General features: G+C 33.7%; 2 protein-coding genes and 4 long non-coding RNA genes across 8 annotated transcripts; 2 read left to right on the top strand and 4 right to left on the bottom strand.

The window, feature by feature from the left end:
* Positions 1-6,753: 6,753 nt before the first annotated feature.
* LOC125052679 lies at positions 6,754-8,848 on the top strand. Its single transcript, XR_007117472.1, has 3 exons — positions 6,754-6,895; positions 7,574-7,648; positions 8,650-8,848. It is a non-coding gene; the product is annotated as an uncharacterized LOC125052679 (long non-coding RNA).
* Positions 8,849-10,703: 1,855 nt separating this feature from the next.
* LOC125052605 lies at positions 10,704-11,751 on the top strand. Its single transcript, XR_007117461.1, has 2 exons — positions 10,704-10,886; positions 11,529-11,751. It is a non-coding gene; the product is annotated as an uncharacterized LOC125052605 (long non-coding RNA).
* Positions 11,752-12,289: 538 nt separating this feature from the next.
* Positions 12,290-13,723, bottom strand: LOC125052691. Its single transcript, XR_007117473.1, has 3 exons — positions 13,658-13,723; positions 13,332-13,507; positions 12,290-12,428 (listed from the first exon to the last, which is right to left on the bottom strand). It is a non-coding gene; the product is annotated as an uncharacterized LOC125052691 (long non-coding RNA).
* A 7,045-nt stretch (positions 13,724-20,768) lies between these two features.
* On the bottom strand, positions 20,769-82,436 carry LOC125052478 (E3 ubiquitin-protein ligase CBL-B-B). Of its 2 annotated transcripts, XM_047653354.1 has the most exons (14): positions 81,684-82,436; positions 36,553-36,699; positions 35,489-35,632; positions 34,122-34,247; positions 33,446-33,561; positions 32,434-32,540; positions 31,374-31,486; positions 30,075-30,166; positions 29,586-29,677; positions 25,163-25,400; positions 24,045-24,166; positions 23,131-23,368; positions 21,938-22,129; positions 20,769-21,156 (listed from the first exon to the last, which is right to left on the bottom strand). In XM_047653354.1, exons 1-14 carry the CDS (start codon positions 82,223-82,225, stop codon positions 20,939-20,941), a joined length of 2,487 nt encoding a protein of 828 aa, XP_047509310.1. In that variant the 5' UTR covers positions 82,226-82,436; the 3' UTR covers positions 20,769-20,938. The 2 variants fall into 2 exon arrangements, with proteins under 2 accessions (XP_047509310.1, XP_047509311.1); XM_047653355.1 differs by lacking the exons at positions 20,769-21,156; positions 21,938-22,129; positions 23,131-23,368; positions 24,045-24,166; positions 25,163-25,400 and adding an exon at positions 27,529-28,493 and having other exon boundaries at positions 81,684-82,431.
* On the bottom strand, positions 64,595-74,180 carry LOC125052479. Its single transcript, XR_007117451.1, has 3 exons — positions 74,065-74,180; positions 71,974-71,975; positions 64,595-64,613 (listed from the first exon to the last, which is right to left on the bottom strand). It is a non-coding gene; the product is annotated as an uncharacterized LOC125052479 (long non-coding RNA).
* A 1,084-nt stretch (positions 82,437-83,520) lies between the features above and the next one.
* On the bottom strand, positions 83,521-85,502 carry LOC125052404. Of its 2 annotated transcripts, none has more exons than XM_047653226.1 (3): positions 85,370-85,502; positions 84,121-85,038; positions 83,521-83,672 (listed from the first exon to the last, which is right to left on the bottom strand). In XM_047653226.1, the coding sequence occupies exon 2, from the start codon at positions 85,036-85,038 to the stop codon at positions 84,145-84,147; it is 894 nt and encodes a 297-aa protein (XP_047509182.1). In that variant the 5' UTR covers positions 85,370-85,502; the 3' UTR covers positions 83,521-83,672; positions 84,121-84,144. The 2 variants fall into 2 exon arrangements, with proteins under 2 accessions (XP_047509182.1, XP_047509183.1); XM_047653227.1 differs by having other exon boundaries at positions 84,149-85,038.
* Positions 85,503-102,766: the final 17,264 nt, after the last annotated feature.

Here is a 102,766-nt window from a genome sequence, read left to right as displayed (position 1 = left end):
TGAGCATTTGGTGTTGTGCTTAGGTCTTGGATGTTTAAATATGTATTTTTTTTTTTTTTTTTTTTTTTTTTTTTTTTTTTTTTTAACATTTCCAGATTATTCCCCGACTATATAGTCGTCGGAGGTGTTAAAAAGCTTACATAAATGTATTGGTAACCCGAATGTTTACTTTCTATTACCATATTACTACTCTACTACTACCTATTTCTTTTGACAACCCCCTGCATGACCCTCACAGCAAATCCCAAAAAGATGCCCCTCAACCTAACATTGAGCATTATTCCCTTCAAACTCGTCTCCGTTACCCTCATGCCCATAGCTTGCTCAGCGTTATACCTGTCGTATCCATACATGGGACAGTCGGTCAGAACATGCAACACTGTCTCTTCAGCTGCATCGTCACAAGGACAGGCAGCACTTTGTCTAACCCTGAACCTGTGAAGATACGACAAGAAGCCACCGTGACCTGTCAACATCTGAGTAATCAATCCCGTTGGTTTTATTTGTTTAATTATCGAAAAGGCCGAAGCAACATTTGGAAGGAATAACTTGGTTATTGCAGCTGTTTCACCGTCTCGATATCTGTGATTCCATTTTTCTATCGTGTTTCCACGTAGACAGTTCTTCAAATGCGATATGGGAAATCTATTGTACACGGGCGCCTCTTCTAGATGCGCAGCTTCCTTTGCTAGTTGGTCTGCTCTTTCATTCCCCTCCATGCCCGAATGCGCTTTAACCCAAAAAATATCAATTTTTTTGTTGAGTAAATGCGCTTTATTTATGTTCTTACGAATTTCAACTACAAGGGGATTGAAAGAGCGACCACCCGCAACACTTTCGAGTGCACTTCGGGAGTCACTATATACGCCGTAGGTTGTTTCTGGGTGACAAAGGATCCTTTGAGTCGCTTTAAGAAGAGCCACCAGTTCAGCTTGATACACGGAACAGCATGAAGATAGTTTCAATTTAAAAGTCTCGAATTCGGCACCATTTTTCCATAAGGAAACGCTGGCACCGACCAATTCGTCTACTTTACTTCCGTCCGTATATATCTTTACTGCCGGTGCATCTGTTCTAGGACGCTCTTGTTCTCTATAGGCTATAAATTTGATATCAGGTTCTTTGGAGGGGTGAGGAATATTCATCCACGATACTCTTTGCTCCAGGTCACCTTCCAATTCAGACTGAAATAATCCTCTCTTTGCTTCGTATAGCGCAGCGGCCTCCTGGATTCTAAGGTCTAAGGGCAATAGTCCAGCGAGGATCAAGCTGGCATTCAGTGATACGGTTCGGTAAGCTCTGCAGAGCTTCAGCGCGAAGCTTCGTTGTACTGAATTTAATTGCTTCCTAATTCCTAGCTTTTTAGTGGCTGGAGCCCAGACTGCTGCCGCATATAAGATTATCGGCTCGATGACTGCTGTATAAATAATATGAATTACATCTCGGTGTAAACCCCAGCCAATTCTCGCCGCCCTTGCTAATTGTTTGTAAATATTTGTTGCTTTCCTGCATATATTGGAGATATGTTTATTAAAGGTCAATTTAGCATCGAGAGTCAAACCAAGTATTTTTATTTCATCTGATAGTTTCACGGACACTCCGCCCATTTTCAAATGTGGTTTGTCATATTTTGTTTTTTTAGTTATAATCATAGCTTGGGTTTTTTGTGGAGCAAATCTGAGTCTATTTTTGGTACCCCAATCTATTACATAGGCAAGAGCAGCATTAGCATTTCGTTCTATTTCAAATGCTGATTCTCCGACAAACACCATGATGACGTCGTCTGCAAAGGCTTGACAATAGTACCCCTTTTTTTCCATTTCTTGCAGCAATGGATCCAAAAGTAGGTTCCAGAGTATAGGGCCACCTATGGATCCCTGAACGCATCCTTTCGACGTATTTCTATTTACCTCCTCTCCCGCATATTTTAGCTGAACCTTTCTTTCTTTTAGGTAGCTATCTATTATCTTTCTCAGGTTAATCGGGACCCCTAGTTTAGCCAGCCGAACCCGTATCATTGGCCACCAGGCACTGTCAAAGGCGCCCTCTATGTCCAAGGAAACTATCGTTATCAGTTTTTTCCCATTTAGTTGGTCTCGTATATAGCCGACAAGGTCGTAGAGGGAGTCTTCTGTGCTCTTTTGTGGCATAAAACCGTATTGACGGTGGCTTAGTTTGGGTATCACATGCCATTTTAATCTAGACACAAGCAACTTTTCTAGAATTTTTCCCATCACGGGCAGAAGACCTATTGGTCTATAGGACTTTGGACTCGTGTAGTCATCCTTACCAGGTTTCCTGAGAACCACTACTGTTGCGACTTTCCATAGTTTCGGGAAGTATCCAAGTTCTAGACATTTGTTTGCCATTGATAGGAACACTTCCGGATCCCGCAGGATAGCTCGTGAACAAATATCGAGAGTGAGGCCATCTGATCCAGGTGCTTTTTTGCAGTCAAAGCTACCAATCACCATGTTGAGTTCAGTAATAGTAAATAGAGGATCATGGTTGTCATCATGGTCCTGTTCATTTACTGTTTCAGCGAGCTGTCTTGTTTTCTTATGTTCCTGATCATCGTCTTCCTCTTGATCGCGCGGATAAAAAACCTCTGCAAGTAGCTCAGCCGACTCCCTTGAACATAGAGTTTTACCTTGATTATTTAGCGGTAGGTCTTCATGCCTCTCAGTGGTTTTATTTATAATTTTATATATCCCCTTCCAGACTCCTTCTTTATCCTGTTTTTCACAGTACTCTTTCCAACTATTAATCTGTGCTTTTTTTGCTTCTTTCTCATATATATCCTTAGCCTCTAGATATTCTTTTATCACTTTCTGTCTTCGAACCGCGGCAGCGCATCGAATCCTACGCTTTTTAGTCACCATTATCCGTTTAAGGTTTGCCAGTTCTTTGGTCCACCACGGTATGGTAGGGAGTGATTTATTTTTTATTTTAGGTATGCAGGCATTACTGGTTTCTGTTATAATATTTATATATGTTGCTATAATGTCTTCTAACTCTGTTTTATCGGTTATATTATCTACGTTTTGTTGATTTATTCTATTTTCCAAAAGTAACTGACCGATTTTCTCTAGAAAATTAGTCCAGTTAGCTTTTTTAGTATAATATATCCTTGTTGTTTTTAATTCTGTGTTATTCTTTGTTATTTTCTGTTTTATTGTAAAGGTAATAGCATTGTGGTCAGAGCTAATTAAGTTTTGATTTACTTGCCAATTTTCAATTTTTTGTAACATATCTAATGTGCAAGCCGTTACGTCTATAAAACTGGTATATTGTTTATTGGCTCGTATGGTATAATATGTGGGGGTGTCTCCCTGATTTAAAATTTGCATTTCTAATTGCTCCAGTGTTGCAGCCATATCTTCTCCCCTTTCATCAATTACTGAGCTGCCCCACCAGACACTTTTTGCGTTTGCATCTCCTCCAAAAATTAAGTTGCGTTTAAATTTGCCTTTGATTTTAACTAGTTGGTCTAGGTATGGCACCAAGGGTTTGGGGTTAGGTTCAAAGTAGTAAGATACGGCTACCATTTCCCACGCACCTGTGTGAATTTTTACCACCACTATATTGTTTGTGGTAAGTTCGGGGTACTGTTCAACTTTTAAGTCGTGGTCAAACACTGCTATCGCAGCTTTTACAACCCCCTCGTTTTTTGCGGTGCTTTGGTAGACTCTAGCCCCCCTATACTGCCTCACCCTACCTCTGGCGCCGATGTATGGCTCCTGTAGTAACGCAATTGCTATACCTTTCTTCTGTGATTCAATTATAATTTCGTTAGTGGCCAGGTTCTTCTTCTGTAGGTTTGCTTGAACTATTAAGTATGATTTTGAGTTTTTGTCTGTTGGGCCAACTGAGGCAACCTTAGCAATATGCTACTGAGGCCCTTGCCAATAAGTCCCATCTTTTCCTCGTAGGGCACTCAGAGTCAAAGCTGTTATGATCTGTAATTTCCAGGTTCGCACGTTTACAGTTAATACAGGATGGGATCCCCCCAGCCATATATTCCGGGCAATCGATCTTTTTATGAGGCCCACCACAGTGTGAACAGTTTTCTTCTTCTGCTGTACATAATCGCCTACCATGCCCGTATCCTAGGCACTTCGAGCATTGTATCAGGGGTGATTGATCCATAACTTTAACCCTTTGCAAGTCGATGTGCATTTTACCTTCAGTTGTTAGTATTCCCCACAATGGAGGAGAAACTTGTACAATTATGTGATTCGTATGCTAGTTCCTAGCTCAGTAAAGTAAAAAAAAGTAAATATGTATTTATATGTCTATCTATCTATAATATGTATGTATATCCGTTGCCTAGTACCCATAACACATGCTTCACCAGCTTAGCATGGGACTAGGTAAATTGGTGTGAATTACAAAAAAAAAATTTTTTCGAACGATTAAAATAATTATGTAAAAAATAATGTTTTTACAAATTTTCTTAATACTTATCAACAAATGGTAAGGCTATCTGCGTCATATATTTACTATACCTTAAAAACCACACCAGGTTCTATTCTAGCTGGCCTGTTATTTCTTAACGATTTTAAGCAAGGCTGCAAGAAAAGACATGGCTTTTAGTACCATGTCCTGCGTTTCCTAGTCACAAATATTTCTTATAACTAGAACATGCTTGTTCTTTAAAGCGTTCGTGCATTTTATTATTGTATCTCTAATAAAAGTTATCCACAAGGATCTTAATGTGGATATAGTCCTAAATACGGCGAAACGGTTTGCCTTACCTCACTTAAACAGGCTACATAGCCATGTGAATGATGAGGCAATCAAACTTCTTGATACCACAGGAATAAGACACCTTAAGTAAACTAAACCTTTTGAGTTAATAAACCTAGTGTCAAAACATTATAGAACACTAATAGACTATTAATGAACATTACCTTAGTTTAAGCTATTCAACAGTAATGTAAAAAATTAAGTCAACATAATATAACTACTAGCCATAATTATTATATAGGCTAGATTGTAATTCATGTAAATTCGCACTCTTTTTTGTGAACTTTATAGTAGGAAAATAAAAACGAAACTATACATATTTCTTTGATTTTATAGACTGTTACTGATCAGGCTTCTATGCCTAATATAAGACATCCAATTTTGGGTCAAAGGTATGAGATGCATACCTTCACCGTATTATAATATTATGATTTTATGTGACAGGAGGCAAACGGGCTGCACTTAAAGTTAAGTGCTTACCGCCGCCCATGGACACCTGCAACACCAGGTTTGCCAGTGCGTTGCCAGCCTTTAAAGTGGTACGCTCTTCTTTTGAAGGTCCCTAAGTCGTAACATTTCGGAAATACCTGGAATGGCAGCTGGTTCCATAATGGTGCACGGAACGCGCGACTTAGACCCAAACATTCCACGGCGTGATTCAACCACACAAGGGCAGATAAAGAAATCAAAGTAATCAAGACCATGGGTAACTCCACTAGTCTTTTTTCGCTTAAGAACTAAAACTTATTTTGACAATTGTGTTTGGAAATATCAAAGTAATTACTGAAGGCATCTGAATCTATTTTGTGAGTTCTATTGAGTTTAGAACTTTCCACATTACGATTACTCACCTTTTCTGAAAGGGCCTGGTCATTTTTAACATCAGCATGAATGGGTTGGACATTATTTGTGACAATATCCAGGGCACCTACAACATCACGTCGGTGTCGTCTCCCGTTTGAGAACTATAATATTTATTTATTTACAAAAAAAAATCACAAAAATATTTACAAATGGAAAAATACAATATATTTCATGCCTAATCGTAAAAAAATTCAAGTAGGTTCACAGGGAGGAACTGGCTGTGTCTAAGTCAGAAGTGGTGAAGGTGACTCCTAATGGGTGTCATGCTATCAAACCTTGGCTGTACACTAATGGAATTATGTGGAATCTATAACTTCGCACGGTGAAAGAAAATGGACGACGTGTTTCAGATACATCGTTGTGTCTTAAAAAATATAACAAATGAAACAACCCTTGATTAAAAAAGTAAAAACAATATTTGATTCTGTTCCCTTTGGAGTAGAGACTGTTGAGCCGTGGGGTTCAAGCGCCCAGGCGCTAATTTAAGATTTAAAATGGCGCCTGAGTATAACAGTACCGTTGACCCTAGAGCTGGTGCTTTCCTCGCTCAACAAATAAGTATCGCAATACAGCGAGGAAATACTGCAACCATTAAAGGTACACTGCCACAGTGACCAAACTTTTTAAATTTGTTTTGATTTTCCATTTTAAATGTTAATGATTATTATTATTAGTATGTAAGAATATAATACAAATTTACCCTCGATTCAGATGCGGAAATAAAAGTTATGGTTATAAATATAACAAGAAGTATGGAATTCATTTTTAACACTATATTGCGTTAAACTATAAAATGTTATTACAATAAAAGCATGACTAACTCTGAATCGTGACATTTTCTTGGTAAATTGTAGTATAATAAATAGGATTACGTAGACAAGTGGATGCAACGCAGATAGATCGATTGATTAAGTTAAGTAACAAACGCCGTGGTATGATACTGGATGGGTAGCATCCCGACTTGACTAAGTCGATTTTGGTGTGTATAGAAGATTTACGACCGAATATTATTGAAACCAAAATATGTTGGACTGGTACCAAATTGGATAATTTTTTTAAAGACACTTTTAAAGAAATGTACTTAATACAATACATATATTAAATCCTTTAAATTTGTTTTAAATCACAAACAAACTTCCAAGCATTTTTATTTTTTTCATGTTTTAATAATATCAAATTATATAACTATAACATATCGGATCGTAAGTTAACACAATTGTGTACAAATATGATTAAAGTGATATTTTTCTGCGTTTTCGTTTATGTGCAAGCGCATCATGGTGTTAGTAGTTATTTCACTATGTTAATTATTAGAAGTAATTGTTAACACAAATAAACAAATATTTGAAGCCTAGTATCTAACTCAGTACTTAGATTTCGCTGAGGTCATTTGGGAGCGTTCAAGTATTACGTCACGCAGTTATTGACCCCCCCCCCCCCCCATGTAACGCGCCGTAAAGTTTTTCTGTACCCAAGTATAGTAAAACGTTTCGTGTTTACAAAAGGAAAATTTGTTACGTAATACTTAAACGCTGCCTTTGTGAAAAGAAATCAATGGATGTTTATACGTTTTTTTACACTTGTTATTTAAAAACATTTTTGCTTCTGTATATATTGTAAAATTAACGATTAAATAATGTGATGTATCTTATGAAATTTGGAAGGGATGCCATTTATTATGGTGAAGCACATTTAGTATAATCCTTCTTACTATAAGGAATTCGAACCCCACATCATAAGGTATGCTCCTACTATTTAGGAAAAGTGTTACTTAAACCCACTTTGGTCTTAAATCATAACATATCAGGGACAGTCGATCGCCTATTTGCTTATATTATCTCTATATGATGTATGATGATTATTTTATCTATAAAGCTCTCTAATTAAATAATTATTAATAAAGCAATATATAAGTTAATTAAGAAATTTAATTAAGTGTATCGTGTGTTTAATGGAGCAGAAAATTCAAGATGAAGGCGAAATGCAATCAGCGCTTATGCCTCAGGAATTAAATCCGGAATTTATTTCTGATAAGGTCAGTGAGTTCGTAATATCGTATGTTCTTATCTTCTTGTTAACGTTCGTATGTCTTTGGTAATACATAATTAAATTTAGCTATAATTTCGAATATTTACAAGTTCAAGTATTAGTTTTTTTTATATAAAACAAGTTATATGTCATATATAAAAAAAACACAATCACACAGATGCTAGCGCTATCCCTGTGTGACCTGGTACTCTTCCGTGGTTCATTTATAATTGGACCAATACAAAACAGTTAATGACAAAATGTACTATTTAATGATTTTTATGTAAACAATTTTGTTTAAAATGATGGTATTAAATAAGTTTTAGTCAGTGAGTTAATTTGCATTTATAATACAATTTCTCAAGATCATATAAATTATTACTTTAATTAATGTTTTATTAATTGTCACAATAAAAACTATGCGGTTATATTATCAAACTGACTATTTCCATAATTATTGGTTGGTCACGGACTACTGTTAGGATTTTGCCTACCAATGCAAAGACCTTTGACTTTACGGTTTTGAAGATATACTTCTTTTGGCGCGTTAGGGAAAATTATGAGAGTAAATTACGATGCGCGCGCACATCGTCACAGAAAACCGACACCCTAAAGTTAGCTATAGTCAACTTTTTTTAAAATGTTTACTTCTTTTTGAGCGTTAGGGAAAATGATGAGGTAAATTACGATGCGCGCGCACACCGTCTCAAAAAACCGACACCCTGAAGTTAGCTATAGTCAACATTTTAGTATTTTCTATTGTTATTCTATACTAAGTTTAAGTTATTCCGGGTTTATTACTTGATGTTTTGCTTATTCTTAGTTTTTCCTTGGTATAACATTTTATACCACGTTTAATTGTACCACTGTTAGTGTCGTTTTTTCTATATACGTAGAATAACATTTCTGAAAAGATTTTATCTTGTTATACCAAAGAAGTAAAACTTCTAACGCGTGTACATAAGTACACACACCTTTTTTTAATAATACTATAATGTTATTTTATAGGACAGTCCACTTCGAGCAATATTTCCCCTACGACAGCGTCGGGACGTTTACGACTCATCAGCAGCATACGAAACTACAACCTCCTTTAAAACATATAGCCGTGTTGTGACTTGCGTCGTTCTGGCTGTGTCGGCTCTTATAGAAATCATTGTTTATATTATTGAGACCTGGCTGGTATAAATAAACAATTTATTAAATGCTTTTTACTGTAATATATATGCGTCCTTTCAACCCTTTTCGGGATTTTAACGAACCTGACTTCTGCAGATAAGAATTGTTATGTATGTTTATTTGCAACTTTAATTTGAAATCACAGAAAGCGGCGGTTTTAATACTTTTTTTTTTTTTTAGACAATTCACACCAATTGACCTAGTCCCATGCTAAGCTGGTGAAGCTTGTGTTATGGGTACTAGGCAATGGATATACATACATATTATAGATAGATATACATATAAATACATATTTAAACACCCAAGACCTAAGAACAACACCAAATGCTCATCACATCGATGTTCGCCTCAGCCGGGGATCGAACCCGGGACCCATGGATTCGCAGTCAGAGGTACTAACCACTAGACCAACGAGTCGTCATATACTGTTTAAATAAAATTACGTTGCTAGAAATATTTTTGTTCATTAGAGATTGAGCAATGTTGGCTGAGTGGTTTCAACGTGCGACTCACATCCCTGGGGTTGTATTCGATCCCCGGCTATGCTCCACCAACTTTCTGAAGTGAATGAAAACATCGTGAGGAAAAACGGCATGCCGAAGCAAAAAGTCGACGCGTGTCAGGCACAAAAGGTTGATTGACGTGTCTATTAGAAATGATCAGAACAGATACAGAAATCTGAGGCCCAGACCTAAAATGTTGTAGTGTCATTGGTATAAATGGATATCGGGACATATCAAGCACAAAAAACTAAAATGACTTATCTTATATATTGTTACGAAACTGATTTCGTATGGGTGTGGTCACAAAACTAATATGTATATGTGTCTTTATAGAAATCTGTGGTCATAGATCAGACAATGATAAGTACATTCATTCATATATCGAGTGTTTCATATTTGAATAGCGCCTTCAAGATTTCTTAATAATCCTGTAAAGTAATGATGCATTTATCATACTACCTATAGCCACAGAGATATTTTCCACACTTAACTGGTAGCAACATCTATAGCTACAATCACAACGATGATTTCTCTTTAATCGGTAGCTCATGTTTGAGAGTCATCAGCAAGGAAGCATCTATCTGTTTTCACCGGTACCAGACCCAGCGCCTCTCTTATAACAGTGTACAGTTGTGAGGACGATGAGTCTTTCACTTGATCGGTCCATCTGGTTGGTGAACGGCCACGTGATATTTTACCTCCTGTGTTACGACGATCAGTTTCTCCAAGTTCTCAATGCGCATTGCATTGTATAAACGATGATATTGCATGCTACATCATCCTATCAAAGTATTACTTAATAAAACATCTTTACATCAACCACTGATCACACGTCGTCTAGTGGAGTCGAGAATTCTACCTTGACGAGGAACACACTTCCATCCACCAACTCGTTCTTCACTTAAGAAGTCGGTAAGCTTGTCGTAACATCAAAATCTCTTTTTATTCACTGTTTTGTATCACACAAAACAACGACCACTATTTAAGTCTTGACTTGTTTAAGGTATCGCGAAATATGCTTAAATAGAGTATTAAGAATGTCCATAGCGCTAAATTACCTGCATCATGAGCACACCCCACATACACACCCTCACGTACATACCCTCCATTACACACCATCACACAACACACCCGAATTAGGTAGTACCTAGTTAAATGTATTTAATAATCTTTATCTTTTGTAAATATATGAACCTTTTTGTATATATTATACGTTACATCTTTGAATATATATAAGTATATGTTAGCTGAATACGAAATAAATAAATATTATTATAGAATTAGTTATAATGTGTGGAACAACGATAATGTAAATCATACACTATTACTTATAAATACGGTAATAAAAACTGTCATAAAAAATTACAGTGAGCAAATGACTCAGAATAATGTCACCCTTATCCAAATATCCGTAAATTTTAATTTCCTTCTGTTATGTGGAACAGTCATGGGTATCAAGGATGTTATATAAATCTGCGCAAGCGCAGGGTCGGTCACATTGACGGCAAAATGAAGTGGCTTGTGTTGTTGTGCGCTGTGATGGCACTTTTGATCTCTGCTATGGTAAGATATAATATAAATTATTAAAGAATGAAAATTAACTATGAGCAATTTGCACCAAATAATACTTAATTTTTTTTAATATTAGAAATTAACACCTTCGTATTATAGCTGCAAGCAGTGTAAGCAGTCCATCGTTTGATTTCCGAGACACAACAATTGCATTTAGAATGCACAGAACACAAAGCGTGAAAAAAATATACACAAAAAAATATAAAAAGACTCTTTCTTATTGTAAAACATGGGCTAGTTTACCACAACTTTAGTAGCTTCGATATAGTCATCTAAATATACGATCTCGAAACTTGATATCCTTCATTATCAGTTATTGAGAATAAGAGTACCTATTGACCCAGTTTTAAAAAGCTTTTAGATCTCTTTTGTGTATGTGTTGTGACCACCTAGGAGCGTGCGCGATTTAAGGGATACCTTAAATCACGCATTTATATGCCAATATTTTTCTCTATCTGCACATTTAATATTTGCTCATAATCTGGAAAAAAACAAATTAAAAAAGAACGCCGAGAATCAGGCACAGTACAGGTGTCCTGTCCCAGCTGGTAGAGATTTTTGTGGCCAATACCAAGCCTATTTAATAAATATACCCTTAGCGTAATAAATCAAATTTATTTCATACCTCCACAGGCCCAAGACTACTACGACTATACGAACAAGTATGCGGAATTGGCATCGCCCGTCCCCGCACACGTCGACGTCGATGACCTGGTAGCGACTCTCAGGGCAGCCAGCGACCATAACTAAACGAATTTCGCCGTTCTCCCACTATACATTATTGGATCAAAACTGAATGATGGCTTTGTAGGTTAAAATTTTTATTTATTAAAGTGTGCAACGAGCTTTTGTCCGATGTTGTTTTGTTTTTTTTCTCAATTTCGAATCAAGAGACGATGATGTATAGGGAGGCCGTTACTTGTTACTGAGATAACTTTTAAGGTGATTATAGTGTGAGAAGTGTTGAAATTGATATTGAAGTCACCTTTCCTATAAAGATTTACTAAAAAGGATGGTCATGGATTATGCTATGATTTTCTGTACATAAATGGTGCTATTTATAAGTATATGGATCTGAAATTAGGTCCAACAATGTCTAATTAAATGAGTTAAACATTGCTATCAGGTTTACAGAAGGTTCTGTGGAAAAAAAAGCTAGATACTATTTTGTTTGTTTTGAAGTATTGCTTTAAATTTCGATAACAAAAATATAGCCGAGAGAAACAATAATTATACAAAGATTTATTTGCCACTAAATTTACTAGACATATGTATTCCACACGAGTGTCTTACACGTTTAAGTTTGGACTTAAAGCGAAAAATCTAAAAACGATAATACTTTTTCAAAAAAATTCACGCGGTAGTGAAATTTTTATAGCAACAAAATACGAAAATAAAAGCAAAATAACTTTAATCTGCATATTTGCGTCGTGAAGGGAACAACCTCTCATAAATAAGGTTTACATCAGATGGATGAGGTTTCAACGCATCTCTCCTTGCCTCTCGTCCTATGGGTGGATAGTCATATGGAACCTGAAATAATATTAAGCCATTCTTTTATTTTATTTAACCCACATACCTTATAAAAGTCTTAATATACAATAATTTGTAATGAGATCAAAATCTAGATAAATTTTATATGGATATTGATTATAACATTAGCAATAAATCAACAGCAGGATGATATAGGTACTACAGAAGTCTTGCATTTCCAAATTTAGTTATTTACTTTAATTTTTGACAAATCACTATTATAAAATGAATAAATCAGTGGCGCTACAACCTTTTTAGGTCTTGGCCTCAGATTTCTGTATCTGTTTCATGATCATTTGTGTCACACTAATCACACTAATCGGCAACGTGCCTGACACACGCCGTCGACTTTTCTGTCTATGACAAGCCGGTCTCCTCACGATGTTTTCCTTCACCGTTCGAGCGAATGTTAAATGCACACTTAGAAAGAAAGTCCATTGGTGCACAGCCGGGGATCGAACCTACGACCTCAGGCATGAGAGTCACACGCTGAAGCCACTTGGCCAACACTGCTCATCGTTTTCTGTCTTTAGAAGCAAATCACTTTTATATTTGAATTTAAAATTATAAAACTGTCTAACAACTTGGACTCAAGGTCTTCCACTAAGCACATGTCAACTCATTGATTATAAAAATGCAATTAATAAACGCGTTTAAATGTTTAATAGTATTATTACATAATAAATCGTACTATCAAGCATTATGTTAAATACCACCGTGGCCTCTTAGTTAAAACGTACAATGCGTAAGTATTCCTAGCGAAACAATAATTGTTTTGAGTTATCAGGCACATAACATACAATCCTTAAAACAAATATCCTTGAAACAGACACATCTATCTCTGCTCCATATACCATAAAGTTAAAAAACTAATAAGTAAAATCTATAAAAATATTATACAACCTGTGATTGTACACAGAAAACAGCCATAAATAAAATAAAAACTCCAACGAATCTCATTCTCGATATTGAATAACAACGTTCGGATCTCTTATAATTGAATTTCTCAATTTGTTTTTAATTAAGTTTTGCCAATTAACTCGTTCCAAGACGCTCGCCTTTCATCATTTTGAATAACGCTGGAACAAGCATTAGATATTATGCCGAAAATAGGTTGCATTTTTGAATCTCCAATGACGTAATACTAATTGATAACTTATGATTAATCATGCGAGTAGGTACCAGCCAGCCGTGTGTTCGAACCCAGGCACTAATGTATTTTATCTTACCAAGGGCAAGAACCAGTCTGTTGCACAGATCCCAGTTAAGAAAGACGTTGCGCTTACTGAATGTTGTCTCCGACACTATCGACAACTTTATATTATGTTCGCAGAGTGAGTTCACAGTAGCGAAATTGTGTATCTATATTACTGCTACTTATTTTTTTTTCGACTTTATCGTATTGACTTAGTAAGAATGTATTTTGTGAATAAATCTTTATATGCCCAATTAGATGGTAAAGAATAGATAACGCAACGAAACTGGTACGTTTTAAACACATAATTCGGCGTGAATAGAAATCCTATTTATAAAGACGGACCAATAAAATAGCTGCTGATCTGGACAATATACCGTCACTGAATTATTAAGGATGTAATATATCTATTACTAACACAAGGCACGTCAAAGTTATTAAAACGGGCTTATTTATTAATAATATATAGCATATAATTATAATAATCACCAGCTCCATATGTTACATATAAAAAATGTAAACATTATCGGTAAACAATGAAACAAACAGTCAAGGTTTTTGCTTGATTCTCAAGCCATGTATTTGAACATCGTGAATCTAATGTGTATGAAACAGAAAGCACGTAATATCTGTGTAATAACAATACCGTCATTTCTGTAAGTCATTTAATAAATTGAATAAAAAATGTTTTATGTACCTTCCTAAACAGTTTTCTCTTATAGATCTTAAAGTATATTTTTGTAACAGCCTGTACACAATATTAATACACATACTTACATTTCAGTTTAATATTTTCCAGTTTCAAACTAGACTGTAAAATAGTAGTAATTTAAATTCTGTAACATGCAATAAAATAAACAAAACATAAAAAGTTCGTAAAGCAATTTTACGATAATACATTATTTCTCGATCAAAGAGACTCGAGATGTGACTGAAAATTCAGTTGAAATGGCTCTCCTGCTATTTACTATTTTATCTCTTTGCCCTTTTCTTTTTATGGCGGCGGTGAGTAATTCTTTGATGGCATAAAGGGAATTTGGGATGCCAAATGGATTTTCATTTGCATACTCGTTTGTTTTTATAAACAATATTCAATACTTTGTATTAAGGTCCAGGACATCAACTTATCACAGCATTTGTAACTTAGTTCAATAACATAAAAACAAAAATAAATGTTAAAATATTAATCAAATATAATAAAAAAATTAAATCAACGAATTAAAATAGGCATTGTTTTGATTCGTGCTTCAGAGTACACATCTGTATTGCAATAAATAAAATATTTCTACGCCTCTGCCGTGCATATTAAATCCATCAAATTTGTTGGTGAATAATCAAAGTATTGTAATTTATAAAATTTACAGCCCCAAGCCCCCGAAATAAACGACCAATACGACACTAAAAAACCGGAAACAGTTACACATATTAACAAATCGAAACTCTCTTACATATCCGAGGAGATTGACATCACAGAAAAAGACAAGAAGGTCACATTTGAAAAGAGAGACGAACCAAAATACAAAATTACATTTTACAGAATTCTAACGGCGCCGTTAGCCAGGCTCATAACGGAACCGAAAGTCGTTATGGTACTGAAAAATATTGGGACGTGTATTGTGAATGGCGTGATGGAAATTATTTCCTATTACTTTCCTGCGCCTTTCATGCCGTTGATAGCGACTGCCGCGGGTATGTTGATACCCTATGAACCAGTTGTGACTTTACGGCGACGAATGCCAGTTACGAGTTATCGACGGGCGTTTAAAACTGCAGTCAGTAGTTTCCTTAACACGTTTGATGAGTATAAGGTTGATGAAGATGATCCGTATATGACAAGGCGGTTTAACAGGCGATTTTTGAACCATCTTTCAGAAGAAAAAAAACCATAATGCAAAGAAATCCATTTAGGACGATTTCGTTGAGACAGCTTTTAATTTTCTGCAAGCTTTTCTTTTCAGGTACCTACTGAAGATAAAAAAAATCACTAAATGTACTAGGATTTTACTGTTTTATTTGTAATATTATCTATTAAATATTATAACTGCATAAAATATGTATTATAATTTTTTTTTAGGCTTTTTAAAGAAATTTCAAAAAGGTTAGTCGACATCACAGGAGACCGAAGATCTGGCAGCTACCTCGGACAAAGAATTAGTCTAGCAATTCAAAGGGGGAACGCTGCCAGTATCTTCGGAACCTTGCCTAAAGGGACTCCTTTTCATGATATATTTTAGTTTATGTTAAGTTTAATTATTTATTTCAATGTATATTATTTTCTTATTATAAGTATTTAATTTTTTCTTTGTACAGCAATAAAGTATTATTAAATATGTTTTTGGATGAATTCATTTTGACGAGATTCCAATGTAATGGAATAACTTGTGCCGAATTTACTTACAAAATAACGATGGTATTATTACTGTCATATTCTAAATATTTTTTCAGTTTTAGTTAAGTTACAGAGTCGTTCAAAAATTAAACAAAAGCACCAGTTTAGGCATACAAGTCTAAAATTTTATCAAATAATCACTGTTCTTAGCTCCGTTTGTCGAATATATTATTATTCTTGTTTAAGTTCTTCTACTTCCATGTTAACATCAGTCAACATGGTCATAATACCAAAAAATGGGCAGAAAAATGTAGTTTTCACCAAATTACTGCCTTCCCTCATCTGTTTAGGCTTGATATTCGGCAAAAAAACCTTTTCCAACACCTTTTTCTTGCGATTTGGTTGTTTGCGTGCACTTCTACTTGTGTTTTTCACTTGTGTATTTTTCCGTAAATTAGGTTTGATTTCTAGACCTTTCCAAAAATGTCGAAACCCGTTTTTATCCATAAATAATTTGCCCGTCGGGAAGGTATTTCTTCGTTGCAGCATTACGTCTTTGAAGTGATCACGTACCATGTGAACGGTTGGCTTGAGTACATTGTATTTCTCGTTTCTATATTGAATTTCTTCAATTTTCTGTAAATCTATGTGATTTGGAAACTGGCATGTTACTGCTTGGACCTGGAACTTAATTTTGAAAACAATATAAAAATCTAATCACATGTATTATTTTATTATATTATTGTATTATTATTTTGTACTTTAATTTATTTTGATAATAAAAGATAAAATTATCTATCATATTATTTAATTCAATTGAACGTGACTACTTGAAGCATTCGGTTTTAGCGTACCCTGAATATCTATAAGTCTTTAGTTCCCGTAACTTACTAACTGACATAGGTTGATGATTATCATTGCCATGTTTTTATTTTTTATTTATTTATTCCACCTCATTATTCTTAGTATCGCTAGTAGAACAAACATCGCCTAATTTTACTATATTTTAAATTTCTCTTTATTAAAAGTAATACAACCGATCCAATGAAATAAGATCTTATTGAATTATATTATTTAAGTGCCAATGGTATGCGTGAGCCACTGGTATGCGTGAGCCACCAAAGTTTTCACACAAATATACAAATCGCAAGAGATGCATGGATACTACTGAATCGATTTTAATTAAACTTGGACTATTCCCCAACTTGATACCTGAGAATCATGATCTTTTCGATATGAGTGACTTTACAAAGAAACGTGTGTTTCAACAATATCACATCCTGGTTACTCCAAGAACTTCCTTTGAAGTGGATTAAAAAATATCAGGAAAACCTATTCAAAAGGCCATTTTATTGGTATAAATGTTCTGAGGATTGCGGCATTAAAATACAAAATATGACTCACATACAAAATTCCGATGGCTATGAAAGTGTGCATAGCAAATTGAAATTAAATTCAAACGATACGGTACCGAGATATTCGATAATTAATGCGCGATTCGAAGAGTCGTTAAAATATTAAATTAATTACTGACTGGGCGACTTCGTCATTACATAGTTTCTATTTAGAATTGCATTGTATAAGTATTATTAGTAACAAATCTATTATTTGATTGTCTTATATTAGAAATTTAAAATAAAAATTTAATTTAATAAAAGTCGTTAAAAAAAAGGGTGCGTGTACTTATGTACGCGCGTAAGAAGTTATACTTCTTTGGCATTATTAAAAATAGTTTTTGATTTGCATGCAGCAAATAATTAATTACAATTAAATAATCAGAGACTGGAAAAGGAGTCATTATAGTCAATAAAGTTCAGTTTACATTTGAAAAATTTAATAAATAAATATTTATTATTATTCTCTTACATTAAGTGTAACATAAATTCTATTATTAGCATCTTCCGTGGGCAACTTAATTCTGTTAATTTTGTGTCACGGTGCGCGCGCATCGTAAAATTTCACTCTCATATATTTTTCATAACGCGCCTAAAGAAGTATAACTTCAACAATGGTTCTAAATTTACTGCCAGTTCTCAAATCAAATGCGTAGAACGAGAACTTGCAAAATAACGTTATAACAAAATGTTTGCTCCTCATCACATATTAAATCAGTTAGTAATTGTTATAAAACATTTAATGTGATCATTTAATAATGTTTGTAATCATTGGTTTCACAATGGCTCAAATCTTGATGGCTAGAAGTCGTCCACAGTTCGCTTCGTTAGGCATTTTCTTTTACAAACTACCGAACTGTGGAATAAACTCCCTGGGCGTCACGAAGGCTTCTTTAAAGGGGGCAAGGGTATAGTAAAGTATCAAACACAATTCAATTGAATAATAATTTATTAATTACCAATTCATAATAGTTTGGTTGCTAGAAAAAATAAAAAAATCTAAAAAGGCATTTTTAAATATTTAGTTATGTAATACATAGGTGCAAAATCTTAACATGCGTCTAGTAAAATTAAAGGGCTCTATACACTTATTGAACGTCTAAACAACAAGATTAATTTTAATATAAGTGTACACACAGCCTAAGAGCTCGATATTTGTATACCACGGAAATGAGTTGGGAATAAAAACATAATAATTTCAAATGTACAGAATAATTACTTTAATTAGCAGAAAATTATACATTTTGTATAACAGACATGAAATTAGGCCATTAACAATATAAAAGTTTAATGCAACGCCATCTAGCGACAGCGTAAATTATGTGGAACACCGCCATCTAGTGAGTAATTGAGTGAAACTCATACCCGTGGTACAACTAATTTTGTTATGGAAAATATGCAGCTTGACTAGTTACTTGGTGGATATGTCACTTCAATACCTAAATCAGTGGGTTAGAACTACGCTATAATATAATTATTAGACCATTATGAGCTGCCGAATCTCAACATTATTACACATTTAAAAACTAGATTTCAAAAATATTTAGAGCACATTTAAATAAGAAATATTAACATTAGAAACGAACGACAAATTTGTAGTTATTTTCCGAGAATTTACGCACTAAACAAGTCAGTCCTTAAATTAACTATCGGTTAAAAATAGTTTCGAACGGTTACCAAACCGTAAGGCATTAAACGAAATTGCACGTTTTTAGTTTTAGAATTTCTTACAAAATAAGCATAAGCTCCGTCTTAACTAAACGTCCAACATGAATATTGTCGAAAGAATATCAAAATATTTACATATTCTCAATTGTACTTTTCGCATATACATGAAAGGTAGATTAATTTTAAAAAAATTATAAAAATAGTTATGTAATATAATCAGAACATTGCCATAATGTAATAATAATAAGGTCTGCCGGCGTTAATTGGCTCAGATATCATTTAAATTGCGTGGAATATTGTAACGTATTAAAGATTCTATAAGTTCTAAAGTTTGATTATAAATTTAAATAATTCAAGATATCACTAGCACCATTCACGACGAATTTAAGGCAAATGCTCAAAAATCACATCGTTTAATATTGGTACATATATATAATCATTTTTAAACCATCTAAAAGGAAACAAAGAAAAAAATATATTTTTTTTTTTAATTTCAAGATTCTCTTAGTCCTTAGAAATAATATTTTTACCTTAAAAACAAATGTTGTTGAGGAAACGCGAGAAGTACAATAAGAGATAGTTTAATTCTATTCATATTGCAGATATCATAAGTCAAAGTGTCAAAATTTATTACAAATATACGTAATTATGAAAAATATAGACTATTTAAACAGCTATTAAGTATATAAGATAGCGTTTTACGAAAATATATTATGTACAGAGTTAAGTATACTTAGTAATACAAATACTGAGAATTGGAAATCGTATTAAAATTAATATAAAAATCGATAAATCTTCAATTTATGATTATAATTGGTTTTAACAGACGAAAAGGTTCGCTTGTGATTTGTCAAATCATCGTTTGATGCGAAGTGAGTATTTTCGTCTTTTGTTCATTTTTAAGTATTTAATAGACTGAGGTCAAACAGACAGGAGACTCATTTAATAGCGGTAATAGTTTCTTCCATCGTATATAGATAGCTGTTGGCTACTAAAACGACTTATTATTGTGATACGCAGGTAATTTAATAGGTTTGGGCCTTTACTCAAATTTATTTAGCATGATATATTTTTTTTTTGGAGAGAAATAAAGTAATAGATAACGAAACAGTGCAGTCTGTGATTGTAAATTAAATTTTAGATCAAATGTTCTGTATGTTGATTAATAAAGATTTTTATAGGTGATGTAAACCTAATTCATTTAATAAAATCTAAATCAATTTATAACACTGTTTTACCTAAAAGCCCTATGTAGAGCACTTTAGTTAACAGTGTAAAGAGCAATTAGAAATAAATTGTAGTAACTTTGTACATCAGTTAATCAAATATAATTTCAAATTTTCCTACATATAAACATTTGTGTTTTAATAATTTTAATTCCGCTAATAACGTATTTATACAATTTAGAAGGTACACATATTTTTCGATTCAACGCCCGAACAAACCACTATTAGTACGGTTTTGACAAGAATTTGACATTTATAAAATTACGACTCGTTCATACTGATAACAGACATTTTAACAGGCGTTACGTTTGATTTGTAACTGCATATTTCTTTAGGGTGCGTTCAAGTATTACGTCACGCAATTTTTGGATTTTATTAACACCCCCCAACGTGGTGGTGTAACGCGCCGTAACGTTTTTCTGTGCCCAATAGTAAGTACTGGAAAGTCGAAAATAATATTAACAATAACGCGCAATTCAATCCCCGCCCCGCATCGTAACGTTTTACAAAGGGACGCCCAAAAATTCGTTACGTAATACTTAAACGCTCCCTTAACATTAAACAATTTTAATAATGTAAAATTAAAATTGAGTTTCGATAGTTTCACATCACATCGCTCAAGACTAGATGGGATTATGGACCTTAGACTATTGAAAATAAGAACTATTAAAGCGAACAGTTGAATTAAAAATACATTTCTAGCATTTACTAGGGACCTTCGTGCCGAATTCGTGTAGAATATCGCAGGCCATTTCTAGATCATTCCGCGTGATGCCCAACGCTCGAACTACGATCTCCTTGGGATATCCTTCGTCGACCAGCCTCGCGATGTAATCGAGATTTATGTTCTCATATGACACGTTCTCGTTGTATTTACGGCCGTGTTTGTCGTGTGTCAGCGGGTTTATTTTTTTAGCTGTAAAAAAAAAATTATATACATTATGTCCACCACCACTGTCGAAGTAGACATGGAGAGAAATTGGCTGAGCCAAAAATTCATCTGGAATTGTATAGGGAATACACCTTTTGTATGGCAATCAAGATTTATAATAATTTACCAAAAGCATTCAAAGATCTTCCTACTAGTTTTTAAAAATCGACTTAATGTACTACTTTTGGAAAGATATTATATTAATGATTATTTGCGTGAAACATTATAATTACTATTAACTTGATAAAGTAATAATATCTTTTAATAATGTCATGATGTAGTGATAAAATAATATAAGAATTGCCTACAAAAAATATATAATTTTCACGCCATTATGTTTGGCAAAATATGCGAACTTTAGATTGTACCATAGGCTTGCAAATAAATTATTATGTTAACTTAGAGCATTGTTGGCCTAGTGGCTTCAGCTTCAGCGTGCAACTTTCAACCTGAGCTTGTAGGTTCGATCCCCGGCTGGGCACCAATAGAGTTTCATTCTATGCGCATTTAACATTCACTCGAACGGTGAAGGAAAACATCGTGAGGAAACCGGCTTGCCTTAGGCAGAAGTCGACGGCGTGTGTCAGGCACAGAAGGCTGATCACCTACTTACCTATTAGATTGACAAATGATCATGAAACAGATACAGAAATCTGAGGCCCAGACCTAAAAAGGTTGTAGCACCATTTATTTATTTTTATTTATTTTATGTTAACTTAAAAATGTGTCTATATGAGGTACCCTCACTTTGAAAAAAAAAACTTACGTGCAACAGATAATTCATTTTTCTCATTGCCGACATTCTCATATGGCGGGTCCTTCACATCCTCTGATGGAAATTTAGGCATCGTAGTGGACTTCGTTGGTTGATGATCCGTAGTCGTTGAAGACGGGAGCGATCTTTGGCGAGGAGGCGCTCGATGTTCCCTATCGAAGTTAGCTTTTTCTTGTATTCGGTCTGTAAAAATCAAATTGTATGTATCAAAATATTTTTGTGATAATTAAGTGGGACTGTATGGCGTTACGTAAGACTTTCGTATGACTAATCCAATACTTTTTGAATCTAATCGTAACAGTTGGCTACAAGTCATTACATTACAATTATTGAATTCATTCCATTCATTGCATCGCCCATCATGGCCGTGTCGTAACAATCACTTCTGTCATGGTTGTCTAGGTGGCTGTCAAGTGTCAACTGCCATTGTCATTATGACACAGAACTTATAAAATAGTCAAGTTAGTTCGAAACCGTTCATACTAGTAATTTATTTGATTTGTCAATATTATTAAATCTATTAATTAACGACTTACAATAGTTGATAAATAATAGTGCTTCCATAGACATTATTATTATTCAAAGTTATTTATGTCGTTGCCTACTGCTGAAACACGACAAATCTTTGTTTTTTTTATTCTTTTTACTATTAATTACTTAAAGAAGTCATGTGGAACATGGAGTAATGGTTGCAGATACTTACAAACATTTAGCAAAACAAAAAACTTGGCGAATAAAAAGAGCCAGAATTTATTGCCAGTTCTTCTCGTCCGTTCTACGCCATTTAATAGAGAACTGGCAGTAAATGTAAAATTTAATATGTATTTCTTTATGGACGTTTATAAGTTTACATTGTTTGACTCAAATGCATAAATGATTTTGAGTTTGAATTTGTTACTGTCAGCTGCCATTGTCAGATTGTCACGGAGCTTATAAAATAACAACGTCAAAATCAAATTCAATAAATAAATTAAAATTTAATTTCTAACCCTTAATTTATTGATAACAAGGTTTGCAGTTTATAAAATGTTTATTTTTTATAAGCTCAACCAATTCTTATAAATTATAATTATAGTATTGAATGGTGGCAATAAAAATGCCAATAATTTGTAAAATAATTAAAAAAGTTTTCCTTTATATAATATGATAGTCATATCATCTAGTAACTTAAAACATTATAATACCTGATTTGTCTGGCCGTTCTGGGGGTCTGAAATCCATATGCCGATCAAGAACTCGATTCTCCGAATTCGATCTTTCTGACCTCTCTATTCGATTATCGAGTCGGTCTTGCACGTGTCTATCTTGTCTTTCTGTTCGTTCCTCTTGCCTTTCTGGAGGGGGTGCGGGCAGTGGCCGACTGTTTGCTTGAGGTGTGCATGCTCTTCGAGGTTTTTCGAAGGCTCTCGGGTCGGGAGGTATCTGGGTAGCAAACATACATTTTAGAACGGTTTTGAGGTTTGATTTTTGTTATATCATAGCTATGACGAAAATTGAATAGGGGAGCGTTCAAGTATTACGTCACGCAATTTTTGACCCCCCCCATGTAACGCGCCGTAACGTTTTTCTGTAGCCAATAGTAAAACGTTTCGTGACCACCAAAGTGACTCTTTATACCTAAAAGTTACCATTATGTGGTGTAAAGTACTGGAAAGTCGAAAATAATAATAACAATAACGCGTAATTCAATCCCCGCCCCGCATCGCAAAAGGAAAAAAAATCGTTACGTAATACTTGACCGCTCCCTTATCGAAGTTTATATTAAAGCAAAATTTAAAAAAAATAATTGATACGTTAAATAGGGTATGGGCCAAAAAGTCAAACCAAAAAATTGCATATATTCGTAAAACTTCACGTTGAAGTAAAACTCAAAATTACTTTATTCATATAGGTAACTCCATACGCCACTCTTTTGAATCGCCAAGTCCGTTTTCGTCCATTTTGGCTTTTTTATAGAAAGGCAAGGCTAGGCTAACCTTTTGTTAATTAAATAAGCGATACCGATATCGTAAACACTCAAACGGCAACTCCATTGTTTTTTTTTAAATCAAGTTGTCTCCGATAGATTACCAAAGGAATGAAAAATAAAAATACTTACAACTTCATGTCTGGTATCAATAATTCCAGTGATGGTCTCCGTCGAACCAGTGATCACAGAAGTCAGCTTATGCCTTGAGTCTGGTTCTGGCTCCAATGATGATCGCCTTCTAGGATCTGGAACTGAAAAAGTGCCTTAATATCATAAACGCAGTACTCCGCGACCCAAACTGTCGACTTTTTTAGGATTGTTTATAGTCTTTTTTTTTAAAGAACGGGGGGCAAACGGGCATGAGGCTCACCTGATGTTAAGTGATACCGCCGCCCATGGACACTCTCAATACCAGAGGGCTCGCGAGTGCGTCGCCGGCCTTTAATCTAATATAGATGTCATTATGTAATAAAAATAGAAAATATTGTGTAAACTATAGCGAAATTGACTGGACTACGCAATTCTAAAGGTAATGAAGTTGTCGTTATATGGAAAGAAATTTCATAGTATGGAAACCTCGGGAAACCAATCGTAATTACGAAGTTTTAAGGAATCTCACGTTTAATCGATTGACGTTACTTGGAGTTACTGTAATTGTATGTAATGTTTGATTTAATTCGATTAACTACAGACAGATAAAGACGTATCAAATCTACGTGTAACTTTTTCATATTATAAACGAACCTATATTAACGAGATCACCACGGGTGTACTAAAGTCCGAGTACTATACAAACAATTCAGTTATTTTCAGTGCAGTGTTGGCCTAGTGGCTTCAGCACTGAAGGCTGTGCACCAATGGACTTTCTTTCTATGTGCGCATTTAACATTCGCTCGAACGGTGAAGGAAAACATCGTGAGGAAACCGGCTTGCCTTAGACCCAAAAAGTCGACGGCGTGCGTCAGGCACAGGAGGCTGATTACCGACTTGCCTATTAGATTAACAAATGATCATGAAACAGATACAGAAATCTGAGGCCCAGACCTAAAAAAGGTTGTAGTGCTACTGATTTAAGTCAAGTTAGTACATACACAACTTGACTTACGCATCGGATAAAACAAATATCTATAAAAAAGACTGGACTATTGACGAAAATAATTTCCACTTGCGATTAAAAGCCCAGTAATACTCATAATGAGCGTAGAGGGCGCTTCACCTTACCTTGCTTAATATACAAAAATACTTACTAATAGAACTAGCAGCAGCAATATCCTGTACACTGGACGCTGCAACAATAGTTTCTGCTGGGGAAAGACTCTTCCGAGGCGGCAGAGGCGGCGCTCGTAGTTCCCCGTACGCGTTTTCAGCGGGCGCGGGCGCTTTGCGAACAGCTCTAGGCGAGTGTCGTGGCGATGCTCCGGCAGACCTAACACCTGGCCGTAATGCATCTATTGTCGATGTTGCCGCGTTAAATTCTGCCCAATCCTGTTAAATAATACTTACACGTTAAAAAAAACATGTGTGTGTACTTATGTACACGCGTTTTAAGTTATATTTCTTTGGCGTAAAATCTCTTCAAAAAATTTATCTTTCGCCTTATTCTACGTTTGTAGAAAAAACGACACTAACAGAAAAAAGTATTTAATACATTGAAAATTTTATTATAACGCACTATAGTTAAAATGTTTATATAAATATAGAAAATAAATAAATGTGAGCCGTCACGGGACGCCTGGCAGATGTGAAACATGGACATTATTTTGTAAAAGTAATATGCAGAAAAGAACAGATTGTGATAGGAACTAAATAATACATATGTCATAATGATAAAATAAAATATTACGATTTTTATCCAGATAACGCACGATGTTTATTCAATAAATAGTTTTATTCTAAAATCTTGACTATGCTAAACTTCAGGGTGTCGGTTTTTTGTGACGGTGTGCGCGCGCATCGTAAAAATGTACTCTCATAATTTTCCAATAAAATGAATGCGACAACTCCAAAACAATCAACGTTTTGTACGGTTTTCACCAATAGATTGTGCGATTAGGAAAGTATATATTTTATTAGGGTTTTATGCAAATATAAATTTGCCCAAACTCCATGCAGTAGCTGCGACACGTTTTTTCGTTTTATATAAAAATGAGTTACTACGTTTAATTCAAATGAGATACATCCTTAATGCAACTGCTTACCATAGGGACTTGTCTAGAGGAGTAAGTACAATCTACACTACAACTAACAATCTTTATAAGGCAAGTGCATACATATCCTTACATTATTTCCTATACACTGATTAGGTATCTATCTCACTATTCCCTAGAGCGCAAATTCACTTACACATAGGTCATTTTTTTTTAATTTTATTTTTTTTTGTATAAATACAAGGAAAAAGGATTCCCTATGTTTAGGAATGGATATATTGTTGGAGGAATTTGAAGTAACAAAAAGTTATACCCATAAAATTGTTAAATTATTATTACTACGCAATATGATATGCCTTTAAAGAAACTTACCAAACCTCCGTAAAATGTATAAATTATAAATAAAAATCAAAAATATCATCAAGAAATATAATTTCAACAATTATACTTAAAATAAATATTCGACAAATAAAAAATTAAATCTACTTTAAAGTAAATATGACTAACTTAATATAACTAATAATACCCTTCTTGGGATAAATAATTACGTCATTAATAAAAAACACAAGAAATACTGGTTTCGATTTCAAATTGTGATTTCTTAGTATGTAATGAACATGAATTCTAAGGACCAGCCAAAAATCGTCATATTAAAAAAAAAATATTTCCAAAAATTTCATAAAATACACTTGTAAATAAAAAGTTCATGTCATGAAAAATTATAACAAATACAAGAACAAAGCACATTCATTTGTATCATTTAAGTTTTTCTAGTTGCAAAAAGCGTAGAGGCAAACAATGATCATGCAAAGTATGAACGTTCCCATGCAATAAAAAAAAATAAGATCTGAACCCTTCCGCATCAAAGTGACTCGACAATAAAAAAAACGTACAACACGAGTACCTACTACATTCTTAATGAGAAAAATAATGACATTGACATGTGACAATGACATTAAAACACGTGGACTATCTCCCGACTGGAATGTCAGACTTGAAAGTCAAATAAAAAAAAAAACAGACCACGACGTCAATATATTCATTACAAGGATTCGATGTATGAATGTGTTGAGTCCGAGTATTTGCTAGTTACCATAATTTACATGAAAGAATCTATTACCGAAAATCCATGTGTTCTAAGACCAAAAATAATTAACATAAATGCATTTTACAATTACATACAAAAAATTCGTACTATTGTATGACTCATATGACTTTAAAACTCCAAAGCTATGTTGGAATTTTCAACAAGCTAAGTTATATAAAAAAAAGTTTATTCTAGTAGACTTATTTTTTTTAAATAACTGCATTCATTTTTTGTTTCATTTCATTAATTTATCAATATATGGGGGTGAATGGGCGAGGAAGTAACCTAAAATATAGATACAAAAATTTACTCTTTTTTCTTCTTTTACAAAAAAGGGTCTTTACTCTCTTTTTTTTGCAAAAGAAGTGGCATTTTTTTATATCAGGTAGCGTAAGATCCTTATGATTGTAAATAATTTAAACCATATGATAAAATATCGAATGTAAGCCGGTTCGATTCAGAACATATTAAAAAAAATATACCTTTTTAAAAAGTTTCGTTTGAATAAAATTGTTAAAAAAACTTTAATCCCACACGTCAGGCCGTGCACGTTGTGCCGGCACAGCTAATAATATACATCCTGAATTCAGAATCGAATACAAAATATAACCTATTTCGGGGCGAGTATTTACAACAGCTTGCCTCCAGAGATACGGCAAATAGTAGCAGTGGAACGGTTTCTAATACACCTGCGGTTTTTTGGTAGATGTACTTCAATGCAACAACTGCATACTATGGTGGTGTGATATATTTAACTTTTTATGTTTTTAACATAATTTTTTTCTCATAAAGTGACAAGTATGTTTTTGTTTTTAATGAGAATAATGTCTTTTAAACCTAAAAAAACTAATGCTCGCTTATTTTCTCTATGTACTTTAAAAATTCCAACATAAAATTCCAAATCTAGTACTGAAAATCTTTGACGATATGAAAATATCAATAAAAGCCAAACGAATCAAACAAAAGTACAACACAATGCATCCAAAATGAAAATTTGCGGTTAGAAGTCATAATAATATTGATGTTGAGTCTATAGTCTATTTCATCTTTACTTTAAAAAGGAAACATTAAAATGATATCAAATATTCACTGGTCTATTTACTTCTAACTGGGTGAATTTATTTTCACGAATTTTCAAATACATTTTAATTAAGAATTATTAAACTCTCCCGACGTTTTACTATTTATTATACATTTATTACGCATTAAAATCAAATATAATCAATGCGATAATTTAACTTTAAATATTATAGCTTCTAACCGCATTATACAATGTATAATGTAAACAAAATGCTAAAATCACGAATCACGTGCAAACTAAGCATGCGGCTTTCTGTCGCGCCTCTGCAAAGACAAACATTACAATTGTTAATACAAACAACCAAAAACATGCAAAAAGCGAAAATAAAATTTATATCATTTATAAACTCGTTATATAGTCTAAGGGAGCGTTCAAGTATTACGTAACGTATTTTGGGAAGGGGGGTCCTTTTGTGAAACGTTACGATGCGGGGCGGGGATTAAATTACGCATTATTGTTAATATTTTTTTCGACTTACACCACATAATAGTAACTAAAGAGTCACTAGGTGGTCACGAAACGTTTTACTATACTTGGGTACAATACTGTACTTGGGTACTGAAAAACGTTACGGCAAGTTACATGGGGGGGGGGTTCAATAATCTCCAAAAATTGCGTTACGTTATATTTGAACGCTCCCTAATAATGTCAAAATGTTCATTGTGTACCAAATAGAGCAAGTCTAGTTATATCACTAGTAAAATGTAATGTATGGTTCAGGTTAAGATAAGTTAAGATAAAAATTACGACGTTTCTGAGTTATACGCCATGAACGGCACTAAGCCAAGGGAGGAGTCTGTACTATCCCTTCAGCACAAGCATAAATTCAAATAGTAACACTAACATAATATAGTAAAAAAAAACAATTTTACCAATGTTTTTTTTAAACACTGTTATCATGAATCTGTTTGCCGTTTTAACGGTGAGCAATTTATTATGGTTAATTGTTATTTTTTATATAAAAAATTTCAAGTCCGTAATGTATTACGGAGCGTTCAAGTATTACGTAACGAATTTTGGGAGGGGGGGTTTCCTTTTTGTAAAACCTTTTTGTACGATACGGGGCGGGGATTGAATTACACCACATAATGGTAACTTTTAGGTATAAAGAGTCACTAGGTGGCCCAAAACATTTTACTCTACTTGGGTACAGAAAAACGTTACGGCGCGTTACATGGGGGGGGTCAATAATCTGGTTGTATAATAAAGTGTCCTCTTCACAAAATTGCACTTTACAGGTTTACATGCTGCCGGCATTGGCCATCTTTATGAGAGCCTGGTGCCTATAATAGGACTATAGAAGTACTGTGGTAAAATGGTTTACTCGAAATTTCTATGACTGCATAAAAAATTACCTCTGAATCATCGATGTCATCTGTGAGACCGTTAAACGTCGTATTCCTTGTGGACCAGCCGTTCGCATTGTTTGACGTAGGCGTTTCCGAACCTGAAATAATTAAATAACTAATTATTATATTATTGTATGGGAAATAAAAGTAATTATACACTTCTAATACTTGTTAATTGAAAAGAAAAATAATAATGATACGCTTTATTATTAAAAGGGTACGTAAAAATCTACCAAATTATTAATCTACTTAAAAAGTCTCTATAGAGTATAGACTTTCAATATACTGTGAAGTTCTTTATAACGTCAAAGGTTATAACGAAAAATCTCAGTAACATAAAAATGAGTACAGTTTATTTGGTTTAACCCAATACCCACACATTAATTCTTCCCTCCCTATAACGAATAAACATGCTCGGTCCCTTGAAATTCCCTATATATATTCCCTTCCCTATATGAAAGTCCCTATAGATTTAATATGTATATTGCTACTCACTTGACCCATTACACGCAGACGAACCTGACGATCCACTGGACCCTGACGAGTTTGAAGACACCGGCCTTACAGCTGTCTTTGTGTTCGCTAACCTGGAAAAATAATAAGACAAACAAATATATATAATATATATACCTAAATTGAAATCTAGAATCGTAAAAGGGTATAATTGTGGTCATATTTTAATTAGCAAAACTATTGAACTTTCAAAACTATTACAAAAACCTTTAAGTATAGTACATATATATATATATATATGTACTGTACTTAAAGGTGGTTCTGTCTCAGATTATATGTAATAATCATATTAAACAAGTCTTTAGAGCAAAATGCTGAGCCACAGCGCACTTACTTTTCTATGAAATACGAAAATTTTAGCCCATCTAAAGGCTAAATTTTTTTTTTAAGTCACTCAGGTATATATAAGTTATCTTAAAATAGTAATAAATAGGCATCTGATTATAATTTAAAGAAGATTCATAGAGAACTAGGGAAGGGGATGACAGGTCTGGGCGTTACTGCATACGATTTTTTGCGTTTTCTGAGAAGATTTACTATGGTAATATATATATATTTTTTTACCATAGGAAAGTAGAGATTTCAACGAACTGAAAGCACACCAACATTTAAAAAAAAACTGAAATTTTGACGTCAGAATTTTCGATTGAAAATTAGGGTGTTTTTTCGATATTAATTCAAAATAAGGTGAACAAATAAATATTTTTAATCAAATAAATTACAGTGTATTTGGGACATAGAAAGGTAAGTTTTCACCAAATTTCGTTAAAAAAAAAAAATTTTTGTTAAAGATAAAAATAAAAAACCAAAAACTTGGTTTTTTGAATTTTTCACATAAATTTTGAGGTTATGTGAAAAATGTGTGAATACAAAAGTTTTAGATCTTTTTATTACCTCCAACTTTGCCATTTAACTTTCTTCGATAGGACTTGTAGTTTTGCCGGAAATCGAGATAAACCGTTTTTTACCCTTAAAACTCCCCCCCTACCCCTTCCCGACCTCAGATCGACCGTAATTTATTTTTCCTTTCATTTTGATCATATTCCCCTGCTTTTCTAATGGGTTTCATCCTACTGTAATTTTTTTCACTTTTTATTTATTTTAAAGGCTATCTGCACTGGTCTAAAAATAGTTTTCATAAATACAAAAAGACAGCTTCAAGCTTTGTAATTTTCATTTCTTTGTGGTAAGGTGTATTTTACGTAAAAACAAAGTTTTTGGCGAATATAAATATATATTATAATAAAATAATATATATAATATGTAATATTATATACTAACTTGACATCAGCCGTGGTATTGGGCGGTCTCGGGGGTATAAAGGCATCAACAACCACTTGTTCTGTTCCCTTGATTTCTGCACGACAGAACGGACAGCCTTGACCTTCCGAGTCCTGAAAAAAAAAAGCATACATTAATAAGATGAAATAAAGGAACGTGTAGTAGTTGTACTAAAGTTATTTTTTTTTTAATATTTTTATTTGAAGTCAACGCAGCAGATCCTCGTACACCCTCGATCCAGCAATAACTAGGCCAACAGGAGGTAGGGAGGTGGCACAGACAGACAGAAAGCACTAGAAGGTTCTCATTTCAGAGGCCAAGAAACTTTTTGGGTCGCAAAGACAGCGGAGTGTTTTTATGAAACAATGCTATCCTAACTTTGAATTCTAGAGGTATTTGCGGTTTTTGAATGATGTAAATAGGTATATACTTAGTAAAAAAATTCTATCGTAAACGTATTTTAATTGGCTTTACACGTATACGTAGTGGTCATTTATAAGACTATATCATTTATTATACGTATTATTTTGAGCTCACCTAAGCTAATAAAAAAAAGCTAAAAAATAAAACATTAGTCTATATTGTTCCAAATCTATTAAACTCGCTACCAGCTACACTATTTACTGTATACCTAACAAGAAACAATATTAAATTTAAATTAAAAAATTACTTCATAAATCAAACAATTACAAATTATTCTCGTCAAGAACAGGTTTCTTGCATCGCCTAATTGAGGAGCGTCAATGTTTCAATTGGTTTATTACGTTGTTCGTGCAATTTTAATGATTTAATGGTACAAATGTTATATTGTATAGTATGTGACTGGCCTAAGTATGTAATAAATTAATTATTTAAATATGTTCGACGTCCTGGTGGACAGAAAAACTGTGTCCAGTTTGTGTTTCCACCACACCAACTTCTTTCTATTTAAGATCATGTATATAATAAATAAATAAATAAAATAAATAAATATTATTATTTATATAAAATATGATACTTTTCGGTTCCTCCTAGGGTTTTTAAAATTCTTTAAAAAATGCAATATATTAGATTTACTTACGATCTGCCAAGCTGTCAAACACGGCGTACAAAGAAGATGTCCACACGGCTCTATCCTTATATCCTTGTCATTTTCAGCGCATATTTTACATAATTGAAACGTACTACCTGAAAACATTGATAAAATAACTTATAAAATTAAAAAGAACTTCTTGCCCCTTGGACTGTTACCTAAGTTTTCTGTATCTGTACTGTAATTTTTTTTTTTCTTAATATATAAGTAAATTTTAGTCTTCTATGCCTGACACAACTAGATTATTGGATCTAAGGTCGTACATTCTGTACTCTGATTTTTAATTCCGTAGAATTCTGACATTTCTTAAGTGTACCTACAAAAAAAGTTCTCCACCGAAAAAGGGACAAATTTGACTTATTTGAGGGCAATAAAAAAAATGCAACGTATTTTTTTATGTTTTACCTACAAAAAGGTAGATCTTAATATTTACTTACTCAAGTCACCTAATACAAAAATAACAAATATTTCAATATCACGAATATATCGAATTAACTTTAATTACTTTATTTTATTCTTTACCTGGCATCACTGCCTACTAATTCCAGGTTTAGAAAACCTTTAAAAAAAATATATGTTATCTTTATTTGTGCGTTACCTGTTTGTGATGAAAATGTTGAGCATCGCACTTAATAAAATGCGTATCCATTTTATTAAGTGCGATGCTCAAACTAACAATAAAATGTATAGACTCAGATATTCAGACTCGTATTGAAGTTGAAAAATGTGCCCGGCCAAAATGGTTTGCCATCACTGACATGTCAAAAAATGAAAGCTGTCAGAATTCTACGGAATTAAAAATCAGAGTATAACGATTGTTAAATGCTCACAAAAAAAAGGAAAAGTCCATTGGTGAACAGCCGTGATTCGAACGCAGGACCTCAGGTTACCAGAGAAACACTATTCTGAATTACTTAAATGTACTATTAAAAAAACTAATATAATTTACTGAGAATTTCCAAGCAATAAATTTGTTTCTAGAACGAAAAAAAATTCTTACCCATTTCACAATAAAGCTCATACTGTTCCTGTGTGACGGTTATATGGTCTTCTGCTGGCGAAATGATGGCGCTGCTTAGGTCTGGATTCACGTCACGACCGTCTGGATATAGATAGCTGAAAATATATTACCAAAGTATATAATGTATTGTTTGACGATGTTTTATTCGATTCAGAGATTCTAGGTTCCCGAGGTTTTTTAAGCTAGGCCTTGAAAGATTTTTTAAAACTATTGATTAAAAAACGATTCTATAGTAAAACTTACTCAAATAATCTAATAATTACTTTAACTCGACTAAAATACCAGGTTATTAATTAAATAGGATTCAGTCTAAAAATTTGAACAAACAAACATGCATATGATCATGACTTATTTATAGTAATACAAATTTTGCTTCTATATGTATCTTGGCATCAGATTGGATCCATTTCTTTGATATTTTTTATAGACAAGTAGGTCAGACAAGTCTGGCAGATGTCGTCAAACATTAAGTTTAATATAAGCCATTTGCCAACGTTTGCCTTTATCGTAGGAGCAAGTGTCAAAGAAAGAAAATTCTATTGACGCGATCGCACGCTTAAGCCAACACGCTCTGACTTTTCTATCAAAAAGGTTATTCTGACAGTTGACAGGAAACAGATAAATCTGACGGATGCCGTTGGCATTAACTACTCACAATCCCTCTCTATATCCGTCCAGTAGCGCCTGCACCAAACTCTTGTTTTGTGGTATCGTCTGTAGTATCTCGCCGTCTACAGTCACATAACCAATCGCCCACTGACCAAGCCGCGTACACGATAACCTGGAATATAAATACATAGGTAATATAGATTTGACGTTCCGTTTTAGGGTTGCAACGGCCTAATCGATATTTTAAAGGCCACCCAAGTAATGGGATAAAAAGTGCAGGGTAAAGTGCAAGAAATGGAATTAACGAAAATAAAATAACAAGGAATAATGATAAATTATTCAGTTAATAACTATATTATTTTAAGAAATTTTGTCCATCTAACAAGGTATTGGGAGACTGCGTGAGCGAGTGTCTGTGTGAGTGAGTGTGTGTGTGTGAGAGTGTGTCTGTGTGAGCGAGTGTGTCTGTGTGAGCGAGTGTGTGTGTGAGAGAGTGAGTGTTTGAGTGTGTGTATGTGTGTGAGTGTGTGTGAGTGAGTGTTTGAGTGTGTGTATGTGAGTGAGTATTTGGGTATTTGTGTGCGTTGGTATCAGGCTCACGCTAAAGACGATGATATGTAGAAATTATTTTAATACATCTAGCAGATTTTCCGTTTGGTCATAGTTCAAAGTAAATAGCATAGTTTCATGAATCACAAGTTATAAGGAATCAAAATACATGTATTACAAAGGTCACACGGAGCACATGGATAGGATATGTTTAAGACGTGTTTATGTTTCTACATAAAGTCATAAAGTCTTCTGACTTAAAAGGAATAAATTGCCAAGTTACCTACCGATACGAATATTTTTTTAACTTAGATATTTAGGTATAACTTTAACCAGCAGTTCTTCAAATAAAAAATACACGTCAAATTACTACCTTGAGAGTGAGAGTCACTCAGCGGGAACTATTTGTATGTAAAAAGTATGCCAGTACGTCAAACCCCTTTACCCATGACAGGAGTCGTACTTAGCGCTGTCTTGAGTCAAGACTCTTGACCCCGAACCCTTGGCGCAAAGGATAAGGATAAGTTTGATCTATCTCCGTCTCTTTGACCCAATTGAACATTTAGTTTTAAATTGAATAATTTTCCTGCCACATTTAATTTTTACACTTTCTGCTTAGATTCACGCCTTAAGCTGCTTGCTGCTGCCATGGACACGCTTTGTCATCTTTGTCTTTTTTTTTTCTTCAGAAAATGTGTAATAAATTTTCTTTTTTTAATGATATAAGAAATTGAAGTACTCATATATTATTAATGTACAAAAAAACTTCGACGAGTTGATTTGACATAGGGATAGTGCGCGTGTAAGTTGCCATAAAATCACAAAGTTCTAAACTTAGAATATAATGTAGTATATCTCACTTACCTAAACACATAACTGCCAGCCTTGTGTATGTACTTCTGTAACCGCGCCTTCACTTCGTCATATGTTAGGAAGGCAACATACCCTGGATGTGTTACCGCTAAAAGCTGCCAATTCCGTAACAACGTGCTCCACGGTTGAAAAAGCCTGAAATCCATATTCATATAATTATCGATTGTATTATTATTTTTCGTTAATTTTATTAAATACAGCTAAACAGAGATGTTACTTTAAAATGGACTTTTAATATTCAAATTACCACTCGTCTCTCTCTATTACCATCTCGTCTATTACCAATCGGCAGCTCATGTCTGAGCGTCGTGGTCAGCCTTGCGATTCTGTAACACACATTTCGAACTCTCACAGCGGTTTTCGCAGCGGCGGTCGCGCTCAAATCAGTCGTGAAGCAGTCATTTTACGATTTGGCATTCTGATAAGGAGGAAGCTTGTAGTTTATTGTTTATCAGAATGCCAAATCGTAAAATCTCAATCGCTGTGAGAGTTCGAAAAGTGTGTTACAGAATCGCAAGGCAGCAAGGAAACATCTGAAGTGGACAACCTGTTCCCACCGGGTTCAGACCCAGCGCTTCTCTTATAACAGTGTAAAGTTTTGAGGACGAAGAGCATTTTACTTGATCGGACCATCTGGTTGGTGAACGGCCACGTGATCTTTTGCCTTCTGTGTTACCAACCACGATCAATTTCTCCAAGTTCTCATCGCCTCTGTGGTACCACTCGTAATAACTACGAATACTTCAAACGATGCGACAAATCGTCTATAGATACAATGTCGAATAATTACGGTGCATAGCGTGTTTCATAAAATCGAATAATTAAAAAAAAAATTTGTAATACGTAAGTTTAGTTCGTAGTACTGAACCTATAGCAGCTCAGGTACAGCTAACGCTTGGGTGAAGTATATACCAATAGTAATATGCTACGACTCGTATATTTCTGGACATAAGTACACCTGGTGTATGACGTATTTAACCATAGGAAAAGAAGTAATAACAATAATAATCTTTTGTTCACAAATTGAACATTGTAAGGAGATATGTTATAATTACCTCGTGAAGACATCAAACTCGAAATTCGATATAAAATCGTTACAGGTGAGATCTATCGTGGTCTTCAGTGCCATGGTTTCCAACCCTGATGATATTGGATGCACGTTGTTCAGCTCCTCGCGGAATATCTTCCATGGCACCAATGTGCTGTAAAGACAAGAAGGATTGATTATCACATTGATAGTATATATTGTGTACGGGTCGGAAAACATATTACACATTAATTCCTAGTAGGTACTCTATAATGAGAAGTCGGAAAGTTTTACCCCTAGTATAGAATAAGCCAACGACGTGGAGATCCGGTAACATTAAAAGTACCAATGCTTTAGTTTTTGTCCCATATATCAACTTAGATTCAGTACGAAGCATCGTCAAACGCATTGCGATTTAAACAAAGATGTACATTTTTTAATATCTAGATGAGATAAACTTTTAAGATAAACTAAAAATAAGGCTGTTTAGGAAATCTTAATGTAATGCCAGGTCAATGTAAAAGTGACGTAGACGAATTCAAAATTTGTGTTATCCAATCCAAAACTTGGTACTAACATGGATAGGATCTCCCATCGCAGCACACATTTTAAAAGTGGTTTCAATAGTTAATTAAATGATAATTTTTATATTTACAAAGCAATAAATTGTACTCAAGATATTCATAACATCTGCAGAGCTAACACATTTCAAAGACCAACTAAAATATAACGATTTTAATCATAGCATTCTACTGAAGTTAAGTATAAAAATATTCCCTTAACCACCTATATATATATATATATAGTTATAGAGTGTATATTAATTGGTCTAATTAATGCAAGATACCAATAGAAAAAGCCGTACGAGCTAAATTTGCAGCTAATACAAATTTATCGTCCAAGTTTTTCCATAATTTCTATAACCCGAGTTACTTAAAACCGTATAGACGCTATATTGCTGTAACTATAAGCTGTGTACTGTAGTAATGCCTCACTACGGTAACAAATTATATATTTGATTTTTTTAAATAATTTATATACGGTCAAAATCTATTATAACGACATCGAAAGGAATAGTCATATTTGGTCGTAAAAACCGATAGTCGTAACAGCCGATGACATTGTTAATAAGTACCTAATATGTACTTATTATTGAATGTGTGATAAATATACTCATGTATAAAATAAAACTACATTTTATTTATTTCACATGAAAATTATAATAAGACATTACGTACATATAATTATAATTTTTCTACATTAACAAAATCTGTTATTTTATCGCAAAGTTCGACGATCCAAATTTTTCATAGTTGGTTAGATATAAAATGGATTACAACATCCGGTGTTTTATCGGTGTTATTATGAGCCACTGCATCCTTTACGCATAGTGTTATCAAAGTGAAATTATTGATAATAATCATTAAAAAAAATTTGTTACATTGACCATAATATTTTTTTATTTTATTTATTAGTTCAAGCCTCTTTGCCAAAGATTTAGACAGACACCACGGATCTCCACTTGCTACGGTCTGCGTACTGTCATAGCTCTCTCAGCAGCAGGACATCAAAGTATGAGGTTGACTCCTCTCCATATTCACAAGAAAGTGCTGTTACGTGATAATTGGCATAAAATTGAGGGAATATTGGAGTTATCCAAAGAGTCAACCACGTTAGTAGGTACTGCCAAGAGCGCGTAATTCAATCCCCGCCCCACATCGTAACGTTTTACAAAAGGACCCCCCCACCCCCCTCCCAAAATTCGTTACGTAATACTTGAACGCTCCCTAAAACATTTCTGAATGGTGTGGTCGTCTACACTACACCGGTAACAACTAACCGCAATTTTGAACCGCACTGAATAGTTAATTATAATTACTATTTACTAGAGTTGTAACCTTGAAGCGAGCGGAAATATATTTCCGGCAATTGGCAGATAACAAAGTACTTGAAGAAAACTATTGATAATAAATAAAAAATAATCTAAATTAATTCGAGTAATCTGATAACAAATTACGTTGCCTGGTTCATTACACTTTATCATAATGATTGCGACAAAAAGGTTTAATAATAATCTCATTTTGTAATATAATTCAGTAGCTACTAAAAACAGAATTATTTTATATTATAAAATATTACTTATTTTTAGTTGACTTTGGGCGGCTTTCAATACAAGGCACGCAAATCAAATTTGTAACCAATTAACTTCAGTCTGCTAACAATATTTAACTATACAAAGCCAGCAATGTATGCCTCTGACAGCAAAACCACTTTTATCGTTTTATTAACCTTATGCCTTAGTTTATAATGAAGCCCCAGTACATGTTTTTTTGTAAATTGACTGAAACAACTATTTTAGTAGAGCAATATTGGCCTAGTGGCTTCAGCGTGCCACTCTCAGCCCTGAGTTCGTAGGTTCGATCTCCGGCTGTGCACCAATGGACTTTCTTTCTATGTGCGTATTTAATATTCGCTCAAATGGTGAAGGAAAACATCGTGAGGAAACCGGCTTGCCTTAAACCCAAAAAGTCAACGGCGTGCATCAGGCACTGAAGGCTCATGAAACAGATACAGAAATCTGAGGCCCAGACCTAAAAAGGTTGTAGCACCATTGATTTATTTTTTTAACTATTATAGTTGAGGTCGCAAATATTGTCAAGATACACGAACTCCTCTGGCAGAATGACCATCGCTGTGGAACAGTCTGCTCCTCAGCATAATGCTGAGCCAGGACCAATTACAACCTCAGCACACACGCATTACACACTTAAATCGTACCTTGTTCTTTAAAAGAAATAATTGTTATCTCTCATTCTTTTATTGTATGTCTAAAACTAGTAAACTGTCAAAACTTGCGAAAATCAAGATGAGATTCAGTGATTCCCGTATGTCTTAAACGTATACGTCATACGATTTATAAGTTTTTAAATCTTACTGTAAGACTGTGTCTTGGGATACCTTTTATAGTATAGGCCATAACAGATACTAGGCATTAAATACGACTTATTAGGCGAAAATCATACGCGCTCAAAGTTATTAGGCGAGGTTAACGAAGTGTGGGATTTGGGTTAATTATATCATTAACTGCTATTTACTGACGTTTACGTGCTACAGGTAGAGTGCCATGTATTAAGTAACGAAATATACAATCTTATTTATTTATTTCGTAATCCTTCTGAGCTAACATAAATTATATATAACAATTATACTGACGATCTAGCCATATATGGAAAACTTAATACATGTTTACAAAGGTACAACATTTACAAAAGGAAACATTATGATATGTATAATGTAGAATATATATAATATTATTTATTTATTTATTACCACTTCGTTGCAGAAATACCTAATGCAATCGGCATAATGAAATGAATGTAAAAAGAAAGTAGTGTTTTGTTTTTTTGTCTTTAAACTCTCCTATAGAATAAGTATAGAGAGAGCTTAAATAAAAATAAGTAAATTGTTTTATGACGATCACACAAATTGCTATATATATATATATAGGAAAGGGAAACAAACGAGCCTAGGGTACGCCGCAATTCCAATGAAACAACAGCTCTACCGGATATTGAGGATTATATCAAATATTTTTTTAAATATAAAACAGGAGACAAACGGGCAGGTGGCTCATCTGATGTTAAGTGATACCGCCCATGGACACTCAATGCCAGAGGGCACGCGAGTGCGTTGCCGGCTTTTTAACATGTGAAAAACCTCGACCACACATAGTTTCGATAATAAAGTTCGCTTAGTAACCTACATTATAAAATCATCGTGTTAAATTAATATTAACTTTTCGAAACGGTTTCACCGATTGCCCATGGACACTCAATGCCATAGGGCACGCGAGTGCGTTGCCGGCCTTTTACCATGTAAAAAAACCTCGACCAACAATAGTTTAGTTTCATAAAGTTCGCTAAGGAATCTATATTATAAAATCCTCGTGTTAAATTAATATTAATTAAAAAAATACCAGGTCAACTACATACACTCGCTCTAAGTTCAAGTCACTAGTTGAACTCATAAAATTCAACGGGCTATTTGAATTTTCGCAACACAAAGTGTAGTTTGATTGCATATTGAAACCATTGTTAGAACTGCGCAAGACCGATATGGCATAGCGTGAACATACTTGTATTAGTACGTGCTTAGACACGATACTTTTAGATAGGCCTTTTCGGGTCAAAGGCTGAAATTAAATAGCGGACTTAGTCATACAATTTAAGCGATGTGAATATCCATAACAATTGGCAGAAGGCCTCTAGCTTTTAATTAGTAACTTGGCCCAAAAGGACTATGAATTCTAATCCTGTGATAACACAGAGCAAGGTGGGTTCTTACTGTTCTGAGTATGACTCACTCTGGAACTGGATGTAAACCCGGGTCCCTTGGGTAGAAAGCCTTGGCGAAACCCGAGCCCATCTTAAGGGCGTGCGAAGGGCTGAAGTGCTTTTAGGAGGTAAGGTCTCGATACCCCTATGAATAGCAGAGGGCTTTGAGACCTAGCCCCACAGTCCCCGCGTCAATCTCGTCATTCTCGTGGATGTCAAGATTGATGATGAAATGCAAATACAAAAAATGGAAATGCATTACGGGCATGCGTAAGAGCATTTCCACCTCATTTTAAAAGAAGAGTATGACTCACTAGGTATATATACGAGTTATAATTTATTTTTGACGAAAATGTCTAAGCAAAGTCAACAGGAGCTTCAGATACCGACTTCCTCATTGTGTTTGAGAGTGTTAATTGCGTACGAAATTAGCCGGGGTGTGAACTCATGACCATGAGTTGAGAGTCGCCTAAAGGTGCTGGCCTTCTCTTACTATATTACAGATATGGAATGCTACTTCTTCACCATCGGACATCAAGCATAAGAAATTCCAACCGCATCACCTCGAAGTCAGCTGTTCCACAACTGAGCGATACTTAAGACAGTTTCTCCTAAATGGAACCAGCTACTCACTGAAGTATTTCCGAAACAATTCGACTTAGATTCCTTAAAGCAAAGAGCGTACCAAGCATTCAGAGTGTGTGGGCGGCTCTGTTCGATTTAAAAAGAAATCTCCTTCTTCAAACATCAGATTTGTATAACATTGAAAAATATAAAAGCCTTTAGCATCGTGTCTGCAGCAGCCTTTTCCGCTAACAGATATGGTATACCCAACACTACTCCTTTTACAAACATCAGATTCGAATTGCATTGAAATCTGACTCATGTGGACGTGGCATAGTTAATTTGTGGCGCGTAATAATTGCAGTTAATTATTTCTGTAGTACTGATTTTTCTCTTAAACTGTATGTCGACGATCTGCTGACAAAAACTTTTCATACAGAGATTTTTCACGTGTATATAATAATCCCTAAGTATATTACCTACCTCGCTGCGATATATACTTAACACGAAGAAACGCACACAAATGTCAGAAAGAATAAGGATAAAATTAGTTTGGGAACTCAATTCACAATACGCACAAATACTCACAAAAAAATATAAAATTATAAATAGTTGAATAAAATAAATAAGGCCGAATTAAAATATTATGTATCCTCATCAAAAATACTTAGATAGTATTGATTCAAAATATTCTAACAACCTCATTTGTGCCATTTACCTAGTAATTTTAAAAAAATGAGCATAGCAATCATCTAAGAAAAATCTACATCACCTGAGAATTTTCAACTAGCACTTCTTAAATGATGAAAGATTATGATATACAAAAATTAGCTTAAAAAACAATTCATAAATGAAATGGTTCATACAAATCTTCTATACATATAACAAAGTTGAATAATGATAGAAATTATTTACATTGAACATAAACGCGTGTTATAACGAAGTAAAAATATGAACATCCATTTGTTAAAGCAACATACATTTGTTACGAAGCTACTGTACCTGTATGAAGAATTTTGCTTGAGAATTACTGACATTACGAAATATTGAGGTGCATTTGACAGCTGTCAATGTAAACTGTCCTTCACAGACTACTTCACAAAAATATTATTTGCAAGCACGTTCTGTAATTAATCAATCTTAGTTCTTAGATTTGATATATGAAATGATGGCAAAGTAGCTATTCTGCACTCCCTGCTTCATGATACTTATATCTAATCCGTTCATAAACTTTTAAGACTACTTTAGATTCTCCTCGATATCGTAGGAGCTATGGCATTGACCTATGGAGAGGGCTCAGTATTTACCTACGCGATCGAATCAGATATTAGGATATCCATAAAAGCACATAAGTTCAAATGGCCCAAAAACCGAAGGCAAACAATTTTTGGAATGGAGGCCGAGGACCAGACTTGTGAAGCGTTGGACGACCATCCACTAGGAGGCAGATAAAGAGGTAAGGAAAAGAGGGAAACAGAGTCAGAACGAAGCGGGGAACCGAATTTAGTAAAGAGATTTATGTACAGCAGTAGACTTCGACAGGCTGAAACATGAAACTATGTGTGTCTTCACATAACTATACAATATACTTACTGTGTCACTACAAGTGACTCTTAACCTAACCTACTTTTCGTACATTAACTTAGCTCAAAATTCTATTCAATATAGACAGGATCTTAAACATAATCAAATATACACACTGCAAGGCGCCTAGTTAGTAAGACAAGAAGCGATCTAATTCACTTACTTAGTGTGAATCTGGCACAAGAATAACTTAAATTTACCGCTAGCTACACACTTGTAGATCTTGTCTTAATTACATTAGCTTAAATACTGGAAACTTATGTAGTTGACAATTTAGACACTAGTAAGTGGCCTTTAGAGTTAGAAAAACTTGTTTATATTCATACTTCTTTAGTCATGATAGAACAATAAAACAAAATTTGTGAAAATATAAACATCGAGTCCAACGTGCGCCATTATCGCTTATAAGCTTATAATCTATGCATGCCTGGCAGAGTTAATACTAGCTATAAAATAACATTAAAGAAAAGTTGAATACTAAATCCTACGAAACTAGCAAGCATAACTTGTCCATATCGTATTTCTAACATATCGTGTCTCATATTATATGCTTGTTTTGTTCAAGCCTTTTATTTCCTACGTATTACATATATGCAGTTTCCCTTTTTCTTTTCATGTATAAGGAAAATCTTACTATGGTGAATGGAAGAGGTCACATTTTAGACCACCCTCCATTGCCCATTTTATATGATTGCATTGTCAATTTCCTTATATTACCTTTGACGTTATAGATGCCGCGAAGCTTCGATTCCATCTTTACGGATAGGTGGAACTAATTATATTTTACCACGATAGCAGACATCGAGCATTGAGGGACGTGAAATGTTACCACGATGCAGACAAGGTGACATGTAAGGAAAAAACAAAACTACACCGTTTGCTTGATCGTAATCCATCGTTTGGGCACGTTTATTTCAAACCAATAACGTCGTATTAATTATTATCCAATGACAGTGAAGTAATTAGAACTACTGGTTTAGGAATTATTGATGAAAAAATTCAGGTCCTTTCAACGTTTGGCATTGGAGTGAGCGACTTTTAGATTAAGTCGACGTGAATGTTATAAATTATCGTTTCTTTTAAACTTTGATTTATAACATTATTATTTTATAAAACTTGTATTACCCGTGTGCAGTCGCGTAATACATAATATAATAAGTATTAATATTACTACCTTATTATTGAAATGGAAGGAAGCAAATTAAATCTTCTGTTATCAGACTTGTCAAACACAGCAATAGTAATAATTACTATTGCTGTGTAACGTGTTGTGTAACAAACGTGAAAACAATTATTGTTTGATTTGTTTTTATGGGCAAGTAGTAACCATGCTTCTGTACCTGACACACGCCGTCGACTTTGGGTCCAAGGCATGCCATTTCTTCACAATGTTTTTATTTACCATGTTATATGTTACACTCAGAAAGCCTATTGGTGCACAGCCAGGTATTGAACCTGCAACCGCAAAGAGAATCGCACGCTAAAGGCATTAGGCCAACACTGTTCTTTGTGTGTGTCTGCGAATAAGGCATCTAAATTCTAACCTAATCCGTTGGTTTCATGCAAAAAAGTTAACAATTATTTTTATTTTGAACTTGTTAGAGTTAAAAATAATAAGGACTCGTTGTATATTTATGTAATAGGATATAATATCTTATGAAGCTGATTTCTAGATATCAGATGTTAAACTCACGATAACCTTGTAACTCTGTAACTGTCCTCCTTTCAGAAGAACGCGTTTCGGCCAAAACTCACCGATATCCAGATTGAGCATTTGATTTGATTATCCATAGTGGCAACCCCACACTTTGAAATAAATTTTCCTTTAGTTTCAGTAATTTATGAATCGATGATTTTTTTTTTCTTTTCGCGTTTGTGTTTGTTTACTTATGCCTATAAGCGCTTGTCACGTTTAATCTTGTATTTATTTTTCCCTACTAATGTGCCGTTGACAAAAATTTGTAAATAAAATAAGTTACTTTAAATTTCCTTCAATTATTAGTCGCTTAAAAATAAAACCATGTTAAATCGTTCAAACAAAGAAAATAAAAGCTATTTCTCAAATAAATTTCTGATTGTGGAAAGGTAATTGAATTTTACTTGTTGTCCTATCTCCGAGTTTCAATCGATAAAAACCTTTAATACAATGTCATTAAGGCAGAAAATCGCACTGATTGGATAATCTCCGCTCGTCTATTATAGATTTTATTTTATTACCTTTATAATGGCTAAGGGATTAGTTTAATAGAATCGTGATACCGATCGTTGTAATACTCTTACCGGTCATACTTTGAAACAGCAAATTCTTTTCGCTATTTCTTTCCTTTGATGCTATCCTGGTACTTATCAGTCGTATTATATTTAGAATTATAGCAAATCTATTAGTTAGTTTACCAGTACACCAAAATATGATTCAAAGTTAATTAACGGAAATAAACGCAAATTTTCGGAATAACTAGCATGATATAAAACAGTCAAAATCTGTTATAACGACATCGAAGGGACTACTCATATTTGGTCGTAAAAACCGATGACGTTGTTATTAAGTACCTAATACCTAATTCAGCCGGGACTTTTGATTATATCTGTTGAAGTCTTTCTGACTTTTTATTAATGCAGTAAAGACGAAGGTGATGGTCATTTCTCGAAACGAGTCTTTAGGTCCTAATTTATCTGTAGCTGGAAGAACGTTGGAACGGGTGCGGCAATACAAGTATTTGGGAACCTGAGTTACAAATGAGTGGAATCCTGATCAGGAAATTAGGTCTCGAATCGAAATTGCTTAAGGATCTTTCAACAAAATGAAGAATGTTTTGTGCTGCCGTCATTTGACCATTAAACTCCGAGTCCGACTTCTCCTTTGTTACATATGGCCAATTGTTCTGTACGGATGTGAAGCTTGGACAATTAAAGAAGATACCCGCCGGCGCTTAGAAGCATTTGAGATGTGGTGCTATCGTCGCATACTTCGTATAAGCTGGATCCAGAAGGTCTCTAACGAGAAGGTTCTGAAACGAGTTGGAATGTCAAAAAAAACTTTTGCAGAACATTAAACAACGGAAAATTGCTTACTTGGGCCACGTGTTGCGCCATGACCACTACCACCTCCTTCAATTAATTATAATGAGTAAAATCCAGGGTAAACGGCGCAATGCTAGAAGGAAGAAATCATGGCTTCGCAACGATAGGGAGTGGAGGGGTATTGCAACTGCGGAAGCGTTGTTGCATCTGGCACAGGACAAGACACGCTTCAATAGGTATACTGACGGCCAACCTCCAGTAATAGAGATGCACTAAAAGAAGAAAAGAAGTAGAAGTATTTTTTACCCTTTGTTAAAAATTAATACTATACTTAGGTATATATGTGTATTTAAAGAAAACACTTTTTTTACCGGATTGAAGTTTATGTATTATTATAAATTTACAATTATTTTACATAATTTTTTTTCACGTGCTTTACAGCGTGCGTGGTCACGAAGACAAAGTGTTCAATCCGGTAAAAAGTGTTTTCTTTAAATGTGTAAAAGTTATGTCAATAAAAGAAAATACAGTAGGGTATTTTATTTTCATGTTTAAAAGTATGTAACGTGATCCATGACCACGAGGTCCGTGGTCTGAGTGGTGGAAAATAAGCATGTATCTAGGTAGAAATATGTTCCACATAATAATAAATTACGGCAATGAATTGCCAAATGTCATTTAAATCTACAGTTTTACAACCTAAGACTTATTTATGAAACGAACATTTCTAACATCAATACGGCAATAAATTAGCCGTGTCACTGAATGGCTCTATCAGAAACAGTAAATAAGCACCGTTAGATGCCCGGCTCAATTAATGGGCTGCGCCGTTAAGTCGCGGATGCGTCTTGCCCCTAATAATCTATCGCTGTTGTCATATCGAGTATACAACTAAGAAACAAATTGTTTGTAATTACATTTTAATATTAGGTACCTATTTAAATTTTTACATAGCATCCATTATGTGCATTTATTCTAACATGACTCCTACTAGAAAAGGACATAACCATTTGAACTAGTGAATTAGTGTTAGTATTAAGTGCTAAACAGTGAGTAAAAAATAGAACACAAGAACAGAGTGTCTTCCCTTTAATAGAGAATGTGGTGTTATTGGACACTTTCTTTTGTTAAATATACTTATTAGTAAATAATGTTAGACTTAAATTACTTATTAGTCTTAAGTTAGATCGTAATGTTCCATCATGTCTTAGTAGACACCTGTATAAAAAAAAAATACACTTACTAAACCCACCTAAACCCCCTTCCATAATCCGCTTAACTAGACAAAATTCTCCTTAATACTACCTCCAGGTATTTAAAAAAAGAACGAGCCTTACAAAACCGTAGGCGGTAGCTGCTTTTAGAAAGACAACTTCAAAGACAACAATGTATATATCTCAATCAATTAGTTCTTCCTGCCTGCTCTACGCCCTTGACTTGCGAACTGGTAGTAAATGTAAATTTAGAATCAATTTAACATATTTTCTGTTGACGTTCATAAGTGTACTGGGTTACCTATATGAAGAAAGTTATTTTGAGTTTGAATTAAGACTGTTAAAGCAACGGCCTCCTCACGGAGCATACCTAACACCATAATGGTATAATATCAGAGCAGGGAAACCTATCTATTCTTCCAAGCACTTGCTAAACTTTGCAAATGTATGTCTGTCCTTAAATTACGTCACCAACAGTCATATCGAGATTTGAATGAGGTATATTCTTTTCTTCTCTCTTACATAGGTATCGGTCAGTTAAAAATCGAAAAATATGAGATGCATTAAAATACCTAAGTAAATAATATCGACGGGTAAAGTCGGTTGTTTTTTTTAAAATACCTTCAATATTGTGTTAAGTGGTAAAAATCATTCATATTCTGTTCCTACCAAGGCTAGAGAATATATTGCAAAGGCAGTAACTGTACAAGGCTGTAAAATAGTCGTAAACCCATCATAGGATTAGAAAACATCCCACTTCGTTTCATACATTGTAAATCCTATTGATGCCGGCACATTTATAGCTTTTCCTTACTTTTGTTCGTAACATACAGCTTATATATATATTATATAGCTCTGCACATCACATCAATATCGTAATATTTTTTTAGTATGTAAGCATTATTAATAATGATTAGCGCAAAGTTGACTCAAGGTATCATAATTCGCTTCCGACCCGGTACAAGTTAAAATCACCTTCGAATTAAAAATCTTTATGCTAATTTACAACATTGTAACTCAAAAATTCGATAATTACGTAAATAATGTAGTAAGTTCTCGTTTATTTTCTCTTGTTAATTTTGTAACATCAATCTACAAATCCAAAACCCCGACTACATTTGTCAGACAGCCGACTGCTCACCTACTGTCTATGAAATAAAAATGATCAAAGAATGCAATCTGAGACCAAAACTCATTTCGTGTTGTAGCGCTAATGTATTATCTTTATTATATCAATCCTAATTAGACATCAAATTTAAATCGTATACCATAAACGAAAATTATCTTACACAAAATAATAATCGGCATCTTTCAAGATATGAGCGTACCAATTCAAAAAAATAAGCTCAGAGTCCTACCAGTGTGTCCATGGGTGGTATCACTTAACATCAGGCGAAGCTCCTATCTGTCGCCGTACTATAAAATATATATAGAAAAGATAAATTTACCAAGAGACTTCTTTCACAAAGTCCAGTTAATTGGATCCTGTCCGATTTTAACCAATTGCTTGCTAAAAATGTGCTAGAAGATTTAGAAATATATATATATTATATATGTATAGTTGTATATTTGTAAACGTTATAAACAATTAAATGCTACTAAAACTGACGATTCTCTAATCAAGTAGAACGAACGAAACTGGCAATAATGCGCTCTCTTTTTGTCATAGTTTTTTGTTTTACAAAAGTTGTTATGGACACCATAGTTTGCGTGACATCGTTAGGCAATTAATTAGACTAAAGGCCTGTATTCACTTTGATTAGTGCGAGTGCATTTCATTTTCATTCATTGCATTGCATTCAGTTGTAGATAGCTGTCGATCAGCAAGTTTGGACGAACATCGAGAAGCGCGCTTGCAATTGGAAGAAGTACTGAAAGAAGGATTAAACGCGATGCTACCTGAAACCGAAGAAGTTTTGTAAGCTGAACTTGCAATACCAAGAAAAGTATGGGTTCGAAAATGGATTAATAGAAGACCCAGTCATGGCGCAAGCTACCAACTCTATAAGGAATTGGCTGCTGAAGATACGACGGAATATTACTTTGCTCTCAGGTTGACCGAAGAGTCCTACTGCCTGTCCAGACGTGTTTTGGCAGGCACGCTGCGAGTGAGAGGGAAGGGCGCACGTGACGTCACTACTCGCAGTTCACTCGCAAAAAAATAGAACACGCTTCTAATCACTTAACTACGCAGCCAACTAATTACCTGCACTAATCAGTCGCTGTCCACACTTGTTTTCTCCTAATCACTAATCAAAGTGAATACAGGCCTTAATAAAAAATATTTAGAGACTGCTTTTTTTTAAGGAATTTATTAATTATTACTGCTGCGCTCTATTGGTTGTGGCAGTATATGTGAATAGGCTTTTATACCGGTCCGCTATTATCACATTTTATTTATTCATTACAACAATATTTCCACTATATATAATATTAGTATTGATCATGGGAGTGACATTGATCATATCCTTTGTAAGTATTTTCCCCACGTAACACTTAAAAATTGTATGCATCTATTGTGACATGTAATTAGAAACAAAAGTTATGATGATGAATGGTTGTCTTATGTCCTATTTATACATACCTATTGAATAAAAATAATACATACATAAACAATAATCAGAGAAAGAGAAAAAATAAATAAATAATAAAACAAAGAAAAGAGAAGGACTTCTTTTTTTTTTCATTTAACATTGAGTAGAGTGAACTTAGAGCTTCAATAGCATTTGTTTATTTATTTTCGAAGCTTCAACGAGACCTTTTTATATTTTTAATTTTTAATATTATTTTATAATAGATATAATCACTGGTTCCCCATTTAGCTATAACCTGAATAGAACCAGTTCTTCTCTTAATTCACTAATAATTTATATAATATGAACAACACAAAGAAATATTAAAATTAAGTTAAAATATGACTTGAATGTTACCTATTTCTCAGTGTCATTGTACACCAGAACCTTCCTCAGGAATGACACCAATTAAGGAACTGTACAGCAAATTGTTAGTCGTTTGGTAGATTTTTAATACAATACTTTTATTTTAGAAAGCACAAATATGGCTGCTATTCGTCGGTATATAATCGGCCGGCGAGTCGGTAGTCTCCACACCATGGACCTGTGATTAGCATGACTACTTCTCCGTGGTAACTACATATTTATTGATAGGTATTTTTTATATAAAAAAGGTTATATATATAAGACTTAGGGTCTGTTTCAGAATGTATGGATAAAGTACCTAATAGCTATGCAACACATAAATTATGTGGAAGATAAATTGTGCTATTTGACATTTATCGGACTCATAACTTATGATGGACTTTATGTGACGAATAGCGCTATCTGACAGTCGTGAAACGCAACAATAGTGTTTATCCTACCAATAAGTAATAAATACCTAATTTGGAACTTATGTAGAACTTATCCGTACATTGTGAAACAGACCCTTAATATTATAGAAATGTGTAATCAGAACAGTGTTGAACTAGTGGCTTAAGCGTGCGACTGTCATACCTGTAGTCATAAGTTCAAACCCTGGCTGAACACCAACGGACTCCTCAGCCTCATTCACTAAATATTATAGCACCATTGGTTTTTTTCCATATACTTGTTACTGTATATTTTGTGTGTCAGATACACATGTCAGTACACGTGTATATAAGAATTCCGCAGTTAGCTTTGAATTCTTTCGCTTTCAAGCTTTGTGCAAAGTGGAGCGTGGTAATTATTGCGACTTTGTGCCAGGTACGGGTGACGATTTTCGAACACACGAGTCGAGTTGTATAGAATATTAGACTTCTTGCACAGTCTCTATATTACCTGATTACCGCCCACCCAATCGTATCTGTCTAAGAGAACCGAGAATATATATTATTTGCATTAATGTTTGGTTGATTTATAAATATTGATTCTGTTGGAAGTTTCCATAAACTATGAGTTTTTAACAATAGCAACATTGTCCGCCGCCATGTTCGGTAGGTAGCGCGCGAGCGAGGTTTGGGTTTTTTTTAACCGTTTTGGGGTAATCTAAAGTTATAAAAGCCGCTGAAACGGGCTACAAACGGTATTCATCATCTGGGGGCTCTGCCCGAACTGCCCAACACCGTCCCAGAAAGGCATTAGCATTACCGGATGAGTAGCGTCTAAAATTAATTTGTGCAAGTATAACGTATAGCTTTAATCAATACTGTTGCATTTGTGGTGAGAAATTGAAAAATGTACCCCCAACTCATCTCTAAAAAAACATGGCGAATGTTTGCTCAGCACTTGTAACAGCATGAATGTGTGAACTGCAAGCATTTTCAACTTTTTTTTATCGACGATTCAATGGGTTTGCTATATTGTAAAGTTATTTCTCAGTGAATATTTTAAACTGAATATTTTACTACATCTGTAGTAGTATTCATTCAGTTACTTTTATAAGTTCAGCAACATATTATCAGCGATTTCCCGAATTAACTGTATATTATTTTTTTGCTCACCTGATGTTCAAATCAGTCTCAAAGTAAGATGTCTCGCGAGTGCGTTGCCGGCCTTTCAATTTGCATTAAATACTTAGTAAATAAAAAGGAATTGTAAACCTTCTCCTCTTCGGCTTTATTTTTTTTTTTAATATATAAGTAATGACTTTTTTAATATATAGGTAATTTGCCTTAAAAGCCATAAAACATAATTCAAAAATCATTTAATCATATGGGTAACACATTGTACACTTATGACTTGTCAGTAAAGAAATACATATTAATGCTTCAAATTTTACATTTAGTGCCAGTTCTCAAATCAAGGGCGTAGAACGGAAGAGAAGAACTGGCAATAAACTCTCCGCCACTACCGCAACCATTAAACCATGTTCCAGATGACATCTTAAGTAATTAATAATAATAACATAAATTAAAAACAAAGAGTTGTCCTCTATCAGCAGGAGGCATGGTGAAATAGGAGCACGCCCTTACATTCTCGTGGGGATCATAGCTACCGCAGCCCTCGGACTACGTTATTACGCTGCCGGACCTTGAGGGAACGCTCTTTTGACGTGACAACGTCTTATAATTCGATGGAGCCGGCTGCACGCACGAAAAAACATGACTCATGCGGCGTTACCTCGCTTTGAGGCGTTACCTCCCTCTGAGGCGTTACCTCCATCTGAGGCGTTACCTCGCTCTGAGGCGTTCCATTTAAAATTGACATAATTGTATTTATGCGTACAAATCAATGTAACTTGATCAATTCAATTGTGATTTCCATTTACCTCCTTCTCTATATCCATACAAAATACCTATCAAACAAATAAAACAATTTTTTTTTTTTAAAATGAAACCATCCCATCAATATTTTTTTATGACGTTGTCACGTTCAACTATCGTCAGTAAACCGACTTTACAGACAACCGATTTTTTTAAATACTTAGAGATCGCAAAAAATTATGTCAACAAAAACCTCCTTCCTTATTGTAATATAATTTAATATTCTATAGCTTACATCGCAGTATATTATTAGTCTACCTGGTAAAAATGTCATGTCAGACAATTCCATGCAAAAAGTAACTAAAAATAGTACGTACACTTTCGTATTCAACTGACAGTGCCTTGTGCAGCGCAATCAATCAAGCCATTCACGCTCGTTGCATTTAAATAGCGAATGAGCTTTTCGGAGGAATAATACGAAAGTTTTCATAGAATAAAGCTCAAGATGCTTTATAATATGAACACTGAAGCCATATTTGTCGTTAATTTCAAAGGAAGCATGCAATATAAAATAAGGTAGTATTAATAATAATAAACACTTTATTTAATCATAACAGGGAAAATAAAAACAAAAATGAAAATAGGCGGTGTAACTGCTGAAAGATCAAGAAAGACGAGCAGTCTTCTAAAAAAATAGAAACAAAATTATTAGGAAATGCACAAGACAGCAAAGATGCAGGTGGATCGATGGTTGAAAAACAACAGATCCGCAGACGTAACCGAATGGACCCTACTAAATCACATTCGCAACAAAGGCAGACCAAAGAGGAGGTGGAAGGATACATTTGCCCTGGATTAGTAATTTTGACAATAGATAGGATGAAACGAAACTCCGAGATATGGGTCCACTGAAAATTAGTGTTGCTGGTGACAGCAACTTAAAGCAGAGCTTGGACAATTTTAGATTAAAGTGATTGTGTTTATGTGTGATCTATGGATCTATTTTTTTAAATGGTTAAGGGAAAATCTACCGCAGAGGGGACTACTGAAGATAAGGTTTCGTAATATAAGATTTGTATTTTTTTTTTTTTATAGAACGGGGGGCAAACGGGCAGGAGGCTCACCTGATGTGTGATACCGCCGCCCATGGACACTCTCAATGCCAGAGGGCTCGCGAGTGCGTTGCCGGCCTTTTAAGAATAGGTACGCTCTTTTCTTGAAGGACCCTAAGTCGAATTGGTTCGGAAATACTTCAGTGGAATATAATGTAATATATATGAAGTTTAATTCAGTATGTAGCCTACATACACATATAGGTAACATCACATAGCTCCGTTCCTGTACCTTCCAGATATCGACTGTAGGCAAAATGACAAGCTGTCATTCTTAATTAGTGTTTAAAGTACTTCACATTTTCATGTACTAGGAATAAGTACTTTACAGCAGTAAAAGCTATTACTATTATAACGTCACATTTTAACCGTATTAACCAGTCATTAAATAAAGCAACAATTTTCAAGTATCTAAATATTTCTTAATAATGTCGGAAGCACACGGAAGAATATTTAAATATTTCTGTATAAAATCTCCAAGGCTGTCGTTCTAATTGGATGGTACTTATTTCGTTGTATTTCTGTTCGCACTTCACCTTACGAACGGTTAATGTTTAATGGCTTTAAAAGTAAATAACAGTAATATTCTTCTTCTATTCTTCAAAGTTTTCTTGAAACTTATTTCATACTACCTACGATTATTAGTGATAATTGTTTTATTTACTCAAACATCAGGCATGTTAAAATGAGGACAATCAGATAGATACCTATGAAAATGTCCAGAGAAACAAAAAATTGTCACTTCATCAATGGTCGTTAAAATATTATGTGCTTCTGTTTGTTTTGGATGGTAAAAAGGACTTATTTATGACTAACATAAGTCCTTACTTCATTAGTTCACAAGTTAAATGACATCAGAGTCAAGACTAAAAAATAAATGGTTTTTGACATACGAGGTTATCATTCTACAGTGACGACATGAGAACATAAGAAGGCACAGCGCTAACCAGATCCATCTCACAATCGAGTAACCCGCACACAAGTCACGAGGGGACTCTTTGTATTGAAGAAGTCACAATGTCAACTAGTACTCCGGTAGTCAAAGTACCTAGCTACATACCCTAAATACCTACTAACTAGTAGTAGGTACCTTTTCGACATAAAATAAAATAATAAATCAGTGGCACTACAACCTTTTTAGGCCTCAGATTTCTTGCATATGTTTCATGATCATTTGTATAATAGGCAAGAAGGTGATGATCCTCCTGTACCTGACACACGCAGTCGACTTTTACGGTCTTAGGTAATCCGATGTCTTCAAGATGTTTCATTTCACCGTTTGAACGAATGTTAAATGCGCATATATAGTAAGTCCATTGGTGCACAGCCGTGGATCGAACCTACGACCTCAGGGGTGAGAGTCTCACGCTAAAGCAACACAGCTCATACGAGTCATACTAGTTAAAAACTCAAATCTAGACAATATTGCACGAATATTGATTCATTTGGATAATACGTGTGTTTATGAATTATACCATAATTAGTCGAACGATAACATTCGATACATAAGACAATATAGATACAAGCCAAACATAATTTTTGGACATAAGCGTACATACATTATCTAATTGAGGTTACTAGACACACCTTGAACGTCACAATGGACAGTGCTATATTACTCACAGCGCGTAGGCATCACGTAGGCTTACTGCTACGGGTACGTAATACGAAGAAGTGCCGATATCATTAGACAATACATTCTTGGCAGTATTTTCATGAATGGTATTACTCATTGGAACCGGATTTGTTTGCTAGATTAAAAAAAATGATAATAGGCAGGAGGCTCTTTACATGTTAAGTCAGAAGATTTAAGCACTGTCTTTGATTATTATCAGCTTGCTTCTGACTTCTATATAAATAAAATGACTTGCAATATAATATGTTACTAAGCGTAAAAATGCGGCTGAACCAAGTCGAGTAATTTTTCTTGTTTTATTGAAAAATTTGAAACCGAATAAAAAGAAAAAAAAAGTTTTATTTAGCACTTAGGTTTTTATTCCGGATAGGCGAACAGTATGGGTTAGAATAGTAAAACATATGTTTCATATATTGGCATGTAGCTTTTAAAAAGGTAAGTAAAACATCATATTAAGACGAAACGAAGGTCGCGGCAGCTAATATTCAATATATGTTTTTAAAAATATTTAAAATATATTGAAAGTTTTTCGTTAAAATATATTGAAAGAATTGTTAATTAGATGTCAGTCCCAAATCAATAAATATTTATAATCGACAGGTACAATACTTTCTATCAAATATTACTTTTGTATGTAACTGTATGTAATGTTTAGTTACTGGCAAAATGGATAGCCAGTTCGATTCGAATTACAATAATCTAGTAATATTATTAGCTGAACATGGAGAAATATAAGACTTATCTAGTTGCTAGGTTATGTATTTCTTCACTAACATTATAAACAAGAAAAATGTGATTGTTTGCATAAATACTATCACCATTACAACCCTAAGTCATCTCTGATGAACAAATACATTTTCAAAAAAGTTTTCAAGATTATAAGGAATTATGTATAAAATTACGATAGTATTTAAAACAAAAATAAAATTCCTATATTCATTGCGGAAACCATTAACAATAGATCAAAGTGATGTACTACAGTTTTATGACTTGACTTAATGTCCTATAATCCTTAGATGGGGCAAAGGGCTTCTGTGAATCTCCAGCAGTCTTTCCGACTCTCTTTGCCTCATCTGCAACCGTACGACGCCAGGTTTGCTTGGGACTGCCACGCATCTGCTTTCCTTGCGGGTTTCAATCAAGCGCCTACTTGGGGATATGTCACCGTAAAATTGTAAACACCGTTAGATTGTAATCTATCTCGCGAGATTATAAACTGTCGAAAGATTGTGAACCTCAACGAAATGCTTACAATTTAACGTATTATTATTCGGTAGTTATATGAAATTGTTGGAAAGTAAAATTAATCTGTAATTGACCAAAGAAGTTTGAATGATAACTAAGGTAGTGTAGTACAATCTACCGAATAATAATACGTTAAAATGTAAGCAGTTCGTTGAGGTTCACAATCTTTCGACAGTTTATAATCTCGCGAGATAGATTACAATCTAACGGTGTTTACAATTTTACGTTAACAGATATAATAGAAACCTCTTCAAAAAGCCTATCCATTTCCACTTGCGTCGCTTGAATCACTTAAAGTTTTATATTTACAGAAAAATCCGCGATATCATAATATGTCTAACAAAAAAATATTATTTTTGGATTTAAAAATATATTTACCGGGAAAAGCTTTAAGGCTATACAACATTGTGATTTGGCGTAATTAAATTGGAGTGGAACGACAGAGGTACTTATAATTTAACGCTGTAGTTTTATGCGGTGATAAACTGTAAGATTTCAATTTATACTAGAAGATAGTCACATAAAGTGTAGTAAACAATGTAGATTGCTTACAATTAAGTCGATTAGCATTTAATTGCCAAAGCTCTAATCTAGCCGGCAATTATTTGCCGAACAATAAAACAATTTAATTAAATTACAGGCTGGCTTTATTGGTGACATTATGTAATATGTTATTTAACACGTTTAAACGAATTTTGCATTCTTGTTAATTTTAGATTGTTATACTCCTTTATAGGCATAGGTCTTTTAAATTTAACGATTTTTTTTATTTCATTGCTTTATTACATATAGATAATAAAAAACCTTATTGCACATAATAAAAAACGATAGTTAAATAAAAGAGAATTTGCACTAGAGACTGTCGTGGGCAGCTAGTCTCTTCCAAAAAGAGTGGCGGAGAGTTCATTGCCAGTTCTTCTCTTCGGTTCTACGCCCTTGATTTGAGAACTGGCAGTAAATGTAAAATTAGAAGCATTAATATGTATTTCTTTATTGACGAGTCATAAGTGTACATTATGTTACCTATATGATTAAATGATTTTTTACTTTTACTTTTAAAAATCTTTAACTTATCATTTAACCACTCAACTACCCATCAAAACGCAGCCTACGACAAGCGTTGCCTAACTTCACTAATCGAACATTGCAACTGCGCTTTAACAGGCTCCTTTATAATTACAACGTTCGCTATTTCACTGCATTTTCTCAACATAGGAATGCTTTTACTACGTTTCGCAAAAATATTTTACATCATTCCATTATGCTAACCAACGTTTACGACTCATGGCGCAATATTGCAAATTTTTATTGCAATAAAACGGAAAAAACAATAAAATTGAGAATCACTTTCTATAACGGTAGTAATTTGGACGCATATTTGTATTTGGCACAAGTAGCGTAAATTTCACATTGGCATACGCTACTTACTATGAGAAAGTTTTCAAAGAAATTATTTGCAAGGAGAATTCTGAAAAGTGCATTTCTTTGAATATAAAGCGGCAAAGAGATAGGAGGCTCATCTGATATTAGATGATTCCACCCATAGACACACATTCAGAATGCTCGCCAGATATATGGGGGTTTTTTTTTTAAAGACAATTCACACCAATTGACCTAGTCCCATACTAAGCTGGTGAAGCTTGTGTTATGGGTACTAGGCAACGGATATATTATAGATAGATAGACATATAAATACATATTTAAACACCCAAGACCTAAGCACAACACCAAATGTTCATCACATCGATGTTCGTCTCAGCCGGGGATCGAACCCGGGACCCATGGATTCGCAGTCAGGGGTACTAACCACTAGACCAATGAGTCGTCGGTTGGTTGATGTGATCTGGTGTCTATGCCACTTGACCCAGAACTATACACTATTTAAGAGTATGAAAAAAAAGTAATCTGTATTTGATAAAAGCGTCATAGAGTAAAATAACTTGTAAATAATCATTAATAAATCATAATATCCATAATTAAAAATATTTTTTTCAGTCACGTGACACAATTACAGATTAGTCGAATCGACGATAAGGATGCAACGTTACGTCTCCCAGACTTATCTTAATACTATCTCGAAGTTTAATTTCTTCGGAGATTTTTTTGATCGAATGTGTATCTTTATAATGAAAATTAACGTAAGAACCGTGACCTTTGTTTACGTGTCTACAAACACGGTACTAGGGATTGCAATCCGGCGTCATTTTCAGTCCGGCCGGATACGACCGGATTCCCATCAATCCGGCCGGATCCGACCGGATTGATTAAATCAAGATGATTTTCGCTTTTTAGTACAAAATAAGTGAGTTAATCAAGTGTCACTGCACTTATATGTAGGTAGTTTATAAAAAATAAATCACAAATATATAAAATCGACTTTATTTCCTAACCAATGTTAAGACAAATAGACAACAAGAAAACAATTAAAATTTAGTAGTGTAGGTAACTAGTAAATATTTTACGACGTAACGAGTAGCTCAGTCTTTCTAGATTTCACTTTCACAGATAGATCAATTTATAAGTAACAATATTAATTATCAAGTAACTATAATATCTAATAGATACAATTAACCTTACGTAATTAACTGAAATGAGATCAAAATCATTATTAAAGTATTTGAGAATGCTAACACAATAATGAGTTTAGAACTCTTTAGTTTAATCAACTTACGATAAATAATTATTTTAAGTAATAATTATTGTAAAAAAATAAAAGTATTAAAAGAAAATCAATATTGATTTTGAAAATAAGATCGTAGAAAACAAATATTGTTAATTGTGTCATCAGCTAAACGACTTCTAATAGAGCTGCAAATATAGCCTGCGGCCGAAAAGGCCACATTTTCCCACAAACTGCTAGCACCGGATCCGGTCTTCGGATACGGTATATTGGTACCGGATCCGGTAACCATTAAATGATGCCGGATCCGCCGGATTACCGGATCCGTTTTTCCGGATTGCAATCCCTACACGGTACGTCGCGTCGTAGGGACTGGTGCGACGCCATTTTGTCTAGAGAAGCGCTTTAGCGGGTTTTTGAAATGATGACAGTTTAATTAAATTTTAAAGCCAATACATAACAGAATAAAAAAAATCGGTTCAATTACCACTAATAAATAAACTAAAATAGTTTTTAAAATTTTGTCCAATAGACCATTATTAAAATTTGATTTTAGAAAGAATATAAATTCCTAATTGAAGAGCGTGGGAATTGTTCAATTTTGACTTTTGTATATGTGAATGACCGATTTTAGTGTCAACAATGTGCATGAATTTGCAAATTATCTTACGAGTATTTCAAATAAATTTCTGGGAAAAATTCGTAAATAAAATACAGGTTTCGGTGATTGAACTCTGACTAATCTATGAGTTCTGCGTACTTAAATAGATTTTTTGCATCTAAAAAGTCAATTAATGGCAATACCCTTCATTAGTAAGGCATTAGTAAATGTATTTTCAATATAGGTATATTATACATATATTACTAGTGACTATCTCATAATTTTTAATAGTTTTTGGCGTACTATATTGACTTATATCCTTTTCTGGACGCTTGTAAGCATTTAAGTTTCTTTATTATCATCTTTTTTAGTGTTCATTGTACCTAACTGATCCTCTAACTTGTGCAGAATGATGATGTTATGATGAAGAAATAGCTTTAACTGTTTCTACATACGTTTTATAATTCCATAAATCTTTAGTTGTAATAATTTAGTTGTAGAAGTTTTAGAAATTTAATTTTAAAGTAATAACGTGCCTGGTAATAAGTGAAATTGTGGTTCGAAATTCAAATCCTGAAGAAATGGTTTGCCTTATTAAAAACACACACAGAAGCACACAAAATAATAATAATAATAATAAAAAAATTAGTGAAAAATTACATTTTTTTTCTTTTAAAGAACAAGTTACGTTTTAAGTGTGTAATGTGTGTGTTGTGTGGCCCTAGCTCAGCAATATGCTGAGGACCAAACGTGTTCCACAGCGCTGGTCATTCTGCCAGAGACCACAACAGCTAGTTTCCGTCTCAGTCGCAAAAAAGGAAAAGAGTGTTTGTGTTACATATGAAGATTGATCACTTGCTCCTGTCTTACTGTGTTTATACGCCTTAGTAAATATTCTTATGAATTGCTGCTGCTTACCCCGCATCTTCCATAACATTTCCCATTGCTATAAGTTTTCGTAATATTATAATAGAGTCAATAATTATTTTACAGATTATTTTAGGGGCAGACTCCCCTGATGCTATATGAAACCGCAGTGCCAGAAGGCTCGCGTATGTTGCTGGGCTTGGTACGCTCCTATTATTCTCAACAAACTGTTTAAAAATTCAACCACTTGAAAGGACATGACTAACACATGCAAAAAACCGGCACCACGGCTCACTGAGTATTCAGGACATGCACTGCAAATGTTCGAGACACGTTCAGTAATTAGCTTTTGAATGTGGGTGAGATAAAAGGAACAATTGCGGGAAATTTATTTTGATCAACGGTTCCTGTGTATTTTGGGAAGAGCATAAGGTGCTTTAGAAATACTTATCGGGCCTCAGATTTCTGTATCAGTTCTGTGATCATCTATATATATAAAAGAAAGTCGTGTTTGTTACAACACTTATAACTTGAGAACGGCTGGACCGATTGCCATGGTTTTTGATTTGTTGCATTTGTTTCCGTCCCGAATAGCAGAATAAGCAATAAAATATCGGATAAGTTATCGAATAACAATTAATTAATTAATTAATTTTACGAATGCAAAAACCATATGGTGCCATCTGTTGACAAAACTACGCGTCATTTTACGTCGAATTCGTGTCAGTTCAAGAAATTCCGATCTTGAGGTGAATGAGGAGATGCATAACCATGATTTGATCCTGATCAAAAGATGTTGGATATCAGAAAGTGCTTAACATGCAGTATCGCCATATTGACGCTAGAGAGAAGATGCCTAATGTGTAAAACTGCCATTCTTCTATCGCAATGGCAAGCAATAAAACATTTCTGTATTTGCTAAAAAGTTGTATTAATATAATACTTAACATTGATGAAATCCTAAAATAAGTTAAATTAAAGTAACAACGATATTATAAGGTTGTAGGGCGGAACGAAGTTAGCCAGGTCAGCTAGTTTTTAATAGATAAGAAGGTGACCAACCTTTTTTGCTTTTGTGCCACACACCGCCGACTATTGGGTCAAAGGGTGGTTTTTCCTAACAATATTAAACTTAAACTTCCTAACTTTCGTACTAACTACTAACTGACGTAAGACTAATCTAAAGGTAGCCATTCACGAGCGATCCATCGATTTATTTGGATCCAAAATTCGTCAATAAATGTGAAAACACTGTCGGTCTATCGTAATCCAAGTGCAATTTTATATTTCATGTAAATATTCTTTTTTAGTTTAGTTTTGTCTTAATAACTATATGTATTATGTACTTTTGCACTATCGGTTTTTCCGACCAAATATGAGTAGATGAGAATTTGTACGGATATGGTCACGTGATCAAACGTGACCCATTTTATATCCGATAGCAAATCAAAAAGTCAACACAGCCTAAATAAACCTCCGGGACAAATTGTAGCAATTACACTAGTTCCTCAGAGGCTTCGCGGCGTAATTTGTTTCGAAAACCAATTTCTTAAAATGGTTTAACTTCAAGGCAATCCGAGCGATAATTTCTCATTTGTACGTAATTGCGTAATTAAAGTAATATAGAGGGAACAATTTAAAAATGTTATTTAAGCGATAAACGTCTTGTACTTCTGAAGTGATTTTTAACTCAAATTCCATAAATAAAAAGAATATAGTAAGCTTTCTGAATCTGACGCGTGTCTGTTTCTGAGTAAAAAAAAACATTCCATTTACGTTATGGTTTCCTTCTAGCGAGGAGCTGAGAAAAACTATAATGAATCGGTACCTATAAATTGGAAAAAAATTAAAGATACCGTTCCTTTTATTTTTATCCAATTTCTAGGTTCCAAGAGGTGGGAAGATGAGAAAAAACAAGAAAAGGGCAATATAGAAGAGTCCGGAGGAGGTCTTTGTCTTGATCAAACAGACTTAATACTTTTTAAATTTATTGTAAGAAAAAGCAATTTTTTCATGTTCATTTTTCCGTAAAGGGGGTCAAAACCAGTGAAAAAGTGTAGAGACGGTTTTGGATCGCTTTGTCAAAGACCTGCCTTGTACCTGCGCTATTGTCGTGGCATCACTTCGTGTTCCAGCAGGACCCTGCCCTGCACAAAAACCCAAGACCACTCAAGCCTGGTTTGAGCGTCAAAACATCGACTTAATTAGACATGAGGATTAGCCTTCCTCTAGTCCGGACGTTCATCTTTTGGACTACAATATTTGGCAGGTCTTAGAAAGGAAGGTCTGTGATAAACCCCATAAAAATTTTGATAACTGCAGTCATCTTTAAAAAAAACAGTCACTGAAATCGACAGGAATACGGTGCGTGCTGCGATAGACGACGTGCCCCGGAGCTTCAGAGCCTATATTAAAAAATAAGGGAGGTCATTTCGAATAATTTTATGCTATTTCTATTCCTTAATTAATGTACTATAAATTTATATATCACTCATTAAAAACTGATCAGTACTTTAGTCTTTATCATTATTTCCATTTATCACAGAACTTTGGGACCGACTACGTACGAGCAAAAGTTGAGTTACAGTTGAGGTACAAACACGTCTGTGTGTGTACACACAGACGTGTTTGTAGTTTTACTAAGAGAACAATAAATATGTTATTCAATCAATTAACTATTTATTACTAAAACTCTTTTGGCCCTTTTCATTTATCTTCCAGATAATAATTGTAACATTCGTTACGTGATAACACGCAAGCATCTCTTCCTTAGAAGGAACCAGAGTAAAACGAAAAACGTAGGATGCATTTGACTTAATACTATATTTAATAGACTGGTAAAACTTTTATCGTGAGGACGCCGGCATGCCTTATTGGTTTAAGGTCGACGGCGTGTGACACGGGAGGTTGATCACCTACTTGTCTATTAAGAAAAATAAATATATCACGAAACAGATGCCCAGATCTAAAAGGTTGTAAATGCCATTGGGGTGCGTATGTTTAAGGTGTTATTAGATAATAAAGCGAAAAAAATATGCAATTATATTCTAATTATTGAACAGATTTTTATGTATTTCCACAAATTATGGTAGATTTTTAGGAATATTTTAATTTAAATTAGTTAACCCGATTTACCCCGTGAGTTTTTTTATCGACTTCTATTGTAAAACGATGAATAATAGTGAAGCTATTATAATATTCTAATCTAATATTGTAACATTAATGCACACATACGTACTGAATATATGGAATGAGGAAATATTTAATTAACGTTTGTAACGAATACTCAAAAATTACTGGATCAATTTCAAATTCACTATTTTATTATTTCCAAAATATTATTAAAAAATAAATAGCTTTAGTTTCTAGCTAAGTTTGCAATAGTTCATAACAAATCTTTATATTTTAATCAACCCCATCCTTTACCGTGCTTACAGCCCGGAGCAAACATTTCAGAATTCAGACAAATTATCTCAAAACGCAATCTTCGATGAGAATAATATGAACAAGGACCGACTTGTGTTGTAATTTGCGATCCCCTTTCTCCTAAGAAGCCTGTCAGTTATAAATCTGTGCACAACGAAATTATATTATAATTTGCTAACGAATATATTCTTGACGCCTCACACATTATAGTCAAGTATTCATACAAACTTGTCTGATACAAAAAAGTGCGTGCGTACAAAGTACCATGTGTATCAGAAGTGAATCTTCTTTTATAAATTAATTATTACTAAGGTAAAAGCCCCAATAGATGATCATGTACCAGTATATGATCACTCCATGTATTTGTATATCTATATTCACACTGTATACGCGCTAATGATAATATAAATAAATAAAAAACCTGTATGTACTGCACAAGACGTTATGCGACAGAATTGTCATCTAAATATGTAACTACTAAACGGATACCAATCGTGTAGTTATTTCTCGATCTCTCTCTAAATCTTTCTCACTCTAGCTCTCTCCCACCTCTCGCTCCATGTCACTGCGTGATGCGATGTTCGCTCTATCTCACTCTCTCTCTTGCTAATGCTAACGTAGAATGAGGCGAAAATATTTTTTTTTTTAAGATTTGTACTTGTTACGCCAAAGAAGTATAACTTCTAACGCGTGTACATAAGAAAACACAAGTTTTTTAAAATATTGACGTTTATAAGTGTTGCATAGCTACCAATATCAATAAATTGTGAACTTTTTAAACATAATGTGTTGTCATAACATCGTATATCGCAATTTTAATAAGTACTACACAGCTCCCATGGCTCAACTAAATTGAATACCTACTAGTTAGACGAGAACCTTTGAATGTTTATAAGCCTGCAATCCGCTATAAAAATGCAATGAAACGAATTTCTTTTCAAATCTCTCTTTGAACTCACTTCCCGTTTCAAGATCAAGCGAGATAAATGAAGTATTTATATGTATTTTTAAATTGTCAAATAAGTATATGTAAAAGACTGTTTCTTTAAGTTATGTAATATTAACGAGTACTCATCTGTGTGTACGCAGTACGTACCAACTGTATACATAGGTTTTTTTCAAAATTTTATGTGACTTTTTTGAGTACTTTCGAAGCTCAAAACTTAAATTTGCTTTCAAACGTCATCAAAGACATGTCAAATATAAATCTAATATATAAAATTCTCGTGTCACAATGTTCGTTCCCATCACATCCTTCGGAACGGCTCGACCGATTCTTATGTTTTTTTTTGCATATCTAGTAAGTCTGAGAATCGGCTACTATCTATCTTTCAAACCCCTAAACGTGAAGGGTGGTTCAGCCCTAAATTTTTATTTTTTAAATAATAATAAAAAAATAAGAAATACATACAACCCTTAATTTAAAAAAAATTCCCCCCTCTACGACCAACCCCTACTTTTTTAATGAAATAATATAATTATTTGTTAATTAAAATCTTGAGGTTTGTATAGAGAAAAATTCACAGAAAACCCTAAAAAGTTTCCATTCCAGAAAACCGAACAGTCTTTGGGGTAGCATAGCAAAATGTTCCATATTGGTACGTACTAAAAAGGTAGGCTAAGTAAAATCACATTAAGGACAAACGAAGTTCGCGGGGACAGCTAGTAGCTTATAAATTTTGACATATTCGGCAGTGCAAATAAATAGTAGAATTCACCGCTACGTATGACAAAACTAAGGCATTTGAGTAGGTCGAAACTTATTATTTTTGTTTCAACTGTCATTCAAGTCATTCAATTCATGTCAAATTATGTTTTTTAAATTAATTTCGACAAATTCGACATTGCAAAGATAAGATTTAATGACTTGGACGCTACATATGTATTCGATTTTGACGTAACTTTTTAATGGAATCTGTGAGTTACACAACTCTTGTACTCATAAAATCTAAATTAAATTAATTATTATGAACATCAGTAAAAAATGCTTCCATACATTTACCGCCAGTTCTTAAATCAAGGGCGTAGAACGGGCAAGAAGAACCCGTCACACTGTTAAATCGCCATGGTTTTTTACAAAATTTAAGCAGCTGCATTACATGCTCCTCATCACATTTTAATAAAGACTTCACAAACTCGAAACGCTTAATAATTCCACTATGTACCTCTATTCCCTTCACAATAAAATCCTTTGGCGCCGCATAAATATGATCTTTCATAATAGACGTTCCCATTCTTACCTGAAACAAGAAAATAATGAGATTCGTTAAAAAGAAAGCCGAGAGCGCCGGGAATCTGTGAAGCTTTTTCTATTAATAACAACGCTATATCCTTCGTGTTTTCTATTTTGCAAGATTTCCTTCCGGCTCTTCAAGGAATTTCGAAAGGAATATTTACATGAAAATTAATATAATAAAAGATAAAGTACGTCCTTTCAGTAATGGTGGAAAGTATTTTAATAATTTGGCAATTTATTAAAAAACAAATACATCACGTATATGTTACATAGTAAAGTCAAATATACTCTGTGCGTGTTTGTAATTAAACGGCTGGTCCGAATTTGATGAAATTGTTTGTGTTCAAGATGTCTTTTTTTCTTTTTTGTATTTAAGACAAGGCAGGTCCGCTAGTACCTAATATATTGACTATTAGATATTTGCTAGAACAGTTTCACAGACTAGAAAAATATCAACACGGCAGAAGAACATTTAAATAACAATGAGACAGATAGATATATATATATATATAATATATATATATATATATGCAATTTCCATCAAAAATTAATACAAATTATATATTTTTTTTTTAATTAATTTCTTCGATAATAAAAACAGGTGACATTTTAATTTACAATTCGTCATTTGAGATTTCAATAAATTATTTTTCATAAAATATAAAATACTAAAATATTTTATAAATTCTCTTTACGAAATTTTAATTTTAAAAATAGAATTTCTATGAGGTAATTCACCCTTCTCACTCTCTCTCAATCGCTCTCTCCCTTTTCTTCAACAAAAACGCTGCACATCTTCGTGACGTGACTTCAAAAAAATATATTCCCAAATACTTTAAGAACTATACAACGCCTGTTAACAAAACTGTAGCGCTAATTTCTACCGTTAACCCCAGCTATTCGCAGAATGCACGACTAATTGGCCCACCAATAACTGTTGATGGCATCAGCCATTGCCGAGACCAAAGTGATCACGCCATTCTTTTCCCATCGCAATATACGGGAATATTTCTGTACGTTAGTCACATATCAAGTATCAAAGTATTTCAAAGAGAATTATGGATTACTCCGGAATGAACTCGGAACATCTCAAGCTTTGTTACCGGCATAACTTCTATTTCTAAAATATAATATTACGTTATAGGAACAATACTTCAGATATTTATAGATGTAAAGATATATACAATTATTACAAATTAAAGTAAAGTAAATATCCGAAGTCATTTAAGAGTTTAGAGAAATAATAGGCTAGAGAGAAATAGTATAAATCAATACAAAAGCCGATGCTTTTGTCTATTCAAAGTATTGTCAAGTATATAAACTAATCCACATATTAAAAGAATCGTCTATATAAAGGGCAAACGAACGTCAGTGGGAACGGAAAGGAAACATTGAGTGATGAGTTCACGTTGCAACAGATGACGGCTAAGGACGCGGTTAAAGGGAACTGGGACGCGACGCTAAAAAAGTCGCAATAATAATAAAAATAATATGTAACTAATACTACTGATGCAATATAATAGAACCATGAAATTAGTGATAGCGTATAAAAAAATAATGACTATTATTAATTACATTTATTTGAAAGAAAGAAAGATTTTTTTTTATTATATATATGTTAACGTAAAATTGTAAAAACCGTTAGATTGTAATCTATCGGTTATCGGTTATCGGTATTCGGTAGATTGTACTACACTAACTTAGTTATCATTCAAACTTCTTTGGTCAACTACAGATTAATTTTACTTCCCAACAATTTCATATAACTACCGAATAATAATACGTTAATTTGTAAGCAGTTCGTTGAGGTTCACAATCTTTCGACAGTTTACAATCTCGCGAGATAGATTACAATCTAACGGTTTTTACAATTTTACGGTGACATATACACAATATACAGGATATTTAGGTAAAGTAAAGTGTTTTTAGGACTCCCCGTTTTGTGAATCTGTAGACCCGTAAGTATCATTATATTAATTACTATATGATTTAAATATAGTACCTATAGGTAAAAATATCGAAAACTCTTTACAGGATATAAAAAACCTTTTTTATAGTGGAACAAAATGTAAAATGTATACTATATATGTATATTGTATGTGAAAACTTGGTCACTAAAGCAAGAGAGACACATGTGGAGCAAAATGGAGGAGGCCTTTACCCGTTAAGGGGGTCTCCCGTAAATGAATTTTGATTTTGATTCTTTTTAATTTATATACATTGAAATTATTAATTATAATTGGAATTTAAATTTAAGGATTAGTAATAGTACTAAATATTACATTTTTTAAAACATACCTACATATATTAATCATGATATACTTGTTTAATATTCATTATGGAAATAAAGAGGCTATAATATAAATAATAATATGTATATATATTCAAAGGTGTCGTGTAGTAACTTTAAATTACTATACACCTTTGAATACTCGCAAGTGGAATTTGTATCTCCTAGCTCTATTTCAACCGTTACATATTTTTTTTGTTTTCATCTTGAATATAATGTACTAAATGACAGCATGATGATGACTCCTCCTCGATCTCGAGTTTTGTACCAGAAAAATATGAAACTAGGCATTTCTGTTAGTACCAACATTTTTTCCATTCACCGCATTCACATCAGTCGCTGGGTCGTTACATCAGTGTGAACGCATCATTACTCAAGCTATTACCATTACCGGTCCGCAGCTTTTTGCTCGGGCGTATGTCTTGCACATTGCTGCGCACTTGAACGTCGATATCTTGACAGAGGCAGGTTCAAGGTCCGCCTCGATTGACGATTCACATTCCATCATTATTTTTACCTGAGAGCTACCGTACTTGATATTAAAGATTGTTTACATTTCGTAAACTAATTTTTCCTATTACTAGCTGACCCGGCAAACGTTGTTTTGCCATGTATATTATTTCTAGGAAACATTTTTTTAGTTCAATAAAAATAACTATCTACTATAATAAAAATAGGGGTTGATCGCAAAGGGGTGAAAATTAGGGGTTGTATGTACTTTTGTATGTTTATCAAAAAACATTAAAATTTAGGGGTGGACTTTTTATCACTTAGGGGTTTGAAAGATAGATAGTAGCCGATTCTCAGACTTACTGAATATGCATAAAAAATTTAATAAGAATCGGTCGAGCCGTTTCGGAGGAGTATGGGAACGAAATTTTAATTATATATGCTTCTAATAAAGAATATACTTGAATATCGAATATCTTGATACTTTCATAGTATGTCTGTAGAACTATCTTTACCATCTACTGTCTTTTTTATGAGACGGAAGGCAAACAAGCAGGCACTGGTAACACCACTACTTCTAGTGGGTTACCTGCCTTTTAGGTAGTAGTGTCTCTTGAAGGGCCCTAAGTCGTAACGGTTCGGAAATACCTGGAATGGCAACAGGTGAACGGCAAAATGTGACTTAAAAAGCGTTCACTCGTGGAACGTCAAGGAGAAAAAAAATCCTTTAAAAATCTTAATAAGTACACAAATACCAAATAATATTTGTCCTTATCAACCCGTATTTATTTTTACGAAAAGTTTTGGAGTTCCAATTACATTTTTTACACTGTTAATATATTTATAAATGTTTGTAGACATAATCAAATCACTGATAAATGTATACTTACACTATATATAACAACAACAGTACAAAAAATACTGAAGGAAAATTAAAATGTTTCGTAAAATTAAAAAATCCGTATTTTTTCAGTTATTCACAGCTTAACCTATAGATTCAAATAAATCTTTACCGAATATCAACGTACATAATATAACGAATATCATAACATTTAAATAAATATTTATTTACGAAGAGATCGCTTAAAAGGGATTGAGTAGGGATTTACTACGTACGTTTTGTATGAGCAATAAAAAAGAAACCAAAGACAATTACATACAATACAGTAAACGCTATAACCCATTAACAAGTCCCACGGTAAAACCATCAAAACACACTGCCATTCGAAGGCGCCAATAAACGTCCCTTGAATGGATTTGTTTGTGAATATCCAATATTTACGATGTCTACGCATTTCATTCATTGTCTCACGAGGTCATCGCTTTTACCATCAATGGGTTAGGACATTAGTCACGCTGTTAAACCTCGTAAACCTTAATCGTAAGGCTCACCGAAGATAATGTAAATGTTTCTCTTCTCTTAAAAATATCGTAGTATTGTGTCAAAATATTTACAAGTTACATGTCATTGCGTTACAAAACCAGTACAATGAGGACACTTTTATAAATAGAGAGGCCTACTTGCTCTCTAGGCAAATACTGTATGGAAAAATAAAATAGGGAAAGCGGAAGAAGGAACGCTAATATTCAATAAATTATTGAGAAAAACAAAACAAAAGCAAATATAGCCAGTGTCGCATAGATCACGACAAATACCACTAAATACTCTATGTTGACGAAATAACGTCACTATCCGCTATAGATTAAAAATTGTTTTAACTTTCAGCTATTGCTACAACATACATTACTAAAAAAACATGCCCCCGAACCCAATAGTGCATGGGCAAAACACATAGAGTCCTCACTAAGAATTTTTGCACCGACTCTTATTTAGCAAAATTTGTGTAGTTTGAGTGTTCTTTGAAACTACTAATCGACAATAAAATATTAGTACAAAGCTTCTATAGGAGGCTCTGATGTAAAGTGTTATCCCCACCCCTGGACACTGACATTGACAGAAGGCTCGCAAAGCCATTTAAGAACTGGTACGCTTTTCTTGAAGGACCCTAAGTCGAATTGTTTCGGAAATACTTCAGTGGGCAGCTGGTTACACAGAGATGGTGTGTGGCAAAAACTGCCTTAAGAAACGCTCAGTTGTGGAACGACGGACGTCGAGGTGAGACGAGATGATACGGATGGTATTTTGTATTCTGCCTTGACGTCCGATTATAAACTCAGCTGTAGGTATTAATGCCATCAACTCCTCTGAACATTCTCCATCTGTGGTATAAGAAGCAGAGAAATCCCATCCCATCCCATTCCCATCTCTACGGAACGCCAAGGGATCAAGCCGCTTGGAAAGTGACTGATCATCAACGACTCGTATATCATGACGATATAATGTTATCTTTCTTATCATGATTGCAATCATCTATTCATAAGCCTTTACCAAAATGAATGATTGAGACTAACAATATCGTATTGGCGGAAACTTTTAGCCGTCACGGTATAAAACAAGTTTGTTTAGCATTAGATAAGCATATTTCAACTGTATAATTGCTAATATTTTATACGCGGCATAAAATTTATTTGTTGTATGGCTAATATATTTTAAGTAAAGAAATTGTATGACAGACATAATTATGTCTTAACTCTTAAGTAACTTTATAACACATATTTATCTTAAAAATATAATTTAATAAACTATATAATAGAACGTATAATAGTGAGCGTTTCGAAGAATCCTATTCTAAAACGTCAATCACACCTAAATCTAGTTTAAGGACCTGTCAGACGATTTATTCAGTTATAAAATTTGACACATTTGACAGCGCTCAAGACGAGACTTTGACTTGAGATACGAATAAGAATATGGGCTAAAGTATTCTAACTAAATCGCACATTTTGATTTTGTTAATAAAATACCTAGATATCCCGCTTAGAAGTTTAATAGTTAGACCCCAGAAAACCCTGGGTATGTTACAACAAGGAGTGTTTATCATTGGTTTACCATTCATGTGAAATTATCAACTACCACACCCAATATTACAAAATACTACTGTTCTCAATTAAAGATTACAACCACTACAATGTAACATTTTAATTTGAAAATATATAAGCGTCGTACCACTTTCACAGGCTAAAATCTCTCAATTTAAGTGATGAGTCATTGTACAGGAAAAATCAGCGGACGAGACGCAAATACAGCCGCCCACACGACGTTATATCAACGCATAACGGATACCATCAAACGATTTATGATTATATCAGCAAAGCGGACAGGATGATAAACTCATTGCTTTTTGTCAATGAAGATTTATTCCATAGAGATAAAATGAGGGTAGAAGCCATGCTTTGGTGAATTAAAACTATTTAGCACTGAGAGTACAGCCCAATCGAGCGATTTTTTTTAAATTAAAAATTTACCGCCAACCGTGCGCTGTGTGCGTCCAATAGTACTGTAGTAGAAAAATTCGCTACCCTCAGATACCCTCTTTAGATTTTTTTTATTACATATAAAATAAAATTCATCCCTCAGCACGGGGGTTGAAAGTGACATGGTTAACCTACCTAGCACTGCGCAGTAAACCTGCACAAAATCGTTCGGAGCCAATTAGCCAAAACACGCTTCCGACAAAGTTCAACGTTCCACGACCTTTGAATAACCTATGCGTAATTTGACGTCTACCTTTGACGAAGATGAAAAGTCTCATCATGGTGCTTTCTAGAGCTTACAAAATAATTCCTTCTTTAAAATCTATACTTATATTAAAAAGAGGTAAGATTTGTATTTTTGAAAGGGTTCAACTTAAAATTTGCTAGAGCGATATCTCAGTAACTTCTGTTATGAAATAATATAATTAATTTTATTACAATGTCAACAATATTGTTTGTGTTATATATTTAATAAACGCGAAAACGAAAGAGTAAATACTCATTCTGTACATTTATTTATTATCAATTTATACATAAGTATATTGACACTGTATGCATTTTTTACTATATTATATTGATAAGTATTTAAGGGTGCTATAATAATGCCTAAGATTATGAAATTTGAAGAGAATAATATCAAACAATGCAAATAGTACAAAGTCCCGAATAGTGACAACAAATAAATATAGTTAATTCTAAACTTAATGAAGCTTATTCTTTATTCCATGCTTAGAGATTTTGTAGTTTTTCTTATTACAGTTGCATCCACGTGCTTTACAGGGAAATTCTTAAAATAATATTTTAGTTTCCATCTATTCAACAACAATCAGCCACCTTGATACGAGCGGATGTGAAGTAGCCTTCTGACGATAAACAGTAACTTGGAATTTTATGCTTTTCATTCACACTATGAAAATATACTATGCATAATGCATATATTATAGGACCTTCACAAAATATTTCTTAGTTTGTTATTTTCAATGGCCATTCAATGTCAAACGACAACATGTTTCATATTATAATAATGTTTAGCTACGCTATTAGATAACGTTGCCCAAGTTACGGAATATAGCGTATACTTGAGCTTTAAGCTTTTCGCGTAAAAGAAACTGCGGCAGGGTCGTAACGAGTAGGCCAATGCAACAATAATAGGATGTGCCTATCTCGAATATCAAGAAAAGATCGTACAAATTCTTAAAAGGCCGGCAACGTACTCACGAGCCCTCTGGCATTGAGTGTCCATGGGTGGCGCTATCATTTAACATCAGGTGAACATCCTGCCCGTTTGCCCCCGGTTCTATGTAAGAAAAGGATCGGAGCTTTTTGTTCGACTTAAAGCTTAATACGCTGCAGCATGCTGCAGATTGACACTTTCCTTTACTCAAGAGACATTAAGAACTCAAGATACATGATTCGTTACGGAAGCGCAATTAGGCCACCCCTTTCACGCCTACAAGATGAGAAATACTAATTATATATAACAATTTAACGCTGAATTTAACTGTGTATTGTTTAATAACTGCACCCATTAGGGGCCATCCATAAAGTACGTCACACGTTAATGGGGAGGGAGGGTATCACCGAAGTGTGACATCGTGTGACAAGGGGCATGGGGGGGTCACAATACTTTTGTGACCCCATGTTAAAATTTTAAATACTAAAACGCAAAGTTTGGATGTAAATTAAAAATTTTAAAAATTTACGAACTTGATCTATATTTAATTAATTAAATGAAAATAACTGTTTTCTCTCGATTATTTTTAAATACGTATACATAAATTACAAAAATGTGTGACGTCACATCAGGAGGGGGGGTTATAAAAATGTGACAACCTATGACAAGGACGGGGGGAGGGGTTCAAAAGTCCTAAAATTCGTGTGACGTAGTTTATGGATAGCCCCTTAACTGACACAATATTTCCACCTGTAAAATACACAGCAGAGAGCGGTGGAAGTCTTGAAAAAAAGGACCCAATTGGGTCGCAAAGCCAGCGAAGTGAGTGCGAGTGTAAAAAAACATCAAAAGCTTCATAGCCCTCTCAACAAAGGTCACCCGACCGTATTTATATTCCAAGTCAAAATAAATTGAGACGTTATCGTGGACAGATTCCAACACGCGACTATAAATAGAACCGGCACGCCCGTAAGTCGTATCAATGAAACTGCGTACCATTCATATATTACGAGCACCTATGACGAAAGTAGTTTCAAGGGCGCGATTATATCGCCGTCCTGTGGCTTATAGGAACTGTGTGTGTTTGACATTGATTAGAAACATCATATAATCTGTTGTTAAATTGAGCTACTTTGTTGAACTGTATAAAGAAGTTCATGATTTCATTATAGAATATTGGAAGTCCTGCATTATTTGTCGTTAAGGGAGCGTTCAAGTATTACGTAACGCAATTTTTGGAGATTATTGACGACCCCCCCCCCCCCCCCATGTAACTCGCCGTAACGTTTTTCAGTACCCAAGTATAGTAAAACGTTTCGTGACTACCTAGTGACTCTTTAGTTACAATAACGCGTAATTCGATCTCCGCCCCGCATCGTAACGTTTTACAAAAGGACCCCCCTCCCAAAATTCGTTACGTAATACTTGAACGCTCCCTAATATAATAAATCACATCTAGATACCCTAAATAATTCCAAAGTTATAACCGTTCTATTTACGTACAATGAAAAAAACTTTCCACAATCCTACCGTTGCTGACGTAGCACAATCATGGCGAAATAACAATTGTACCTATATTTTATCTTTATAGTCCCTGGCACATAGCCAATATAGAACACGTAAGTATCCATAAAGGGGACGAAAATAAATCCATTGAAGAAAAGTACGGGTGGGGTATTGGAGTGAATCAACACGCGAATTTCTTTGAGAAAGCCTCCGAACTCTGCAGAGGAAATAGTACGTAAATCACTAGTGACAAGGTCGATATTTGAGTAAATCGATCAGTCGTGAGGTCAAGTTCAGAAAGACGACCTCAATTGGTTTATTACTGATCCGATTGACCAGTGCGAGTTATTGGACGACTACGACAGCGACCGCACTCTAGTTTTCAATACTGATGTTTTCGTATGCAATTTTCTATGTAGTTCTTACATATCTGTAGCGCTGATGTCGAAACGTTGTGCGTTGAAACTGAATATTGAAGCCATGGTCGCTATTGGGAGGTAACAGAAGATTTTAAATTTTAAATCATTTATTAGTATGTCATATTTGGCATTTAAACCTCTCTCTCTCTCTCTATCTCTCTCTCTCTCTCTCGTCTCTTGAGACCATTTGTCGGATGAGTTTCGGCATTGAATAATATAATTTAAATAATCTTTGTAAATTTATTTGCGATGTTGTAAATTGTAAATTTATTTAACTTTGTCTAAGCAACATTTACTCTAAGCTTAACAAACAACATTCAACGATGCATGAATAGATTGCCACTTAAGGAAAGCTAGGATCATGTACTGCCAATATACCATCACTTAATATGCATAAATGGTGAACACACAATTTGACAGAAAAAGACAAAATTTAAAGAATATAAATACACTTATTTTGTCTTTATAAACGGAAAAATAACGACTTGTAACTGAATATTAAAATTATGTTGCATTGGTTCCCGTCTTAAACCTGTGTCACTTATTAATTTATAAACATATTATTAAACAGACACTTCTATGAAAACCATTACAGTATATCAGCTTGTATAATTCAATACAACATCTAGCGAAATTAAAAAGTTCTCCCACATTTTCCTCCTATTTCCTAAATTTTACAATTCACAGAAGCAAAACACTAACAGCTATATAACAGCTATAAATAAGTTCCGATTCATAAAATTCAGTCTCCGGGGAGTAAAACCATTGATGTTATTCGCAATGTAACATCCTTGAGAGTTTATTGATCCCAACAATCTAGGCTCGCTACCTGTCGTGTTCTTGTATCGATTGTGTAGATAGCGGGTGCACGACACCGAAGGGAATCAAATTAAAAAACTTGCATCAAGTAATCGTTACGTATCACAGAAACGTTGTACAATAATATTCGTGTAGGTAGTTTGTAAAACCCTAATTGGGATATTGGGAATTGCGTAGGTTACATAGATCATTATTGTATAGGCAAGTAGACGATCAGTATTCTGTATATCTCTTTTGAGTCTAACACATACTTCATTATGTTTTCCTTTATCGTTCCATCAAATATTAATTGTACACAAAAAAATTGGTGTTGTAATTAAAAGCTTAAAATTTTTGCAAAGATATATTTCTCCCAAGACTATTAACACGATTTCTGAGTCCTTAGTCCATACAGGACTCACAATATATAAGGGAATCTTGACGGTCAATATAAAATTGTCAATAGAAAACTACATATACAACAAGAAAACTGCAGAACGTATTAACGAATGATAGGAATGGCGACACAAACATGAAATCCGGGTGCTACCGAACAATCCAACACATATATCTCTTAAATGATGCAATTCTTAATATTAATTTAATATACACGCAATAGATGCAAAGCTGGAATGAGCTTTATTATTGATTACTATTCCTTGTGACGAAATCGATATACAAGATCAAAGAGCACACACAGCAAGTAACTCATCCCTTCCGAGAGCAATTTTCCATTTGACTGGACCATCTAAAATGCCAAGGTATTGAGAATTTGACATTTAACTGATCACGAACGCGATGCTTAGTGCGTTACAAACTGGTTTAATGTCTGGCAATTCAAACGTACTACATGTTGCTCGATAATTCGTTTGTTGCGAAACGTGAGAGATACGTTCAATTACTTTTTGGATTACGCTACGTACTCTGAGCAAACCAAAATGTATAGGAATGGACATTAAAAATACGTACTCCCTTATATTTACTATTTAGTAGTACGTGTTTAACGTCTATTCCCACACAAAAATGCTGGGGCTTATTTGGCTTTTTAAGTCCAGTCCCATACTCTTATAAGAAAATTAGTTCGATAATTTTGCAAACATTACGCTTGAAGCGTTTTTGATTTGGATATCCGGTGGCTTTCGTGATGTATTTTTTTAGTAAAAGGCTGGTAATGCACTTGCGAGCCAAGTGCGTTGCCTTTTTAAGAATTCGTACGCTTTTTTCTTGAAGGACCCAAGTCTAATTGGCTCGGAAATACTTCAGTCGTACTGATTATTATAAAGACATTAAGTCTTTGAAGTATTAAAAGTAGGTAACATTTTTGTATAATTCAGTTCTATTCTTAAAACAGGGATGTTATAAATTACCCTAAGTACCGATTAATATCCGTAGGGCGTTAATAGACGTCCGTGTGAAATCCAACACCAGAGTACAAAGACTAGCTTTCCTCTGGCCTCCCATCAGGAGTTCCGCCGCACATCCGCTGGTATTAACAACTCGATGACGTCTATGAGACTATAAACATCAAGATAACAGCGAGATATTTTTCAAAATTAAAAAATGATTTCTCGCTCGACTTCTCTTTGATCTAAAAATCATCACATTGTCTCTGCAAATAGCATTATAAAAAAAGAAGTCGCAACTTTAAAAACTACTAGGCGACCTTAACACCTCGCAAATTGTAACCAAGCTGATTACACAGTAAACCCTTTTTGCTATGACATTTATTTAGGACCTCTTACGAAAATGCTTTTTTTATGATTTATTTACGTTTAGAATTTACCGTATTTTATTGACACAGCAAATTTATTCAAAGGATTTACGTAATAAATTTATTTTTAGAACACTGAATGGGAATCCTCAGGTGTGCTGTTTCAAAATAAACAAAACACTAAAGAAAAATATTCTTTTAAATTCAAATAGAGTCAATGACCGCTTATTTATAGGCAAATGATCCTATGGGACGCCCAAATGGGAAGTACATTCCGCTCATGGACACCCATTCTAGTGGGTGCGTGGCCGGCCTTTGATTGAGGAAGGGCGTGTAGAACGTAGTAGCAAGAAGCAAGCTTAACGCTTAACGTGTTGCGACATTGATTTTAATTAATATTATTAATATTATATATTCAAAATTGTCTTGTCTTTTTATTTATAAAGAAACTCAATTGTTTGATAAGTCTGTAAGAAGTAGTGTATGTACTATATAAATAAATATTTTAATATAACAAGGCCAAATAGTCCCGCCGCAAATGGACCTTACCGCCAGAACATTCGTTGTTAAAATGAATGAATTAGCTTGCTATTTTCTTGAATGAATTTGTCGGAAAATACTTCGATACTTTTATCTCGAGGAATACTTTTGGCGGACGACGTATACACATTATCGATCTTAAATTTACCTACGCAACAGTTAGATTCGAATACGCCCTACAGCTGTCGCCTGTCACTATTCAATAAACAGGAAGGAACTGGTCGGTTCCGTTGTGAAGTCGCATTAATTTGTATCCTGTCAGTAATGCACCCTTTGGACAATACACTTGTTGCAAGGGAATTGTAATGATATAAATATTCAAATGTTAAAATAAGCATGAATAAAACGATCATATGATATGATTCCTTTTAGGTGTAGAATTTTATTTAAGACTGTTATTGTTTTATATGATGAAATGTAATATAATACTACTAATGCCTTCACATACGGCGACATACGGCGTAAGACAAAACTAACCGACATACTGATCAGAATAGACCAACAAAAATGGAGGTGGACAGGATATTTGATGCGTTCTTCTTCTTCTTCTTCAAAGAACAAATGGAGCAACATTGTCACACACTGGTATCCACGAAACGGCAAAAGAAGTAGAGGACGTCAATACAGACGAACTAAAACTGACTGCAGGTCCAAACTGGAGGAGAGTCGCCTTGGTCAGAACACAGTGGAAAGAATTGGAGGAGGCCTTTGCCGATAGGCACACTGTAATTAGGGATATTTTTTAATTTTAATTTATATATACTAACTTTAAAACTTACAGTAATAAAGGCTATTTTATTAATGCCTTCACATTGGCTGTGTAACATATAAAATTGTAACCTTCTCATTACTCTTTATTATTCATTACATATATTAAAACAACACTTGTGTTGTAAAGTGAAATAACATATTTTTATCTTTAAAAAATATTATATATGCATTGGTTTAATATAAGCCAGTAATGAATGAACATGTGTTCACACATGCAACACTGTCACCGGATGTTTCATATTGATCAGTACATAAAACTTGATAAACAAATCTTATCAGATTAGAGTTGAATGAATATAATCTTCATTCATCCTATTGATTAGATATTAACTATCAGAGTGAATGGCTAATACTTTAATAGAATTTTATGCCTCAGTAACACCGGGACCCTTAGTGGTATAAGCTTAGTTCAGACATTCAGTCATAAATTTAATGTTAGTTAAAATATAATGATAAATAAATCACAATTCTTTATGAATCTAGTATTTCCTATAAAAAAACATTATCCCTATGCACACATCACAAAAACTTGCTGAAGCTTTGAATCAAGCTTTTGATAAAATTAATGAGTAACTAGTTTAAAATAAAGACATAATAAAAAAGTATGTTACTTTTAATGTATTTTTGTATCAATTGAAAAATTTATCTGTCTATTGACTTGCTCTTCTCATAATCAAATGTTGTTGTAAACATATATTCTCTGAAGCCGTGGATAACCTATTAGGTTAAATTTTTACCATCCAACTCCCTTAGTTTTTAAATTCTCACCCTTGTGGTGTGAGGCTCTGTGTCGATATATGACTATAAATGTTTTTTTTTAACATTAGGAAAAACCTACAGCAGTTTAATTATGTTTCCGCTACTTTCATCTGTATGTTCAATGTTTAATTTGTAAATGTATATAGGTGTAAAAACTATGTTTTACCAAATACTAAAGTGCTAAGTGACTAGAGTTATCAGATTACTATCATATACAATATGGAGATCCACTAAAGGCACTTGAGCCAAATTGCTAAGTGACTGGCAACATTAGGGCATTGAGTGCAATATGATACTGTACATTAAGCTTATACTAACCAAGCCTTTAATATATGAATTTATCAGATATAAAACTTGCTTTAAACTGAAAACTGGATTTAGCAATTTTTTTTGTTTGATTAAGTTCTGAATATTGGCAGTGTTAATGTTATTAAATATATCAAATCATCAAATTGCCATATCATTAAAGTAAATATTTAAATTTTAAATAATCGAAAGAAATTTGAAAAGGAAACAAAAAATTCAATTATATATTGTAAAATTATCATTGAAGAGTGTAAATTACCAGTTACCTTGAATCAACAGCCCTTGATCACAAGTAAGTTTTGGTTTTATTAAACAATAAATTTTAATTAGGAGTTTCTGAACATTAGCCTTAAAACCATAATTACTTACTCAAACATTAGTAATTATACTAGCGTGGTGATTACACTGTGCTAGTGTTTCTTTTAAACCTAAAACTAGGTCATTAAAAGAGTGATGAAGAGTTCTTCTTAGCCTGCTTTACACCCTTGTTTGGGTAATTGGTAGTAAATGTAAGTTTAAAACCTTTAGATTTTTTAATATCATATAATATCTACATTGCTACCTATATAAATAATTTCATATATAAAATCATGTTATTGACTTGCTTTGATGGTTGGTTGTGTTGGTTCATCGACATCAGTAATAGCAACTATAGGTAGGTAATTACAACCAGAATCTAATCAATACAGCAAAGTTTTTCTAGTAACATGGAAGTCAATATGCAACTGATTGGTGAGAAAGGTGAATAAATGAATAATAATCTTTTTGCATTATTGTATGATGAGAAAAATGTTTTCCTTACTTTTACAGAACATGGGAAAGTTGGTTTAGATAGGATTAGCAAAAAAAATTTAAATCATAACATAATAATTTTATATAACAATTTGGTACTATACTCAAAATTGTAGTTTACATTTGTCAATTAATAAATGTGGGAAATCTAATTATATGAATTTTAATAAACTGTTACAGTTATTTTTTAATTTACTGGGATAAACAAACACTTAAATACAAAAAGCTGGATGTTAGTATTTTGTTGTTTTTTTTTAGTACGAAATATAAAAGTTTGTTAACTGCTATGTAAGCATATTTTGTTCCTTACCTTCTTTAGGTAAGGAACCAATTTAAACTTATTTAAGGCAAGTCATAAACCACCAGATTTATATTATTCTGAAGAATTAGGCCTATGAATTTAAAAGAAGTACAATTTTTATCTAGAAATGAATCAAAATAATTTTCACAAAATGGTAAAGTTTACTATTTTCCTAAACTGCAAATACCATTATACATTTGTTATTTCCACAGTTGTAGTGTAAGTGGATTTACGTTATTATTCACACCTCTACAAATACATGCCATCTACATTGTAAGGTTAAACATTAATTTAAGTATATATAATTAGATTATAAAGTACATACCTGTTACCAAAGTTTGTCCTCCAGAATTCAGCTGCATCACTCTTGGTTATACGGAACTGGTCACCAGCAAATGTACCATTTGGAAACATAGCCTTCAACTCACTCAGCATATGACTAAATACTAAACTGAGCTTAGTCAAATTACGCCTATAATGAGAATTTTCATCAAACATTTTCTCCTTACCCTCTTTAAACAACTTTATAGCTTGCTTACATTTTCTTATCAAATTAATAATAAATATGTTAAAATGTTCATTATTATTCAATTCCTGCATATTGTCCTCATATTTAGAGTATATAACGCGCAACCTCTGATATGTATCAGGCAAAATATCTAATATAAAAGGTGGACTGTTTTTCAGGTTCATCTTGTGATGTTGACACAGTTTTACAACTTTGTCCATTAGCTTCCATGTTTTATCAAGGGTACGCTTGTCTGTTGCAAGCTTTGTTGGACACACTGCATCAGAGAAAGCGCCGTGCAGTTTAGAAAATATGGACGATATATTTTTCTGTTGTGATTTGTGACGGGATGCCGCCATATTGATGAGTCCGATGACATACAAAAGCAAATAACTATTTAAAACGAAGACACTTAACAAATACACTTATATCACTTTATAATTAGATAATCAAGCGCGTGTTTTCTCATTTTCACGAAGAGAAACATTTACCGCACAAAATAACACACGAAACGACAAACGATCGCGCACTGACACACGCGTGTGTCAAATAATGTTTGACAAGGACGAAGTAAAATTCAAGACTCTCAAGTAGAAACAGAAACGTCAACATTTACAGTTCACTGTTAGCATGGGGAAATGTTGCCACTTCCATAGTTTATTTTGGTATTTCTCGCATAAAATCGAAATATCATATTCATAATAGGTACGTTGTATACCTATGAACGTTAGAAAAATAATATTTTTTGCTTCTAAACTTATACCAGTGTATTACTTAACACCTTATACATGCGTAATTTAATTAAGTAATATACACTGCCATCTGCATTGCAGTAGATTTTGAATAACTTAATACGTCTTTGACTACATTGTGTTGACTCTATATCCCATACATAATATTGCGCTCTGTGACTTCTAGACTTTCTCAAATCAATACAGAATATGAGAAGAACTGACAATTAACTCTTTGTGTGACAAATTTTTAAATCTCTACGTTTTTCAGTTTTATAGAATTTTCGAAAAGATCTGACTCCATTACGGCATGCTCCTGATTAAATCTTAAAGCAAATAAACATAATAATTAAGAAATCTTTTCGTTTATCCTCTAGTTATCGTAGGTATAATATATTGTTTTATAAGGAAGTAAAAAAAATGTGTAATGTGTAAACCATAATAATATCCATTCCAATTAATATTTATCATTCAGTTATAATTACATAAATCAGAAGTAATAGTTTTGTAGACTCTTGTGTCAATTTATTATAAAACACATTTTAAGCTATATTAAAATTGTTTTACTAAGTATTCAGGAGTGTTTATGAAGCCTGGTATCACTAAAATTACGAACGTGCGTTTAAAAACTTGTAATTCTTCATTTAACAATTTATGCATTTAAATCAGATAAATATTATTAAAATTTATTAATCGCAACTTTAGTTCATATAAAAAATATGTCATCACACATTCTAAGTGATTCAAGATAAAAATATTAATAAAACTGTGATTAATTTGCGTTTAGCGCCATCTAGTAAAAGTGTAACAAACCTTTAAAAATAAGTATTATTGTAAACTGTTCATTGAAAAATGTGATCGTAGCTTTACCTAAACTATCGTAGTACATGAACGTTATCATAGATGGCAGTAAAAAAATAATATTTGGGCATAAAACAGAATTAATAAAAGATTTATTAAAAAACAAAACAATAAAAACATAAACTATTCATCTTCATACGTTGCTTCTGTTGTGGACGTTGTTGTTTTCTTATGCTTCCGACGTTTAGTGAATTTTTTGCCTTTTACATTTTGGCTGTAAAAATAAATAAAATTATTCAATACAAAAATACCTTTTTTTATTAAATTCAAAAACTCAATCAAATTAATTATACTTTTTGTATTAAATCTATATGAAGAAAATACTAAAAGTTTATAAGTCATAACTTATATTAAAGTTTACAAGCTCTTTCGATTTTGCATTGCTTTGTTTCCTTGAATATTGTTAGTATGAAAATATTATTGAGTCAACAACTATAAAGTCGATATTCAGTCTTTCAGGTTTTGTCACAAGATCTCTTGCTTCCATCAAAAGGTACAGCTTACCGATAAAATGAAAGAGAAAAAGAGAGAGATGTTAAAGATTATATTTTAGAACCACATTATTACAGTTGGGTGTCATATTATACTAGTCGTAATCGAAACGAGTCGTACTTTTCAACTATGCGTTAAAAATAGACAATGATTTATGTAAAGGTTATTACCATGTTAGTCACATACACTTAAAATTACTTTTCAAAATCCGCGCAGGGGCTGGTCTCATACGCTGTAAATTTATTAATCCCTCCTTTGACTCCAATGTAAATATTATCTGCCGAATCTAAACCAAATGTATTCACGCCAGCTATACTGAATGTACCTAGATGTTTAGCACTTGCATTTTCTGGGTCTATTTTATAAAAATTGCTATTCTCATCCATTGCAAATACATCGTCCGATCGGCTGACAAAAACACCAGTCATTCTATCACTCGGCAGTCCCTTTATTTTTATTGGAACATTATGACCATTCTTGAGCACATACGATGTCTTTGTTGCTGCAAAGTACATGTTATTTCTTGTATCTATGGTCAGTCCATGTCCATTCGGTATAGGCGCGAAGGTTTCTTGTTTCTGACCGTCATTTGTTATTTTTTGTACTCTGTTCTGGGGCCATGTGGCGATGTACATAGTGGAGCCATCGTTCGTCACAGCAATGTACATAACATCTTCACCTAAAGCTGTATAGAGTTCTATGGAGCCGTCATCTTTGTATTTATAGACGCCGTTATCAGTGGCAAGGTATACAATGTCATTGAGGTTATCCACACACGTTGATTGGCCGAGTCCGGCAACTTTTATTATTTCAGTTTCGTTACTGGGATGCAGCACTTGGAGACTCATCTTCATTTCGTCACTTATAAGCGTGTAGAATATGTTTCCAGTTTTCCAATGAATGCTTAAATCTGCTGGAGTGCCTGTTAGATTCCGTTGCTCATCTAACGAATAGAAATAATTATTGAAATGTAAAAGATGTGAGCAATATTGGTCTCTATTCGCTTGTCGAAGCAAACTTTGACGCGTTATAACTGGCGTGGCAAATAACTCTGTTACTAGACATAATATAACTGGTATTGACTTCATCTGAAAATTAAAACGTGTTAAAGTTCATTCTAAATTAGTTATACTAAGGGTCTGTTTCACAATGTACGGATAAAGTACTAAATAGCTATGCAACACATAAATTATTTGGAAGATAAATTGTGCTATTTGACATTCATCGGACTCATAACTGATGATGGACTTTATGTGTCGAATAGCGCTATCTGACAGTTGTGAAACGCAACAATAGTGTTTATACTACCAATAAGCAATAAATAGCTAATTTGGAACTTATGTAGAACTTATCCGTACATTGTGAAACAGACCCTTAATAGATAAAATATGTTAGTATTTATTTTGATCTATCACTAACCTTGTAAATTCCTTTGACATTAATTTTTATTCACAAAACAGTTCAGACTAGTTTCCCTCACTAACTATCATTATAAACTGACTACTTTCATTGCTCCTGTGCTATATATACGAGATTATTATGTTTATCATAACAATGGCTACAATTATTTTGTTTACTATACGGAAATATGTGATAAACAATTATAAGAAAGTTGATTCATAGAAATATAAATTGTGTTATTATAATACGACGAAATGGATTTATTGGAATTGAGAAGTATTGTGATTAACATTGAGAGAAATATATACAAATATAAATATAGTATTAAAAATGTTTTTCTTGGGATATTTAATTTTTTTATGGCCATCGGGCCCATCTGATCATAGGTGATAGTGTGATAAATAGTTGCCAGTCTTTAAAAAATTGGTACGCTCGTTTCTTGAAGGCCCCTTAGTCGAATTGGTTCGGAAATACTTCAATGGGCAGCTGTTTCCACATAGTGGTGGTGCGCAGCAGAAATTGCCTTAATCGCTCAGTTGTTGAACGACGGACGTCAAGGTGATACGGATGGTATTTTGTATTCTGCCTTGACGTCCAATGATGAAACTCAGCTGCAGGTATTAGTCCGAATAGTTAATGGTTCTTCTAAGGTTGGTCTCTGGATTTGACACTCTTTTTTGGACTTCATGTAAATGTAGTTCTATTAAAGTGTGCTTCATTTTATATACATAAAATGTTCTGGCTAGTAAACATCTTCATATATCTTTTTCTTTAGTTACCTTTAGAATTAATTGCGAGAGTCTCGCTGTTCAAAATACTACTTTGAAAAGACTTTTTTAACATAGGTTTTATGGGATAGATTCTTTAACATTTTAAATGAAAAGCCGCCCAGTATATTAATGAGTTTACTTTGACACCCGTTCGTTTTAATTTGGACAATTTTGATATGCACTACGTTAATAAGCTCTCGGCCATTGCATTCTCTTAATTAATTCCATTAATTTATTAAAATTGAATTGTGCAGAGTGAAGTGCTTGAAATTGATGGACATTTAAATATATTTTGCGGTGATTAATTCAACACCACTCATGTATGTTTGCAAAAGTATTTTTACTGTTTTGATGGCATAGTACGTTCTTTAGCTTCTATATCAAATTAAAATACCCTAAAATCTAACTTTTAGCCATATTAAAAACTGTGTTTGATACCAATTATTACATATAAATATTCTTACTTTTCGTATTATTCCCATTACGAATTTTGCCATTCTGAATCAATTGTTACCCCCCAAACAACCCAGAACCGAGTTTTCTTTTTCGCTAATTCGCAAGAGAAGATGTCGAAAGACAAGTTCAGCCTTCAAGGTGATGCGGTAAAATTTTAATACGGCTCGTACGGTGTTGAAACGAGGCAGGAGAGACCAACCCAAACAATTCATTACAACATAGGACACATTGAAGAATACGTAGAAAGACACTATGTTTCTGCGTAGAGAGAGAGAGACTCATGCGTGATAACTAAGTAATAGACTAAGATAACTAAGGAACACTGCCACAGGGACCAAACTTTAAAATTGATTGAATTTTCATTTTAATAATTTTTAATTAATTTACTATTACTATATAGGTTACTAGGGCATATAGCAAGATACACCGATAATAGGTGGACCTTAAAGACAACTGTATGGAAAGGACCAAGAGGAAGAAGGAGATGTCGCCCAAAAAAGGTGGATAGAAGAAATAGAAGCGGTAGCAGGAAACGAACGGAGAAAGAGAGCCATAGACAGAGTCAGTTGGAAAAAGCTGGAGGAGGCCTTTACCCGTGAAGGGGTTCCGATCGACGGGACTGAGGGAAGCTAGGATATAGGATAACAAGCAAAAGAAAAATAAGAGTTCTTTGTAAAAAGAATGAAAGACATGAAAGTAATTAAAAAGGTGCGTGTACTTATGTACGCGCGTAAGAAGTTACACTTCTTTGGCATTATTAAAAATAGTTTTTGATTGCATGCAAATAATTCATTACAATTAAATAATCAGAGACTGGAAAAGGAGTCATTATAGTCAATAAAGTTCAGTTTACATTTGAAAAATTAAATAAATAAATATTTATTATTATTCTCTTACATTAAGTGTAACATAAATTCTATTATTATTAGAATGTTGTTTTTAAATTATCTCCAATGCCGTAGCATCTTCCGTGGGCAACTTCATTCTGTTAATTTTGTGTCACGGTGCGCGCGCATCGTAAAATTTCACTCTCATCAATTCATAACGCGCATAAAGAAGTATAACTTCAAAAAATGTAAAATAATCTAAGCTGTGTATTATAATTTGTTTTTGTCATGAGTGGAAATACATACGAGCTTTATTATAATTACTATGTAGTTTAAGACAATTGTAAATACTGTATATTTTATTGTTATGATTATTAATAAACATTATTTAGTGCTTTCGTAACGGAGTAAAAAATACTTTCCTTCTCTTCTGAAGTCCGATCGTTTTCACCTCAATCCAAACACAATACTAACAGTAATTCGTAAATAACCACCGGACACGGCTTACTCCGAACCTCTAATTTAACCATTTTTTGCACTCTACTGTTTTGAACCTACTTCATAATTATAGACAGACATATGATGGCTAATAAGTATGGAGACGGCTTCTTCCACGCCGGAATAAATTACTTTTTTTTACTGGTCCGTGCCCAAGTTTTTTCTATGTTCCTGTAAGGAACAGAAACAGGAGCAGAGCCCAAGAAAACAAAGGATTAATGCGTTTGAAATGTGGGGCTGGAGGCGTATGTTAAGAATGCTGTGGACCGCTAAACGCACCAATACATCGAATCTTATCCAGTTTCATAGTAAAACCCGTTTATCTACCGACAACGTACAATTTCGTACTTTAGTCACACAATGCGGAAAGGCGACGAGAACCTAGAGAACCTAGACGTTCGCCAACGAGATGGACTGATCAAGTGAAAGACTCGTCGTCCCCAAAATAATACACGGATTAAACAGTACTTACCTGGAGCTGAATATAGTAGTGGGCTTATCAATTTAAAGAAAGCATTGTTAAGTGCCTATCTCGTACCTAATCTGCTGTTATGCTGGTAATTTTTTAAATTTTTTAAATTTCTGGTCGTTTTATTCTATCTTGTATTTCTTATTATTTTTTTTGTAACATTTAAATTGACCTTAATTGTTATACGTTTAAGATAAAAGAGTTTGTAACATATACCGTAGATATAGTATGTATGATGTTGTAAACTTTAATAAATAAACACACAGTTGTAAATGAAGCGTATAATATAACGACGGAAATTTAAGAAATAATTTGCTGCGTTTTATAAACACGCCTATACTTATCTGTTCCGTATACTTTAAAATTGTCTCTGGTAAACTGTATACAAATAAAAAGTTGTTTCCATAGCAACGTAGCTCTTACCAAAACGAATGTAGGTCTGATGCAGCATCCGGCAATCAAATACATGCGTGACTTGTTATCTCGACCTAGCACGAATATTTTTGGGACCAAAATATAGATCACAAAGAATTGTCTTATTTTATATGTATAAAGTCACTTTTCATAAAACTTGAAAAATTACATGATTAACAAATAAAACAACGAATTTAAATGTCAACTTAACTTAGTCGAAACTGACCACCGCGGACTTAATTAGTCCACACTTACCAGGATAACATCACTTACCGAAGTGATAATCTAATCTATATATATAATAAAACTAAGTCGATAAAATGTGCGTGCCGATAAAACTTAAAAAGGAGTCCCGACACGATAAAGGGACTTATGTGGTGTGATAGCCCTTTATCCCCCCTCGAACAAGAAAGTTCCCGTTTTAATCTAAAGGGCACGTTTTTAAAGATATAAGGGACTTTCCGACCTTTCAACTTGGAAATTAAGTATAGTGGCGCCATCTGTTATAGAATATTTGAACTTCATTCAGGACAACGATTGTTTGGGTTGCATTTCCAAAAGCGTTGCGAGCAATTGTAGCATGTGTAGTAGTGACACGAATTTTAAAATTCCAATTTCAATAAAGTCTTAAATTTAATTTGTTGCTATAAAAAAGTTATTAAGTTTTGTGTATTTATACGTCATTAGCTAACTTATATTTTGGAGTTAAAGCGACATAATTTTAGTTATCCAAATTAGTTCTCAAAATATTTAAAAATTTAGGTTTTTAAATTTCGCGCCTTTACTACATACGCTACCGCTACAGAAGCTAGAAAGTTCCCGTTTTAATCTAAAGGGCGTGTTTCTAAAGATATAAGGAACAAGAATTGCGAAAAAACTCTGAAATAATGGGAGGAACTCTACTCATACTCTCAGGAGATTTTCGACAAACACTTCCAGTTATTCCCAAGTCAACATCAGCAGACGAGATCAATGCATGCTTGAAAAAATCACATCTCTGGCCACAAGTACAAATACTGCAATTAACAAAAAACATGAGAGTTGAATTATCAAGAGATGAAACAACAGCACAATTTGCTAAAATACTTTTACAAATCGGCGAAGGTACATATCCTACTGACCAAACGACCGGCCTCATTGAACTCAATAGTGATTTCTGTAATATAGCCACTACTGAAGACGAACTAATCGACAAAATTTATCCAAATATTATTCAGAACTATACTAATGCAGAGTGGTTATTTCAAAGAGCAATTTTGGCCACTAAAAATAATATTGTTGACGATATCAATTTTAATATTCTAAAGAAAATACCTGGTGAAGAGAAAATATATAAATCGATCGACACGATGGTATCCATTGAAGAAAGTGTCAACTTCCCCACTGAATTTCTAAACTCTTTACAAGTACCAGGAATGCCATTACACTGCCTTAGTCTGAAAATTGGAACTCCAATCATACTACTCAGAAATCTCAACTCCCCAAAATTATGTAATGGAACTCGAATGATCGTAAAACAGCTATCGAATAATATCATTGAAGCTGAACTTATTTCTGGAAAGACCAAAGGACAGACAGTATTTATACCTAGAATACCTCTGATCTCTTCGGAATTGCCATTTCAATTTAAAAGACTGCAGTTTCCAATAAAATTAGCCTTTAGTTTTACAATTAACAAAGCGCAAGGACAAACTTTAAAATATTGTGGCATTAACCTCAAAGAATCCTGCTTCTCTCACGGTCAGCTATATGTAGCTTGCTCAAGAGTAGGAAATCCGAAAAATTTATGTATATATACTCCGGACAATAAAATGAAAAATGTTGTTTATAAACAAGTAGGTATTGTAAATAATGAGAAGACGTTTTCAATAAACTTTTTTTTTACTTTTTACGTCATAGTTTATTTTTTTATTTCGACTCTACCACGTCATCTCATATCAACTCCCGGGCGAAGCCGGGTTTTTTAGCTAGTAATTATATAAAATCCTCGTGTCGCGGTGTTTGTAGTTAAACTCCTCCGAAACGGCTTGACCGATTCTCATGAAATTTTGTGTGCATATTGGGTATGTCTGAGAATCGGACAACATCTATTTTTCATCCCCCTAAATATTAAGGGTAGTCCACCCCTAAATAATTTTTTTTTAAATTTTAGATAAAAGATTTTTCATTACTTTTTATGATACAGCATTAAAAATACATACAACCCCTAATTTTCACGCCTCTACGATCAACCCCTATTATATATGATATACATGGCAAAACGACGTTTGCCAGGTCAGCTAGTAATAATAATAAAAGCACTTTAATTCCATATCTACTGTTAACAATTAGATATCAAATAGGTGTTAGTTTTGTTACTTTTAGGGTCTGTTTCACAATGTATGGATGAAGTATCAAATAGCTATGCAACACAAATTATTTGGAAGATAAATTGTGCTATTTAACACTTCATCGGACTCATAACGTTAGATGGACTTTATGTGACGAATAGCTCTATCTGACAGTCGTGAAACGCAACAATAGTGTTTATCCAACCAATAAGTAATAAATAGCTAATTTGGAACTTATCCGTACATTGTGATACAGACGCTAAGTCTACGTTTCTTATTGTTATTTCCGTCAAATGTGTTCTGCAGCATGATTTGTTTGTTAGATCTGTTCTTAGCTTCCTCTTGGGCTATGGGCTCCCAAAAAATTGAAATCTTTATTGATATAGGAAGGATTTTGACGTGATAACGTCTTTAAAATCGTTTTAGTCGGGTGACATGTTCAGAAACTTGTGTCACACCAAAACCTCACGAGCGCGATCGCAGGTATAACGAGAGAGAGACGGACCGATCTCCCGTCTCATCTCGAGCGCTGCCAGTCATTCCGTGAATGTATGAAGAAAAATGTATATCATAGTCGAATAAGTAAACTTGTCATTTTACACCCGAAATTTATCATCAAAAGTGTGAATAAAACGATAGATGTAATTTAAAATTTGAAAAAATTGTTATCTTCATTAATTCCTTACTTCCCAAAAACTTATATCACCAATAAGACGTTATCACGTAAACATCTCGATCGTAAACCTACTTTACAAACAACCAATATTTTTTATGATTATCTTATGATGCTATTGACTTGAAAATGTTTAAAGTCCTGCACCCTTCGTTATATGACTTCAGACACATTTCAGCATTTTCCAGCGTATTTTAACCCTGAAAACCCAAAACTATTATTCTATAACCGAGAATAGATCATTGAACGTCCAGCCCTGCGATTCTGTAACTCACTTTTCGAACTCACACAGCGGTTTTCGCATCGGCGGTCGCTCTCAAATCAGTCGTGAAGCAGTCATTTTATGATTTGGCATTCTGAAAATGTGGGAGCTTGTAGTTTATTGTTTATGATGCGAAAACCGCTGTGTGAGTTCGAAAAGTGAGTTACAGAATCGCAGGGCTGCTTGGAAGTCAAGCCTGAAGTATAATTTGAGCCGAAATGTAGCCCAAACTGCCGTTTGTCAAATCTAATACGGTTATTTATTTACCTTTCGTTACCTTAGACAAAAACATACATATAAAAAAGCAGGTTACATGCATAAGTGATTAGACAACGCGCGGTCTTATAGCTAACAAGCGATTTCTTCCAGGCAACTCTAGTATGGAACAATAAAAAAAAGAAACACCTACAGAGGATAAAGTGCATAAATAATTAACAAAAAAGAACACAAAATAATACGTTGTTGACGTACGTACTTACCACTAAGTCTCGTTTATGAATCTTCTAAATCCTCGGAGGAAGTTAAAAACACATTTATAACAGATCAATCAGTTAGTACAATATAGATTTAACCCTACCAATTCAATTAAATTCACACAGTAAGAGAATAGATGGAATTTTACAATTAATTATATCATCAATCTCTCTCAATCGCACGCCGCACGCGTTACCCGACTCTGAATAATGGGATTTGCTTTCAATACACTGCTATTTTTAAATAACCAACTGAACACATTGGTTTATATGCGTAAAAGTGAAAATAATAACTGCCTATTTTTCGGTTACTACATAATTTTGTTTGTAATTATAAAATCTTGCGAAAAAACGGACACCTAAGAAAGTAACGTTCTAACCTTCAGTTAATTAAATGAAATTTTATTGTCTGTACTTATAATCATGTAAATTAATAGGCGTGAAGTGAATTCTGGCAATTATTAAATTTTTGATGAATTGTTAAAAACCGATGTACGGCCAAACTAGAAGACTAGAAGACTTTTTCCTTTTTTTAATTAAATAAAGTTACAAATATAATAATGTTATTAGGTTGCGTAGAGATGTCGGATCACTCTGCATCTTCTACCGCGTTTAAGATGGAGAGTGTTAAGAGGAATTCTTCGGATTAATACCTAAAACTGAGTTTCATCATCGGACGTCGAGGCAGAAAACGAAATTCCACCCGTATCACCTCGCACCACCATAATGTGGAACCGGCTGCCCACTCAAGTATTTCCGAACCATTTCAACTTAGGGTCCGTCAAGAAAGGAGCGAACCAATTCTTAAAAGGCCGGATAGCGAGCCCTCTGGCATTGAGAGTGTCCATGGGCAGCAGTATCACTTAACGTCAGGTGAGCCAGCCTCCTGCCCGTTTGCTATGTTCTATAAAGAAAAATTTAAAACCTATTAACGAGTATGATCTCCTCATGCCAAAATCACTGCTTGAATCGTTCTAGGCATGCTATACACGATGTTTAACGTTTTGAGGAATGCGTACTCTTCGGCAATGACTCTTCTTAGCTCCCTTACATATATAAATATATATACACACTATTTATATATATTGTAGAACAGGTTGCTCTGATCTGTAAAAAGTCGTGGATCAAACGCAAGTAGGGGTTAGATGGGGACATCAGCTGCAAAAGGAGAGGTCCTCAAACCCTTCAGAGTAATAATTTAATTTGCGTTTATATGAGAAAAAATACTTTTATTACAAATTCTTATTAAAATTTAAAAAAAATTGCATTTTGTATCTTTTTTCCAAAATTTTCTTTATTAGTACTGATGAGTCCTTGCGTTAGACATGCTATTTATATTTGTTTATTGGGTGTATTTAAAATAGCAATAAGTTTTACGAAAAACAAATTCTCATAACTTATTGTTTACTTCGGACCTTGAAAAAAAATACTCAACCGAAAAGTTACCCTGTGGTACAAGTCGTGGCGCATTTAATTGGGATTCTGACAAGATAATATGGTAATATTTTATATCTATCATAAAGACCTTTGTGGATAAAATAAAATAAAACAAATTCGTAAAATTACAATTACAAAAGCATATTGGCTAGTAGTGGAAACAAATAAAGAGATATTTTTACAGCAACCGCAGTCTCCAATACTCTCGAACTTCAGAATTTCCATTAATAATTCATAGTTCGTCCCACATTCTGTAGAGTGTAATCGATGGCTACTTTGTCTTTGTTTATCGATATTCCTTTGTCCCTTATCACTAAATTGAATTGTCCCGACACAAAAGGTTTAGATGGAAACGCCGAAAAATGATAGGGCTGCCAAATTACGTTTTTATTCAAATTGAAATTAAAAATCATTTATTCATAAAGGTAACACAATGTACACTTATGAACGTCAATATAGAAATACATATTAAATGCATCTAATTTTACATTTACTGCCAGTTCTCAAATCAAGGGCGTAGAACGGACGAGAAGAACTGGCAATAAACTCTCCACCACTCTTTTAATTCGCCAAGTTTTTTTGTTTTGCACACTGTTTGTAAGGAGCTGTAAGCATTACACCATGTTCCACGTGACATCTTTAAGTAATGAATTAAAAAAATATAAAAAACAAAGATTTGGCCTCTATCAACAGTATGCGTCGTGAAATAGGAGTGTATAGTTCAAAAATTAAGAATTTAAAATACATTAAAACATAAAAATAAATAAAGATGCCTTTTCTTGCTGTTTAACTTACATGATAAATATAAAGTAAATATTCCTAAAGTAATAGCAGTACTATTTAGTTTTTTTTAGTCCCTATGTATCTCTCAGTCAGCTCAGTTCCCGTTAAGTTGTGCGTTAAGTCCGGGCTAATTAAGCCAGCCTAGCTCCTTTCAGAAGCTAAAATATTCCTGGGCACTTCGTAGTCTTCGTAGTCACGGAGCGACCTCTCCGAGAATTTCTGTTCGGTGGGAAAATGCATTCCAAAACTACATGGGTGACTGATTCTTTTGTGCTTAGACAGCCTCTGCACACGTGTTCTATCGGCAACGATTATTTACTTATTTACAGCTTGTCCTTCGACTAAGGCCTCGATTTGTTCCAATCTTGGCGTTCTCTAGCGGTTCGAAACCACATTGGACTCGCTATATTTTTTATACGTCCTCCCATCTTCCTATCTGCCTCCTTTTCGTTTTCCACTACGTGGGTACCACTCCGTTGCGATTCTGTTCCATTTTGACTTCTTTTCTCTCATCGTATGAACCGCTCATCTCCACTTTAGTTTTCTGTATGTGCTGTATGCGTCTTTAAGTTTTATTTTAATCAAAATATCACTCAAATTTATTTTATCTTTCCTTTTTACTACTCTTGTAAATACTATATATTTCCATACTGTTTTGTCAAAATTACTGGTGCTTTCCTCGCTCCACGAATAAGTATCGCAATACAGCGAGGAAATGCTGCCAGCGTTAAAGGCACACGGCCACAGTAGTACGGGAGGTAGCAACGTTTTCGAGAAACAATTCCAGGTCAGCTGATTTTGTGATATGTCTTCCTTCTTGCACTTCCGGTTAGAGTCTGGGCAGTCTGGCTGGCGGTAGCGGTTGCGTTCTTTAGTGCGCATCCTATCTGTCCAGGTCATATCCTGGATTTTAAAAGCATTTTAAGAAGCGTAATTTTTAATTTTTCGTTTTTAAATAAGTCTACCTGACATACTTTTTTTATTGCCAGACATTTTTCACATTGCTAACTATGTGCCAGACGCGATTTAAAGTTTCTTTTTTATAAAAATTTCAAAGTATTTTAGAATGTCTGTAATTTTAATATTATGTTATTTAAATATAAGAAAAGCTAAAAATGAATTTGCCAGACATTAATTCGATTGTTAAGCCTTGAATTAAAATGAAAAAGTATTGCAGTATGATGAAGTAAAAGCATTTTAAGAAGCGTAATTTTTAATTTTTCCTTTTTAAATAAGTCTACCTGACATACTTTTTTTATTGCCAGACATTTTTCACATTGCTAACTATGTGCCAGACGCGATTTTAAGTTTCTTTTTTAAAAATTTTCAAAGTATTTTAGAATGTCTGTAATTTTAATATTATGTTATTTAAATATAAGAAAAGCTAAAAATGAATTTGCCAGACATTAATTCGATTGTTAAGCCTTGAATTAAAATGAAAAAGTATTGCAGTATGATGAAGTAAAAGCATTTTAAGAAGCGTAATTTTTAATTTTTCCTTTTTAAATAAGTCTACCTGACATACTTTTTTTATTGCCAGACATTTTTCACATTGCTAACTATGTGCCAGACGCGATTTTAAGTTTCTTTTTTATAAAAATTTCAAAGTATTTTAGAATGTCTGTAATTTTAATATTATGTTATTTAGATATAAGAAAAACTAAAAATGAATTTGCCAGACATTAATTCGATTGTTAAGCCTTGAATTAAAATGAAAAAGTATTGCAGTATGATGAAGTAAAAGCATTTTAAGAAGCGTAATTTTTAATTTTTCCTTTTTTAAATAAGTCTACCTGACATACTTTTTTTATTGCCAGACATTTTTCACATTGCTAACTATATGCCAGACGCGATTTTAAGTTTCTTTTTTATAAAAATTTCAAAGTATTTTAGAATGTCTGTAATTTTAATATTATTTTATTTAGATATAAGAAAAGCTAAAAATGAATTTGCCAGACATTAAATCGATTGTTAAGCCTTGAATTAAAATGAAAAAGTATTGCAGTATGATGAAGTAAAAGCATTTTAAGAAGCGTAATTTTTAATTTTTCCTATTTAAATAAGTCTACCTGACATACTTTTTTTATTAAAATTACAGACATTCTAAAATACTTTGAAATTTTTATAAAAACAAAACTTAAAATCGCGTCTGACACATAGTTAGCAATGTGAAAAATGTCTGGCAATAAAAAAAGTATGTCAGGTAGAGTTATTTAAAAAGGAAAAATTAAAAATTACGCTTCTTAAAATGCTTTTACTTCATCATACTGCAATACTTTTTCCTTTTAATTCAAGGCTTAACAATCGAATTAATGTCTGGCAAATTCATTTTTAGTTTTTCTTATATCTAAATAACATATTATTAAAATTACAGACATTCTAAAATACTTTGAAATTTTTATAAAAAAGAAACTTAAAATCGCGTCTGGCACATAGTTAGCAATGTGAAAAATGTCTGGCAATAAAAAAAGTATGTCAGGTAGACTTATTTAAAAAGGAAAAATTAAAAATTACGCTTCTTTAAATGCTTTAACTTCATCATACTGCAATACTTTTTCATTTTAATTTAAGGCTTAACAATCGAATTAATGTCTGGCAAATTCATTTTTAGCTTGTCTTATCTAAATAACATAATATTAAAATTACAGACATTCTAAAATACTTTGAAAATTTTATAAAAAAGAAACTTAAAATCGCGTCTGGCACATAGTTAGCAATGTGAAAAATGTCTGGCAATAAAAAAGTATGTCAGGTAGACTTATTTAAAAAGGAAAAATTAAAAATTACGCTTCTTAAAATGCTTTTACTTCATCATACTGCAATACTTTTTCATTTTAATTCAAGGCTTAACAATCGAATTAATGTCTGGCAGATTCATTTTTAGCTTTTCTTATATTTAAATAACATAATATTAAACTTACAGACATTCTAAAATACTCTGAAATTTTTATAAAAAAAAAACTTAAAGTCGCGTCTGGCACATAGTTAGCAATGTGAAAAATGTCTGGCAATAAAAAATGTATGTCAGGTAGACGTATTTAAAAACGAAAAATTAAAAATTACGCTTCTTAAAATGCTTTTAAAATTCAGGATATGACCTGGACAGATAGGATGCGCACTAAAGAACGCAACCGCTACCGCCAGCCAGACTGCCCAGACTCTAACCGGAAGTGCAAGAAGGAAGACATATTACAAAATCAGCTGACCTAAAATTCTTTCTTTTCAAACGTTGCTACCTCCCGTACTACAGGGACCAAACTTTTTAAATTTGTTTTAATTTTATTTTTATTCATTTTTAATTATTACTAAGTTAAGGAAATTGTAATTACTGTATATTTGATTGTTATGTTTAGGTTTTAAATTTTAATAAACAAATTTAGACTGTATATGCGCTAATTTACAATTATGTAATATAATAGACAAAGGCTTTTTCTTTCTTGAGTTTGTTTGTATTCTTGTTTTTATCTCTTTAAGAACACATTTAATGGTTTTTTTCCTTCACGACCTTTGTGTTCATAGTGTTTTGGCAGCCCTATACAATGCTAGCTTATCTAGCGCATGATTAAACTCTCAAGCAACTTCTTGCAGAAAATACAGAAAAGCAACCACTTTTCTTCCTTGCACTACTTTTTTATTCTATATTACTTCTGGTAACGTCAGCAAAATATTTTTTTTACATTTAATTTTTAGCTTCTGTAAGTCAATTGCGACTATCTTTATGAATAATAAAATTACTCATTTTTGTGTTCTTCTTCTAGAAGTTTTAACGAAATTTTTTTGTAGTCTCTACTCTACCCATTCACAGTAAATGTTTAGTTAGAAAACAACGTTAATTCTATCATATCTTGATAATATCATAATCATTTTTGCGCACTGTACACAGCTTGTAGGGGAACTTTATGAAATAATAAACAAAAAATTTGTGTGTTCTTTTAATCCTTCTAGAAGTAATCCTTAAAGTTTTAAGAAAACTTTGTTGTAGTATCTACTCTACAGTACATCTACAAGATTAGGAAGAAAACTACGAATCTATAAATGGAAAAGAAAAATCATTTTTCCGCACCGTACACAGCGAAATGGCGAGTTGGCCAGATAGCAGCACAATAGAGCTACCTGCACGCTTGAAAATTCATTCAATACATTGTGCACCATTGTTTACGTCAACTCGTCGCCCATTGTCGCTAAATGTTACTTTGCGTAAAGAAAGCGGGAAAAATTGCCCACCATTCTGTAATTGTCTAATGGTAGAATCTAATACTTTCTATTCTATTAAGAACTATGTCCTCATTACTAATTTAAGTAAACTTTTTAAATTTGCCGGTTTTTAATTACTACATATTCTTATTAGGCCCAATGTATATAAACGCAAAAGAGGAATACAATTTAGAAGGTGGATAGACCAGATTAGGGTAACATTAGGTGGACAGTGCAGACAGAAATGGCAGGATTTAGAAGACGCCTTTGCCAAAATAGATCACATCATTTCATCCGGCCGTTTGCGGTATATCTGTTACATAAAAATAAGACAAAACACAACATATTGATATAAACACTAGTGACCTCCGCTGTGCCCTGGATGGGCTCTTTTCCAGCTCCATCATCAGCATCCGTTCATCAGTCTCCCAAATCTTTACCACCAACCCCTCATTATGGGCATAATTTGTTAATCCCAATGTTGTTAGTGCACATAGTGTTTAGTGGTAAACAGTTGTAAGTGGAAACAATAGAACACAAATACAGTGTTTCAATAGAGACTGTAAGTAGTGTTATTGGACACTTTCTTAAATTAAATATCTTTATTAGTAAATTAGGTAAGACAAAATTAATTAGTCTTAAGTTTGGCCAGATCGTGTTCAATGATATCTCACAGAAGAGGCCGTTTAAAAGAAAAGTGCGTGCGTACAAAAGTACACATGTCAGAAGTGAAACTTCTTCGGCAATCTAATTTTTAAGTTTTGTTCATATTTATACAAATCTAAGACTTTAGATTTCCGAGACTTCTTAGAAGGAGGGAAAAAGGAAGATATGTTAGGAATTTAATTGTCAATAAAATATTAAAAGCGTCGAAAATTAATACAAATTATAAAAAAAAAAAAAAATATTCGATAATAAAAACACGTGGCATTTTAATTTACAATTCGTCATTTGAAATTTCAATAAATAATTTTGCATAAAATATAAAATACTAATATTTCAGAAGTTCTCTTAACGAAATTTTAATTTAAAAAATAGAATTTCTATAAGCCATTCGTCCTTCTCACTCTCTCTCAATCACTCTCTCCCTTTTCTTCGACAAAAACGCTGCACATCTTCGCTACGTTTTCGTAAAAATTTACCCTCATGCGCCTAAGAAGTTTCACTCCAAAAAGTTAGTCCAATAAACATTCAAGGAATTGTGAGCAGACTGACACCGACACAGTAGATCAATAGTAATCCGGACTTAACAGAATTCGACGTTTGCAGTTAATACGAATACAAAGCTGGGAACAATTGCCTAATACTGTCAACCAAGAATTGGAGTTTAACGTTTCTCAATACAATGTTGAATATGTATTAATAAATGCTGATAAATATATCACCTTAACATTGTGTCAGTTCAAAGTTCCTGAGATCGTGCTTTTGAATCCCGGCTGGGCATTTATCTATACAGAAAGATATTAGAGCCACTCATGGCTACGTGTAATACCTTTTCAGAATCCCTATGAAATGCGCCAAAACTTGTTATATAGGGTCACTTTTCGGTAGAGTAATTTTTTTTCACAGTGGGGTCCGAAGTAAACAAAAAGTTTTGATTTGAAAAAAAATTATATCGTATAACTTAATATTATCTTCAATACACTCAATAAACAACTATAAATAGTATATCTAACGCAAGAACTCATCAGTACCAATCTAGTGGATATTATGAAAAAGATACAGGATGTAGATATTTTCGAATTTTAATAAGAATTAGTAAATAAAAGTCAATTTTCTTATAAAACGCAAAATAAATTATAACTCTGCAGGGGTTTAGCTTAGAGACCTCCCGTAGAACAATTTTTTGCAGCTGATGACCTCATCTATTATTGAGTTTATTTGTTTATATATTTGCGTTTGATCCACGACTTTTTGGCCATCCTGTATATGTTTTTTATGGGACCGGAGGCAAACGAGCAGGCTATGAATAAAGTGATATACGCCGCCCATATAAAATTGTTACTGCTAAACAAAGTCAAAGTTTTTTTTCTTTTTATTTATATAGTATAGGGGCAAACGAGCCTATGGGACTCCCCAGTTATCGCAGCCCATAGACACCTATTTATAGTGGGTGCTTTGCCGGCATTTAAGAGAGGACTACACTATAACTTTGATTAGTTGGAGGTCGTATCTCTCAAAGAAGACGAAGAAGAAGGATCATGTACTGTTCCTCCTACCTAAAGAGAGAATCTATGACCAGTGTTACCACTGGCCGAATAGAATAGAATAACTTTTTTAGCGCATTTCAAAGTAACACGTCATCGTAATGATTTGTAGGCGGCACAGATTGTAGCTTTCGCAACAGAAATGATTTTCTTCGGTACATTATTAGGAAACAAAAACAATGATTGACCGAACAGTCAATTCTAAATTCACTTTTACTTATTATCCATTCTGTTCTCACTCAAATTAATTATCATTTTCCTAAAATTAGCAACAGACATGCTCCAGTCGTCAAAGACTATTTCAATAAACACTGGTTGCCTATAAAGCGATGCAATAAACACGAAATTATCGACCAAATATGAACCCAACTGGTTGAGAATAACGCTCAAATTGCATAAAGAGTATTACGTGTTTCGAATTTCACATTAAAATCATTAGCAAAATAATCGGAGCATCCGCCAAAACTATGAAATTTGGATAACAGAGTTTCGATACGGTGTTTAATTGTTTTTGGAGTAATGGCCCGTTGTGTTCACACCAGAGCCCTTAATCGGTGACTTTCAATACCGACAGCAATCCCGATCTCAATAATGAGTGATTCCAAGGTGCTATGGATATTGATAGAACTACATTGAACTTGCAGCAGAGAGCAGTGTTGGCCTAGTGGCTTCAGCGTGCGACTCTCATACCTGACGTCGTAGGTTCGATCCCCGGCTGTGCACCAATGGATTTTCTTTCTATTGCTCGAACGGTGAAGGAAAACATCGTGAGTGAAACCGACATGTCTTAGACCCAAAATGTCGACGGCGTGTGTCAGGCACTGGAGGCTGATCACCTACTTGCCTATTAGATTTAAAAAAATATCATGAACAGATTCGGAAATCTGAGGCCAAGACCTAAAGAGGTCTTGTCCGCTGACAACCGTCAGCGCTGAGCGGTCGGTGTCACTCTGAAACGTTTCTATAGTCACCATATATATTGGTCTCTCAGCAGTCAGCGCCGAGTAGAGCGTCAGCGTGACTCTAAAACCAGCCTAAAGGTACTCGAAAACAAAACAAAGACGACTCATTGGTCTAGTGGTTACTACCCCTGACTGCGAATCCCGGGTTCGATCCCCGGCTGAGACGAACATCGATATGATGAGCATTTGGTGTTGTGCTTAGGTCTTGGGTGTTTAAATATGTATTTATATGTTTATCTATCTAGAATATGTATGTATATCCGTTGCCTAGTACCCATAACACAAGCTTCACCAGCTTAGCATAGGACTAGGTCAATTAGTGTGAATTGTCTTAAAAAAAAAAAAAAAAAACGGAAAAACCAAACAAACACTCTATAGCGTTATACTGTTTGTACTGATGTAAGACTAATCAAATTCCTATGAAACATATTTGGATCAAAAACATTTTGTGGTGTCCTATACTACGTATATATAGCAAAAACAAATTTTCATAAGAAATTATTCTCGCATGTCGGTATAAGCCTACATTATTAGACGAACCGTCACGTACGGAATGTGTTTTTCCTTTTTCATTCGCTAATATTGTTTCTTAGACGAAATTACATATTTCTTTTATATATTCCAAGTCAACGGTACGCTACCTACATTAATTATAATTTA

Source organism: Pieris napi, chromosome 9, assembly GCF_905475465.1.
Source record: "Pieris napi chromosome 9, ilPieNapi1.2, whole genome shotgun sequence".
NCBI classification, from domain to species: Eukaryota; Metazoa; Arthropoda; class Insecta; order Lepidoptera; family Pieridae; genus Pieris; species Pieris napi.
Note: the sequence above shows the minus strand (reverse complement) of the source record. Positions and strands in the feature narration are given on the sequence as shown.

Coding starts and splice junctions, on each gene's coding strand:
- LOC125052478 (XM_047653354.1), bottom strand. CDS start 82,225: ATGGCGGCATCCCGTCACAAATCACAACAGAAAAATATATCGTCCATA. Junction 23,369..24,044: donor TTGATACCAGACATGAAGTT/GTAAGTATTTTT, acceptor TTTGCTACCCAG/ATACCTCCCGACCCGAGAGC. Junction 21,157..21,937: donor AAATGAATTATCTGTTGCAC/GTAAGTTTTTTT, acceptor TTTTTTTTACAG/CTAAAAAAATAAACCCGCTG.
- LOC125052404 (XM_047653227.1), bottom strand. CDS start 85,038: ATGAAGTCAATACCAGTTATATTATGTCTAGTAACAGAGTTATTTGCC. Junction 83,673..84,148: donor CCCTGCGCGGATTTTGAAAA/GTAATTTTAAGT, acceptor TTATTTTTACAG/CCAAAATGTAAAAGGCAAAA.